We start from the raw sequence: 144,179 nt of genomic DNA, 5'->3' as shown, positions 1-144,179 counted from the left end.
CAACTAGGTATGTCCACCGCATAGAAAGCACGACATGGACACTCCCACCGCATAGAAAGCAAGACATGGGCTCCCACCGCATAGAAAGCAAGTCGTGGGTATCCACTGCATAGAAAGCAAGTCGTGGATTCAAGAGCCCTTAACCAGGAACTCTGCCCCTTGTGATTAGTAGGGGGATCAGGACTAATTCAACATTGGAAATATAATGAACATGTCAAGTTAAATTTGCCTAGCAGACATTTTTTCCTATTGCAAACAGTATATCCATCAATCATTTCTTTCCTACTTTAGACTTAAATGTACAATGAATTCAAATGCCGAGATTTCCATCGGATTTCTCCAACATGTTTGGGGATATGTTCTTTCCTAGCTAAACGTTGACGAAGGAAATTTGGAATGGCGGCCTCTACACCAAAACAAACTCCATTGCGCCACAAGGGAAATGAGATGAGGGCACCACCTAGTCTTGGAAGCGTGGACTAGGACCGCTACAGAGAGAGAGAGAGAGAGAGAGAGAGAGAGAGAGAGAGAGAGAGAGAGAGAGAGAGAGAGAGAGAGAGAGAGATCACTATGAATGAAGCATTAACCTTAATGTGTGTACAAGGAATGGATAACTTCAAACACTCCCAACACAAATAGCATGTAGATTACCAAACAACCACTCAAGGATTAGCCAAGATCACGTCAAGCACTCTCACACACATATAGAAGATTTCTCTTAATTAACATAAATAAGAGGAGGGGAGGTTACTAGCATGAAACAATTTGCACTCTAGAATGTGCAAGAATAGAGTGAATGAATGAGCTTATGGGCTCATGGTGAGTGATACAAAAACTCAATGGGGCTGAGGGAGGCTTAAAATTACAAAGGGGAAGGCCTCTTTATATAGGAAAGAGAGTGATTAGGAGTGAGGTTAAGATCCAAGTGTAATTTGTACAAATGAAGCTTGATCAGGGACATTCAACCAATGAAGAAGCTCCTTCCAAGTGATTTGTTGACCAATTTGCAACTAATTAGCTCCATCATCACTTGTGTTGTCTTCACTCCTTCCTCCATAGCTTGAGTCCAAGAGCTTCTTTATTTTAAAATGTAAAGAATCTACATAAAATCAATACATATCTAGTAATAATAGAAAGGGGTTGAATGAGAACTTATGAATTACAACAAGATTGAGCATGACTTGAGAGGTGATTAGAAGAGGAATTTTGATGGGTTTTTGAGCTTGAGAGAGAGAAGGAAGGAGGGGAGGGTGAGAAGACTAATGGCTGATTTTAGAGAAGGTCTCAATGTGGAAAAGGAAGGGTGCGTGTGTGTAAAGGTAGAGGGGGTGGTCTCCACCACAATTGAAAAAACTGGTGTCCGCCATTTTGGCCATATCTCATAGACCGTAGATGCAAAAATTATAAAAAAAATATGGTCAGAATCTCCAACTCATCAGCTACAACTTGGATGAAGACGACCTTTCTTGGATCGGAGTGGAAGTATTTTTTAAAAATTCAGCAAAATCATGTGTCTGGTTCTTTCCTTTACCAAGTCTTCCACTTGGGTCCCATCTGTTTGAATCATCATATGGCTCCAAAGCCATGATGATATGAGCCACTCATGACCCTTGAATCATGGGTGCATGGCTCCACAACCACATCATATCTTTTCTTTTCACATTTACATATTTTCCCTTCCCTTTACCACTAGGTTCTCCCTCTACCTTTCACCTCCGGTGAACTAGTCAAGAAAAAATTCCTATCAAATCATTTTTTTAATTTTTCCAAGAGGTTGTTCCCACTCTTTATTTTATTGTAAACCTCTAGAAGCAAGGAAAACCAACAAAATATAATAAACAAAAATTTGTGATAGGCTCGGATCAACGTATGCAATGTTAATTTAACAAACTGAATAAAATTTGTGACGTACCTCTTCCATATCTTCGTCAATGGCTCGTGAGATGGCCGGTGCTTTTGTTCGTCCATGGGAGCTTTTCCCTTTCCATTCACATTGCTCGTTCCCGCCTCGCGGTCGTGGGCACCACCGAAGCGAGTTCTCTTAACCGGGGCCATTTTATACTCACTACTTTAACGAAAAACTTGAAGAAAAATAGCTAAGGTCCGAGAGCATCATAACAACCAATTTGGCAGATTAGAATCATTAAAGAATCCTCCTTATGCAAGAGGGATTAGAGTTCTCCTTCGAGACCTAGCAATTTATGGTTAATACTTTGCTTACCCTATGGGAACTGACTCTAAAGTTAATCACTTGGCTTAGATGATTAATAATTTAGAATTTTACTAATTGACTTACAATAGAGATGAAGTAAGCAAGCTCGATCACTTTCATAGTGCAATTTGAAGATGTAGAATTACCGCATGCATATGTGATAGAAAATTCCCCTCTTATTGGCCTAATGACGGATTAATTTTTACCTTAATCACACCTTAATGTGAGAGAATATTTTTGAATCTCATTAATTACATTACTATTGAATGGTAAAAGGGTGAATTTCATCAAATCTACATTATTACCTGCTGCTGACAATTTATTAACTATGCTGCCTAGAGAGAGAATCTCTCCTAATCATGTATTAATCATTGATTAAGAATGATGAATGGCTGCATAAATTAGCTAATTGAATGATGATTATGTAATGGAGTATAGTTATGTAAACTTAGAGAGCAGCTATTGGGAATTATAGCTAAGATTAAGCATAGTAGACGAGGAATTTGGAGGATAATGATGAGAATTAAGAAGAGCAGGAATTAAACCATGATTACCGTGATTAGGGGCTGAGAATCCTCTTGATTTTTTGATCCATTGAATCCTCAAGATGAGAATTTCGGCAGCACCTCCCTCCTTGCTTCTCCTTCAAAAACTGTGTGTGTTCCGGCAGCACCTCCCTAAGGTGTGTGTGTGTGTGTGTGTGTGTACTGGGTGTGTGTGTGTGTGAGCATGTGTGTGTGTGTGTGTGTGTGTGTGTGTGTGTGAGCACACATTTAAATAGACTCCTCTAGGCTGAAAATCGATCTGAGTTGCTATAAGCAACTGGGGGTGAGCACTCAGTGAATGCATTGGCAAGTCTAGTTGCCTACCCATCAAGTGTCCAGTTGGTCAGTTTAACTGGCTGTCACACCCACTCTCTAGCATGGAAACACTCCTACAACTCCCACAAGGCAAGAGGGCGCCCCCTAGCTGCTAAAGCTTGCTCAGAGTGGCCTGGAACCTGCTCCCACACAGCCTCGAGCCCCCGGTGCCTCCTCGAACAGTTTTGGGAAAATTTGGTTTTAGGCTAAAACGGGTCATACGAGTCGGAATTTGATGCCAAAAATTGCTATACCAAGCCCTAACTAAGGCATACTTGTCCGAGTACCTGCCATATTTAGCAGCCCTTGGGGTCCGAAAATGCATTTTTTACAATTCGCAGCGCGGGTGCAGTTTTTCGAGACGGTCAAAACTGGACGGGTCGGGTGACCAAAAACTTACTATTTGTGGAAATTTTTTACAAAAATGATTTTCATTCACATTTTGAAGCTTTAAAACATTCTAAACATCATGGCACTGACAGAATTCGGAAAACTGCTAAAAATAGTAACTTTTTCCATTATGTTTATTCCAAGGTACAATGGTGCTCTTTTTGGTCGGGGTCAGAGACCTTACAGGGACGCTCATGATGACAAGAGTTCTTAGAAAGAATGTATATACCGATTAGACATAATAGCGCCTGTAGAGATTCTTAAGTGAAACTATCCAAGGGTTGTTGTTTTAAAATTGGACGACTTCTTGTTTGACTATTGTTTGTAATACTGTTTGCAGGGCTGTTTTGACGAACGAGTACCATAAGTAAAGTAAAGGAACATGTATGTTTAAACAGTGTGCTAGTAATTTGATAACAAAATAAGGGTGAATGCGGGGTGGAAAGTGAGAGAATGATACCCTTATGGTATCATTCTATGGACGGTTGGACCCAATGAGTCGAGTAACTTTTCAACTCTAGATTTTTTTTTTTTTTAATAGTCATAAATCTTAAAAGAGACGAACCTTGGCAGTTGTGCTTCTGAAACATGGGAAAAAAAGCGCACAGGTTGGTCACTCTAAGGTTTATACCTTTAGGATGACACATGAAGGCACATGGACTCACCTGGAGTCAAATAAGAGGGGACAAAGTGGGACACACGGTCACATGGAAAGGAGAAGTAAGTCTTGACTAATCTTAATGAGGGGGGCCTGTGTGGTCTTATCCTTTGCTGATGAGGACAAATTGGTGAAGCTAATGGGTACCACAAGGGGACCAAAAACACAGGTATGAATTTTATAGAAAACAAAAGTCAAAAGATATACATGGACGACACATGAAGGCACATGGACTCACCTGAACTCACATAGGAGGGGACAAAGTGGGACACACACTCACATGGAAAGGAGAGCCTTTATCTTGACTAATCTTAATGACGGGGGGTTGTGTGGCCTTATCTTTTGATGATGAGGACAAATTGGTCAAGCTGATGGGTTCCACAAGGGGACCAAAAATGCCGGTATGAATTTTAGGAAAAAATAATAATTATTTTTTCTATTAAAAAATTTAAGAATATTTTTTTGAAAAAAAAGTTGGAGCTTTTCTTTTCTGCTATAAATAGAGCATCCATACTCACATTTTAAACATAGAGATTGCCTCTATAACACTCACGACGTGCTGTCACTTCTCTTAGAGAGAAAGCATCCACAAACCACTAGAGAGCAAAAACTATAGTGGATTAGTAAGTACAAAAAAATGGCTACAAAGCATGCTCGAATGCAAGGTACTAATGATCATAAAGCTGGTACAAGTAACGGGACAACTCCTGCGGAACATGTTATGTCTCCACCAATCGGATCTATCGAAGCTATGATACAGGTTAGTATTGCAGTTTCAAGTTATGCATCATTGCATATGCGAGACCATAGATATATTAGTTACCTTATGAAAAGAAAACACGGACTAAAACCAAGGGTCTTAACCCCAAGAAACTTGGCATATGTTTGACAAGTAGGGAGAATGTCTGGTTAAACTGGTTGCTATAGGAAAGAATGTTTGTCCAAAACCTTTGGTATGGTTTCTCTTAAGTCTCTCTACTTATTTGCACTGGCATTATGTGGCAGTTGCCGAGGCGTGAGATGATGCTCAGGATGGCCTCGCTGATGCTGTGGTGTGAGTATACCCAGATTAGCCCAGCTGGATACTGCAGTTTTGTTTTGTTGTGGCATGAGGATGACGCCCAGATTGGCACCATTGTTGCTGTGGCGGGAGTATGTTCATATTAGCACAAAAAGTACTTATCGAGTGGTATGGGACCCTCAGGATGACAAGGGTTTTTATAAATAATGTATATACCGATCGGACATAATAGCGCCAGTAGAGATTCTTAAGTGAACCTAATCCAAGGGTTGTTGGTTTAAAATTGGACGACTTCTTGTTTGAGTATCGTTTGTAATACTGTTTGAAGGGTTGTTTTAACGAACAAGTATCATAAATAAAGTAAAGGAACATGTATGTTTAAACAATGTGTTAGTAATTAGATAACAAAAGAAGGATGAATGCAGGGTCGAAAGTTGGAGAATGATACCATAAGCTATGGACGGGTGGACCCGATGAGTCTGGTAACTTTTCAATGCTAGAAATTGTTTTTTTATAGTCATAAATCTTAAAAGAGATGAACCTTGGAGGCTATGCTTCTGAAACATGGGGAAAAAAGCGCACAGGTTGGTCACTATAAGATTTATACCTTTAGGACGACACATGAAGGCACATGGACTCACTTGGACTCACATAGGAGGGGACAAGGTGGGACACACAGTCACATGAGAGGTTAGTCTTGACTAATCTTAATGAGGGGGGCCTGTGTGGCCTTACCATTTGATGGTGAGGACAAATTGGTCAAACTGATGGGTACCACCAGGGTACCAAAAACATGGGTATGAATTTCAAGAAAAAAAAAGAGTCAAAAGATACACATGGACGACACATGAAGGCACATGGACTCACCTGTAATCACATAGGAGGGGACAAAGTGAGACAAACAGTCGCATGGAAAGGAGAGCTTTAGTCTTGACTAATCTTAATGGGGGGGGGGGGGGGGGTTGTGTGGCCTTATCCTTTGATGATGAGGACCAATTGATCAAGTTGATGGGTTCCACAAGGGGACAAAAAACGCGGGTATGAATTTTAGGAAAAAAATAATAATTATTTTTTCTATAAAAAACTTAAGAATAATTTTTTTTGAAGAAAAAAAGTTGGACATGTTCTTTTCTGCTACAAATAGATTATCCATACTCACACTTTAGACATAGAGATTGCCTCTATAGCGCTCACGACGGGCTGTCACTTCTCTCAGAGAGAAAGCGTCCACAAACCACTAAGACAACAAAAAATATAGTGGATTAGTAAGTACAAAAAAATGGCTCCAAAGCGTGCTTGAATCCAAGGTGCTAATGATCATGAAGTTGGTATAAGAAACGGGAGAACTCCTGTGGAACATGTTATGTCTCCACCAATCGGATCAATCCGAGTTATGATACAGGTTAGTATTGCAGCTTCAAGTTATGCATCATTGCATATACGAGACCATAGAAATATATTATTTATCTTGTGTTGATTTGTTGTTATCTATTGTTTCCTGTGTTTTCGTTTTGTTTTGAGTGAGATGTCATGCACATTGCACTGAGGAGCACCCATTGTAGAGAGCACGACGCACTATCCGCACTACATGTGCTCTCATTTTTGGCACGCCCGGTGGGACCTCAATTGAAGTCTCACTCTCTATTGATGTACAAATCGAGGAGCTAGCTGGGTTTTACCTAGCCTCGCCTACTTCGCCTTGCACAGTGCAGCCTGCCGGTCTGGTCTGGTTTCACCCTAGATAGCTTAGTCTAGCTGACCTAGTCTCTTACCCTATTGGTTTGGTCCTCTCTTGACCTGGTCCGTCCTAGTCTAGTCCTTCTTCATCCCTGGTCCAGCCAGGTGGTCTAGTCGCTCGCCCTGTTCTAGTAGAGTCTAGACCGGTGTTCAACCAATTAAAGGTCTTCTTGCCCAAATCTTGGTTGGGTTTGTGGTTACTACATGACACATACAAGGGTGATCATTAGAGCGTCAAAGCGCACTAGTGAGTCCTCTAAAGTACTACCACAAAAGGCATCAACCCTTGGTACCTAGTAGAAGTCCACCAACCTCATCACCCATACCTCTACATACGGCATCATCCATTCCTCCATCCGGTTCTACATCTTCCCGGTCGCCTTCCCCAGTAAAGCTCTCTCCCATTTTGTTATAGCAAGCTATTGAGCAACAGGCTCCTGAGCAAGAGGCCATGGAGGCATTGACCAGTGTTTTGGCCAAGGTAAACATCAATTTTCCTACTTTCAAGGGACTCTTTGCAGAAGATGTAGACGACCATGCAAGGAGGTTTGTATCTCTCTGTAGAGGTCGTGGTCTCAATAGAGAAGATGCTTATTTGGTACTCTTCCATCTACCTTGGATGGCTTAGCAGACATGGTACAGTCAGTTTGCAGAGCACCACTTTGCAACTTGGGCCACTTTACGACAACAATTTTGTGCAGCATTCATGCTAGGTGACTTCCAAGAAAAGGTTTTGGCTGAGTTGGCCCAACATGGTGCTCTAACTTGAGGAAACTTTTGCAAAACTCATGACTAAAACCAAGTCTCTGGTTGCGAATCTTCCTCAACAACCAAGGGAATTTATGGTTAAGAAGTGGGTGGATCTCTTCCCGAAACTTCCCAGCAAAAACTCCGAGAGAGTCTCCGAACTGACACCACTCTAGAGGAGTTTGTCACGGCTGCTACTAGGATAGAGGGAGCTAGAAAGCTATTCACCAACTCTCCTCATGTAGATACCCCCTCACTATTTTTGGAAAGTCCTTCTGATCCGTTAAATTCTTTATGCAGGGAGCTGGAAGACTTAAAGTTACAACGAGCTCTTCAAGAGGAGAGGTCCTTCTCTCTTAGACAAGAGAAGCTTCCACATCACGAGGCATTGGAACAGATCAAGCGAGCTAGAAGAGCTCAAGTGTCAGCTAGAGACTAAGGCTATGGTTTGGTGTAGCTCATGCCACTCTCTAGGGCACCCTCCACATGAATGCCCCCTTCAGATTTACTGCCACTTCTGTGAAAAGTCTGGACATGAGGACAAGGACTACTACTACCTCAAGGGATTGCCGACAAATACAACAAAGTCTTAGTCCTACTCTTCAACAAGGGCCAACACCCGCATCCAACATGGTTTCTTCCTGTGGCCATCCACACCATATGGCACCTTTATTGATAGCCCCTCCTATGCAAGGTATGCAAAGTAATTTTCTGTCTCAGAGCTTTTATCATACCCATGCTCCCTGATCACCTCAAAGCTTCTATGCCTCCACCTCCAACTCCATGCACCAGGAGCAATGACCACCTCGCCCTTCGACTCGCCCATTGAATCAGTCCATTTTGTGCTACAGATGCAGGGAATATGGTCATTACCAAAGCAAATTCCCTCTACCCGAAGGGTCCCCTCCCTAACGTCGTTGCCTTGAAATGAAGGATCACTATAGTAAGGATTGCCCTAAACTTCGTGCATCCACGGCTTCGAACCCAAGTCAAAGCCAGAATGAGTTTACCTTTCCCAAGCTCAATCTGATAGCAGTTAGCACCATTCCTCAGCCACCCCCTTCTACCCACGTGGTTACCCCTCAAAATAAGCTGCAGCTGATAGAGGAGCCATCAGGTGTGCTCACTCGGACCAAGAGAGCCGCTCTCCATCTTATCATTCCAGCAAGTTCAACTCCCCCACACATTCTCACAACAGTGGATACCCTGCCTTAGCCATCCCCCAGTTCCAAGAAAGAATCCAAATCTTTGCTCTCCGATATTGATGAAGCTTTCTTGGAAGTAGTTTCTGATACAAAAGATCAAGGTACCAAAGAAACCACTGGTAGAACAAGAAAATCTTACAGCAGAGACAGTCTTGAAGGACACCTTCCAACAAGTGTATGACATGCTGTGGCTAGATGCGAGTTTCAAAGTGACACCCTTTTGCAATTATTCAATCCCTTTACCTCGGAGCGGATCCTAGTGGTGGGCACCTCCCAGTGCGACCATCAGAGTCCTATATGATATCCCATTCTACCACTCCCCTCACTGATTATAAAAGCCCTTGTCTCATCGTGTTCGTATTGGGGCGGAAATTATCAGGAGTGATAGTGGATGGTGGATCTGGCATCAACATGATGCACGAGTTCACTATGTTAGCTCTAGGTCTACAGCGTACTTGGTCGGCTCCCTTCACATTACATTGGCCGGCTAGCGGGCAGTCTACCCAGTGGGCATAGTGGACAATGTGCCTCTGTAGGTACACAACTTTACTTTTAACTTGGATTTTTTTTGGTTCATCTTCCCCAGGTTGAGGGCAAATTTCCCTTGCTCATTGATAGACCATGGCTACGACACACTAAAGCACTTCATGATTGGGGAAACAATGCCATGTGGATACATACTCCTGGTTCCCAAATGCAACCCATTTTCTTAAAAGGAGCCTCATGGATCCCGTTGTGTAGCAAGTTTCTTTGTCAATGGAAACCAAACCTGAACGAGAACAGCCTACTCCACCTGACGGTTCATATGAAGATCTCTTGGAGTGGTTGGAAGCTACCAAGTCTATGCCTTGTTATGGAGTCTCTATTCAACCTTTGCCTTTGCCCGAGGATACAAAATCCTCCACATTTTGAGATGAAGATGAGCCCAACGAGCCGCCTAAGCTAGCAGCCAATGTAGAAGATCTACATGAGTTCCTACACACCGCAAACTCAACCCCATCCATGTCTATGTCTGACTCCTCAACCAAACCAAAGTTATCCTCCATGTCTGCTATACTATCCCCCACCAAGCTTCTTCAAGCCGAGTTACAACACAAAGATGTCGCTTTCAAAGTGGATGCCACTTCAGCTCATGATGTCTCTTTTCTACTACTAGACGCTGCAAACTCTTCACCTACAGTGCAATCTTCAGTAGTGCCCACTCAAGACCCCATAAAGGGACCAAAATTTGCAGTTTTTGAAGACCCACCGGCATTGCTAGACCATATGCAGAGTGATCAATCACATTTGCTACGGTCTGTGTCACAACGGATAAGATTAGACTCCTTCGCAGATGGTTTTGAAAGCGTGGGGTGTCAAATTTTGAGAAAGATCAGTGTGTATACGGCTATCTTTTACTCAGTATTTCTTCTGCTTTGTCTGGCATTGGTATATCAATAGAAGTGTTTCTTGCACAAGGTGTATTACATCAGATTTGTTTCTCCACCAATTGCTCTATGCTCTATGTACAACCTTTACAGTACCTCTACCCACCCCCTCACACTCACTCGCTCCTACCCACCATTTCTCCCCCTCGTCCCCCTACCCGCTCACCCTCGTCCCCCTACCCAGCCCTCGCCCCCCCTAACTCACCTTCTCTCCCCTGCCCACTCTCCCCTCACCCCCCTACCCACCCCTCACCCCTATTTTCTCCCCCTCGCCCCCCTACCCACCCCTCGCCCCTAGTTCCTCCCCCTAGCCCTATCTACTGCATAGTGGAAACTACTTTGTGGAATTTGTTCAATTAAGCATGGCCTCACTACATTAGGGTTGCCTGAAGTAGATTGCCTTAACTCTTCAGTCTCTGCATTTTGTTCATCCTCCTATGGCAGGTTGCCATAAGTCTTCACTAGATTCTGCAATCCCAGCATCTCATCACTTCTGCTCCGAATAATTTTTTCTTTACTCGAGTTGAGCTGCAATATTTACCATTAGTTTCAATGTCTCTTTAGTTCAGTATTCTCTCACCGAGATGGTGAGCGTCTTGTGGTGGGCAATATGTAGCAAGCTACAATGTCACTTTCACAGGACACACAGTTAGTACAGTTGGTCTGGTCTGGTTCACATTGGATGGACTCTTTGGGCTGGGCAATGACACGTGGCAGGGATACAAATGGTGGTCTAGTGGACATCGTGGCCAGGTCACCACCCCCACTTAGTTTTGAGATAGACTTAAATGGGTGGCATTTATGAGTTGTTGGTGGCTCTTTATGGTGGGGCATATGAGTAGTAGCTGCTGGGTCATCATGATCATCTTCTTCATATATGGTCCAACATCGTTGTCTAGAGAGTGAGTATATACACATAACACGTCTGCACAATTCCAACACATCTGAGCCTCGACACCCCCATTGTACCCATGAATTCTGGGCTAGAGCTGAGTGTGCTACCATGCCAGAGTCTGCACTGGTTCCTTTGAGATAGTCGAGTCCATATGTTCTGGTCTGCGACTGTGTCTTTGTGTTGATTTGCTGTTATCTGTTGTTTCCTATGTTTTCATTCTGTTTTGAGTGAGATGTCATGCACACTGAGGAGCATCCACTACTGTAGAGAGCACGGCACACTATCCATGATACATTGATATCTCCTTTATTTTGCGATTTATAACTACCTTAGTGTGTTACTTCCTTCTGCAATTAATTTATCTTTACTTAGAGATATTAATCACTTTTTGTTGCTCCTACTCAACTTGTTTACTCTCAAGCTTGGTGGTTACCACCCGTACTTGGGTGCTTGGTGCCTCCCCCCCCCGCTGGTCTCATCCTGTTTCCATAGAGTCGTGCTAAAAATGGAATCCGAGGCCCTACCCATGCAGAAAGACATCATCAAGTTTTCACAAATGCTTGCGACTATAAAAATTTTGATGATGGAGGGAGTCGTTCCAATGGATGAAGGGGAAGGGATGACTTCACGACCTTCAAATAATGTCATAGCAAAGGGGGAGTCTTCGACAAGTGGCTCGGACCAGATGATTAATATGATCTCTTGGAGGACAAGGTGCTCTTTGTTAAAGAAAAAAGAAAAGAGCTAGTCCAAACTACTCAAGGAATCAATTTCAAGGTGAAGACCCTCAATGCAGGTGTGCCCCAGGGGCCAATTTGTACAAAAGTGAACAAGGGTTCAACATCATGTGTTTCTCCTAGACTAGACATCTCATTCACAAGCATTCTACAGGGCCTGCACTCTAAGGACTCCGCTCAAGTCACAACGATGGAGGCATCAAGTGAGGGAGGCCAAGAAAATCTAAAGAATGCTAAATCTCAGCTTAAACAAGAGCTTAAAGAAGTAAATAGACAATTAGAATGCAGCCCAAGTGGGAACAAAAGAACTTGACCCCAAGCAAAATGCAGTGGGATTTTGACAAAGGGTTGGCGGATGGAGCCTATAGTGCTCCAAAGAAGTTTTTTTTGCAGCAAGTGGAGGTTGAAGAGGCTATCATTGTCGCAATTCTACCAGGACTAATTAAAAAGCAGCTATCCACACAATAGATTTGAAATGATCCAATGGATTCAAGGACCACAAATTCTTGTACATGGGGGGGAAATTGAGAACACCACTTACCTAGCCAAGGGTTTCTGCACGGTTAGATTCAAGGAGGCCTTCGACATGTCAAAGAACCTAGATAAAGGCCCTTGATATTTAAGATAACCATAGTGTGTGTAGTGCCACGGGAACTAATATTTGACTCAACGAAATCCCTCTAGGGGAGACATCCTATCTGGGTTGAGTTCGCGGGTGGGGTCTGGATAGTTGGCTCTGGAATTATATTGACAGTCAGATGGGCACTCCCTTGTTTGTTCCTAACAAGAGGGGACTCGGAATATCCTCTAACCAAGTTTGTATAGGGTGGAATATTTATAAGTCACCACCAAAGAGCCTGGTGATCAATGTGGGAGTTGGGCTTATTATTGTTCCACTCAAATTTGGGATGTACTTTGGGGCGTGCTTTGAGTGTAACAAATTCATACACTTTGCCAAGGATTGTCCCATGAAGGGTAATGGGAATACCAATTCTACAATGCAAGATTCTAGTGTAGGGCTTGACAACTATATTTTTGTGAAGGAAGTAGCTGCGGAAGAGAAGGAGAAACAAATGAAGAGTAACATAGGGACAAGAGTAGGGACGGAAAAATAGGCTATGATGTGTGATAATGAAGCCACTAAATCGCAAGAGAAGTATGTGGAAAAGTGGAGCCTGACATTGCGAATCCCTGAGGGCCCTTGCAATGAAAATCTGTTCTTTTTCACGCCTCTATACCTAAACTTCTGACAGTATCAACTTCGTCGATTGTGCAAGTCCCACAACTGAAGAGGATCAAAAGGGTGAAGGCATTGGCAATAGAATCCAAATCATTGCAGGATACTGAAGCCTTGAAAGGGAAATTTGTTAGCAACAAGCTAACCCACATACCATTTTTTGGAGCTCTTATTGTAAAAACAATTATTATTTTGATGAATCAAGAATATTGTAACTCCTATTTTTTGGATAAACTTTGTAATCGATGAGCCGGGGCTACAAGCTTTCAGATTGTATCAACCTGTTTTTAGTTAGAGCTCCTAGATTATTAGTTTTGACCAACAAAAACCTTGGCTAAGGTATAAATACCAATTTTTGTAAGTTATTATTAAGTCTTGCATAATGAAATACATAACGTGAGCTAACGGTGCTCACTTCTCTCCTTCTCGCGCTTCCTACTCCCTCCCTAGCTGTCATATGCAGTCGCGTCTGTTGCGTTGCAATCGCAGGTAAGAGCTCTATGCATTAACGTAAGCATTTCACGATATTTCGTATCTTTTGGTGTCGCCAACCCCCGGCCTAATTTTATCATAAGTAGGAATTTACACTTCAAAATCAAAAACTAAGTATAGGCAGGGTATTGGAGCATCATTGCTAAGCATTTAGATACATTCTCGATCGAAAACGACTAGGTCCAAGATCCACTACTGTTAATAATCGTGATTTTTGCACTTGACCTAAAGTGGGATTTGAGACCATAAGCATGTATGCTTAGGTCTTATAAACATGTCCTAGAAATTTCGTTACATTTGGATGTCATTTGGTGCTGTAACGGATGTGATTTGTTTGTCGATGAGCGATTGGATTTTGCTAATTTCAGTCACTTGAGTGTAGTCTGAGTTAAATGTAAGTTGTTTGTTGTTTTCCAAGAGATTGACAACCTATTGTAGCCACTATGTACTAGTCGAGTCAGCTTCATCCCATGCATTGACAATTTATTCATGGTTCTCGCTACATCTGCAATAAGATAGGAGTGATGTTAGACACCCCTCCCACATTTGGCGCCACTACTGGGGATCAAAGAGACCTAAACTATTGAAAGACACGAGTGTCTTGTGAAGTTATCCTTTAACTTCCTCTAGGATCTCTTAGAGTAAAAACTTTCTTTTTAAAACCGCATAGCTTAAGATTGTCGTCTTTTGCTGTGTAGAGGTAGCTTGGAAGTAATCATACTTGTTGAGTGCCTTTAGGATCATACGATTGTAGAATTAGATTAGGGTTTTGAGAATGATTGATAGACGAGACAAGTCTTAAAATTATGGCTCAAAAAATCATTAAAAAACAAGAAAATTAGTGTTTGTGAACACTTTCCACAACCCCATTGCAGTAGAACCTAGGAGTAGGGTAAGTAGAATCCGAGGTGGGTTTCAGAATATTGCTCTCTCCAAAAAAATCACTTGTGAGTTGTTATGTGAAGTTGCAGAACTTCAGGTCTATGACTAGAAATAGCACCAAAAGACTTCAAACCACTCAATCGGACTGGAGAGTATGCTTTAAAAGTTGTATGAACCAGTGGATAAGCTCAAGGACACAATGAGGTAAAAATTTCAAGAGTTTGCAAGAACTCAGATTATTTACTTTTTCTTGACATTTTAGGCCAAATTAAGTTTTCACTTGACTTAGAGTCTTAAAATAGCTCATGAAAAGACTGTATAGTGAAAAAGTTCAAAAATGTATTCATTTTAGGCCTAAAGTAAATAATCATTTTATTTACTTTCAGCTCAAAATTGACCAAGGTTGATACCAGAGACTCTATGCATATGTACAAACAACTTTTGTAAAGGACCATAGAATTTGGATCACCAAATTGACCAAAAACTAGGTAAAAACTAAAGTTTGTACTGACTTCCGAAAACTTGAGTGTAAATAGGGGAATTTTTTTTTTCAAACTCAATGAAACTTGATTCATAGGCTTATATTGATGTGATATACATGTGTACATGCTCAGTTGATCAAAAAGATGCAAAAATTTACCAGAAGTAAATAATCACAATTATTTACATCCGTCCCAATTTTCAACTTTTTTGACCAAGTGGCACACCACTTGCTTTAGCATGTTATAATAAGCCCACAAACCAAATTTGGTACGATTTGGATCATTGGATTGAAAATTGTGGCTAAATTCGCAAAGTTAGTCTGCAGGTACAAAATTGATGACCATTTGAACAAAAATTGTCCAAACTTGATGAAACTTGGCTAGGGAGCTTAAGTTGAGGTGCTTAACAGATCTGTGTCAAGATTGAGAAAAGACTTGCAAAAACATAGTAGGAGTAAATAGTCGCAATTATTTACACCTGCTATAAAAATTGATAATCTTGCACATTTGAGTATACCACCAGGTCAAGCACATCAAGTAGACCACACAAATCAATTTTGGTGAAATTTGGATCACAAAAGTGAGATTTAAGCCAAATTCTTGAAATTCGAGTCTGCAGACACGAAATAGTTGCTAAACTTAAACAAATTTCAAACTTAGTGAAAATTGTCCAGGGAACTTAATAGGGTGTATACTTGGCAGATCAAGCCAAAAAGTGCAAAAAATTGAGAAAAGTAAATAATCGCGATTATTTACTACTACTACACAGAGACACCATTTTTTACTTTTGAACTTGTATAGTGTTAGACCAACATAATACAAGGCCATCGGGCAATTTTGGGTTCAATCGGATCCAAATTGGTACATGTTCACTCAGTTTTTAGGTTGCAGATTAGTCCTTCATTAGTTGCAAAAGTGGAATCTGAAAGTCTTAACTACTGACTCACTCAGCTCAATTTAAAGATACACATAGACCAGTCACAATAGTTAGCAAAACCTATACAGTCTTTGTGACAGAATAGCTAACTTGATCAAAATTGATACAGGAATCAGGTTGCAGACAAGGAATTGACAGCTTGACAGAAGTTGCAATCAAGTGGAAGAAATTGACAACAAGTCAATTTTACGGTAAGTACTCTATTCAGGGCTTCATAAGTCTTTATGAACCTTAGATCTAGTCGTATACTAGAAAACCAAGGCATATTTGGAGAAACCTCCAATAGAGTATCCACCGAAGAAAGTATAAATCAAGGCAATCCCTTGCACACTATCCTCGAGGAAGTCTCATACACTTTCTCAGATCCAACATCTGAAATGTCTTCCTATTCGTCTCACTCAGAAACCGGAACGACAGTGCACTATAAGCATATACTCTCTTTTTATAAGACTAATTGCCATGGAACTCAGGTTTACTTGGATCTAATGAAGATTATGCTATTCGCATTGATGACCATGGTATTGAGTTTGAAGAGGAGATCAGGGCAAACAAACAAGGAAACATGTACATGGATAGAGACGGAACTCAGTATTTACAAGTTGAAAAACCTGACGTGATAGACAAATTGGGATTATAAGTAAATACCATAATTCTAGATATGGCAGCAAAAGAAGGACCACCTACTTTAGAATTCGAGGGATACGATCAAGTTGATTCGAAGCCTTTGAAACGGCTCAGTACGGATAATCCTAGGATCGGAGTCTATTGTTGGGAGGATAGAAATGTAAAAGATCTCCTATGGACTTCGCATGCCAAATCAGGACAACTAACACCCATGAAGATCATGTATCTCTTCAAGATCAAAGATAAGGGTTCAGCAGATCTACCAACCTACCTGTTTAGGGATTGCTATAACAATAATTTTCTTATGATGACTCCTGAGGAGATAGAACAAACCAAATACCAAGGGTACTCCAGAAGGGATTGGATATTGGGCCAAGGACCAGAAATTATTCCAAGAGATGAACACCGTGATAGATTTTTTGAGAGTAATGTTAGGAAATCAGAAACCACCTCATCACGAAGAAAACTGGGTGACACTAAGGCCACTCGAGGGCTACATGAGTCACTATTTCCAATAGACTGGTTTGAAGGACTTGGAACAGGACCAACTGCCAGGAGACTGGGAGTTGAACCAAATAGACGTGTTAGACCAGCTGATTTGCAGAAATGGGTCATGAAATATAGTGGATTTGGGGATCCATATGACCACTTAGCAAGCTTTAAGCAAGTGCTAAGAGCAGAATGCATATTTGACTTCCATACTCAATGCGAGATGTTTGGAATGGCATTAGAAGGGAAAACATCGACATGGTTCCAAAACATTCCACCAAGGTCAATCATGGACTTGAATACATTAGCTCTAGGATTTGTAGCTACTTGTTCCAAAACGGGGATCAAACACAATACGGTAGCTCAAATCTATAGCTTTGAATAGAAACAAGGTGAGTCTGTTAGGGATTGTGCAACTAGAATGAAGCAATACATTGCAAGATGCCCAGAGCTAGAGATACCTGCAGAAGAATGACTAGTATCATTGTTTTTAGAGGGATTGCTAAAAAAAGAACTTCATGCTATACTATATAGCAAGAAGCAAACAACCCTAGAAGAGTGTGTGTCAGATGTTATTGACTTAGGAGACAATTGTGATATTTTCAATGAAGAAGATGTCCCTAAGAATAAACAAAGCAAGAAAACAACACTCACAAAACCAGCACGTGGGAACGGCTGCTACAACACTACTTTCAACCATAGAAGACATGCTCAAAAGGATGAATGACATGATGAATAACATGCAAAAACCACCTTTGAGGGGACCAGAACAAGAGATACCTCAACAAGGACAACCAATTAGGCCGCAAAAATGGTGTGCAATTGAAGATAAATGGACCAACTATGAGACCAATGAGTGTTATTACTGACCAAAGTATGATGGGAATGTTCAATACGTGCCTATGAGGCTACAAGGACAACACATGTACAAATATCATCCTAATATGGCACCAGCTCAAAGACCACCAATGGGTATGGAAAGACCTCAACCCGTGTTGGGTCAACAACCTTTATATCCAGGACATAATGCAGTGCCTGTAAAGTACATGCATCCAGAGGAGTCATAGATGAACAAGTACTAGTGCCTGTTACACCCTATGCTGAGCCTAGTCCATCTACAGTAATGGTAGAAGGAGATTGGTATAGTTTAGATCCACCACCATTGGAAGAACCTGTGACTTATGTTGCACCAGAGCTTGCACCAATGTATTATGTAGCTAATCAAGGTCTTAGACCTCCTATGGTAAGACCCATGATTAAGCCAAGAACTAGAAACTGTCATAACTGTGGTGCAGATGATCATTGGAAGAATGAATGCCCAGAGCCTGACAAGAAACTCAAGCCAGTTGAAGCTTACTGCATACAATGTTGCATAAAGGGAGGACACTTCCCTGAAGATTGTGCAAAAACTCCTTTAAACAAGGGTAAAACAGTAGTGAACATAGTCCAAGTGATACCTAGTAGCTCATCTGAGAGTGAACCGATTGTTCCAATCATGGTAATCACCAGAGCCCAGGCTAAGAAAAAGAAACATAACTCCTCTGATGATTCAGAAAATACAAAGATTTCCTCTCAAAAGACCAAGAGAAGCAGAAACAAAAGGTATGAGGTGAGGAAGCAAAAACAAAGGGCAAAATTTGAGGAGAAAGCAAAGAAACTATTCCAAGAAAAGGTGAAAGAAATTGGAAGCGAAATCAAAGAAACCACCATGAAATCTAGAGGATCAATTTTGATAGACAAAATTTTTGAGCCTATTAATGCAGCCTTGGAAGCTTACCAAGCAGAAATTAAAGCACACCAAAACATAGAAAACAAATGGAAAAACTATCCTTCTCCAGACATGGAAGCAACTAAGCTTGAAGCTTATCAAAATTTGGTAAGAATCACGCAAAAGATGCTGGAAAAACAAAAACCCAAGCTCGAAAGTATGGCAAAACATGAGGAGCTTGTGGTAGGAACCAATAAGGAAAAATTCAAAGTGGTGGTAGAACCCCACCTTGAAACAAAAGAGCCAGAACTTATAGTGCCGGACATCGAAGATGCCATAGACAAAATTCCATTCGTAGAAGAAGACTAGACAGGACACTTATGAGAAAAAGTTAGAGAGATTAATGATGAGAGCTTAACTCTGAAGCCATCTCCTATAGGGAAACTTGAGTGTAAATTGGGAAAAAATTTATACAAACTTGATGAAATTTGATTCATAGGCTTATATTGATGTGATAAACATGTGTACATGATCACTTGACCAAAAAGATGCAAAAAGTTGCCAGTTGTAAATAATCGTGATTATTTACAATTGTCCGATTTTTCAACTTTTTTGACCAAGTCAGCATACCATTAGTTTAACCATGTTGTAATAAGCCCACAAACGAAATTTGGTAAGATTTAGATCACTGGATTGAAAATTGTGACCAAATTTGCAAAGTTAGTCTGCGGATAGAAAATTGATGACCATTTGACCAAAAATTATCCAAACTTGATGAAACTTGGCTAGTGACCTTAACTTGAGGTGCTTAACAAATTGTGTCAAAGTTGGAACAAAAATTTGCAAAAATACAGCTGGAGTAAATAATCGCGATTATTTACATCTGCTTTAAAAATTGATAATTTTGCAAATTTGAGTATACCACAAGGTCAAGCATACCAAGTAGACCCCACAAATCAATTTTGGTGAAATTTGGATCACAAAAGTGAGACTTAAGGCAGATTCTTGAAATCAGAGTCTGCGGATACAAAACAGTTGATAAACTTGATCAGATTTTGTCCAAACTTGTTGAAACTTGTCCAGGGACTTTAACAGGTTGTATACTTGCTAAACCAATCCAAAAAGTACAAAAAACTTACAAAAGTAAATAATCGTGATTATTTACCACTGCTACCCAAGGATATCAATTTTGACTTTTGAACTTATACAGTGTTAGACCAGCATAATACAAAGCCATCGGGCAATTTTGGGTTCAATTAGATCCAAATTGGTACATGTTCACTCAGTTTCCAGGTTGCAGATTAAACCTTTGATTTTTTCTAAAGTCGAATCTGAAAGTCAGTTTGACTCCCATAGCTCGATTTGAAGTGATACACATAGAACAATCACGTGCATTAGCAAAAACTCTACTGTTTTTATAGAAGAATAGCTAACTTGATCAACTTTGTACAGGATCAGGTTGCAGACGAGGAATCAGTAGCTTGACAGAGAGTTAAAATCAAATCAAGTGAAAATTGACGACAAGTCAATCCAAAGGTAAGTACTCTAACCAGGGCTTCATAAGTCTATATGAACCTTAGATTTGGTCGTGTACTTGGAAATCAAGGCATACTCAAAAAAACCTCCAGTAGAGTATCCACCGAAGAAAGCTTGAATCAAGGCAATTCCCTGTACACAATTCTTGAAGAAGTCTCAAACACCTTATCAGATTCAACATCTGAAATTTCTTCTTACTTGACTCACTCAAAAATCGGAACGACAATGCGCTATAAGCATATACTCTCTTTTTATAAGACTAACCGCGATGGAGCCCAGGTTTACTTGGACCCTAACGAGGAGTATGCTATTCGCATTGATGACCATGGTATTGAGTTCGAAGAAGAGATTAGGGCAAACGAACAAGGAAAAATGTACATGGACAGAAACGAAACTCAATATGTACAAGTTAAAAACCCTGATGTGGTAGACAAATGGGGGTTAGAAGTAAACACCATAATCCCAGATATGTCAGCAAAAGAAGGACCACCAAATTTAGAATTCGAGGGATATGATCAAGTAGATTTGAAGCATTTGAAACGGCTTAGTACGGATAATCCTAGGATCGGAGTCTATTGTTGGGAAGATAGAAACATAAAAGATCTTCTGTGGACTTTGCATCTTGAAGATCATCTATATCTTCAAGATCAAAGATAAGGGATCAGCAGACCTATCAACCTACCTATTTAGGGATTGTTATAACAACAACTTTGTTATGATGACTCCTGAGGAGGTAGAACAAACCAAATACCAAGGGTATTCCATAAGAGATTTGATATTGGGACAAGGACCAGAAACAATTCCAAGAGATGAACATCGTGAGAGATCATCTGAGAGTAATGTTGAGAAACCAGAAACCACCTCATCACGCAGAAAATTGGGTGACACTAAGGCCATTCCAGGGCTACATGAGTCACTATTTCCAACAGACTAGTTTGAAGGACTCGGAACATGACCAACTGTCAGGAGATCGGGAGTTGAACCAAACAGACACGTCAGACAAGCTAATTTTCAGAAATGGATCAGAAAATAGAGTGGATCAAGGGATCAATACAACTTAGCAAGCTTTAAGCAAGTGCTAAGAGCAGAACTTATATTCGATTTCCATACTCAATTCGAGGGGTTTGGAATGACATTAGAAGGAAAAGCATTGACACAGTTCCAAAACATTCCACCAAGGTCAATCATGGACTTGAACACATTAGCTCAAGGATTTGTAGCTGCTTGTTCCAAAACCGGGATCAAACATAATACGATAGCTCAAATCTACAGCTTTAAACAGAAACATAGTGAGTCCGTTAGAGATTGTGCAACTCAAATGAAACAATACATTGCCAGATGCCCAGGGCTAGAGAAACGTGCAGAAGAACGGCTTGTATCCTTGTTTCTAGAGGGATTGCTAAACAAATAACTTCATGCTATACTCTATAGTAAAAAACATACAACCCTAGAAGAGTGTGTGTCAGATGCTATTGACTTAGGAGATAATTGTGATATTTTTAACGAAGAAGATATCCCTAAGGATAACCAAAGTGAGAAAATAACATCCACTAAACCAGCAAAAGTGGGAACAGCTGCTGCAACACCACTTTCAACCATAGAAGGTATGCTCAAAAGAATAAACGACATGATGAACAAAATGCAAAAAGCACCTATGAGGGGACCAGGACAAGGGATACCTCAACAGGGACAAGCAATTAGGCCACAAAAATGGTGTGCAATTGAGGGTAAATGGACCAACCATGAGACCCACGAGTGCTACTTCAGACCAAAGTATGATGGGAATGTTCAGTACGTGCCCATGAGGCCGGAAGGACAACCCATGTACAGATATCAGCCTAATATGGCCCAAGCTCAAAGACCACCAATGGGTATGGAAAGACCTCAACCTGTTTTGGGTCAACAACCTCCGTACCCAAGACATAATGCAGTGTTGTAAAGTACATGCACTCCGAAGGAGTCATAGATGAACAAGTATTAGTGCATGTTACACCCTATGCAGAGCCTAGTCCGTCTACAGTAATGATAGAAGAAGATTGGTATAATTCACATCCACCACCAATGGAAGAAACCGTGACTTATGCTCCACCAGAGCTCGAACCAATGTATTATGTACAGCTAATCAAGGTGTCAGACTTCCCATGGTCAGAGACACATGATTATCTATCATAACTGCGGTGCCAATGATCATTGGAAAAATGAATGTCCAGAGCCTGACAAAAACCTCAAGCCATTTGAAGTCTATTGCATACAATGTTCCAAAAAGGGAGAACACTTTTCTGAAGATTGTCCTAAAAATCCTTTAAACAAGGGTAAAACAGTAGTAAATGTAGTCCAAGTGATACTTAGTAGCTCATTGGAGAGTGAACCGATTGTTCCACTCAAGGTAATCACTAGAGCCCAGGCCAAGAAAAAGAAACACAACTCCTCTGATGATTCGAAAAATACGAGAGTTTCCTCTCAAAGGATCAAAAGAAGCAAAAGCAAAAGATATGAGATGAGAAAACAAAAACAATGAGTTAAAATCAAGGAGAAAGCAAAAAAGCTATTCTAGGAAAAGTTGAAAGAAACTGGAAGTGAAATCAAGGAAACAACCGTGAAATCTAGAGGATCCATTTTGGTTGATAAAATTTTTGAGCCTATTAATGCCGCCTTGTAAGCCTACCAAGCAGGACTTAAAGCATGCCAAAACATGGAAAACAAATGGAAAAACTATCCTTCTCCAGACATAGAAGCAGCTAAGCTGAAAGCTTATCAAAATTTGGTAAGAATTATGCAAGAAATGCTGAAAAAACAAAACCCAAGCTTGAAAGTATCAAAAAACCTGAGGATCTTGTGGTAAGAGACACTAAAGAAAAACCCGATGTGGTGGCAAAACCCCACCTTGAAACAAAAGAACCAGAACTTACAGTGCCGGACAATGAAGATGCCTTAGACGGAATTCCATTCGTAGAGAAGGATTGACCAGGACAGTTATGGGAAAAAGTTAGAGAGATCAATGATGGGAGCCTAACTCTAAAGTCAGCTCCTATAGAGGAAATTTGGTTGGATAACCTACCTCGTGATATGAATATGGATGTACAATCCTTGTATGGGGAATGCGAATTTGAAGCTTCAGGAATGTCAAAACCATTGACCTTGAAAACCTTACCCTCTTACTTGGGAGATAATGAAGATGAATCCATCGTGTGTAAGACCACTCAAGTAAAAAGAGCTGAACAGACCCTCGAAGTAGACAACATTCATTCAATCATGTCTACACCCATCCAATGCACTCTTACCTTGGGAGAATTGTTAAAACTCAGACCATATTTATGGAATGATCTACGGAAAACCCTAGAGAAGGTGGGGATAACGGGGTTAATCTCAAAAAATTTGGAAATTTTGAAAAACGAAATGGACAAAAAAGAGATTTGATCTGTTCCAATGAACAAAGTCGAAGATTATTACAAAGGGGAAGAAGGAAACATCACCCTTCCAGTGAAATATAATGACATTGAAACCATTGAAATACTGGATAGCGGAGCAGGCATAGCCATAGCCATAGCCATGAAAACAGTATGGGAATCCTGGGGACAACCAGCCATTAGACAAACTCGAATGAAATTGCAATTGGCTGACGGACACATTGAGAGACCACTAGGGTTGCTTGAAACGGTGATAGTCAATTCCTGTGGAATTGAATATCAACACACTTTTGCCATAGTAGACTTTGGAAAAAAACTCAATTATGAAATCATATTGGGAAGACCTTTCATGCGACAGGTATAGCTTATCCAAGAATGGAAAAACAATAATCTGTACTTGAAGCAAATGGGATCTATAACAAGAGTAAATCTAAAAGGTCACACTTATAGGATTGTCTTGAAAACACCCATATAAGAGTTTGATTCAGTCTCTTCGACTGAAACTAAGCTTCCATCTTGGTTAAACAAAGACACTCCTATTTGGATGTGTGGAGATTCAGAAAATGGAAGCTTAAAACGAGAAGAATGTATTCTAGAAAGGGACTACACAGACAAAGCCTATGTACCTGAACCCTTTCCAGAGCATTTGTTTGAGCCATTTGAGTGGACTCAAATTTTAGCGACTATGGATGCATGTGTGAATAAGTCTTTGCCTACTCAATTTTGCAATGAGGATGCCTACGACATAATTCCGATCCAAATGATTTCAACCCTCAACATTGAAGACAAAGATGAGGAACCCAAGGACTTGATGAAAGCTCAACAAATCTTTTCAGACCTCTACTACGATGCAACGGATGAGTTAGATGAACACTCAGCTACCTCAAAAGGTTCGGGGTCAGAAAAAGAACATGTGAGAGCTAAGCTACTCTTAAAAGGTGGGGAGGAAAATTTTTTTGACTTTCCCAACCAAAAATCGAGAAGACAAAAAAGGTATAGACAAAAAAGAGACACCAGAAATGTGAAAACATGACCTATGCCATCAGTCTCCAGTAGAACACAATTCCTGATGCAGATAGATGCAAATGATTGTGTCAAGGACAAAATCATTGGCATATGTGGTTGTGAATATAATCTACTCACCATTGTGTGTTTTGCAAAAAAAAGAAGAAGATAAAACTCCGTATATGATAGGTCTCGATATGATATAAAATCTTTATGAAATAACATGCATAATCCTCTAGTTCTACTATAGAGTATGTGTAACACATGTTGCCATTCTATGCATGTTTGAAAACATGCTGGTTGAGAGCATATTGCAAGTTGACTACTAGACGTAGTGTATGGAAATGTCAAAGCCAGTTTGGATTATAGTTTTTAGATCATTCAGATTGTCTTGCTTTCACTTTTGATGTGAATAATGAGTCTTTGAATCTATGCAGTAAAATATTTGTTTTAGTTCACTGGTGGTAGTATATATCTCTGTGTTCAAAAGAAGGAATAGTTCACATCCAATGGATGGCCTCTCCTTGAAATAGAAAGATGGAGAAATGCGTGCCTAGGAATAAATATATGCAAGATAGGATTTTTGACATACCCCACACAAAAATGTGCTCCCACATGTCTACCTTCCATAAAAAAACAAACCATTCGAGGTAAGGAATGAGGTATGGTATAGTATTTCCCATTAGCTTACATTGAATATAATCTATGAGATTTTTCTACCCCTCTAATCTTCTGCTTGTAGAATGTGTTGGCAAGATGTAGAATTTTGCAAATGAGGAGTTGGTAATGCTCTACATATTGAGCTCTGATAAATAAAAGGATTGGGATAGAGTTAAAAATGCTACATTGGGCTGGCCAGTTGTTTGGTTATACCTTTTAGAGTAATACAGCTCAATATCCCTACTCACCTCCTCCAAATAGGTAAGAGGATCTATTTTCAAACATATATTGTTGGTTTCTCCTTGTGTTCATTTATATAGGTAAGCCAACATGGAGCTCTATCACACTACAATAAGAAAGTGCTCTCTTAGAGGTATGCTTCTAGTGGAGTACCTATTTTGACAGGCTTCTCTCTACCAAAAGCTATATTCCAATACCTAAGATATATTAGATTTTTCATTGACAATTCTTGGGTTAGGCTAGTATGTTTCTTGTCTCTACCTGAGGAGATCTCCTTCCTCAATTGAGATTGATGACATGTATGATATAGCTGTGGGTACATTGCAATAGGTAAATATGGAGTACCAATTTCAAGGATGGTGCTTCTCTTTTTTTAGGATGTGAAACAATTGTTTGTCTTGTGGGTATCTTGGTAAAATAAAGGGATTTTTCTTGTATGTATGGCATATGAATTGTAAGTATATTACATGTAGCATACTTCTGTGGTTATGAGCTATCAGAAGCTCTATTATGCTTCTTATTGATGTACCTCTACTCATGAGGTTTCTAGGTGACATATCCGCTCTGATATTTGTGCTCTATCTGAATAAATTTAGATGTATTAATTGCTTAGTTACACTTCATCTTGATTACCTCTGCTCATGTGGTGCCTAGGTAGTATCGCTTTGATCGCCATGCTCTATTTCAAGCTCAGATGTGCAGTCTTTTAATACTAAAAAAGTTATAATATTTTTTTTAACAAAATTAACGAGTAAAGAACATGTTAAATTAAAGATATTTTTCACTATCACTAAAACATGATTTATGGTACCTCAATGGGAGTTATTTGGTAAAAATAATGTAGGCTAGGATGCTTTTTATTTAGATGTGCTTAGAGATCTATTTGAGATTGAAACTTGAGCTTACACTGTGTCATTGGTTGATTATTTATATGGTGGACATCAATGACATGTGGTCAAGTTCTATGACACCTGTAAAATGCATTAGACCTAACATCTCTATTGTTTCTATTCTATGGATACATGTAGTAAGACTTGCCTTTTTAGATGTTTGGTCAATTTTATGATAACAATGTGTATTTGTATTTGGGATTCACTAAAAAATCCTCTTAAACGTTTGAAACCACATGTGAAACAATGTTGATGAATAATGTACAGGGTTTGGCCATTTATTTATCACTTTTGTATGGCCCATGATGTTTTGTCATCTTTGTATGCATAGTTTAAATATTTAAACAAAAACACACACTTATAATACACAAGTATTGGCATTGTTAGGATGCCAATCAAAGAACTATAGATTGGGAACTACCTTAGCTATCTGGCTCACACCTTATCATAGTGCTTTATAGTGAATAGGTTGATTATGATGAGATGGTAGGTTCTAAGGAGAGACTATATGCATAATTATCATGCCTCTGGCTTATCATTCTCAAAGTGACATATCCTCTAATTTTCATTTCTCTTCTATCACTTGTCTTTATTTTATTTTTCACTTTTCTCTTTTTCTATCTCTAGCTCTACTTATTTTTTGCAAATTCTTCCCTTCTTAGGAGGAAACGATGTCCCCATTGGATACTTGGTTTCTAAGGCCTACCAACATGTTTTCTCATGCATTAGGGATAAGGACATCCACGAGGCCATTTTTGGCACTATTGGCAATGATCTAAATGAAGTATCCTTACTAAAATCCTCTCGTTTAGTGAATTGATCAAGGTTCTTTCCTGCTTGGACAAGGATACAAAGGAGGGACTATAGTATGTTCACATACTTACCTCTCAGCTTTGCACTATGACTAGAGCCGTTCAAATAGAGCTTACCCTTTTTGTAGAAAAGGGCTTAGATTTGTCTAGCCATTTGAGGAAATTTTGTTGTCTGGACTTGATGTCTATTGTAGCTCCTACTACACCAGTACTACAAGCGAGAACATTTTTAACAAGGACCCAAAAACTCAGGAAGCTAGATAAAATATCTCAAAATTATATGTGTTCCATAAAAGGTTCTGAAATCTAGGAGCTTGTACAGAAGGTGCCCCAGGTATAGCCTTTCTTGTTCACTAGGCAAATCGAAGTGGAATTAACAAGTGTCTCCCACCAATACTAGAGCTTGTATATAAGGTGCCCAAGGTATACCCTTGCTTGTCCACTAGGTGAATCATAGACTCCTTGTGAGAACATGAGGAGAGACGGCATTCCAATTACCACCTAACCATACTCTTATATAAACCCTGGCCTAAGAGACCCCTTTACCACATCTCTAGAGGTCCTGCCCATGTAGCTGCTGTAGGACCCGTTGGTGCAGCTAAAGTGTGTCAACCACAGAAGATGGCAGTGTTGGGAGCAAGTGTGGGCTTCCACCCTTAGCATTAAATTCAACCATTGACCTTACCTTGATGGAGAAGGGAAAAAAGAGAGATGTAAAGGTTTGATGTTGACACAGAAAGAAGGGATGGAGATGTTGACATATCTACACATAATAGTACACAGAGAATAGAAGGAAGGGGAAAAACTCTTACAGAGGAAGGTGACACAGAGAAACTCCACAGCCCAAGACGTAGGTTAAGAGAGGGGAAAGGGTAAATTGAGAGCATCTACACAAGAATGGCCTAAAGATAGAAGTCCCAAAATCCACGGCACCTCTTGTGGAGTTTGGTATTTAATATTTGATATTACTTGCTGGTTCCAAAAATTGGAGGCCCATCTTTTACACTTAGTTCTACTTTAGTTATGAGTGGAGCATAACACTTATTGCATGACCCACTTAGGGTGAGTTCTCACTATCCTTTTTACAAAGAAGCCATTGTGGCTTATTGATAAAAGATCCAAAATACTATGAAAATGTAAAATGACTGAGAATACTTTATCGCTAACGCCTTCTCCTCAACTCCCAGGATTTCATTCTACAAGTCATTAACTCACCATTAGTAAAAATAGAAATATAGCACAATAATTAACCATGATGCTCCAACTATCCCGATTTTAGTTAAGCGTATACAATAGGAGGGTGTCCAGTCTCGTAACACCTCTCCCTCTAGGGATAGCAACTGTCCTCATTTTCTCAATAGAGAATCAACTGGACCGTGAGTATTGAAATATGTGGAGAAGATCTGGGAAGTTTTGGGAAAAAAATTCAGGCATCCATTTAGCATCTTCTCTAGGGTGGCCTTTAAAAGTAAAAAGATAACAATTATAGCAAGTGCATGTAGTAGTGGTTTCATGATCAACTATTTGGTTAGGGATGCGTTGCTCTTTTTGATCTACAAGCATAGGTGGTTCCTCATATATATGATCTGTAGGTAGAGGTCCTCTAAAGGATCGTAATAAACTTATTCAAAATGCATTGTGAATGTGTCAGTGTGAGGGTAATTAACTTATTCAAAATGCATTGTGAATGTGTCAGTGTGAGGGTAATTAACTATTAAAATACATCACAATGTCAGGTATCGCATTTAATTATGCTTGGGCATTACACCATGACCAAAAAGATAGTGACTATCCAAACATGAGCTAAGGGCACGGAGAACGGACAAAATTTTAACAATCCTTTTGCCCAGCATATCCTACATTGAAACCATAAAAGGGGCACAAAGAGTGTCCACAAATGGGAATATCCGAAAAGAAAATTCTCACCCAAAAATTTAGTCCCTAATAGGGCTAGTAAGCCCAAAGGTACACGATATGGAATACCATATCAACTTGTTAAATTTCACTTTTTAATAAAGTAAGTAAATGATATTATGAATACATTGGTGTTATTTGTTATACAAACATATTTCTATCCTCAAATGATGTTATCACATAAGTAGTAAATAAATTAGTGATGTAAGTTCATCACACGTCAATAATTTGGCATTTGGCTTGTTGATAAGAGTGTAAATCATTGTAAACTGCATACTTATCTGGACCATACTTATCTGGACTTTGAAGTTCACAATTCTTGAGAGAATTTGCACTTACAAGTGACTGTAGTTGTGATCTGTCAACGTTAGAACTAAAAGTGGTCTTTGTGCCTTGATTGGTAGCATTGAAAAACATATAGGACGTAATTGTCAAGAACAAGACAAAATTTCCATGCAAGTAGCTACTGATCAATCTAGATGCAATTTGGCAGCTTATCAATTGGATAGCTTCCAAAGATGTAGAGAGATAAATGGTACGACTTCCAAATGAATGTTGGAGATACCAAGGGACAAAGAAGTTTAAATTTACAAATATGTAACACTAGTCAACTAAATGTAAGAGTTTATAGGTGTAGAATTTTATGAAATCATGAGCTATGATAAAAAATGCTTATATTTTTGACATAAAGTCTAAAAATTGATAACCCTTGTAAATTTCAAAGGATACTTATTACGAAGTCCTTGAACAAATTGAAAAATTAAAATAAACCCTTATCAATTTATTTGGAATGTAGACTTGTGCCGGACTGCTTGGGATGGCATGATTAAACTTGGTGGACATGTTCAAGGATGATCCACATAGTTGTTCCTTAGCTTTAGTTGTCAGCGTACTTGTCAACAATACCTCAAAACAAGACATGTAATTAATATCTTTCCCATCTAATGTTGTATGTTTGAGATAGCCTCCTAAGCTAGTGAAGGGAGAAGAGTAGCAAAAACAAACTCCAATTTGTAGGCTCAAGTAATCTTTCCTGGTGTTGTTCTTGATCAAATTTGATAAATCATGCTTAGACTGGATGCAATGAGTTGCCTATAACTGAATAAGTCATCTAAAAATACTTCATATGTAGTATGAAAGAATGAAAACGAGTCTTATCAATTATATTAATAAATATGGAAATTTGCAGAGTAATCCTATTGAGACATAAACATAAATTTAAAATTACAGTATATGGAACAATTGAGGTTGATGATACTTAGCCGTGGTGTTCGGGAAAGACTATTTTCCACTTAGCCTTGAGCCGGTTGAAATTTTGGATCAGTGGAAATAGCTAATTGACCACAAATGACCCCAATTTCTAAGGGTAAAGTATCCTCATCTGATATCCATGGTGGAAACTTGTGTATCATCATGGATAGAAGCAGCATCCCATCAACAAGGGGAGTCAAGTGCAAATTGGGCTCCAAAATGTGCTCAAAAGTTACACATTTTTACAAAACGTTTCAACAAAACCCAAGAAAATGTAATAAGTTTAAATTAATTTACCTGGTTGTCAAGCCTAGTAGGCTTCCTTGCGAACCCTTTCAATGGTTTCTATCCATTTATAGAGCTTTTATGTCAATAGTGAGGAAGGACGTTATTGTGCATTGACTTGGGAGGCCAGATTCAAAGGTCTTGGTGGGAATAGGGTCGGCTTCTCATAAGGCTGACTTTCAAAGGTCAAAGTTTGAGACCATAAGGTCATTTTTAATAACATAGTGTGAGAACATTTTGAGAGACCAAAGAGAAGGATTTGGATGGCAAAGAATTTCCTCTTAAATGACATGTCTAGGCATGTAATGGGCGGCCAATGACTTATAGGCCCTTGGAATTGGGTGGCATGCAGTGTATGACTAGCTAGTGAAGTAAGGTCACACTTTGAGTTAAAAGGTGTGAAAACTAAAACAATTGCATGACATCAAAGTCTTTTTTTGCATTCTTTGCACGAAGGGGAAAAGGTTATGGGGTGAATAGGTGCTTGAGTTGTTGACCATTGGATAATTCACTAGACGGCCAACCAAGAGGCGAAGCCAATGGGTGAACGACAACTTAAATGGAGGGGATGAACATACAGTGGGCGGCCAAACAAAGTGGTTTTTTTGTGTGGTTAAACTACACTAAGGAAATCTGGAAAAAATGGGGAAAACCAGCTTTGCGAGCTACCAGAATGAAATTACAATTGGCAGATGGGTTCATGGAAAAGCCTCTAGGACTCTTAGAAAAAGTAATTGTCACTTCGTGCGGAATCGAGTATGAGCATACATTTGCAATAGTCGATTTCGACAAAAAGAACAATTACGAAATCATCTTGGCAAGACCATTCATGAGACAATTAAAGATGGTCCAGGATTGGGGTTATGACCACATATACCTCAGACATGGCGAGACTACAACCAAAATTCACTTGAAAGACCATAGTTACAAAGATGTGAACCAGACACCAGTGGAAGAGTTTGATTCAACTACATTAGCAGGGTCTGAACTCCCAGCATGGTTAGGGCAACAAAAAGAGCTATGGATGTGCGGAGCTTCACATTGTGGGAGCTTAAAAAGAGAGGAATGCGTCTTAGAAAGAGCGATTGAGGACAAGGATTATATTTTGGAACCTTTTCCTGAAGATGCCTTAGAACCTCTGGAATGGGAACACATACTAGCAACATTGGATGTCTGTACCATCACAGATAGTCCAACGACAAAATTTTGCGATAAGAATGGCTATGATGTGCTACCCTATTACATGGTAACCATTATACGAGAAGGAGATGAGATTGTGGAACCACTAGAACAAGAAGAGTTTTGTAACTCCTCTGAGCATCTGGAGGTAAATAACGATGCAGATAATGAGTCTTTAGACAGTTCAGGCGAGCGTGGGGAGAAAACAGAGAATATCAAGTTTTATGATTTTGCCAATCAGCACCCTAGACGCTAGGAACACTATAGGAGAAAACGAGTAGAAAACAAAGCGAGAGAGAACCTGATGCCCAGGATAAAAGATAAAACTCACTATCTAATGCTTATCAAAGCAGAGGATTGTGTAAAAGACCAAATATCAGGAAGATTCTCAAAAGATCGAAGGAAAAGAACGCGAGAGGAAATAAGACAAGTATGGAAAGTTAAATCAGAAACAAAATTAAACAAATCTCAAAAATCAAAACAAGACACAACAAAAGACACAGTGGAGCCAATATTGCAGTCAAAGTGGGTAGCAATCAAGTTGAATCGACAGCATTGCTTGATTTTGGAGCTCAAGCAAATTTAATCTCTTACAGATTATACAAACAGATCAAGCCCAAAGGTCAACTACATCCTACTCCACAAGTGCTAGAAAGTAGTACAATCCATTCGCTGAAATCATTCGGCTGGATTATATTGCATGTACAAATACATCAATATATTTACCCACACAAGTTTTATGTGGTTGAGGATGAGAGCACACAACACCCCATGTTGTTGGGACAACCTTGGCAAAAAGAGTATAATGTGTAGATAGATTGGAATGCGAATGCAGTCAAGATTCAACATGCACAAGAACAATAGGTGGTAGCCTTTGCTCAGCAACCCCGGAAGAATCAGCTACCAGCAATGCAATCCCTGGATAAAGATCCAAAAGGAAGGGTGCCACTAAAGAACAACATGGCAAACAAACAAGGAACTGCCAACCATGTTCACTACAAACATCCAACAAAACAGACCGCAGTGTCAAGATCAAGGTTAGCAACACGCGACAAACAAGTATGGGTGCGGAAGGATAGAAATGATGTGGGAGACAAACCACAATACAACAGAAGAAATCAAAAGGAGAAGAAAATTCAACCCATAACCAAGGGAATAAAACAGATATGGATCCCAAAGAAAATGCTCAGCAACAACTTAAATGCGGCTCGCATTTGGATCTCGAAACCAAAACAAAAGGAACTCCCTTCAGTACAAGCAAGATCGGCATGCAGACAAACACAACATAGAAAACCGGCAAACCGATTTATGTGGGTGCTAATCAACAACAAAACACTGACAACCGCGGAAGTAGCAATAAACCTACAAAAACCGGCAAGGCAAAGCTACAAATGGAAAGCAAAAGAGACAAAGTCTATGGCCAATTCCGCCACGAAAATTCTGTCCAAGGAGACGACTACAGCCATATCGACAGTAATGGCAAACCTCGCGACTGTTGAAAGAAAGACGATCAAACAAAGAGCGGTAGAGTTACAACTTTTGCTTGCAAAGAAAATCTGCTGACCAAATCAACAACCAACAGGAAACCTTGACGGAGAATGCCAATAAGCATCTTGCTTATTACCCTTCTCTTGCACAACATTAATTTTTCCATGCATTGACCGAGTATGCATAATATAGGGCCACATTACACGGCCAAGCATTAGCACGAGTTTTCACCCATGCACAGCACATACACCGAGGTGATACCTTGTCTTCCAGGAGGACTCCAACTAGGAGGGGGGGAGGCATTCTCAAATGCGGACCCAATGGAAAAGAGAGCAAAAAAGGGCATGTTTTTCGACTATTTTTAAGGGTTGTTGTTTGATTGCGAAATTTTCTGGACTAACCCAAGTACATATGCCCTTATACAACATGAATCTGCAAGTATATGGGGCCAAACGCCAAATCAAGCCCCTAGGTGTGTGTATATAAGTAAAAATAGCCATTTTTCAGGCAAAATATTGAAAAAACGAAGAAATCCGGCGATAAAAATTGCATGTGAGTGTATATAGTGTTTTGCGGTAATGTTTTTGATTTATTATGATTTTTGGGGATTTTCAAGGTTTGATTTGCTATTTTCCTTTTAATTTTACTAATTTTCGGTACAAAAACTTCAGAAATACAAAAAGCAGGTGAAAAACGGTCGTAATGAAAAACAAAAAAAAAAGGGGATGATCAGTGACTATAGGACAACCTATGGTACAATGGGGGTGCAATTATGAGACTAGAGCGGAAAGCGTGTTTTGGCCAGATTTTGACCGAAACGTCAAATTTCTCGGAAACTGGGCAAATGGAGTCCAAATCAAGAAATTTTTGAGCCTAAACCGCATCTCGCAAGAAGTTGGGAGCACATGTCAAATTTCATGAAAAGTGGTTCGGGGACCCCCATTATAAGAAATTTTCACTTCATTTTAAGCTCATTTCCACTATTGACTTTTGAGAGAGAGCTTCTGCCACCTAGAGCGAATGGGACTTCCAACAGATTCTACGACGCGCACGACCACCCGACGGGCTCCAGACATGAGAGGTAGGCTCACCACTTTGAGCTTTTCGTGCAAAACTAGCGTAGGGTTCACACAGAAAGCAAGCAGTAGAGACCTACAAGTAGAAGTGGCCACCTAACGGCTAACCCAAAAGCAATGAGACTTCATCGGGAGCTTACCCTAGCATAGGAGACCAGTCTTGGATGCCCAAAGGTAGTAGAAAACCATCGAAAAAAACCCTAATTCCTAGAGCCCCGCAAGAGGCCACCAAATGGGAAATCGGGGGAAAGGCGCCCCAAATGCTACCAAAACTCATGGGTAGGAGCATCTCAACATGCTCGACAAGTCTATATAGCCCACATGGCCAAAAGGTGACCCGAAGCGGTACTAAACTTCAGAAACGGCATCAGACACACAAAGCGTCAAATAGCTCTCGCGGCCAAACCGCATGTCCGTTTGCCACCAAACTTCACGAGCAGCTTTCCTAGAACATCAACAACCAAGTCCTATGGTGGTACACCACCACTAGTCATCGAAGACATGTAAACACAACCACGGGCGCTTCTAGAGCGACAAATTGCCAAACGGAGCTCCGGTGACAAAAACCATATGGCAAGGATCCTCAAGGGACCGGGAAGCTATGGAGACCAACATCAAGAAATTTCATCGCCGAAAAGCAGTCCAAAAGTCAGAAAATGGCTCGGAGGCTCTGAAATCCACACAAGGAGTTACTTTCTATCTATTTGAATTTTTTGTTGAAATAGGGCTTAAAAGGGACTCAGTGGGATTAAGGGCAGGCACCAGTAGCAGTCTCCACAAAAATTTCATTAGGAGACATCCTACACATGTAGGATGTCTCAAGGCCATTTCTAGGCACCAACCCCAACATCTGTCATTGCACAAAGTTTCTGAATAGCCTGTACATGCTAGACACCAACTTTCATCACATTTGGACAAAAATTGATCTCATGTGCACCAAAAAACGTAAAGTCAGGGCATAGAGGCAATAATAGGCCATAGACCTACCAAAACTTGTCCAAATCACATGAAACTTGCACAATACATTCATGGGCACATTGCCAAGCTATCTGTGTGGTCACATGCAAAAAATGATGAAATAGACATCCTACGCGTAGGATGTCTAAATGACATTTTTGGCCCACAGATGGTGTTTTTCAATTCCAGATCTCTTCATATCACCTTCAAGAGCTCATATATCAAGTTTCAAGCCATTCCCATCACTTTCGGCCCCCAACACCTCCAAGATACATGTTTTGAGCCCAAAAACACTACACATGCTCATATCAACACTACTTCTTGTCCAAATCAAAATCCAAGAGCAGGGCCATGTTCCACATGCCAAGAGCTACCCACGGAACAAATCTCAAGCAATTTTGATGAAAAAGACATCCTACGCGTAGGATGTCTCCAGCTCATGTCTCCAACTCAATTTTGACCTTCTGTGCAAGAAATGACCTCATGGGAGCCATTACCATGGTGCAAGGAGCTCATATATCAAATTTGAACCCATTTGAATATCATTTGCCACTTGTTGTGGACATCCTACCCAATTTGTGAGCCTAAAGCTTGAATCTGCCCAGAAATGCACTTTTTGATGCCCAAACCCAATTCCAATCACATAGCCATGTTGCACAGGCCAAGGACCACCAACATGTCAAGTTTCACCAAAACTGATGAAAAAGACATCCTACGCGTAGGATGTCTAAATAATAAAATTTGGCCAGAATTATACTGTGAGCACATGGAGGGTTTCCCTAGTTCCTTTTAAGTTTTATTTTCAATTTTCAAGTCATTTGGATAGTTAGAACTCAGTTTCTCAGCTAATATGGAAAAAACGCTACTTTTGGACTATACTGAGTGCAACAGGATCCATGGAAGCTTGCAAAATCACCGGCCAAGAAGAAAAGGATGATAATAAAAGACTATTTAGAAGAAGTGGAGCCGTTTGTCATCCCAGAAGGAACTCTGAAGCCAATCAGCACGTGGATTCAGGAGGATTTTCTAGAGTCAAATGATTTGAAGATCTACCAAGGCGTGTTCAAAGATACTGAAGGAAATGCAATAGAGCTACCCATGCTACCTCGGGAGCTCAATGAGTTTGTCAGAGTAAGATGGCAGAGTACCTAGAGAAGATAGATCTCCATAACTATTTTGAAGCTGTGCCAGATGGAATTGACATAAAAAGAGTATGGGAGTTTGTGACCACTATCAAAGAAGATGGAGTTGCCAGAGTTACTGATCTGCAGGGCAAGCCAGACACTGTGATTGTAATCACAGAGAGAGTAGTGGCAGCCGCACTAGACCTCTCCAACAAAGGGGATAGTGTAACCAAAAGAAGAGATGAAGTCAAGGTATACTCTGAAAAGAAGAGCAACTACACCTTTGAAGATATAGCAAACCCTAAAGTGGCGGTCATGAGCCAGCTTTATAACCATTCATTCCATATGTGTACAAAGCGGCCACAGAAGTACAAAATGCCACCTGGAGCCATTGCCACCACATTCACCTGGGCAATGCAGAAGAGCAAGCCAAAGGTGATCAACTATGCTACCTATATCCATGATAGTCTGGTGAAGATGGGCAACAAGAACCCCACCTACATTGTGCCGGGTGAGCTGATAACGAAAGTGGTTTATGGGGCATTGCGCACCAAGGGAAGATGGCCCGACCCTCCATCACAGAATGACTGGCTAAGGCTCAAGGAAGATAAAGAGGATGAACAACCCAAAGCACCCAGAGTTGCCACAAGATTGAAGCGCCGGTTAGAGACCGTGCAAGAGGAGCAGCCAGAGTTGAAGAAGGGAAAGAAAGAAAATGTACAAGTGCCGATCAAAGAGACAAAATCACAGAAAGCGGCATGGTTAGAAAGATTAATGGAAAGCTTCAGAGCGGAAAGAGCACTCAAGGGAGATTTGAGTGAATTATGGAAGCCGTCCCTGGAAGCCATGTCGGGATCATCCCGAAGGGTGCACAGAGATAGGTTTGAAGATTATATCAGAAATTTTGAGATCCTGGATGCTACGGCAGAAAACATCCCTAACATCCCATTTACAGAAGAAGAAGTGGATGAAGTACGACGGCAACTGCTAGAAGAGCAGGAAGGCCAGGAAAGAGAGCGGAAGACCAAGGCAGACTGGGACTTTAAGAAGAAGCCAGCAACTCCACCATCAAGAAGGGAGTCCAGCCCACCGCCATCACCACCTCCTCGTAGCCCTCCACAAACTCAACAAAAGGAGGAGCCAGACACATCTGATGAACAAGAAGATTCAAAGCAAGAAGAGACCAAAGAGCAAGAGCAAAGAGAAGAATCTAAGCCCAAAGATGAGTAGCCAGAGCCAAAGGAAAGAAGGTTTAACACATTTCTTGATCTACTAGTTGCACGATATTCAAGAGAAGAGGCAGCTACAGTAGCATTTGACTTGGCAAGCACAAGGCCCAAAGAACAGATGTAGAGCCTGCGGTTAGTGGAACTAAAAGAGATGGCCACTGATACAGTGGACCTGCAGCCACCCACCAATGATTGGGATGTGGTGATGAACAAGCTAACCGGGATCAGGGCAAAATCATTGGCCACGAAAAGTGAGGTTGACAATCTCAAAGAAAATGAAGTTCTGATCAAATCTGAAGTAGACACACTGGAAAAACAAAGCCAAGGGCATATAGAGAAAGAAGCAGAGCTGCAAGACACTCTGGCCACAACATTGCAAAGATGCCAGAAGATGGAACAAGAGAATCAGGCGCAACAGATCAAAGAATTCAAAGAGATGAAGAGAAGAATACAGAAAACTCAGCAAGTCATTGACTGATGCAGAGAGGGAAAGGGACAACCTAACCCTACAACTTGCTGAAGAATCCAAGGAAGTGGAAGCCATGAGGAATGCCAAAGAGAAGGCAGAGATAGAGCAACAAGCTAGCCAGGATGAGATCATCGAGCTAAAAGACCAGACTAAAGTCAAAGATCAAACCATCCAACGGCTACGGGCATCTCCTGCTAGAGTCAGAGCTACTAGCTTGACTCACACTACTTCTGAGATGGATTTATATGAAGAGCAAATGAAGGAGCTCCAAAAGGAGTTAACCCTGGAGAAGAGGCAAAGACTGATGTTGGCTGAGGGCTCAGTGGTAATGCAAAACCGCATGGAAGAAGAAAACACATCCATGAAGAAGGAGCTAGAAGCCATCAAAAGAAAGCTCGAGGAGGCGGAAAAGATAAATGCCGATTTGAACGACCTCCTTGTGAATATGGGAGAACAAGCTGAAGCAGAGAAGAAGACATTTCAAAAGAAAATAGAAGAGCTGAGAGGCCAGTAACAAACAGAAGAGCAGTTTAGCACCGGGCCAGCAGCCATGGAGGGAATAGACTTAGAGAATGTGGCAGATCTAGTGGACACCACCATGCAAGAGGAAATCCTTGTAGGACCCTCTCAAGAGCCACAAGATCTGACACAAGAAGAAGAAGAGAAGCTGCAAAAGGCAATAGAAGCAGCAATCAAAGACATAGCCAGAGAAGCTTTGGAATGGGAGCAAAGGTTCTTTAAATCAATGACTATTCAGATGATAGATGCCAGCAACCTTTGGCGTGAATGGCTACAGCCCTCTCTCCCATATCCTCTGTTGAAATATGAAGCTGCCACAATCAACAAGCGGATTAGAGAGGAGTCAACAGTGCCAATGTACAAAGCAGACATCTCCAAGCCTGAAGGGTAAAGTTGATAGTCGACTCTCAACCCAGGTGGAGAAAGGCATGGCTGACAAAATATCCACAATATCTAATCCATCTAGTAGAGGCACCTAAAGTCATTAGAGATAACCTAAGTTTCTGCCCTCTACCAAGGATGCGGACATGGAAGGCACATGAGCTATTGCAAAGAAGCCAACCTACTTGGCTAAATTACCCGAAGCTGCCACGCTTGAAGGCAGGCAAGAGAATAAGTGTTCAATACATTGTGAAAACCCTAATGGGCGCCATCAAATTGTTCAATGGCTCACCTAACCTATCTTGCATTATGATGAGAAAGATTTACAAAACACTTTTGGCAGTCTTCGAGACGTTCAAACCAGGCCAGGCGATAGACAATATCTTCTTCTTTCAAGATACATACAGATGTGCATACGATCTGTCTGGTCAGCCCTCCAAGGAGGTGATACATGCATTGTATCAAAGGATCATGTTTTTGCCATCCTATCACCTCCAGGACTTTGAAGAAGGTTTCTACATCGACTTCTTCACAATTAGCACATATATATTCGGCCCGACGCTACTAGCTCAACATGCAAGATATGAGTCACTGCTCAAGATGAGAGAAAGCCTACGATGAAGAAGCAACTCAACAGCCATGTCGGGGACGACATGAACAAGGAGGGGGGAGTGTTAGAAGCTGGACACACCCTACGGAAAATGACTGCTCGGCGGATTATTATTTTTTGTAATTATTCATTTATTGAGAAAACCCGACATTTCACCTTTGTAAATATTGGGGCTTACAGAAGTTTCAGATTGTATCCCAATTTTGACATTTAGATTGAGTAGATGGTTAAATTGAAACATTAGGGTTTGAGATTGTAAGGTATTTATACCACTTTTTGACCTTAATGAAAAAAACTTTTGTTATTTTAAAAAAAATGAAGTCTGTGAGTGAGCGTACTCTGTACGAGAGAGAGTGAGAGCTTCATTTTGACGCTACACGCGCACCGGTGGTCGCAATCGAGTGCGGAGAAGTGCAGCAAGTTGACCCCGATGAGAGCTACGCGCCAATACCTACATTGCACGCGTACGGTCCGGTTTTGCGAGCTTGACCTACGAGCTTCATCTGGTGATTCGGTGAGCATACGTTATCCGTTTTTGCATTTCAGCATATCCACGCGTTCGCATTGAGTAGAGGTACACATTAGACACTTTAGTTTTCGAAAACGACAACCTCCAAATTTCAGCCAGACATCCTACATGATTTTACACCGGGTGTTTTGGGTTGGGGTTTCTGTTCATAGACCTTAGGGAGAGCAACCTATTGGTGTTAGTAGGGTCTCCTTCAAGTTCTGTGGAGTTTCGAGATTGTTTGATGGGTATTTAGCTCTAGAAAGCGTTGTAGGAAATCTCCTCTTATGCACTTCTAAAGGCTGTAGCTTAGACATTGGGTAGAGACCTGTGTAGAAATTAGTTAGGAGTCGGTCAAGTGTAGGTTGACACCCTATGATTGCTTCCACGCGCCTGCGGGTCGAGCTTCGTCCTTAGCTGACAAATCTTGTTAGGTGAGTTCTCGCTGTGCTGATGTCCGTCGCGGCGTATCCGTCCAACAAAGACCTTAAGGTTCAATCCATTAAGACTTCCAAAATGCTAAGGTTTCAAAATTCAAAGGTTGTGTCCAAAGGTCAAATTTAGGGAAAATTGGATGCTTTGTGTTGTCCCAAAAGTCCTTGTCAAGCCCTACATAGGAGGGGGCGAGCCCAAGAAGTAGGGGATGAGAGAGAAACTCACACACACACACACACACACACACACACACACACACACACACACACACACACACACACACAGAAGCTCCCTTTGTACACAAGGGGAAAGAGGGACACATGTCAGCTCCCTAGCCCAGATGCCCACAAGGTGTACTCAAATCCTATTGGATGGCCTTGGAGGTGGACCAATGAGAATTAGGCTAGAGTAAATCTAGTTTAATTAATTTAAAACACTTAATAAAAGAACCAATAAAAATTAAGCTCTCTAGAAGACTATTGGACAGTCTCCCAAGGGGACCAATGAGCATTCAACAGCCCAATGGCTTGCCGGATTCCTATTGGCCAAGAGGCAAAGGGGTCCAATGAGAGTTTAGTTGAATTATTAAATTACGTGAAGCTCTCACAAAAGGGGAACGGGGGACACATGTCAGATGGCTATCACTTATGTTGCTTAATTGTCATTGGCTAAGCCTGGGGAGGTCCAATAGGATGCTAGCATGAGTAATTAGCAAGGGGGTTCGACCAAGATAGAGAGGGGGCTGATTTTTGCAAGGCATTATTGACACACACACTCACACTAGCTCATGTGTGAAGTAAAGAAGACTCTCTCTCCTTCTCAAGCTTTAATGGAAAGCTTATCACCTACTCCAAGCTTGTGAGAAGGAAGGCCTACACCAACAACTCTTGGTTTTGTGATGCAAATCCAACCAAGAGCCAAGCTTCAATGCATGCTCATCTCCTCTACCATGCTAATTACTAAGCTAAGCTATGCTAATATGAGTGATTATGTGAGGAGATGTACATCTTTCTCGTAAGAATACTCTTTCTTCCTCTCAATCTACTCTCATACCCCGTTAGCTCTCACCATCTTCGAAGGTGTGTGAGGTCTTGGGTAAGAGACCGTGAGAGAATTGATGTTGTGTTTGATAAGTGTATTGCGTAGTGCATGAAGTTTCCATCTTCATTGCACTAGCTAGTATTGAACGAACACAAGAAATTGTATTGTAAAATGTCTCTCTTGATGGGAGAAACCATAATACAAAGCCTTTTGGAGGGGGACCGGCTCCATGCAAATCCGGTCCCCAATTGTTGTCAATTGCTTAATTTCTCTCTCTTTTGAAGTATTGTTCATGCTATCTAACTAGGTGTTATGCTTCTTGTTGCTATCTCCACCCAAGCACTCTTGTTATTATCATTAGGAATATGATTGTAATGAAATGCTCACTATGTTCATTCTATTTTCCGCTACACAGAAGTTACTAGGCCATTAAATGTTACATTGGGAACAGAGCACAAGGTTTCTCTTTTCTTGCTCAAGAAGGGAGGTACTCAAGCTAGCTATAAATGGTTGGTACTATTAATTGCATGTGAGTAAGTAGAATAGGGATTTTTCAGCCTTGCAGTGCGCCTGCCTTTGTGCAATTAATGGGGCATCACTGTCGAGAGCTATGGTCTTAATAGTGGAGTCCTACGGGGCTTGCCTACGGCTTAACCACTATTGAGCTATTAGAAGCTTGACAAGAGCCGGTGTTGTTTTGGTGTTGTCAAGAGTTTTTTGGAGCAAGGGATTGCGCACATGTACATACCCATGCATGGTGCATCGAATAAAGGATTGCCCATTTTCCAAAGCCAGGTGGTTACGTGGGGCCCACATGTGTACAGGTAGGACAACATGTACATAGTGCATCGATTTTCACTATCACCAGTACCAGTGTGTTTTTTCTATAATAATGAGGAGTTGATAGCGTGTAAAACTTCTTGAGGAAGCTATCCGCGGGTCGACGACATGAGGTAAGCAGGTGCGTCAGATGGCATCTAGTGGCGTCAGAAAGTCGAATGGGTCAATACTTGCACGTGGAGAAGTACGGACACAACGTGGATGTTTTCTTGTGATAATTATGCAGAAAGGTCATCATGAGGACCATATTTTGGGGCCACTTCACGTGGTGGCGGGATGCATTATTGAAAAAAGTTGAGTGCCAGGTGTGCGTATGGATGCAGCAGGGTGACAACTATGCACTGCGAGGTTAGTTTTTGGCCTGTTCGGGGTCCCGTTTGAGGTCATCTAAAAGGCCAAGGGTGCCCAAGTGATAAAGCTAAGTGTGGGAACTGAAAAAACAGAGAGAAGGCCAGAAAAAACGTGGAGAGAAGAGGAGGAATAGCCGCAACTTTGTTTTTGGGGTTTTTGGAGTCTGTTTTGGCCGTAAACTGCTCATCCGAGGTCGGATGAGAAGTTTGGCCGTAAACTGCTCGTTCGAGGTTGGATTTGAGCACTTTGACATTGTAGACTGGGGTTTTGGGCCGTTCCGGACGCGATGGCATTGTCCATTTTGCCAAACTCCTCACTATTTTTCTACTGTTTTGGCTGTGTAAGTTTCTCCTATGAGCGAAGCTTCTGCTCCAATTTGTGATTGTATCTGGCATCTTTTACCCATATTGTGTGAGCTATTTGCCTCATTGGTGTTGGCTCAGGCTCAATTGTATCTAATCATAAAAAATTATCCTCTTTTGAGCCGAGTTTTTTGGGTGTGTGTGTGTGTGTCTCTGTGTGTGGAAGTGGGTAGACGGGTAGTCTCTCTCCTCCCACTCCATAGGTGTGTTTCCTGTCTCGGCTAGGTGGGTTGTGTAAGCCGAGTGGTGCCCCATAGTGTGTGTGTATATCATTCCAAGAGTGTGTGTCGGGTCATTATATAGGTGTTGTGTGTGTTTTCATCCCGCTCACATTCTTTTGGCGCCCCCAAGGAGGATCTTCTTCGAGTACCTTCTGCTTCGAGCTTCAAGCTTCGAGATTCAAGATTACAGGTTGCAGACTACATGTTATAGGTTACAGGGATAGGTACAAGTGATTCACACAGGTACAGGTAGCTGGAGTACAATGATATACTAGCAGTGGTGTCACTTGCAGTTGTTGTGGGTATGCATCATTTGGCGCCTGTTTGAGCGCATTGTCTGCTAGATTGTACGTTACTTGTGGAAATTTCCATTTACGCCTTTGTGGAGCCATATTTGGTTTTATTTGGCAGTCCCAGCCATTTCTGAGACTTGGTCTGGAAGATAGTCATTTCTCAGACTTGACTATACGCGATTTGCATAAGCCTTCGTGTGAGGGTCGATAGTGTGAGGTTTTATTGAGCTGGGGGATTCTCAAATGTGGAGATCCTTTCGGTGATACAGGTAGATGGAGCACCCTTTTCGTGACCTCGCCATAGGCTATGTAATAGTGGTTCCTACTTGATGCTCGCGTTCTATTGTTGACAGTTTATGCATACTAGTGGTTCTCACTGCTCTACTTCTGGGCAAACTCTGTCAAAATTTTTCCAAGATATGATGGCTGGTTTTTTGGTCTTTTAAGCCATTTATGCTGTTATGCTGCTGAAATTTTGGCAAAATCAGAGGATTAGTCAAGTGTGCTTTCTTGGAAGCTACATGGATGGCTTTTAATGGATGATCAAAATGGCCCTCAATTCACTCCTTTTCATTTAACTCAGAGAATCCAAATAAATGTTCATGTGTCCAGGAAGAGTTTTTTCGAGCAATGCATAGTCTTTATGTTCGGGCCAAGAAGATTAAGAGAGATCCTGGAATGTCCTTTGCCCGTTGTAATCCCGATGAGTAACTATGAAAACTCATTTGATATGCATGTGTTTGTCCTTATCTAAAGTTGAGCTCCATTGAAGTTTCTGGGAATTGAGTCAGTAAAAAGTTTTGGGTTCTTGCACGTGTGTTCAAAGGGGTTCTCAAAGCATCGTAACTTGAGTAGCCATGGCTTTCTTTTATTCGGAGTTTCATGGAAGAAGTGATGAAGATGTGGAAGACTTTAGATGGAGGTTGCATGTATTAGCAACCAGATTCATGACCCGGCGCAGATGTTACGTCTTCTCCAAATAAGTTTGAAGAGTGATGCACGAGTTTGATCCAAAGCATTTGAAGAGGAGATGTGTGTAGCTGATCCACCTATAAGATTGATTTGGGACAATATAAGGCATGGATTGGAAGTGGAGTTTGTGAAGATAGAAGATCCTGACAAAGTGTGTCAAGAAGTGCAAGGTTTAGTACAAAAGGAAGGTGAGCCAATAGATGCGTACATACGTAAGTTTTCATTGGCATGGGAGTGGATGTGCAAGGCCTTAGCACCACAAGTACCCCCACCTGACATGATGAAGAAGGACAGGTTCTTGGCTGGTCTTTGGGAGAATATACGTTGGAGAAGAGGTAGCAAGGAACAAAGAGTGGAAGCTGAGGAAAATGAGCCTGTTAGGGGTGGATTCTTTACCCATGAGGTCTGAATTTCAGCCTATGGACTCTTTACAAGGTCGCATGCCAGGGGTTCATCACGAACCAGTGGTTCCTGTTACTACTCAGGTTATGCTAGCAATGGTCACTACATCTGTGCAAGATGATGGGCTAAGGCAAAACATGAGGCAAGTGGTAGATTTAATGAAGAATCTCAACCTAAACATGCTAGGTTAAGTGGGAAAAAATTGAGGTCGAGGAAGGTTTTCAAATCAGCCAAGAAGTGAAGAAAGACCTAAAAATGGTGTTGGACAAAGCAATGGTAGGTTTTGGAGGTAGACGCCCACATGTTATAATTGTGGAGAGTTGGGCCAGATCAGCCCGCAATTGGATAAGCCACCAAGGATGGGGGGAGACATGTATCCATTGACAAGACAGGTGCTAACTAGGTCAAATGATTATGGCATCGAAATTAAGGGAGAAGAAGGAACCAGTGGATTAACCCAGGAGGAAAAGGGAAAGACAAAAGTGATAAGTGTAGTCACCTTGGAGAAGGTATCAAAGCTAGAGGATACATGAGTGATGCGTATTGGGAAGAGGACTACAGAAGACAAGGAAGGAAGAAGTGCCCCAGGTCCTAGTAAGAAGAAGGGAAAGACACATGAAGGCGAGGATGTCAAGGCCAAGAGGAAAAGGAGAGCTCGTCGCAAGTTCCATGTTTCAGATTTTCCTCTAGGGGATGGGCAATTAAGCTATGACTTGAAGAAGGATCTGACAAGCAGGAAAGCAGATATTACTTTTGGGCAGCTTATAGAGATGGTGCCTAAGCTAAAGCGACAATGGAAGAGGATGGTCAACCCAATGGAGAAAGAACCAGAGAGAGGTTCAGTAAAGGTGTTGGCAATGGATGAGCTACCAGACATTTGTCCAATAGTAGATGTGTGGCATAAAAGAAAAAATCTAGGACAAGGTTATGTGGATGGTGGAGCCCAAATATGTGTCCTAACACACTCATGTGTTGAGAAGATGGGTCTTACAGTGACTGGGGTGTTAGGCTTCCGAATCAGATTGGCAAACCATCAAAAAGTAAAATTTTTGGGAGTTGTAAGGAGCTTAGAAGTGGAGGCATATGATGCAAAGGCGGTGGTTGATTTTCATGTGATGCCAACAGGGTTGGAAGCATATCCTATCATACTGGGCAGACCATGGTTACGTACAGTGGGAGCTGTTCAAGATTGGCGACGTGGTACGATTAGCCTCTATGGAAAGACAGGTGCCAAGAAGCTTTATAATATGGACACAAGGAAACGATTGGAGGAGATTTATGAAGATGAGGATGAGTCTAGTGACGAAGACTATTCCACAGTGACTGATGAGGACATCGATAGTACTACCAACAGTAATGAGGATGCTGATGTTGCATTTCTTTTGATGGATAAAGGAATCCAGGAGTCTGGTTTAGTTGCATTTGCAAATGAGGTTGAAGATGAAAGCGAAGGGCCTTATGAAGTGATTGAAGGGCTGATGCAAACCAGGGTTGAGTTGTCAAAGAAGAAGGAATTGATGACACAAATGATCAGTGGAGACCTCTCAGCTACGGAGAAGGAGATATATTTGCACATGCTGGCTAGTTTTCCTAATTTGTTCATTACTTCATATGAAGAGATCAGAGGATTCAAGGGCGAAGAGATGCATATAGAGCTAAAAGAAGGTGCTAAGCCAGCGCGGCAAAGGCTAAGAAGGATGGGTCAAGAGCAAATGGAAGCCTTGCGGGAAGAGGTTGACAAGTTATTGAAGGCAGAGTTCATAGTCCTAGTGGACACCACAGAATGGGTGAGTCCAGTAGTAGTCAGTCCAAAGAAGGATGGAAAGTGGAGGATTTGTGTAGATTTTAAACCCTTAAATGCAGCCACTAAGAAGAACCCGTATCCTCTTCCATTCATTGATCAGATCTTGGATTCGGTTGTGGCAGGTTATGAGAGGTACAATGTGTGTGATGGTTTTTTGGGCTATTTTCAATTGAAGATTGCTCTTAAAGACCGAACAAAGACCACTTTCATTATGCCATGGGGCTGCTATTGCTACACGGTATTGCCATTTGGGTTGACAAATGGACCATATTTTTATCAAGAGAGAGCAAATTGGGTATTGGCACCATTCATTGGTAGTTGTGTTAAAGCTTTTATGGACGACTTCTGTGTCTACAGAAGTAGGGCTGAACATCAAGAGAAGCTGCAGATGGTATTGGCTCGATATGATGAATGTGAGGGACAACTAAATCCAAAGAAATGTCATCTAGCACAGCCAAGGGTGAAGTTATTGGGCCACATGGTGTCAGAAAATGGCATTGAGGCTGATCCAGAGAAGGTTAAGTCTATTATTCTTCTTCCATCACCTACGAGTACAAAGCAATTGGCAACCTTTATACACAAAGTGAAGTACATGGCACTGTTTATTCCATTGTCTTCACAACCCCTTTATCCATTACAACAAGTGTCAAAGCATGATCCATTGCAGAGGGATGACAAGTGTGAAGAAGTGTTTCAAGAGGTGTTAGGGGGGTTGTTAGCCATGTAGGCTCCTGATTGGGAGCAAGTGTTTTATGTAAATCCATCAGTAGGGGATGATGCCATTGGAGCCATGCTATTGCAAATGGGGAAGGGCAGCCATTATATGAGTCCAGTGTATTGTGCAAGCCGAGTGAAGTTGGTAGCAGAGAGAAAATTCTCGGAAGTAGAGCTAGTAATGGCCAGTGTAATATTTGCTTGTCGACGATTTCGTCATTACTTGCTACCACGACCTTTTGTTTTCTTGACGAGTTACGCCTTTTTGCCACAGTTAATTAATGGAACTAACATGTCAAATGTGGTGAAGAAATGGGTAATTGAGCTGCAAGAGTTTGAGTTCTCTTTCCAAGTGGAAGACAGTACAAGAACTACCCTAGCTGATTTGTTGACTTACAAGGAGAATCCCCTTCTTGTTAAGGAAGAGGTGGTGAGAAAGGTAGTTGAGGAAGTGCCACAGATCAGCAATGCACATGTTTTGTTCTTTGATGGCTCATACAGAAAGAGCCACGATGCGGCTTCAGGGGGTATAGCACTCTACGATCCAGAGGGGAAGCTAGTATGCAAGAGAGGGTTCAAATTGGATGCACATAGTAACAATGAGGTTGAATATGATACATTGGAGGCCGGATTACACAGTTGTTTGAAGCATGGGATTAGAAGGTTGAGCATAAAAGGTGATGCCTTGTTAGTTGTGAAGCAAGTGCTGGGTGTGTGGAAGAGTAAGAACACCTCCTTGAAGGAAATGTGCTTCAGAATTAAAGGCCTATTAAAAAAGTTTGAAGCATGGAGCATTAGACACATTGAACGTGCTCTAAATGGAGAGGCACATGAAGCAGCTCAAAGCATGATTGGGGAGCTATTTGTGTTGAGGACCAACTTACCTCTTTACCATGGTCGGGAAAGTTTGGCTCAAGAGGAGTTTTTGCTAATAGGAATCATTCCGAAAGACATTCAGAAGTCTAAGAAGTATGGCTTTGTGTGTAGAGCATACATGTACAAATTGATTGGTGATGTCTTGAACATGAAAGGGGCTGATCTTGTGTTGAGATGTGTACCCTGGCGGGAGGAGCTGTATAGACTGTTGGAAGAGAATCATGAAGGCGCATGTGGCGGACATTTTTCTCTAAAGATCACCTTGCATAAGATCTTGCAATAGGGGTATGTATGGCCTAGTCTGCACAAGGATGTTCACCATTGGTGTAGGTCTTGCAATAGGTGTCAAGCATTTGGGAACAGAGTGTTGAAGCCAGAGCTACGAAAAACCATTATGGCGTTTGATGTGTTTGAAAAGTGGGGGATTGATGCAATAGGCCCGTTACCTATCACAAGCAGGGGCAAAAGCTATATTTTGACTGTAGTGGATTATCTCTCTAGATGGGCAGAGACTATAGCAGTAAAACAAATCACTGCGAAGGATGTGGCAAAATTTGTGTACGATGAAATATGTTGCAAGTTTGGGGTGCCATTAGAGCTACTTTCAGATAAGGTGCCAGGATTTAGAGCTAAACTATTGATCTTTTTATGCGCAAAGATGAAGTTTAGGCACCAGCATACCACTCCTTATTACCCGCAGTGTAATGGCTGAAATGAAAGATTCAATGGTGAGTTGGTACAGATTCTTTCGAAAGTGACAGAGCACCAAGGTAAGAATTGGGATTTGGAATTGCCTAGTGCATTATGAGCTACCGTACGTCGGTGAAGACAGGTACAGGGTTTACTCCATTTCATTTGGTGTATTGAAAGGAAGCACTATTGCCTATGGAGGTAGAGTTGCCTGCAGTAAAGATGCTAGAGAAGTTGCTTTGGCCGCCTAGTGATTCATTCAAAGAGAGGCTCTTACAGTTACAAGAGGTTCAGTTGGATAGGATGAGTGCATTGGAACATTATGGGCAGATGCAGGATAGGGCTTTAGCAAAGATAAATGAAAAGGTCAAAAGTAAGGGTATCAAGAAGCATGACTTGGTTTTGCGCTACAACAGTCAAGTAGAAAACACCTTGTAAAAGAAGTTTCAAATTAAGTGGGAAGGCCCTTTCAAGGTAGTGGAGTGTTTTCCGAATGGTACTTATCAGTTGGCTAACCTATATGGGATTCTACATAAGTCAAGGATAAATGGATTGCATCTTAAATTGTATCATGCCAGGTTAATGATGGTGGAGCAAGATGAGCTGTCTGTGCAACAAGTAATGTTGGTGAGGGATGAGGAGACCTGTGACGCTGCGAGTCTCATATCTCTTTTTGTCGCTGCTGCTGCTAGATCATGAATGATCTAGCATGCTAGGGGATGGGAAAATTATGTCAGGAGTTTTTTGGATCAAGGGATTGCACATATGTACATACCCATGCATGGTGCATCGAATAAAGGATTGCCCATCTTCTAAAGCCAGGTGGTTATGTGGGGCCCACATGTGTACAAGTAGGACAGCATGGACATAGTGCATCGATTTTCACTATCACCATTACCAGTGTGTTTTTTCTATAATAATGAGGAGTTGGTAGCATGTAAAACTTCTCGAGGAAGCTATCCACGGGTCGACGACATGAGGTAAGCAGGTGCGTCTGCATCTAGTGGCGTCACGAGGTCGAATGGGTCAATACTTGCACGTGGAGAAGTACGGACACAACGTGGATGTCTTCTTGTGATAATTATGCAGAAAGGTCATCATGAGGACCATATTTTAGGGCCACTTCACGTGGTGGTGGGACGCATTATTGAAAAAAGTCGAGTGCCAGGTGTGTGTATGGATGCAGCAGGGTGACAACTATGCACTGCGAGGTCAATTTTTGGCCTGTTCGGGGTCCGTTTGAGGTCATCTAAAAGGCCAAGGGTGCCCAAGTGATAAAGCTAAAAAAAAGAGAGAAGACCAGAAAAAACGTGGAGAGAAAAGGAGGAACAGTCGCAACTGTGTTTTTAGGGTTTTTGGAGCCTGTTTTGGCCGTAAACTGCTCATCCGAGGTCGGATTTGAGCACTTTGACATTGTAGACTGGGGTTATGGGCCGTTACGGACGCAATGGCGCTGTCCATTTTGCCAAACTCCTCACTGGTTTTATGCTGTTTTGGCTGTGTAAGTTTCTCCTATGAGCGAAGCTTCTGCTCCAATTTGTGATTGTATCTGGCATCTTTTACCCATATTGTGTGAGCTATTTGCCTCATTGGTGTTGGACCAAGCTCAATTGTATCTAATCATCATAAATTCTCCTCTTTTGAGCTGAGTTTTTTGGGTGTGTGTGTCTCTCTATGTGGAAGTGGGTAGATAGGTAGTCTCTCTCCTCCCACTCCATAGGTGTGTTTCCTGTCTCGGCCAGGTGGGTTGTGTAAGCCGAGTGGTGCCCCATAGTGTGTGTGTATATCATTCCAAGAGTGTGTGTCGGGTTATTATAGAGGTGTTCTGTGTGTTTTCATCCCGCTCACAGTGTGAACAACCCTCTCTTCTATTCCTTGCAATTAATGTCATTTGAGCCACGGGTACAATAGCTTGAGTGTTATTTCTAAAGGGATAAAGAGGAGTAGCAACTAGGGCTTGAAGTGCCAAAGTACACCTAAAAAGTTTACACCTAAAAGTTGTTAGAATGGCTAACAATAGTAAAGAGAGTGAAATTAATGTTGATAACTTTGATTTTGCTAATGAGCAAGATACTAATAACGATGCCCCAATGCTTGTTAACTATCTTGTTTCTAGGCTTCAACAAGCCATGGGCAATCCATCCCTCCAAAGTGAAGTGAAACGGCAGCTTTGTGCTCATGGGATTCTTCAAGCTCCCCACCATGACGAGAGAACACCTAGGAAGCCTCCTTGTGAGACTTCCAAAAGAGGTCTCTCTCCGATTCGGGAAGAAGAAGAGGATCCCTATGAAGGGCTCAAAAATTTGCTCCTTGATGATGCATCTCCTTCTCAAAGGAGAATTCAAGAGCCTCCACCGAAGGAACGAGAAAGAAGTGAGTCTTCCACCACCTTGACGGAGATGGCTCCACGAAGACGGCGGGCTAAATGCTCTCCATCACCTCCAAAACGGAGAAGACCATCACATACTTCTCCACACCATACTTCAAAGAGGGATGACAAAAAGAAAGAGAAGAAAAAGGCGAGAAAGAGGACACCCTCTTCTCCATGTTCTTCATCCTGTTCCTCTTATGAAAGTGATGGCCAAGATAACGAAGATCAAGGCAAGAAAAAGGCGAGAAAGAAGTCACCGTCTTCTCCATCTTCCTCAAATTCTTCATCTTCTGAAGAAAGAGATGGTGCAACCTTTGAACCATCAAAAAGAAGAGGCCATAGGAAATCCTATGCCGCGTGGAAGAGGTCGTCCAAGCTCAAGAAATTTAAAGAGGGAGGGAAGAGCATCTCTTTCCTTACCTATGATGGCACTTTTGGGGCTATAGACAAAGTCTTGGCCTTTATCCAACAATTTCAAGATGTCTTTATTGACGACATCCCTTGTGAGCTACCTCCTAAACGGGGTAATGATGACCATGCAATTGAACTTCTTCCAAGAAGTTCACCTCCTAACAAACCTCCTTATAGAGTTTCTCAAGCTCAACAAGAGGAAATTATGTGGCAAGTGCATGAGTTAGTTGAGAAGGTCATGGTTAGGCCTAGCTCATCTCCATTTTGTTCTCCTGTGCTACTAGTGCAAAAGAAATACGGCACATATCATATGTGTGTCGGATAAGAGCACTAAATAGGATCACGATCAAAAATAGGTTTCCTGTTCCACGGGTAGATGACCTATTTGACAAGCTACAAGGCTCCACCTACTTCAGTAGGATTGACCTAAAAAGTGGCTATCATCAAATAAGCATAGTTGATCCAGACATCGTAAGGACCACATTTTGCACTACGTTTGGTCTTTACAAATACATTGTGATGCCTTTTAGCTTGACCAATGCACCAACCACATTCAACCGCGTGATGGAGAAGCTATTTAGGCCTCACTGAACCTTTACTGCATGTTCTTTGATGATATCATCATCTACTCTAATTCATTAGACAAACACAAGCGACACCTCCAGGTAATATTTTAAGTTCTAAGAGAGAATAAACTTTATGTTAATCGAAAGAAAAGTGAATTTTTCTTATAAGAGATTCAGTATTTAGGTCACATTATCTCTCAAGATGGCATCCAAATGGATCCATCAAAGTTAAGAGGTAATAAAATGATGGCCTAAACCGAAGAATCTTCATGAGTTAATAAGCTTTATAGGTATGTGTGCATACTATAGACGCTTCATAGAAAAGTTCTCACTAATATAGCAAGACCATTACATGACCTAACAAAGAAAAACGTTAGGTACACATGGCTTGCCAAGGAGAAAATTCTTTCAAAAATCTTAAAGAAAAGCTTATCTCTCAACCCGTGATTACACTACCAGATCTCTCAAAGCCATTTAAGGTCCAATGTGATGCTTGTGGTGATTTCCTTGGAGCTGTTTTGCTTCAGAAGGGCACACCATAGGCTATGAAAGTCGAAGGCTCGACCCTGTTGATCAAGCTCTAGGCATATATGAAAACGAACTCCTTGCAGTTCTACATGCCTTAGACTCATGGAAGCACTATTTATTGGGGACTCCTTTCATTCTGCGAACGGATCACCAAAGTTTTAAGTACTCCAAGCTCTCCGACAAACAAGTGAGGTGGGCAAATTTCCTTTCGCAATTTCATTTTCATATTGCTCACATTGCTAGCAAGCATAATCAAGTAGCCAATGCACTCTCAAGACGGCCGAGAGTAGATGCGGTTTCCATAGCAACTCACAATAATCTGTCTTCTATGATAGATGAGTATGCTATTGATCCCGATAGAGGAACCATTTACTTTACAAGATGGTTATCTTCTCTACGGCAATAGACTATGCGTTACTAGCTCACTACGTGATAAAGTAGTGTATGAATCTCATGGTCCTCCTTATGCGGGGCATAGAGGGATTCAGTCTACCCTAAAAGGGATTGAAACATATTTCTATTGGCCTACCATGAAAACAAACATACAAGAGTATGTCTCTAAATGTGTGGTATGCCAAAAGACGAAGTTTGATAGAGGGAAGCAACTTGGATTTCTTCAACCTTTGCCAATCCCTAATTCACCATGGGAGAGTATATCCATGGATTTTATCTTTAAATTGCCTAAGTCTATCCATGGGAATACGGAAATATGGACGATAGTAGACAGGTTGAGTAAACAAGCTCATTTTATACCTGTCAAAAAGACTATCAAAGCCCATCAAATGGCAACCCTCTTCATTTCACAAATCTTCAAGTACCATGGCTTGCCAATGTCCATAGTGTTGGATAGAGATCCTAGAATGACCAGTAATTTTTGGAAGGGTCTCTTTAAGAATTTAGGAACAAGGATAAACTTCTCTTTGGCCTATCACCCGCAAACGGATGGACAAAGTGAAATAGCTAACCTAACAATTCTCGATCTACTAAAAGCCTATGTAACGGAAGTAGATCAAAGATCCCAATGGGAGAAGTACTTACCCTTTGTGGAGTATGCATACAATAACATTGTACATACTTCCACGGGAAAAGCACCTTTTGAGGTAATAGAGGGAAGATCAAAAAGTCCCTTGCTACTTAAGGTACACGAGAAGATCTTTGCTACAGATGAGTATAGCCGAGACCTACAAGAATCTTTCCAAAAGATTAAGGATGCTGTCTCTATCTCACAGCAAAGGCAAAAGGCTGTTGCTGCTGACAAGCACAGAAGAGCCCAAGCCTTTAAAGAAAATGATTGGGTCTTACTCAAATTTCCCAAGGCTTGATTAAGGCACACGATGGGCAAGAATCCTACAAGACACCAAAAGTACTATGCTAAATTAGCAAAAAGGTACTATGGTCCCTTCCAGATTCTTAGGCCAATCAATGAGATGGCCTATCAACTCAAGTTGCCAAACCATTGGCTCATACACAATGCTTTCCATGTGAGCCTACTAAAGCCTTACAAAGGAGGGCCACCTCAAGAACCAACCATTGAAGACCCACCGGAGATCGAGGACCAAGAAGAGGTGCTGCAGCCCAAGTCCATTCTCCAACATGAAGACAAGGTACTAAGAGGTGGTAAGACCATCCAACGGTATCTTATTAAGTTTAAGAATTATCCTTTTGAAGATGCTAGATGGATGCAAGGCATACAATTAAAGGATAACCTAAACCTTGTCAATGCTTACAATGCTTCCCTAGAGTAAGCAAATGTACAAATTTTAAAAATGAACAAAGTTTTTGTCTTATAAGACTCTCTTTTTCTTTATTATGCACAAAAATGAAGTAGTATGCATGCTTAGATCAAGTTTGCGGAGACGTCGTCTCCCGAACACCAAGTAGAGCTTGTCACTCTACTATGGAAGATGATAGGACTAATGTGCAGACATGCTTGCGGCAGCCTCAGGCTCTCAAGCACCAAATGGACTTCATACATTGTGGAATGATGTCGTAGGGTAACATAGGGATCCTCTAACCGCTAAGAAAAAGGACTCATGAATATGCTTTATCTTCTCTACACCATAGTCGAGGATGACTATGATTTCAATAGAGAGGTAATGTCATAATAATCAATATCTAATTCTCCTAAATGATTTTCTCATGTTAAACTGATCATTTAATATGGGGAAGTGCCAGTGGAGAAAAACATAGAATATTGGTTAAGTTAGCAGACCGGCCACAGTAGCGATCCAAAGGACGGAAAATAGGGATCCAAATGGGGGGGCCATCTGCAAAAGAGCTATGTGCAACAATGGGCTTAAAAGACCTTAAGGTTCATCCCATTCAGACTTCCCAAATGCTAAGGTTACAAAATTCAAAGGCTGTATCCAAAGGTCAACTTTAGGGAAAATTGGATGCTTTGTGTGTGTCCCAAAAGTCTTTGTCAAGCCCTACATAGGAGGGGGCAAGCCCAAGAAGTAGGGGATGAGAGAGAAACTCATACACACACACAAGCTCCCTTTGTACACAAGGGGAAAGAGGGACACATGTCAGCTCCCTAGCCCAGATGCCCACAAGGTGTACTCAAATCCTATTGGCATGGCCTTGGAAGTGGACCAATGAGAGTTAGGCTAGAGTAAATCTAGTTTAATTAATTTAGAAACACTTAATAAAAGAACCAATAAGAATTAAGCTCTCTAGAAGACTATTCGACAGTCTTCCAAGGGGACGAATGAGCATTCAGCAGCCCAATGGCTTGCCTGATTCAAATTGGCCCGGAGGCAAAGGGGTCCAATGAGAGTTTAGTTGAATTATTAAATTACTTAAAACTCTCACAAAAGGGGAAAGGGGGATACATGTCAGAAGGCTATCACTTATGCTGCTTACTTGTCATTGGCTAAGCCTGGGGAGGTCCAATAGGATGCTAGCATGAGTAATTAGCAAGGGGGGTCGACCAAGATAGAGAGGGGGCTGATTTTTGCAAGGCATTAGTGACACACACACACTCACACTAGCTCATGTGTGAAGTAAAGAAGACTCTCTCTCCTTCTCAAGCTTTAATGGAAAGCTTATCACCTACTCCAAGCTTGTTAGAAGGAAGGCCTACACCAACAACTCTTGGCTTTGTGATGCAAATACAACCAAGAGCCAAGATTCAATGCATGCTCATCTCCTCTACCATGCTAAATACTAAGCTAAGCTATGCTAATATGAGTGATTATGTGAGGAGATGTACATTTTTCTCGTAAGAATACTCCTTCCTCTCAATCTACTCTCATACCCCGCTAGCTCTCACCATCTTCGAAGGTGTGTGAGGTCTTGGGTCTGAGACCGTGAGGGAATTGATGTTGTGTTAAATAAGTGTTTTGCATAGTGCATGAAGTTTCCATCTTCATTGCACCAGTTAGTATTGAAGGAACACAAGAATTGTATTGTAAAATGTCTCTCTTGATGGGAGAAACCATCATACAAAGCCTTTTGGAGGGGGGACTGGCTCCATGCAGATCCGGTCCTCAATTGTTGTCAATTGCTTAATTTCTCTCTCTTTTGAAGTGTTGTTCATGCTATCTAACTAGGTGTTATGCTTTTTATTGCTTTCTCCACCCAAGCACTCTTGCTATTATCATTAGGAATCTATTCTAATGAAATGCTCACTATGTTCATGCTATTTTCCGCTACACACAAGTTAATAGGCCATTCAATGTTACAGAGCATCTACACAAGAATTGCCTAAAGGTTGTAGCCCCAAACTCCATGGCACCTCTTGTGGAGTTTTGTACTTAATATTTGATATTACTTGTTGGTGCCAAAAATTGGAGGCCCCTATTTTACACTAGTTCCACTTTAGTTATGATAAGTGGAGCATATCACTTATTGCATGACCCACTGAGGGTGAGTTCTCACTATCCTTTTTACAAAGCAACCATAGTGGCTTATTAATGAAAGATCTAAAATTATGTACAATGGTTGAGAATAATTTATTGCTGATGCCTTCTCCTCAACTCCCAGATTTTCAATCTACACGTCATTAACTTACCATTAGTAAAAATAGAAAGACAACATAGTAATAAACCATTATGCTATAGCTATCTCAATTGTAGTTAACCACATACAATAGGAGGGTGCCAAGTCTTGTAAAAGGCAGAAAAAAGTATGGATGGGCTAGTAGGTGCAGGTATGGGCAATAAATCAGGTATGAAGTGCAAGCTTAGAAAGGGAGAATTTGAGGTGTATGTCTGAAGTTCTTGAAGAGAGGAGTGCATTGATCTTTTCAGATCCATAGTCAGAGTCTTGGTTGCCAAGATATGGAGCTTTGAAAGTTTGCAAAGGGGAAATTCTGAGCCATTTTGATTGCATCAAGAAATGGGTGATCTAAAGTTTTTTGAAGCTCAACAAGGTTTGCAAGTGTAGTGGACATCGAATGGAGTTGTGGTTGGAAATAACTGCTCATCAATCAAATGCGTGGTGGGAAGCTAGATACGACTTGTCGAAGTTTTTGCCAGTTGGTGGCTGAGTACGGTTCCATATGCTTTTTTCTAGTTTTGGTCACATTGATTGGAGTGCCTGACAAAATTAAAAAGTGGTAGGGTTTTGGAGTCTCGGAGGTAGCAATAGGATCTTCTAGCACGGCTTTGTAGCTTGATGATTAGGTTTGTGGGCACCAAGTGATAGGGAGTTGAAATGTGATTGAAAATGTTTCTCCTTGTTAAATTTTATGGGGATATTTTGAAGCTCATGAGCTTGGAGGTAGGTGGGAGTGCCACGTGGCATAGGGGGGGTAAAACCCTCAAGACAAGGAACGAGGGGTATTTAGGGTGCAATAGGCACCTTCTTTAGGTAGCATGAGGCATGGAGAGAGCTTGGAGAAGATTTTCCATGGAGGAGCCTCTATGGGCAATGCTTGTGGGGTAGACAATGGCAATTTTGATGAAGGTGGCAGTGCGCTATCAACCGAGACAACCTTTCAACATCATTAGACAATGATGATGTGGCACCTATGGAGGGTGGGTTCCCGCAACCCAAAAGGGTTCCAATATTTTGTTGAGGACAAGGGAGGGCTCCACCCTTGTCACACAGCTAAGAGGTGGTCCACATGCAATGAAAAAGAGAGAGAAAGAGAAATTAGCCAAGTTGGTAGCACATACAATGTAATGCTAAAATGGGTGTCCCAAATGGGTGTAGTATATGGAAAATTCTATCATGGGCTCATGGGGAGCTAGAAAATCTATATGAACAAATATTCTCCTTTTCTTTGGCTGGAGCCTCTCCTATAAGAGGTAGTTTTTTGAATTTGTGATGGCTTTTTTCCGCAGTGAGGTGGGGAGGCCATTGTTTTTTTTGGTTGGGCCGTTGAGCCATGGTGCTTGTACGGAGTCAAGAGGACTGCCAGTTCATGATTTGAGATCATTGATGTGTGTGCCAGCTTGGAGCAATTATTGTATATGGTCATTTTTTGAAGTGAAGCCATCATTTCCATGTACTTGTGTCCATTCCCCCTTCCCCCTTCTCTTCTTTGCTTATGTGCATGTGTTTCCGAGCGTGTGCTCCCCCGAGGTCAAATTGTGTAAAGAGGGATAGAGAGAGGTTTTGTGTGAGTGAAAGGCAATGAATTGAATAGTGAGGAATGATTGGGCTTGTTTGCGGTGTTGCGGAAATTGTCTGTGTAGTGTTGTGTGCAAACATCAATTTTTCTGCAAAATGGTGGTGTTTGGTGTATGCTTTGTAATGGATTGGGGTGTTGTGGAAGCCCTTGGATATAGAGTGGTAGTAGTTTGTGTACCGGGTGTGTTACCCTTTCCCCCTTTCCACCATGTCTTGATGTTAATCCCTCCCCTGAAGAAATAGTTTTTTTCCACAAAAACACTATGACACTAATGTTCTCCCACACGGCACCTTCCTCAGGTCGATCTTTCCACATGACAAGTACTTGATGGAAAACATGATGTCGTGTTCATGACTCATGGAAATCCAAGATGTGTTCAAGCTCATGTAATATACTGGGAGGTTGAATGTAGTCAACAAGGACTCCTTGATCAACTACATTGTCATCCTGCAATCGGTGTTCTCATAAATGGCTCACATGAAAAACTAGATGAATGCAAGTATCGGCTGGAAGCTCTAACTTATATGCCATGGAGTCGATTCTCTTGAGGATCTTACAAGGTCCACAAAACCAAGGAGACAAATTTGGTGTAGGCCCAATATTGATTCTTTTTGAGTTTTTTGGTACTCGAAAAAAGATAAATTCACCTTCCTTGAGTCACTATTTGTTGTCGTTTCTCATTGGCATACTTCTTATACTGATCTTGTGCTTGTTAGATGTTTTGACGATAAAATTTTAACATATCCATATGATCTATTAAGAAGTCCTTAACTTGCTATAATTTTTCAGTTTTGGAAACCCCATTACAACTAGTGAACGGGGTTAAAAACCATACATAAGCATTGAAGGACTGAATTTATTTTTGCTGACATCTGCTTGTAGCATATCTTCTAGTACTTGATGGACTCTTTCAGTCTAACCAACTGTCTATGGATGTTCTGAAGTACTTAGGTTGAGTTGGGTTCCCAACCTCATCGCTTATTATGTTACTAGGAAGTCCATACAACCTATAAACATATTCTAGAAAAAGCCGTGCTAACTTGGGAGTTTAAATAGTTGACTTGGTAGGTATAAACTTACACACTTTAGTCAACCTATTTACAATCACCCACACCAAGTCATGACCTTGTGTAGTAGAAGGGAAACCAAAAATAAAGTCTATGGAGATTATTCCCACTTCCCATTGGGAATATCTAAAGGGTGCAAGTGTCCTTTTGTTTTTAGTCACTTTGTTTGTTTACTTGACATTTTTGGCATTGAATCAAATAGTCTTGAACACTACGATGTAAACCTAGCGAGTAAAAGTGTTGGCATACTAGTGCATCAGTATTTCTTATGCCTAGGTGCCCTACACTTGGACTATCATGACATTCATATAAAATGTATCCCTGAATGTCTAATGTCCATCGCTACACATACTCACCCTTTGTGGAGTAAGTACCTAGCTCTGATATAAAAAAATTTCCATCAAGTAATTAAGGATCACTTGAGAGAGGAGAACTATGTGTGGAGGAACATGATGCACAATCAACATTGACATGAGAAGAATCCCTCATTAAATCTTGACTCCACACCTTAGAGTATGCCTCATCATGCTCGCACTTGCCTCTAAGAGATTCAAGGAACTCACTTTAAATTTGTGTAAACAAAAGAGAGTTAATCTCAAGCATTTGACTTAAAGTGTCTGCTACAATATTATATCAACCCTTGCGATATTGTAACTAAACGTCATACTCTTGAAGAATCTCAGCAGCCCACCTGGCCTTTTAACCCTTCAATCTGTTTGTGAAGTAAACCACTTAAAACTTTCATGGTCAAAGAAAATTTGGAATTCAACTCCACCTAAATAATTTTACCATTGTTTAAGGGCATACATTAGCATATAGGTCTCCTTCATAGCAAAATAGTTATGTTATGTTTTATCAATCTTCTTGATTTAAAAAAAAATAGGCCTTCCATCTTGATCAAAACAGCTCTAATGGCCCTATGACTGGCATCTATTTCAACTACAAAAGATTTGGTAGGGTTGACAATAGCCAAAATAGGAGCAATAGCAAGGGCCCTTTTACGTTTGTCAAAGCTACATTGCTACTCATCACCCTAGTGGGAAAGACTTACCTTGGCCTTTCAATTGATTTGTCTTGGGAACAATAATCTTTGCATAGTCTTTTGACAAACTTGTGCTAAAAACCAGCTAAACCTAGAAAAAAATGGAGTTCTTTCAAATTAGTGGGAGGTGGCCACTTAAGAGTAGAGTCTACCTTAGACGTATCCATTTTGTATACCCTAAGAGGATATTGAAGAGTATAAACACAAGCTCACACTCACTCTTACCTAAACCATGCGGGAACAATCTCTATCCCTAGAACATTCTAGGCCTTCCATCATAAGCCTATATAAGAGAAGGCTCTCAAGCATGTAACTCAATCTCTCATTTGCATAATAGAAGGTTGCATTCTCTTTCTCTATTGTGTACATTCTCATTTACACTCACACACACTCACTATGAATGCTTCACATGAGCATCCACCCTAGCCGAGGCACAACAACTGGTATCAGAGCTTTGAATGATCCTTGGCCTACTCATGTGAACTTCCCTTCTCTCTAGGAGTCTCTCTCTCTAAGCCCACGATTTTTTCAGCTCTCCCTTTCCTTTAGGAAAAGTTGGGCACTAGCCCACATGCCCACTTGCCACCTCTTCTACCTACTTTTGACTTTTTGCCACTTTCTCTCTCTTCTCTCTCCTCAAGGGTGCCCAAATCTAGGCGTGGGATTTTGGGGCTGATTCTTCTTCTTCCTCAGCTCCTCAAGCTTTAATGGAAAGCTTTCTCAACTTCATACTCAGCCCATAGCTCATATCCACCCTTTCCTACATCATTTCAATGCATCTCCTACCTCACTAGCTCTCATTTTCTCTCTCTAAGCTCTTTCTCATAACCAAAGTTTGAGATTTGCTGCTGTAATTTGAGCATTCTCAGCCTCATAATATCACTAAAATCTCATCATTAATCCATCATTAGTCTACCATAAGTTCTCTACACATTGCGGGCAATGCGGTGAAGACTAGTACCACAAAACTAGTCAAGAAGTACATGTTTTAATTTTCTGTTTCATAACAGAAAATTTCCAGCCCACATTAGCTCAAAAATTGGTGGTTTACGGCCTCGAGAACCTTTATCAAAGATCGGGCAACCTCGGTGCTTCATTTGGTGTCATTCTACATCAATTTTGCGGTCATTTTAGCTCATTTTGGAGGCATTTTGAAGGCACTTTTGGCTACAACTATTGGTGGAGTTCAAAATAGCAAATAGAATTTCAGATTTGACTCCAAATTCAACATCAAATCTCAAGGCAAAGCTGAGCTATATCATCCCCATCTACTCCGGCACATTTGGAGTATATTTGGTAATCATAATTGTCATTTTTGTGCTTATTCATAATCCCTTTTTTCATTACCGCATCTCCCATTTCTCACATGCTTTTGTAAAAGGGTAGACACCATTTCAAGAGTCTTGAAATAGGACCCCCTTGCTTGCAATTTCACATATCACTAAGCATTATGGGTAACAAGGAGATAGCTATGTTCAATGGCATCGGATTTCACACATGGCAAGTGAAACTCAAGGGTCATCTAATGAGAAAAGGGCTATGGAGTATCATAACCACTGATGCACAAAACCTCACGGCACAACAAATCCGAGAGCGTCAAGCCAAGGATGAGAAAGCCCTAGGCATTCTCATCACTAGTGTGGCGGATGATATCATTCACCACTTAGATGAAGCCACATCGGCCAAGCAAGCATGGGAGACTTTAGAACGCACATTTGGGGCAAAATCTAAGCACTCTAAAATATCTCTCAAGATGCAATTATATGGTCTAGCAATGTATGAAAATGAAACACTATCTAGTCTTGTTAATAGGCTAAAAAGCTTATGCACTCAACTTTCATACATTGAGTGTCATATAGATGATGATGATAAAGTTGCGGTTCTTCTAAAAGCACTTCCTTCTACATATGACAATATTGTAACCGTACTTAAGGAAAAAGAGCCTATCCCTACACTAGAAAGTGTAATCAACTCTCTCCAAGAGGACCATAACAACAAGCACCCACACAATGAAACTAATGCATCAAAAGCACTCTATGTTTCAAGTTCAAAGCACACCAAGGCTTGCAAGCATTGCGGGAAGTACAACCACTTATCTTCCGAATGCTACAAAATCAAAAAATGTGTGAAGTGCGGGAAATTGGGGCATCCACCTCAATTTTGTACCAAAGGCAATGGCGGCAATGGCGACAACGGCGGCAAGAAGGTTACCTTCAAAGGTAAACGTGTCAACTATGTGCAAAGTGAAAGTGATGATAGTGATGATGAAGATCAAAGAGCTCACTCCGACAATGATGAAGTGAATATGGTAACTTCCGCTTTCTCTTCACCCTCTACTTCTATTTCTTCTTCAAATAAACATGCTAAAGGCCAACTCAAATATAGCTACAGTGAAGGAAATGATATTTATTAGAAAGAAGGATGCTACCCTAAACACACTATGTTGAATCTCAATTGTGAAGTTGCATTTCTCATGTGAGAACCTCTTATGTTGTATCTTTGTAGACATGAGTGATGAATCCAATTGAGAACCACTCATGATCACACTAGAACCTTAAGTGTTGAATCCATCTCTCTATGTTGTAAAGAGCATGAATGATGAATCCAATTGAGAACCATCATGACTCTTACCTTCTTCCTGTTGAGAACCTTAGCTTGTGTGTAAGCATGTGTTTAAGGGGGAGATTGAAGAGTATAAACACAAGCTCACACTCACTCTTACCTAAACCATGCGGGAACAATCTCTATCCCTAGAACATTCTAGGCCTTCCATCATAAGCCTATATAAGAGAAGGCTCTCAAGCATGTAACTCAATCTCTCATTTGCATAATAGAAGGTTGCATTCTCTTTCTCTATTGTGTACATTCTCATTTACACTCACACACACTCACTATGAATGCTTCACATGAGCATCCACCCTAGCCGAGGCACAACAGATATAATATGTCCAAGATATTGAATCTATATCTTAAGAAAATCACACATTCATCTTAGCATAGAGATTTTCTTCTCGGAGAAAATAAAAAATGAATCGATGGTATTGCAAATGTTCTTCCTCAGTAGCACTCTAAATGAGGATGTCATCGAGAAACACAATGACAAAATTTTCCAAATATGGAAGATACTATCCATTAAAATCATAAAAGTAGCTATAGCATTGGTTAATACAACTGCCATAACCAAAACCTCATAATGCATAGACTGTGTTTGAAAAGCAGTCTTGGGAATATGAGCAAGCCTAATACAAATTTGATGAAACCGGAAACATAATCCATCTTTGTAAAATAACATTCTCCCTTGAGTTGATCAAATAATTTATCAACATGTGGAAACGGCTACTTATTCTTAATAGTAAGAGAAAAGTATTTATTGTGTCCTTATTACTGTCTTTCTCTTCACCTAAAAAATTTGGCGGCTTCATGACCTTAAGAAATTCCACATTTGAGTCAAGAGTATTGTTGACAGGTGTTACTCTAACTGTCTCAGCGGATGATCGGCCCTTGGCACAACCTCGTGGTGGATAGGCAGAATCCTTATTGCATGCATGTTCATGAAATTCACAAGCAGATCTCTGAGTTTAGTCATATTTTCATTCACTGCATTGTACTTGCTATCTAATACATCAAAGCATGCCTTTAAGATATTAAAATTGTGTGCGCCTAAAAAACCATGATCAATATGCCAACCCCTCATTTCCTTTGACATCTTCCATGCAAACATCAATAGGAGGTTGTATAGGGGTAGGATTAACGGATGGGTGGTGGGAAGGAGAACCTTCTTTAAAATCTAAGCGATGATGAGTAGGATTTTTTGATGCCATGATAACAGTGTATGCACTCAATAAAAAGAGTACTTGAGAACTCATAGAGCAAGTTGGAAACTAGTCTAAGATTTGGTTTACACTGTAAGGAGTTTTAACCCATTCGATGGATTTGAGTTCATTTTCATGAGAGAAAATTGTGCGTGAGAAGCAAAAAGAATTGTGATGATTTTGTAAAATCACATTGATGGCATAAAATCACTTTGATGTTCTAAGGATCACATTGATGGCGTAAAATCACTTTGATGTTGTAAGGATCACTTTGATGGCATAACGTCACCTTGATTTCATAAGAAAAATCACCGTCTCGCCTAAAATTTTTGAATGAGATCTCAAAATACGCTATAAAATATTTGTGAGTAGATAAACCCCGAGCAAGTTGCCTTGAGAAGTTTGATCTCCGCAAAATATGCTACAAAAATATTGTAACCCACTATTTAGGAGGACCTTGCTACCTTGCTGAGGTCATCAACCATCATATATGCACTACTCTGGTGGAGAAACTCTGATTTATATTCCTTGGAAGCATCGAATTGCACCTCGTGAACAATCACTTGGAGATCTATTTTGATATTTGCCCTTAACTAAGGCCTTTTGAATGTAAAATTCAACCTCAAGGAATCAATGGCAATGAGTAGCACATAGAGGAAAGCGTGGACTGCTTTTGCAACAGCCACTATAAGATGATTCTTAGCAAGAATCAGTGATGAGAAATCACCACAGTAAGAGAGGAGGCACTTCTGTCGAGCCCATCGTTGTAGGGTTTTTTATGTGTTACCCATCTTTTCCATGCCACAAAAAGCCGAGAGGATCTCTCCCTTGCATGCACAACACTCCTCCCCTTGTTCACCTCATCTCATGATAATTAAAGATAAATAAGTATTGCATGAAAACATGCACAAGCCTCGCTCTTTTCCACTACAAAGAGAGATATCATGCCAAATCTTTATACCGTTGTGATAACATAGACAGAGCAAGCATGCTCATTAACATGCAACCATACTCTTATATAGACCATGGCCTAAGAGACCCCTTTACCCCATACTTGCCATGTGACGGAGCCTTTCTCTAGAGGTCATGCCCAGGTAGCCACTGTAGTACCTGTGTCTTGATACTCCTAGAGCTTATACATAAGGTGCCCAAGGTATACCCATGCTTGCCCAGTAGGCAAATCAAAGTGGAATGAGCAGTTGTCTCCCACCATAGACTTTGGATCTTAGCTAACATAGGTTTCCTAGTCCCTATCCAAGCTGAGACTTAGGTATTGCTATCTAATCTTCCCATTGTAGTTTTAGGAGAATGCCATTAAAGGTGTTCAATACCTCAACAAAGGTGAGCTTCTCAAACCACCTTTTATTATGAGATTTTTGGACTTGTCTAAATGTTCTTCACTAATGGACATATACGAACGCACTAAAGGATCTATGAAATTACAAGACGGGGAGTAGACTACTGCTCAAAATAAAAAAATTATAGGCCTTACATAAAATGCACTTGCAAATTTCTTGATCCTAAGGCTCCTTGGGAGTCCAACATCATTCGATTCAACCATGCTATATGGTTTGTACTAAACTTAGAGAAGCTCTTTCCCAACAAGGATAACACCTTTTACCTTTCCTTGCTTTGTTCTTGGCTTCGTGCAAGGAGCCTTTTTATGGCTCAAATTTCATTCATATATTTCAAAGGATTTACGCTTGATTTTTTGATAAACGTGGAAGGGCATGGACCTAGCACTATTATCTACACCCTCTCATAACGTTTCCATGATTTTAGATGGAACTCCAAGGGCCTTTACTTCATTTTGTCACCTCATTGTAGTCAAAACTCTAACTGTGCAAAATCTAAGTCTTTTACCTAGAGAGGGATAGGGAAAGATTTTTCTACCAGAGTCCTCACTAATATTTAAAAAAAAAAAAGTTCATTAAAGGGCCCACTAGAAGGATGATGATTTCATATACAAAGGAAGATCATGGTACAGTTGTTGCTATACATTGTCTTTTTGCTAATAAACTCTTTGATTTTATCACACCTATGCAAGTATTTTCTATATCTTTTGATGAAGTGATGGGCAATCATGCTTTGATTAGCAATGTAAGGATAGGGGGGAAATGTAACCCCACCCTTAAGAAACTTTTCTCTTGTACATATTTCTTGGAATTAGGGTTGCAAGAAAACATCACAGCTTGGAGAAGACAAAGGAAACTCAAGGCACACATTAGAGAGTGTTTTCCTTAGTGTGTAATGGAAAGATAGATAGCCCTAGAATGATGGGCATATATACAGTGCATGGAGGAAAAAACCTTCTAGTGAGGGAAAAAAGGCCTTGGAGGTCCTATGTGTGTTCATACACATCACTACCACATATATATGTTAACAAATCCCCCGTGGGAGTGATGTGGTGAACGAGAGCTGGCACATAGAGTAAAGGGAAGTGCCATGCCTCGAGGACATGATCAGTCCACGAAGGGGATTAATCCCAAAGATTTGTGAAAAGATTCAAGCTTCTCATGAGACAATTCCTTTGTGAAAAGATCTGCAAGGTTGTCCTGTGTTGGCACATAAGCCAAGCCAATCTCTATTTCTAAGAGCCTCTCGCTAACATAGTGGTAATGCACCTCAATTTGCTTTGTGTGAGCATGGAAAATCAAGTTCCTGGAAACTAACAATGTGCTCTAATTGTCAGTGTAGATAGTCTTGGCAGTGTTGTGTCCAACACCTAAATCAGCCATAAGGAGTCTGAGCCATACACACTCAACCGTAGTTGTTGTGACAACTACCCTATACTCAGCGTCACAACTAGAGGTGGCCACAGTAGGTTGCTTATTGCTCAACCATGATACATGACCTTCCAAGCATGGACACTTGCGTGTCAAAACAACCAGCCCAATTTGAGTCCAAAAAAGCATGTAAGTCTGACAACACTGATCTCCCCTTGGGATAAAACAAGCCAGTATGTAAAGTGCCACTCAAGTAGCGGAAAATACTCTTCACAGCCTACCAATGCTTAGACCTTGGGATGTGCATAAATCTACTGAACAGTGAGACTGTAAACTAAATATTTGGCCTCATGCTGCATACATAAATGAGGCATCCAATAGCAGTTTGGTAAAGAGTGAAATCTGCAAGATCACCAGCATCATGAAGACTCCATTTCAAACATGTTGCCATGGCACTAGAAATAGGCTTGCATCCTCAAGTCTATACTTACACAATAATGTCTCTATGTAACTTTTTTGACACAAGGCAATACCACCATCACACTGCTTAAATTGTATACCCAAGTAATGATGCAACAACCCCAAATCTTTCATCTTGATGAAAGTAGCATTCAAATCAGCCTTAAATTAAGCAATATGTCTCTCATTTGGTTTAGTGATTAGCAAATCATCTAAATAGAGAACCACAATGAGAGTACATCACCCTCATGCTTTACATACATTGTGCTTCTATTGGAATGTTATGGAAGCCTTGTTTGACCAAATGAGTGTTAGCCATCTCATACCAAGCACGAGGAGATTGCTTCAACCCATACAAAGCTTTCTTACATCTACACACTTTATCCTCTTGTCCTTTCTTGACAAACCGTGAGCTTGTGTTACATAAAATTCCTCAAATATACTACCATTCAAGAAAGCAATAACAATATTGATGTACATCTCAACCAAAATGAGCTGCCAATGCACAGTAGTCATACAACAAGTGGGAGCAAAAGTCTCTTCTTAATCTATGCCTTTTTGATGTGCATAACCCTTTGCAACAAGTCGAGCCTTATAGCGATCAATCTCACTATCTGGCTTTCATTTCAACTTGTAAACCCACTTTGTACCTATGGCCTTTTTGCTAGGAGGCAAATCACATAGAGTCCATGTGTCATTTTCTAGAAGTGCATCATATTCTGATCGCATGTCAACCATACAATTTTTTGAATTTTGTGCTTTATCAAAAGATAGAGGTTCCTCAACATCATGTAAGCTAGACACAGCCAAATCATAACAATCCAATGCATAAGATGCATGGTGAGAACCTGAACGAGTACGACTAGACAAAGGTGCATCCAATTTACTCTCACGCAAAGTATGCACCATCCATTTAGGCCTACCTCTAGCCTTCTCATTCTCAGCCCTTTCATCATCAAGTACACCATATACATCTACATTAGTAATGGTAGGCTGATCTATAACATTTTCAGAAACCCTCATAGGCTGTACATTTGTCTCATTGGAATATACATTTGAACTTCCACCACTAAAAAGAGGCAGCAAAAAGTGTCATAAATGTCATGTGTGATGACAACACTGTCTCTGGTACATGACAACAAGGGCTGAACAGAATCTCCCATAAAAACAACATCCTGTGAGACTAAGATATGCTTTGTTTACAGATGATACGACCTATAACCTTTTCTTTCAGAACTATAACCAACAAAAATACAATTGATAGCCTTATCATCCAATTTTTAGCATTGTGTTTGTGGCACCAAAGCATATGCCAAACATCCAAAAACATGCATGTGCTCTATAAAAGGCTTTCTATCATGCCATGCTTCATATGGAGTAGTAGACTACAAAGCTTTTGTAGGACACCTGTTTAGTACATAGGTGGCATACATGATGGCCCCAAGCCAAAATGAATGCGGAAAAGCTTGACTTTTGACCATGTGGGATGGGTGTCTAGCTTCACTCCTATCTTATTGTTGTAGATGTAGCAAAAACTGTTAGCAAGTCGTCTGCACCATAGCTTTCCGACACTAACATAATGTCAATACTCAGGGAAAGTAACTCAAATGGGGCATAGAGACTCTATGAGATCATCAATCTCACAAAGTGATCAACCTTAACAAGCAAACAAACTAGCTCAATAAGCAAACCAACACTCAAAGATCAGGGAAATCTGCCTATATCCTTTCTCACAGCTCTAGGTCATCACGCCATTTTGGCACTCGAACGGACTCAAAATGACGTAACGGAACTTTAGGAGGAGGTCAAGGATGTAAAGAATGAGGATGCAAGAGAGCTACACAAGACAAGCACAAAGCACACAGGGATGGAAAGCTTCTTCTTCTTCTTCTCAGAAAAGAGAGTACAAAATGACTAAGTGCTAAAGCTGAAAAGTAGCACATATGTACATGCGGTCACTAAGTGTGAACTCGCTAGAAGCGTACTAGGCTGGCACTATAAGTGTAGTCCAGCTGTAGAATCACTGGCAGAGATCCTCCGTGTGGGTCACCTAATGCGCCAGTGAGTAAATGCCGTAAGCGGCCAAGACCCGTAGTGGATGCCAACTCAAGGTGTAGAGCTCGACATCTCAACAAAGGACACCTAGGGGCACTATCCTACTAAGTCTGGTTGCAATCCAACAAGGTAACAAAATCACGATCCATCATGAAAAAGGTCCTGAAAACTACAACAGAACTATCCAAAAAGGTTGCCCTATGGTCTAGGAACATCCTCCTATGGTCAAAACGACTATAAACAATGATTTAAGCACTAAATCTGCATTTACAGCTCACAACACGTAGTTGAACCTCAACAAAACTGACAATTCTTACACTTGATTTAAAGAGCAAAGAGAGAGGAACACAATGCAAGTTTTGGAATTGAAAACTGATTACCCATTCATTAGTAGTGTCGATTACAAGGTGGAACATCTCGTATGTTGAGTGTACGTACAACAAATCTCTTTTCTTCTTTGAAGATAAGCCGCCTCTGACATTAAAGTTATTGACCTTTGTACCTAGGGCATCATAAATGGCCAGTGGCCGGCTCTCACGGACCTTTACAAATATGATTACATCATTACAACTGAGGAGATTCATCCACAACTCGGGGGATTGATCCACTACTCTGTAATCAGGATTTACATAGAGTATCACTACACTAGCTCGGACAATCAATAGAGTACAAATGTGGTGTTTGGCTACCTATTCGGCCAGGACGCCCGTTTGATTTGTCCTCAAACATTATCCCCTTCCTAATTCGTGTCGTCCCTTGACATGACCTTGTGCAGTCTTGTCATAGGGTTGTCTTCAACTTTGTCTTGAAGGTTGGTCTTCAGCCTGGGAAGTGGTTTGTCGTTGATGATGCTCCCGCCTTCCTTGAGTGATTCATACCTGTCATGTTATTGATACGTGATTTGATCTTTGATTTTTGAGGCAAATTTTTTTCTTGTTTTGCATTCACCTCTTTGTTGCCAATCTTAGTCACCATAAAGATGGATGTTGATGTGTCTGATCTTGTAGAGCTGATCTTGTTTGGGGGGTGGACTTTATGATGGATTTGCTTACCATGTCCACTACAATTTGAGTTGTTCTTCAATAGGTCACCAAAGTTGAAGCACTATGTGAGCTACTTTTGATTGTTTTGGATAGCTCACTTGCTGAATGTTTCATTCTTGTTGTTGTAGGCCATTCTTTGACTTGCCATTGTTGGATGGAGCTTTGTTGTTCCCCTTGAAGATAAAATATGCTCTTGATAAGCATATGGAGACCTGCTGTTTTTTCTCCAAGTCTTTGTCGATTGATTTGGGTAGACATTTCCTTATTGCTGATGTAGAGAGAATATATATAAGAAGATGATGTGAGGGTTTCTAGATTAGGGTCTTAAAACCTGGATGACCAAAGGGAAAAAAACCCAGTGGGAAAAAAGTGCTTTCGGTATATGCTCTTATTGGAGTTGAGCAAATCCACTTGAGGTACCTGTCATGCAAGGTGAGTGCTTGGGAGAAACAAAGGAAGAGTGTCTAATGCAAGTGCCAATTATGGGACACTCTATATGCACATGAGAGATTTGTCAAACAAAAGCATGTAGTATGAGAAATCAGTTGATGGGTGTTTAAAGGAACAAATGTAGCACATGTGACATCAAAGGACGTCTCAATAGCTTCCACGTTTCCAAGAAGGGTTTTTGATGTAGAAGCTTCTCCACTCATTCCTCACTGTGTTGAGTGCGTGAGTGTCTTTTGGACTTCCTCCTTCACTTACCACTATACTACAATGACTTCGACTCATATGCTCACCTATACCAACATGATTGACACAACATAAATAAGCTCAACTCTTCCATCTTGAGCAGTACCTAGAATTGCTAGGACGCTTAGACCACAAAGAATATTACATGAAGGTTTGGGACTAATGCATCGCTCATTTAGTGGCTTAGTTGCCCGACTCTAACTTTTATGCCATGTATTTTTAATGGAAACTTGGACTTACCTGTTCAAGGCCAGAAACCCACTTCCGTAAGTTCTGGAAATTTAGGCCTCTTCCATTGTGTTGGTCTTTGGATGCCACCATTTTGTCGAGAAGGTTGGCATATTTTGGCTCCTCTTGACTTGCTTGTTGTATGTTCACAGTGCTTTGTGAGACAACTTCTTTAGCTTTTGTAGAGACTGATGGAGCCTTTGCTTTATCTCCCATGAGAAGCGGTTGAATCTGTGTGTGGGTTCTTTGTGATTGAGTTTCCACGAGCGATTTTGGAACCCATTTTGTTTTTGGTCCTTGTATGACCGTCTTTTGTATTCGCTCCTTTTGCTCAATGACTTGATGGACACTAGGCTTCGACATCCATACCTGATTGTTTCCGTTGTAGAAACTATAATTCTCTAGTTGATGATGAGGTGTCCATCTAGAGATTGTAGCAGTCTATGTTGCAATTGGATATTGTTGGCTCTTGGTTGTCATTGCTTGCCTTTGGATAGAAACTTGTGCTGCATGATTTGTCTTGGATGTTCCAGATTGAGCCAACTTTTAGTAATCATATTTGAGTATTACCTTCGTAAAATCCTTGTGCTTCGAGTAGCTTGACTGGAATCATTCACTGCTTCACCTGTTATTGGGTAGCTTGATTTAAGTCTGACTTTAGTACCCAACTTGTCGAATTCCTTGCTGCTTTGATTTTTGCTTTTGCCTTTTGTGGTAGTTCTTTCTCCTGATTGAGTTGTTTGTCTTGTGTTTATAGCTCGTCTTGCTCTTTCTATAACTCTTTGGTTGAGGCGAGTAGATCTAGGATTTTACTTTAGGCTTTTTGGCCCAAAAATTAGCGTTCCCTTGGAAGTAGCCCTGAGCAATGATTGACTCATTTGATGCTACCCACCCTGTCACCTTTTGTTGTTGTGGTTGAACCTTTGCTTCATGTATCCAAACTGGGTGTTTGACTTTGATGTGATCTTTGGATACCAACACTTGGTTGATATTCTTTGGCTTCTTTTGTATGCGTTTTTGTGATGAAAACTTTGGTTGATAGACTTTTTGTCTCAGTTTCCATTGCATTGTTGATGGTTTGGCTCTTGATGTAGAGGCTTCATGGGAAGTTTGATGGAAGATCGTTGAGGGTAAAGTCACCTTGCGAGGTTGATTTACTTCAAATTTTACCTTAGCTTTACCTTTATTTTCTATGCTTGGTTGCTCCTTTTTTGCATTGACTTGAGGTGCTTTTGGGGCCTTTGCTGGTGTTATTGTTGAAGATTTTCCTTGTGTTTGAAAGAAGATGTTCCTCCAGCTTTCTGTCAAGACTAGACTCTCTTTGATGTGATGGGAGTCAATTATGTGGAAAGTATCCTTATACTCTCCGGTACTCAACTTGAGTACAACTGTACTCAACTTGAGTACAACTGTACTCAACTTGAGTACAATTGCTGCCACTCCGAAGCTAGGAATTGGTGTTTTAGGACTTGTGTAGACTATCTCCTCTAGCTCTTTGATTGGTGGCTTTCCCATCATTATCCACGTTCCATAAGTCATTAGATTCTTTGTTGCTTCAGGATCTATCACAGCTGAACATGTGATTTTAAGTCGTGTTTCTCCGCATATGCTGAATTTGATCATCGTAGGAGACAATTGGTCTTCTCTCGTATCCCTGTTCTTCTTTTGATCTTGTGTTTGTTGAAGATTTGCCGTTGAACTTGGAAACTTTGCTCCTTTGCTTTTGCTTGTACTTTTTTTTGTAGTCGGCTTCTTTGAAATAGATTTTGTCGATTCTTCAAGTATGTCAATGATGACATATTCTTGTTGTTGCTCTGCTTCCTTCATGTGCACTTTGGCATCATGCCCCATGACGTAGCTATCTGTTTCACCTTTTTTTTTTCACACTCACAAACTTCATTTGCTTCCTTCAACACCTTTATCATAAGTAAGGGAGTTATATCATACCCATCTTCATCGCAAAATTTAGTCAGGGTCACCTCATTCACACACACATCAAGAGTGGCCAGTATTTGATCCCATCCAAAGGGTTCAAATAACTCCTTTGAGAATGGCTCTGGTACATATGTCTCATCTTATACTAAAGGCTCTAGCATGCAATCTTCCTTTCTGAGACTTCCACTCTCAGGAGCTCCGTACATCCAAATATGCACTTTGCTTTCAAAATCAGTTGTGGAGTTTAATTCTTCCCCCGGGGTTCGCACTACATCTCTATAACTATGATCTTTGACACTGATTTTCGTTGTGACCTCTTTGTGTCTCAAGTAGATATAGTCATAGCCCCATTCTTGTACCATTTTGAGCTGATGCATGAATGGTCTGCCCAATAAGATATCAAAGTTGCTGCTCTTGTCAAAATTCATTATGGCAAAGGTGTGCTCATACTCGATGCCACACGAGGATAAAATGATTTGTTCTAATATTCCAATCGGTTTCTCCATGTATCCATACGCTAATTGTAGTTTCATTCGAGTTTTTCTAAGAGCAGACTTTTCCTATTTTTTTCATATTTCTTTGGTTACAATGGCAATTCCTACCCCACTATCTAATATAGCAACCGTGTTTATGCCTTTGTACTCAAGTGGTAAGGTGGTGTTTCCTTCTTCTCGTTCACAGTAGTCACCCACCTTATTTACTGGTACTAGCTTTGTTTGTCGCTTCTTCAGCGAGGTGTGATCCATGTTTTTGTCCGCAAGTTGGTCGTGAGAAGGGATTTTCAACCCCATGTTTTCTAGGTGTTTTTCCATTTGGCCCCATAGATGCGGTCTAATTTTTAGTAGTTGTTAGCGACTGGACACACCCAACGGAGGATGATTGCCAGACGGGATACTAATTTCCTTTGTAATCATTCCTTAATTGAGAAGAAACCATCAATTCACCTTTGTAAATAGTGGGGCTTGTAGAAGCTTCCAAATTGTATCCCATTTTTGACATTTAGACTTAGTAAATGGTTAAATTGGAACATTAGGGTTTGAGATTGTAAGGTATTTATACCACTTTTGACCTTAATGCAAAAAATCTTTTGTCATTTTTATAAGTTTTGTTTGTGTGAGTTGAGCGTACTCTGTGTACGAGAGAGAGTGAGTTTATCTTGACGCTATGCGCGCATTGGTGGTCGGAATCAAGTGCAGAGAAGTGCAACGTGTTGCCCCCAAAGAGAGCTACACGCCAACACCTTCATTGCAGGTGTACGGCCCGGCTTTGCGAAATCGACCCACGAGCTATATTTGGTGATTCACTGAGCATACGTTGTCCGTTTTTTCATTTTAGAATATCCACGCGTTCGCAATGAGTAGAGCTACACATTAGGCACTTTAGTTTTCAGAAACGACAACTTGCAAAAACCTGTCAGACATCCTACGTGATTTTGCACCGGGTGTTTAGGGTTGGGATTTTGGGTCACGGACCTTAGGGAGAGTGACCTACTGGTGTTAATAGGGTTTCCTTCAAGTTCCGTAGCGTTTCCAGAACGTTTGATGGGTATTTGGCTCTTGAAAGCGCTGTAGGAAATCTCCTCTTGTGTACTCTTGAAGGGTGTAACTTAGACATTGGGTAGAGACCTTTGTAGGAAGTAGTCAATAGTTGGTCGAGTATAGGTTGACACCCTATGCTTGCTTCCACGCGCCTGCGGGTCGAGCTTCGTCCTTAGCTGACAAATCTTGTTAGGTGAGTTCTCGCTGTGCTGACGTCCGTCGCGGTGTATCCGCCAACATTGGCGCCGCTGTCGGGGACGAAAACCCTAGGTAGGTGACCGAGACTAGTCCTTGAGGATAGGGATTCTTTGGCTTGCCAGAGTCTTATTTTACATTTAGATAGGATCAAAGGGTGGGGGACTCTCTAGGTCTTAGGAGGAGTCTAGGGAGCGAGTGTCTGGCTTAGATCCTTCCACTTAGGTAGTATTAGGTAGGAGAGTAGGAGTTGGAGTGGTAGAGGTGGTGAAAGGATAGCTTGAGATTTCGGGGAGGCCAGGAAGCAAGCGAGACACCAAAATCACCATCTCACATGATGAGTAGGAGTAGGGTAAGTAGGACATCATGATTTATGATCTAGAGCACTTCATGCATGTTATATTTGCTGTTAGGCTCATCAAAGAGCTGTAAAAGATGGAAAAGAGTGTTTACAAGCTGAATTCAAGTTCAAAAGTTTCTGTGAGTATTTCTGAGAGAGTTGCAGAGCATAGGGAGTACTTCTGTCAGAAAAAAGTTAAATTTTAAGACAGTAGACATCCTACACGTAGCATGTCTCGAGGGGGTTTCTGGCAGGGAATTTGGGAAAACTGAGGTCACCTGTGTGTTCAGAGGGTGGGTTTCACCCTAGTAACATATAGACTTGAGTGTTTTTCCCTTACTAGATTGCCCAAAAGCTAAAAGGCGGACTCAAAAAACGTAAAAGTTCAGAAAAGGTTTAAATTGAGAGAAATTTGCATATTTTTGCACTTGTAATGCATATTGGCACTTGCTAAGAGCATAGGGAAGGCAAAGTAGCACTTTAGTCAGAGAAAAGGAGTAGTAGACATCCTACGCATAGGATGTCTACAAGTTGTTGAGAATTTTGAAAATCTGAGTCGACCAGTGTGTTTAGAAGGTAGCAATTACCCTATATTCACTTGGAAGGGGGAACTTGACCATATCTTGATAGGATAAGGCCAAAAGACGGAAATTGCTATACATCTTGGCCCAAGGCATTATTTTAAGACCAAAATCATAGGATGTCTTCATGAGCATGATCTACATGATCTATTGAGTGCATGAGAAAGGTTTCATCTCAATTGGGTAAGAAAATTGGGTTTCAAACAGACTTTAGCATTTTTGACCGAAAAAGGCTAGAGTAGCTAAATTTGGGGTCTTTTGAAATCCAAACTCAAATCTAAGCATAGCATTGGGTTGCTGACATCAAGGGGAAGATGTGGCTCAAGTTTGGAGTGAAATAGAGCACTTAGACATCCTACACGTAGGATGTGTTCACAGTGATTTAGCACTCCAAATCCAACTTTGAATATACCAGAGTGATCAACACCTTAAGAGGAGTGTCTGGTTTGAACTTGGAGCAATTTTTAACAGTTAGACATGCTACGTGTAGTATGTCTAAGGCATGATATTGAAGTCAAAATCTGACTGTGGACATAGCAAGGTGTTGTATAGCCTTAGGCAAGCCTCCTACTCAATTTTGGTCCAAATTGGAATTGATTTGACTGATCAGATCAACATCAGGCTGCTGGAACAGATTTTTGATCAGTTGGCCAGCTTATAAGTGTCCAAATCAAAAAGTGAGAACAACTGTGAACTCAACACATCAAGGGGAATCTATAGTGCAAATTTCATCCAAAACAGAGCAGGTAGATATGCTACGCGTAGGATGTCTACAAGGTCTTATTGAAGTCAAAATCTGACTGTGGACATAGAGTGATGTTCCAATTGACTTAAGAGTTTTAGAACTTATTTCAGAAGTGAAATTGGACCTTGTTTGACCTTTTTACAGAGCAAAGACGGAATTAAGACTTTACCTCTAGACTGACAAACACTCGGGTAAAGTACAGTTCCAGATTAGCAGACCTAATCAAGAACATCCGAAGCTATATAGTAGTGGTTGAGTTTAACCCTCCAGTTATACCAATCATTACTAAGAACACCTCTAGTGGTTAAATGCTTTGATTCGATTGCCAATATCAAACGCTTGTGTACAAGTATATTCAGCGGCAAGGCAAGAAGTTGTGCGGAAACTGATCCCTTGCTAGGTGAGTGGTTGGATTTGTGATAAATTGCATTGCTAAGTTTGATGAATTTAAGATCAGGAAAATACATTCTTAGAGACTAAGAAGTGGCAGGTGATCAGGGTAGCTTAGTGTCTACAGAGGAAAGTGTAACTCAAGCAAGGCTAGATCCATTAGCACCAATCATTGAGGAGGGTAGTGATACTGACACTTCATCAGATAAGTCCTTCTTCATGATGGGTAGTCAACAGCAAGGAGGTTTCTCCGGTGAAGGACCAATGTTAGGAGGAAGTACCTCCCAAAACCCTTTAAACGATGCCAAGTTCACTATAATCTTCTTAGAAGGAACAAACTCTAGGGGAGTCGTAGTTTATTCTGACTATCGAGGACGCAAGTGTATTTGTATAGAAGAAAGACCTTCTCAAAGATTGGAGATAATTCGAGTCTATGATGATGGAGATAAATTTCGAGATGAAAAGGGGAATCACTATCTGATAGTTAGTAACCCTAAGGATTACAACAGATATGGAGATAATGTGGCAAAAGGAAAAATGGTCTTAGAGGCTCAAGAGCCACCTCCAAAAATTGATCGACCTGGAGCTCTTTTTATGTATGATAGAAAAACAACCAAGGTCTCTACCTATAATGAGAATGTGGGAATTTACAAGCATGAGAGCGTGGGAGTAGTATCTTATTTTTGATGCAAAGAACCCTACCCAAATGAATTAAGCAAAGACAAGGTTCTTTACTTATTCTCTTATGAAATTGCTATGGGGAAGGATATCATTTTTGTTGACAGGTATGGGCAAGAATACAAACGAATTCTCCCAGAGGAGGTAGAAAAGGCAACAGTTCCAGAAACATCAACATATGCCCACGAAGAAGTACCAAGGTCCACCTATACCCCTAGCAAGTCAACAAATCCATTTTCAGAAGAGTACGAGACAATATCACATTCTAACCGACAACAAACGTTCAACTACGAGAACCAATAAGCAACCCAACCATCATTGCATGCATGGCTTCAACAAAGTGCGACATTAGAACAAGACCGAAATAGAGATGGTTATCCAGCCGCACGAGGGCTAAGAGATTTACAAGAACCACCACTCTATTCACAGTATCAAGGTGAGAGTAAGTCAAAAACTCAAGAGTCGACAGATCCTAGAAGACAACCCATAGAACGAGTTCAAAGAGATGAACCACCTCTTACAAGAACCATCAGAAATTATGGCTTAGAGGCACCTCTGGGAGAGGAACCCTCCCACTACCAAAGGCCAGAGGAGGTATATCAAGTAGGACGAGGAGAGCCAATGATGAGATTTGTAGACCATTGTAGAATTAGACCTTCCCAGGTGCAAAAATGGGTAAACAAGAAATACACGGGAAACAGAGATCCTAGGGATCATGTAGCAGCCTTTGTGCGTGTAATTAGAGCTGAAGATGTTTTGGACTTTCCTACTCAATTTGCAGGGTTTGGACTTACCGTAGAAGAGGATGCCGCTACTTGGTTTGACTCTGTGGAGCGTAGAGATTTCGAGTCTATGGAGGAGGTTTTTGACGAGTTTATTGAGGGATTCTCACAAAGGGGGATAGCTCATAATACAGTCTCACAAATCCATAAATTCAAACAGAAAGAAGGAGAATCTGTGCGAAAGGCAGCCCTATGACTAAAGGCAGCCATAAGGACTTACATATGAAGAGGAGCACAACGTTAAATGAGTAAACTAAGGAGGTTCTTTACCTTGTAGACAATTGTGCAGTCTACAAGGAGGGTGAATTCAAGGATCTTGATGACGATTCGTCCTCACAAAGTGGAAGCAAGTCCGCTAAGACAACACCGAAAGGAGAAGTAGCTGTAAGCCAGGAGCAGCTTGTGGAGGAAGTGCTAAAAAAAATTAATATGTATGCCAAGCAGCATCCCCTCAACTTACACCGATTCCTAGGTATCAAGCAGGCAACCTACCAGGACCTGTAGGTGTTGAAAGACCACAACCAGTATTGGGGCAACAACCACCCCTACTAGGATTACGATCGATCGGCATAAGATACACACCAACGGTAAACAAACCAGAAGAGAAGGCTTTGGCACCTATGCATGCATATTATGAAGATTCCAATGGATATGCAGCAAATCCTGTCTATTATCCATCGGAAGAACCCCCAACGCCAGAACCTTGGAGCATGCTTGGAAGTACAGGACCACCAACAGCTGCACAGGCAACAGGAGAAGGAAGCTATAGCTTGGATGAATGAACACTGTTGTTCATAGACAACGGAGACATGGGCGGGTAGAAGCATGCGTACGGACAGAGAGGAGCTCAAGGAGCACCTCAACAGCCTAAGGGACCCTGCTACAAGTGTGGCGGAGATCATTGGCTAAGGGATTGTCCTCACGATGAAATCATTAGAGTCAACGTGTATTACACCGAGTGTGGAATTACTCACTTGATTCCTGATTGCCCTAAGAATCCGAGCAAAGGAGCAAAAACTACTTTGAACATGCTCGAAGCAGTGCCTTCCAGTGGAGGGTCAGAAAACGAGACAATAATACCTATTCAGGAAGTGACACGAGCCCAAGCTCAACGAATGACAAACGAACCCATAATTGAAGAGTCAAAGACCGATGCCCCAAGTGCAGAAATGAAAAATCAGAGAAGCACTTGGAAAGCTAGAAAGGTGTGTATGAAAGCCAGGAGAGAACGAGAGCAAACGGCTCTATCCGAGGAGTTAAAACACACAAAGAATAGATTGGAGCGGTTAGAGGATCTAACTAGTTTAAGTTCACAAGCTGCTACAATCAAAGGAGCCAAGGAAGTAAAGAAATCCAAAAATGGAGGATCAGTACTGGTAGAAAAAGTAAATGAGCAGCTGGACGCACTTTTAAAAGCATACGAAGCCAGACTCAAAAACAACCAAACCCAAGAGCAAAGATGGATGATTTATCCATATGCAGAAATAGAAAAACAAAGGTTGGAAATGTGTCGAAAGATGATTGAAACAGCCCAATCCTTGATAGAAAATCCGCTTGGTAAACCTGCAAGTTGGCACGAGGTACCAGCTCCAACCCCTATCAAACCAACTCTAGAGAAACAAGTAGACACGAAGGAGAGACTCACGACTGCCTCTAATTCTAGGAGAGAACCTATCATAGTGCCAAATACAACAGATGAGACAATTGATGGTTTCCAGCCTAAGACATTGGTAGAAATGGGTAAGGATTGTAACACTCTAGATGACCTGTGGAAGGAAATTTGGGAAGCAAATGAAGCTAACACGATGAACCACCAAATAAATAGCACGAGAAAGGAGAAAAATGAGATCTTACCCCCATTGAAGAGTTTGAGGCAAGATCACAAATGAACTTTGATATGCATTCACAAGGGGGAGACCAGGGTTCAGTTAGTTTGGGGCAACCAAACTCGCTAAAAACTCTACCCTCTTACCTAGGGGAGTATGAAGCTAAGTTTGAGGTGAGAGCAATCCCATCTCAAAGACTTTCTTCCAACAGAGTGATGGATTCACAAGGGTTGATTGAGTTATTGTCCCACCCTGTGGCATGCACAATCACGTTAGCCAAACTCCTGAGGTTACGACCAAACATGTGGACCACCGTAGGCAAATGCTTAGAAAAATTTGGAGTAAAAGACCCTACCTCAAAGCTTCAAGAAGGGATCAAATAATTGGACAAGCTTCAACTAAACACTAGGCCAGTACCTTTAAACAAGGTTGGAGAATATTGCGATGGAGAAGATGGAAATACCACACTACTAGTAGAATTTCAAAGAGTACTATCCAAAGCTATTCTTGATATTGGAGCGGGAGTCGCTATCGCCACCAAAGAAATGTGGAAAAAATGGGGAAAACCGGCTTTGAGAGCTACCATAATGAAATTGCAACTGGTAGATGGGTTCATGGAAAAGCCTCTAGGACTTTTAGAAAAAGTAATTGTCACCTCTTGCGGAATGGAGTATGAGCATACATTTGCAATAGTTGATTTCGACAAAAAGAACAATTACGAGATCATCTTGGGAAGACCATTCATGAAACAATTAAAGATGGTCCAGGATTGGGGTTACGACCACATATACCTCAGACGTGGGGAGACTACAACCAAAATATACCTAAAAGACCATAGTTACAAGGATGTGAACCAGACACCAGCGAAAGAGTTTGATTCAGCTACATTGGCAAGGTCCGAACTCCCAGCATGGTTAGGGCAGAAAAAAGAGCTATGGATGTGCAGAGCTTCACATTGTGGGATCTTAAAAAGAGAGGAATGCATCCTAGAAAGAGCTATTGAGGACAAGGACTCACATTCCCGAACCTTTTCCCGAAGATGCCTTAGAACCTCTGAAATGGGAACACATACTAGCAACATTGGATGTCTGTACCATTACAGATAGCCCAACAACATACTAGCAACATTGGATGTCTGTACCATTATAGATAGCCCAACAACAAAATTTTGTGATAAGGATGGCTATGATGTGCTACCCTATTACGTGGTAAGCCTTATACCAGTAGGAGATGAGAATGTAGACTCACCAGAACAAGAAGAGTTTTATAACTCCTCTAAGCATCTGGAGTTAAATAACGATGCAAATAACGAGTGTTCAGACAGCTCGAGCGAGCGTGGGGAGACAACCGCGAATATCAAGTTTTAGATTTTTCAAATCAACACCCTAAACGCGAGGAACACTATCGAAAAAAAAAAGCAAAAAACAAAATTAGAAAGAACCTGATGCCTATGATAAAAGATAAAACTCACTATCTAATGCTTGTCAAGGCAGAGGATTGTGTAAAAGACCAAATATCAGGAGGATTCTCAAGTGTTCAAAGGGAAAGGAAAAATGAGAAAATAAAACAAGCACGGAAGACTAAAACAAAAACAAAATCAAGAAAATATCAACAATCAAAACACGAAAAGACATAAGATCTAGAGTGGACCAAAATGGAGCGTAAAAAGAAATACCAAGAACTAAAATGGTCGTTACGAGAGGTATGGACTACTGAGGGAGAAAGTGACGATAAGGAGGATTCAAAAAAAGGAAACATGAATGTACCATCCACTATCGAAAATTCACCATCCAAGACAAAAAAATCATAATGACACCACCAGTAAGGGAAATAATAAACCAAGAATCTTACGATGGGTTGGAAAATGCAAAACGGATAGACCTCGCTGCGCCAAGCAAAGAGCCTCAGCCTGTCTATATAGCAACTGATTTAGAGCCTGAAGAAGAAGAAAGGCTAACACAGCTTTTCAAGAAGCATAAAGATGTGTTTGCATGGTCCTACAAAGACCTCAAAGGAGTTGATCCCTCGATATGCCAACATAAAATTCCTTTGAAATCAGATGCCAAACGTAGCAAACAACGTCCTTACACATATAATGACACATTCGCTAAACGAATCAAAGAGGAGATTGACAAGCTGATGGATGCTGAATTCATCTATGAAATCGAGCATAAATATTGGGTGTCACCCATTGTAGTTGTCCCCAAAAAGAACGGAAAGCTGCGTGTGTGTGTGAACCTCAAAAAAGTGAACGCGGCCACAATAAGGGATAATTATCCCTTGCCGATCACAGAACATGTGCTTGAGAGGGTGGCTAGAAAACGGGCTTATTCCTTTTCAGATGGATTTTTGGGGTATAAACAATTGGCAATTGCAATAGAGAATCAACACAAAACAGAATTTGCCACAGAGTGGAGAATATATGCATATAGATTTATGTCTTTTGGCCTAACCAATGCACCAACTACCTTCCAAAGGTTAATGACTCATGCGTTCAAAGAATACCTGAAAATATTCTTAGAAATATATATGGATGATCTCTGTGTCCACTCTCTTATACGAGAAGAACATATTGACAATTTACAAAAGGTATTTTGAGAAGTGCAGAACATATTGAATCTATCTCAACCCGGAAAAGTGCATTTTTATGGTAAGGCAAGGCCGCATCTTAGGACATATTGTCTCGAGAAATGGCATAACCACTGACCTAGACAAAATTAGAGTCATAGTAGACTTGCCCAGGCCTACTAATGCCAAGCAAGTACAATCTTTCATGGGACACTGTGGATACTATCGAAGATTCATATATATTTATGCGGTCATTGCACAACCTCTATATTGCTTATTAGTCAGTTTCGACTGGACTGAGGAGTGTGAAACTTCATTCCAAAAGCTTAAGGAAAACCTTATATCAGTATAGCTGTACTTAAAGCACCAGATTGGGAAAAGATATTCCATGTTCACATTGATGCATCTGCATACGCAATTGGGAGTATTCTGGCTCAACCTGGAGACGGAACAATGGATTTTCCACTTTGTTATGCGAGACGACAGCTAAATAGTGCAGAAAAGAACTACACCACCACTAAAAGAGAGCACTTAGGAATGATTTATGCTGTAAAGAAATTTCGGCATTACTTCTTTGCAAACAAATTTGTGTTTTTCACAGATCATCAAGTTCTTTTGTATCTAGTAAATAAACCATGCAATACTAGAAGAATTGTACAGTGGTTTATTATATTGCTAGAGTTTGACTTCACAGTGGTAGTAAAAAAGTGTAAAACTCATCTACGGGCGGATCATCTTTCAAGGCTACAAAACAGGGAAGCTCTTGAAGGAGTAGATGATGACATACCTGTGCTTATCTTTTCAATATTGAAATGATACCCAAATGGTCTCAGAAAATTGTTAGCATTCTTTTCTTTGGAGGTAGATTTGATAACAAGGAAGACAGATCCAAACAACAAACATTTTGACAAACAAAAATTTTTCATTGATTGCAGGACGACTGTACCATCTAGGCTCAGACCAAATTCTACGATTATGTATAAATCTAGTGGAATTTGAGTGTTATCTTGAAGAAGCACACATCCAAGATTGTGCATTTCATTGTTCAACAATGAAAACACACCAAAGATTGAAACACTTAGGAGTATATTGGCCAACTATGTATGCTGACACACATGCTTATGTTAACGATTGTACTATATGTAGTGCCAAACAATCGGTGGATCATGCGACATTGTTTCAAGTAACCATTGCACCTGCATGGAGTCAATATATCATTGATTTCTTAACAACAAGGAAATTTCCTGAAAACATAACAAAAGCGCAAAAAAGGGCTATAGAGTTGGAGGCTCGAGACTTTAATTTAATTGGAAATCAACTCTACAAGAGAGGATAGGACAATCAACTTAGAATCTGTGCAAGTGAAAGTGAATACCTGCTAATTCTAGAACACACACATGGAGGAATAAGTGGAGGCCATTTTTCAGGCGATAAGAAGGCAAGAATTGTCTTAACCGTAGGAATATGGTTGCCTACATTGCACATGGATGCTGAGGAGTTTGTAAAGTGTTGTGACACATGTCAGCGCACTAAGGTGTCGATAAAGAGAGATGAGATGCCCGTTCGGCCAAAGATGGGAGGATGGACATTTGCAAAATGGGGAATTGATTTTGTGGGGCCTATTTCAACCCCTACATATCGCACCCATACCCAATATATCATTGTGGCTACGGACTATCTCACAAAATGGGTGGAAGCCAAAGCAAAACAAAAAGCAGACGCAAGAACCACTGCACAATTTTTGTATGAGAATGTCTTTGTACGATATGGATTACCAATAGAAATTGTCAGTGATCGAGGAACACATTTTCTTAATGAAGTCATTGAATATCTGCTAGAGGAATTCATGGTCATACATAGAAAATCTGCTCCATATCATCCACAGGCAAATGGATAAGCTGAGGCCACAAATAAAACCCTATGCACTGTTTTGACTAAAATTGTATCAGAGTCAAGGATAGACTGGGATCAACAATTACACTCAACACCTTGGGCATACAGGGTAGCTTACAAAACATGAATCGGAACCACACCATACAACATGGTGTTTGGTCTAAATGCTATATTACCCATAGAGGTTTTAGTTCCAACTCTACGAGTAGTGAAACGCTTAGAACGGACAGGCCATGAGCTCTCTTCAAGAATAGATGATCTTGAAAAGCTAGATGAACTTCGACTGAGAGCTGTAGCTTCGATCTATGCTAAAAAGAGAAGACAAAAAAAGTTTTTTGACAAGCATGTGCATATGAAAGAGTTCAAAACAAGTGATTATGTACTTGTTTATACTTTGAAGCAACATGCCAAGAAACTTCAAAAGCGAGGGATGGGACCCTTTGTGATTAGTGATTTATCACAAAGTGGAGCTGTCAAACTTGCTACATTGGGAGGAGAAGAAATGCCAAATTGGATTAGTGGGTGTCGGTCAAAAAAGTATCATTTACCACTAACACAGGATATGCTTCAACAAATCCATCAAGAAAAACAAAGGATGAAGGAGAAACAGAGGGTACGAGAAGAAGCACAAGCAGAAGCAAAAGAACGCATTGCAAAAAGAAGGCTTCTACAACAACAACAACAAAGTGGATCACCATTGCGAATAAATGCTATTCGATTAATGAATTTTGGTGAAGACACAGGGGAACCAATAATTGCAGTCAAAGTGGGTAGCAATCAAGTTGAATCGACGACATTGCTTGATTCCGGAGCTAAGCAAATCTGATCTTTGCAAATTATATAATCAGATCCAGCTCGAAGATCAACTACATCCTACTCAACAAGTGTTGGAAAGCAGTACCTCAAATTCATTAAGCACATTGGGCTAGACGATATTGCATATACAAGTACATCAGAATGTTTATCCCCACAAGTTTTATGTGGTTGAGGATGCGAGCACACTACGTCAAATGTTATTGGGACAACCATGGTAGAAAGAATAAAATGTGCAGATAGATTGGAGTTCGAATATAAAATTCAGCATGCACAAGAACAACAGGTGGTAGCCTTTGCTCAGCCAACTCGAAAGAACCAGATGATAGCATCACCGTCACTGGATAAAGAACAAAAAGGATGGGTGCCAATAAAGCACAACACGATACCCATGGAGAAAAACCAGGGAACTGCCAACCATGTTCACTACAAAAATAAGACAACACAGACCATAGTGAATAAATCAAGGTTAGAAACAAGCGAAAAACAAGTATGGGTACGAAAGGATAGAGGCGACCTGGCATACAAACCACAATATAACAATAGAAGACAACAGAAGAGCACAATTAAACCAACCACCAAGGGAATAAAAAAGATATGGATCCCGAAGAGAATACTCAGTACCACTTAAATGCGACACGCATTTGGATCCCCAAACCAAAGCAACAAGAACTCCCTTCAGTACAAGCAACACCAGCAGCCAGACACTCACTACATATGAAACCGGCAAACCGATCTATGTGGGTGCCGATCTGCAGACTAGCAATGACGACCAAAAACGAGGCAATAAACCTACAAAAGCCTCCACAACAAAACTCCAAAGTGCAATTAACAGAGAACAAGATTCTAGCTATAACGGACATGACACTTCCATCCACGGAAACAACCACGGCCATATCGACAGTAGCGGCAAACCAAGCAACTTTTGCAAAAAAGACGATCAAACAAAGAGCTGTAGAGTTACAAATTTTACTTGCAAAGAAAATCCGCCAACCAAATCAACAACAAACAGGAAACCTCGACGTCGAATGCCGATAAGCATCTTGCTTATTCCCTCCTCTCGCACAACATTAATTTTTCCATTCATTGACTGAGTATGCATCTAATAGGGCCACATTACAAGGCCGCACATTAGCACAATTTTTAACCCATGCATTGCACATACCCCGAGGCGATACCTTGTCGTCTGGGAGGACTCCGATTAGGAGGGGGGGAGGAATTCTCAATGCGGACCCAATGAAGGTGAATAGAGCAAAAAAGGGCATGTTTTTCGACTATTTTGAAGGGTTTTCGTTTGATTGCGGAACTTTCTGGACTAACCTAAGTACATATGCCCTTATACAGCACGAATCTACAAGTATATGGGGCCAAACGCTAAATTAGGCCTCTAGGTGTGTGTATATATGTAAAAATAGCAATTTTTCGGGCAAAATATTGGTAAAACGGAGAAATCTGGCCATAAAAATTGCATGTGAGTGTACATAGTATTTTGCGGTTATGTTTTTGAGTTATTGTGATTTTTGAGGATTTTTTGGGTTTATTTTGCTATTTTCTTTTTAAATTTACTAATTATCGGCAAAAAAACTTCAAAACAACAAAAAGCAGGTGAAATACGATCGTAATGAAAAACAAAAAATATGGAGATAATCAGTGACTATAGGACAAACTATGGTACAATGGGGGTGCAATTATGTGAATGGAGCGGAAGGCGTGTTTTGGCCAGATTTTGACCGAAACGTCAAATTTCTCGGAAACTGGGCAAACGGAGTCCAAATCAAGAACTTTTTGAGCGTAAACCGCATCTCGCAAGAAGTTGGGAGCACATGTCAAATTTCATAGAAAGTGGTCCGCGGACCCCCATTATAAGATTTTTTCACTTCACTTAGAGCTCATTTCTACTATTTCCTTCTTGAGAGAGAGCTCTTGCCACCTAGAACGAACCGGACTTCCAGCTGCTTCTACGACGCGCACGACCACCTCACAGGCTCCAGATATGACAGGTAGGCTCATCACCTTGAGCTTTTCGCTTATGTTTGATGTTTTATCGTGAAAACTAGTGTAGGGTTCACACGGGGAACGAACAGTAGAGACTTACAGGTATAGGTAGCCACCTAACGGCTAACCCAATAGCAATAAGGATTCATAGGGGGGTTTACCCTAGCATAGGAGACCACTCTTGAATGCACAAAGGTGGCCAAAAACCATTGGGAAAAACCCTAACTTCTAGAGCCCTGCAAGAGGCCACCAAGTGCTAAATCAGTGGAAAGTCGCCCAAATGCTACCAAAACTCATGGATAGGAGCATCAACATGCTCTACAAGGCTATATATTCCACATGGCCATAAAGCGGCCCGAAGCGGGACTAAGCTTCAGAAATGGCATTAGACACACAAAGCGTCAAATGGCTCTCACAGCCAAACCGGATGTCCGTTTGCCACCAAACTTCACGAGCGGCTTGCCTAGACCATCAACAACCAAGTCCTATAGTGGTAGACCACCACAAGTCATCGACGGCATGCAAACACAACCACGACTACTTCCAGAGCGACAAATCGCCAATCGGAGCTCCGGCAAAGCCAAAGCCAACAAAAACCATATGGCAAGGTTCCCCAAGGAACCATGAAGCTATGGAGACTAACATCAAGAAATTTCATCGCTGAAAAGCACTCCAAGAGTCAGAAAATGACTCAGATGCTCTGAAAGCCAAACAAGGAGTTTCTATCTATCTTTTTGACTTTTTTTATTGAAATAAGGCTTAAACAGGACTCAGGGGGGCTAAGGGCATATACTAGTAGCACTTCTGCAAAAGATTTCATTAGGAGACATCCTACGTGTAGGATGTCTCAAGGCCATGTTTGGTGGGCACCCAACTCAATATCTCACTTCATACACAGCTTCTACATAGCTTATACATTCTAGCCATCAAGTTTCATCACATTTGGACAAGAGTTGACCTCATATGTATAAAAAAAACGGAAAGTTAGAGCATAGAGGCAATAAAGGGTCATAGACCTACCAAAACTAGTCCAAATCACACTACAACAAAAAAGGTGTCATCGACGTATATATCGACGCTTAACGTCGCTATCTGCGTCCCTGTAAATCTGTCGGAATCTACGTTGATATATGCGTGGAAAGGCTTTGTTTGCGACGTAGATATAGACGCAGATAGCGATGCATATTCCGACGAAAATATAGACGCGATGACCATAACAGAAAAAAAATTTCTTGGGCAGAGGACAGGTAGCCTGGCCTATGCCCAGTGAAAAGATGGACACAGCCACCACAGCCAGACTTCCTGCCCTCTGCCCAAGAAAGCGAGCAGCACCAAAATCAACCGTGCTCACGTAGAAATTTCGACAGAGTTCCCTTCGTTTTTACATAAACTTTTCAAAAAAAACCATATCGTGTATACGCCTCCTACATGCTATCCATGTAGGATCTCACATGAGATTTAAGGCCAATGAAAGAAATGAAATGAACTTTGTGCAAAACCATAACCGTACCAACTTAAAAGCATAACAATAACGAACTTAATTTGTGCAAAACCATAACCAAATTAAAACCATAACCGGCCATAACCACTTTGATCAAAACCATACTGTAGATAACCATAACCATAAACAAAATTAACAATAACCATAATCATAACCAGAAAGTTAAACATAACCATAAACAAAACCTGAACCATAACTATGTCTATACAAGCATAGGAGAAATAACCATGTCTCTACAATGACAATGACAATAACCATAACCATAAGGAAAACAATAACTGTCTGAATAATAACCATAACCATATATGTCTATACAAAAAAAGAGACACAGAAGCGTGTCTGTGTCTCACAAAGCATATAGATGAAATCCAGTCTACTGATGACTAGGCGTCACAACCTGCACATATGACAACTCACAAAATTAGTATTGATATTACTTCACATATACTTACTTAATTAAATCAACTCACACATATTAACGTCTCACCTCAAGCGATCAACGAGACTGTAAGGCCTCCTAGTCTACAGGCTCTCCTGAAGCATCAAGATCATTCAATACTTCATAGGTACCTCTACAATATCCATCTGACTCCTCCTAGCGTGTCGGGGCTCGATGCATCGCAAGATTCTGCGTTTATAGAAAAATCAAAGTAATAAGAATACATGATTCATCGCGTTTTAAAAAATGCCATAGCTAGGATTAGATTAGAAACTCACAAACTCATAGCGAAAGGTGTCCAAGCCTCCGCTGCTGCCAAGATGAGATGTCCCCCTGGTCATCTGTCGTATTTGCGCGGCCTCATGCTGCTGTTTGAACCGCGTATCCGCTGTCCGCTCATCCTCCCTGATCTGTAGCCACGTCTCGTGTGGGATGCCCGAAGGCTTCGGCGAGCCGGTCCTGAAAGCCTTCCGAGCTGCATCTCGTCGATGGTTCACGGTGTTGCGTGCAACACCCTTGATCCACCTCCTTGGAACAACGTTTGAACCCGGAGCAGGCTGGTACTCTCTCAGGATGGTCTCCACTATGTAACTGACTTTGTCCTCATCCTGCTCAAGACAAGACATCAGAATGCTGGTCAAAAACTGTAGCTCCGCGAGCTGGCGAATCCGCTGTCTCATCTGAGTCCTGACTCTATCCATGTGAACAGAACCATCTGCCTGTACAGTATAGAGCTTGGAGGCACTAGGATCGTGTGCCCCCCAAGGTGTCCGAGATGTGTCGAGAGATGTGCCTGGGTAGGACAGGGGTCGTGAGCGAGGAGGGGTCGAAGCATCTGTGGACCCTCCTCCACAACAACCACCACCTCCACCTGACAATCACCGAGATCGGCGAGTGTGCCTGTGCTGCGGAGATGAGGACGTACCCGCATCTACCCCACCCCTAGGTGTCGAAGCAGCCGTGGTGGGAGAAGCAGACGTCGTACCCGTAGGCGTGCCCCCCCCCATAGGTGTCCCCCCCCTAGGCGTCGGACCCTCGGGTGTGAAGCCCGGAGGCATAGTACCCGTGCCTCTGGCTACCCAGTACTAAGAAGCCTCTTCCATCTGAGCAGGCGTCATCCGTGTGACGAAGCCCATGAATGCATCTGCACTCATAGAAGTGGGATCTAGAAACTGGTCTACCATACTAAAGTCCTGCACAAAGAAAGTAAAATAAAGCGTCAGAACACATTTATTTAAATTAACTTTAAGCTTAATTTTAAATCAACGTCTTCACACAAACACTTACAGACCTAGGCCTTGACGAGTGAGGCATCATCGATAAGATCTTATACCGTATCATTGTCTATCTCTAATTGCAAACATAACTCTGCCCCAACTCGTTTTGGCAGATTGTCTTCATCCATTGCATCTTCATCTACAAGTGTCAATTCTGCCTCGTCTGCGTCATCCCTCGTATATTTGTTAGCTTCCTCTGCCATACCTTCGTCCATCTCATCTAATGTCACAGTAGTATGGGGGTCGTCTGACTGACTTTCCTCCAGAAGCTCTTGCCCTTCAAATACTTGTTTTTTTCTTGGAGCAACCTGAACCACAAACCACCATTGTCGCTCTCGAGGGTCCGGTACAAAGACCACTTGCTCGCAATGTTCGGGGAGAGCAAATGTGCCGCTCGCATCTGTCCAACCTTTGTAGAATCTATTTTCACAAGTTTGTTTCCATCTCTACGTACCGTTGCATTGCGACCAGAAGTAATCACCTTGAACCACTTCACATCCAGCAAAAACATCTCAAACCGCCTAAAGCTTACTTTCAGGATATCTGACACCAGACCACAGTAATCCAGGTTGCTAGTGCTCTCATTCGTGTCTCTAGCAGTGGCCCTGCTCTTTTGCATGAAACTAACCATTACCCCACTATCAAACGTGTTTCTTCTGCTGTCAATTTGTTGTGTTCTAAAATGCTTTCCATGCGACCACAGTGCCATGTATGTATGATACTTCAAGTCACATCCAATAGCCAGCTCTTTCTCTTCTAGAGATACGATCTGTCGAGCTGCTCTCACTGTCTTGTCCAACCATGCCATTTTAGGGAATTCAGGTAGAGGAGTGAGATAGTCTGGCAAGGGTAAGCCTCTAGTCGTTCGTCTTCGCCTGAAATCCTGTCTCTCCCTATTGCGTCTCTCTTTCTCTTCTTTGTACCTTTCAAGCCATTTTTGCATCGGCGCTGAATTTAGTATACAGAACTTCATGATCTTTTCTCGCATGGCGTCGTTCATTTCTTCGGCACCCCTTGCCCTTGCGGCTCCTCTCCCACCAGTCTTGCATCCTCCTCATCGCTCCACAGTCGAGGCATTTCTGGGTTAGAAACGGATAGAAATTTGGTTGTCAATACAAGAGACTCTTGCACCAGCCATCCTTCTGCCATGCTCCCCTCTGGACGCGCTTTTTGGCGAACAAAACCCTTAAGTGTTTTCATGAACAGCTCTAGAAATAACATCCAACGGCTGTGGACTATACCTGCCACTGCAACCTCATCTACTACATGGACGAGCAAGTGCATTTGGATAGTTAGGCAGCTCGTGGGTAGATACTTCTCAATCATGCAAACTGCCTCAATGGAGTTAGCCCTTGCGACTGCAATAGATTCCTCCCGTATCTCCTTGGAAGAGATCCACCGCACTAGCTTTGAATTCTTGTATATGCAGGTCCGCACTTCCTCCGTTAAACACCCCTTGATCGCAATTGGAAGAATGAATTGCAAGAACTTATGCCAGTCGTGCGATTTCAGTCCTGACAGTTGATCGTCATGGGTGAATGCTGTGTTGAGACATCGCATATATCCTATTGGCGTCCTGAACTCTGAAATCACCCTTTTAACTTGTCGCTCTTCGTTTTTTAGCAATACCCATGGCGCTCTTGGAAGTTTTGTTTGGCCAGCTTCATTGGTGAAAGGCCACAGCTCTGACATCTTTCCAACTGACTACAAATCATCTTGTGAAGCTCGATTGTCTTTCATTCCCATGATTGTCTTCTAGAGGAGCTCTCCCACATTCTTGAATATATGCATTGGATCCAGCAAATGGTTAATTAGTAGATCACCCCAGTACGGCAACATATGGAGAATGGAAAAACGTTTCATTCCTGGAACAGGTTGCCCCTCATGTTGCTCCCATCGGCGACGCCACTCTTGTACATGCATAGGATGACATTTGACACGACCAAGCTGACCTTCACGCAAGTGATGGCCATCTGGAAGATAATGGTGGTGGCCTTGATAAATTGTCTTTCAAAGAGAGGCAGAATAACGCACATCCAAAGACTGCCCGCAAATTGGACATGCATTGTATCCCGAAGTTGTTAGCCCTGCATATATTAAAGCATGAATTAGGCCAAGGCAAAGTTCTTGCGAATAGCGAGAATTTTTCAAATCAAGAACCATTACCAGAAGCTTCTCCGTATCCTGGCCAATCATGCATAGTCCACATAAGAAGTCCATGGATCCTTGCATGTTGTTCTCCTACTGGTTCAACCGCATCTGCTATGTCGATACCATGCCATAACTCCTACAGCTCGTCAAGTAGTGGAGCTAGATAAACATCCATGTTTTTTGCCTTGAACTTACCAGGTATAATCAAGCTTAATATCAAATGACCCTTCTTGATGGCAAGCCACGGCGGGAGGTTGTAATTGATAAGGCACACATGCCAAGTGCTCCATGACGAGCTTCTCAAGCCAAATGGATTGACTCCATCCATTGCCATGCCCAAACGCAAATTGCGTGGTTCACTCTTAAAATGTGGCCAGGTATCTTCAATGTTCCTCCAGGCCTTTGAATCAGTGGGCACTCTAAATGTTGTGTCAGTGGATCTATTTGTAGAATGCCACCGCATCAACTTTGCAATGGAACCACAACGAAACATGCTTTTTATCCTAGGAATAATTGGGAAATTCCGCAACACTTTAGCTGGCACTGTCTCGCCAACTGCATCTGGTTTGCAGCGCATTGCTCTGCACTTAGGACACGACAGACAATCTGCGAATTCACTGCGAAAAAGAATGGAATCATTTTGACATGCATGAATCTTGTTGTAGTCCAAGCCAACTGAGGTCAACAGTTGCTTTGCGTCTGGCCTGGAGGGGGGCATTTCATTGCCAGCCAGGAGAAGTTTCTCTTGTAACAACCTGTTTAAGACACATTAAATTAAAAAGCTCTCCTATATGGGTAGACACATACGTGCACTCCCAGGTGTACATGGCAATGCATGTAGCGGGCAAAACCCCTTAGCCTCTTTTAGTTCCATAGTTTCTTCTAGAGAGAGAGAGAGATAGAGAGAGTTTCTATCCTTTTCACACATGCAATTGGTCATCCAACCTAACTCTTTCTCTCTCTCTCTCTCTCTCTCTCTCTCTCTCTCTCTCTCTCTCTCTCTCTCTTTCTCTATCTACTATCTCTCTCTCTCTCTCTCTCTCTCTCTCTCTCTCTCTCTCTCTCTCTCTCTCTCTCTCTATCTCTGTAGCTATCTCTAGTTAATTCTCTCTCTCTCTCTCTCTCTCTCTCTCTCTCTCTCTCTCTATATATATATATATATATATATATCACTCTCTATCTCTTTATTTCTCTCTCTCTCTCTCTCTCTCTCTCTCTCTCTCTCTCTCTCTCTCTCTCTCTCTGTCTGTGTCTACGTACCCTATCTCTCATTCTTTCTCTCTCGATCTCGCTCTCGCTATCTCCCTCTCTCTCTCTCTCTCTCTCTCTCTCTCTCTCTCTCTCTCTCTCTCGCTATCTTTCTTTCTCTCTCTATTTTCCTATTTCCCTATCTCTCTCTCCGTCTCGCTCTCCACTTCTCTATCTCTCTCTCTCTCTCTCTCTCTCTCTCTCTCTCTCTATATATATATATATATATATATATACATATATATATATATATATATATATATCACTCTCTTTCTCTCTCTCTCTCTCTCTCTCTCTCTCTCTCTATATATATATATATATATATATATATCACTCTCTTTCTCTCTCTCTCTCTCTCTCTCTCTCTCTCTCTCTATATATATATATATATATATATATATAGATAGATATCACTCTCTTTCTCTCTCTCTCTCTCTCTATTATATATATATATATATTTCTCTTTCTCTCTCTCTGTCTCTCTCTATTCCCTATCTCTCTCTCTCTCTCTCTATATATATCACTCTCTTTCTCTCTCTCTCTCTATATATATATATCACTCTCTTTCTCTCTCTCTCTCTCTCTCTCTCTCTCTCTCTCTCTCTATATATATATATATATATATATATATATATATATATATATATCACTCTCTTTCTCTCTCTCTATTTCCTATCTCTTAATTTCTCTCTCTATTTTCCTCTCTCTCTCTCTCTCTCTCTCTCTCTCTCTCTCTCTCTCTCTCTCGCTGTCTACTTCCCTATCTCTCTACGTACTGATCGAACGAGCAACTGAGCTAGGGAGATCCAGACGCCCATGACTGTGGAGGCCAGACTACACAACATTGACAAAGGCTGCATCAGACGATCCAGGTCACTTTGGCTCGACATGCACAACGCCTAGTGAGACTACTGACCATGGAGGAGATTAATGAGGCCCGCCAGCGCGACAGATGCTGGATCTCCTATGATCTACCTATCCCAGCTAGCTGTTTTAGCTGCTTAGTCCACACCCATCAGTTTAGGATTCCATAATATTTTATTTTGTCATTTTGTCATCTTGTTAATCTGACTTTGTATCAGATCTACCACATTGTAACTTTCTAGTCTCATAGGTCACTTTGGCCTTTTGAAGATTTAATATAACATTTCATTCATTTCTTTCTTTAATTTTAATTTTTTACGTAAACCATAACTCTCTCTCTCTCTCTCTCTCTCTCTCTCTCTCTTTCCTACACACACACACACACACTGCTCTCTCTCTCTCTCTCTCTCTCTCTCTCTCTCTCTCTCTCTCTTTCCTACACACACACACACACACACTGCTCTCTCTCTCTCTCTCTCTCTCTCTCTCTCTCTCTCTCTCTCTCTCTCTCTCTTTCCTACACAAACACACACACACACACACCGTTCTCTCTCTCTCTCTCTCTCTCTCTCTTTCCTACACACACACACACACACACACACACACACACACACACACACACACACACACACACACACACACACACACACACACACACACACACACACACACACACACACACACACGATGTGGAGAGAGAGAGAGAGAGAGAGAGAGAGAGAGAGAGAGAGAGAGAGAGAGAGAGAGAGAGAGAGAGAGAGGGGTTGGGGGGGGGAAGAGTGCCATAATACCTGCTGCGCAGGTTTTGGCCAAGATTTGAGCATGCGTGTTGAGGGCAAAAATGGCCCCTGCGCGCGGGTTTGGCTTTTTTCCCCAAATTTTTTAGCGTCAATATGTGCACCGATAAGCGCGTCGATATACGCATGGAAAATTTTACCTTTCTACGCGTATTTCCACGTCCATATCGACGCAGTTATCGATGCGCATATCGACGGAGTGTAAGAACGTCGATATGGACGTGGAAAGGTACGAGCGTCGATATATAGGGCGTCGATAACTTTGGGTTATGTTGTAGTGTCACATGAAACTTACTCAATATCCTCATGATCACATTGCTAAGCTAATTGTGGAGTCAGATATGAAAAATAATGAAATAGACATCCTACACGTGGATGTCTAAATGTCCTATTTGATCTCCAGCTGGTGTTTTTGAGTTCCACATATCTTTATAACATCTTCACAAGCTCATATATCAAATTTCAAGCTCGACCCATCACATTTGGCCCCCAAAACCTCAAAGATGCACTTTTCTGAGCCTAAAAACACTACACATGCTCCTAGAAACACCAATACTTATCCAAATCAAAATCTAAGAACAGGGCCACGTTCTACATGCTAAGGGCTACCCACAGAACCAAAATCAAGTCATTCTGAGAAAAGAGACATCCTACGCGTAGGATGTCTCCAGGGTCATATTGACCTTCTGTGCAAGAATTGACATCATGGGAGTCTTTTACATGGTATAAGAAGCCTATATATCAAATTTCAATCCAATTGGATATCATTTGCCCATCCATATAAGACATCCTACCCATTTTGTGAGCCAAAAGCCTAAATCTGCTCAAAATTGTACTTTTTGATGTCCAAACCAAATTCCAAGTACATAGCCAGATTGCACAGGTCAAGGGCCACAAGCATGTCAAGTTTCATCAAAATCAAAGGAAGTTGACATCCTACGCGTAGGATGTCTACATGCTTAGTTTTCAGCCAAAACCCTAATGTGGGCACATGCATGGCTTCCCTAGTCCCTTTTGAGTTCTTATTTCAAATTTCAAGTCATTTGGGTAGTCAGAACTCAGTTTATCAGCTAATCTGTAAAAAACGCTAACTTTGGACTACTGAGTGCAACAGGATCCATGGCAGCCACAAAGTCGCCTGCAAAGAAGAAGAGGATGACTATCAAGGACTACTTAGAAGAAGTGGAGCCTTTTGTTATCCCAGAGGGAACCCTCAAGCCCACAAGCACTTGGATTCAAGATGACCTACTAGAAACCAATGATTTGAGAATCTACCAAGGAGTGTTTAAAGATCCGGAGGGAAATTCAGTGGAGCTATCCATGATCCCTCAAGAGCTCAATGAATTTGTCAGGAGCAAGATGGGGGACTACTTGGAGAAACTAGATCTCCACAATTACTTTGAAGCCTTGCCAGCAGGGATTGATGTTAAAAGAGTGTGGGAATTTGTCACAACAATCAAAGAGGACGGCATAGCTAGAGTTACAGATCTGCAAGGTAAGCCTACTACGATGATTGTCATCACAGAGAAGGTGGTGGCAGCAGCACTTGACCTCTCTAACAAAGGAGACAGTGTGACTAAGAGGCGGGATGACTTTAAGGTCTACTCAGAGAAGAAAAATAACTATACATTTGAAGATATTGCAAACCCGAAGGTGGCCATCATGAGCCAATTATACAATCATTACTTCAACAAGCGGCCACATAAATACAGGATGCCACCTGGAGCTATTGCCACCACTTTCACTTGGGCGATGCAGAAGAGCCGCCCGAGGGAGATAAACTATGCCGCTTACATTCATGACAACCTTGTGAAAATGGGGGCCAAAAATCCCACTTATATTGTACCTGGTGAGTTGATAACCAAAGTCATCTATGGAGCATTGCATGCCAAGGGAAATTGGCCTCTACCTCCCTCCCAAAATGATTGGCTCAAGCTGAAGGAAGACAAAGAAGAAGAGCCTCCTAAGGCTCGATCCAAGGGTAGCCACAAGGTTGAAGCGCTGTTTAGAGACAGTTCCAGAAGAGCCGCCAGAGCCCAAGAAGGGGAAGAAAGAAACTCTACAGGTGCCAGTAAAGGAAACAAAGTCACAGAAAGCAGCAAGGCTAGAAAGACTAATGGAGAGTTTCAGAGCTGAGAGGATGCTAAAAGCGGATCTGAGCAAATTATGGAAGCCCTCACTTGAGGCTATGTCTAGATCTTCTCGAAGAACTCAAAGGGATCGCTTTGAAGATTATATAAAGAATTTTGAGATCTTAGATGCTACAGCTAAGAATATCCCAAACATACCTTTTACCAAAGAAGAAGTTGATGATGTGAGGCGGCAGCTGCTAGAAGAGCAGGAAGGGGAAGAAAGAGAGAGGAAAACAAAGGCTGATCGGGATTTCAAGAGAAGCAACCAACCCCACCATGAAGCCAAGAATTCAGCCCTCCACCATCACCACCTCCTCCTAGTCCTCCTCAACCCCGACAAACTGAGGAGTTGAACAAATCTGATGGGCAACAAGACTCCAAGGAAGAGGAGAAAAAAGAGAAAGAGCAAAAGGCAGAAATTGAACCAAAAGATGAGAAGCCAGATCCAGAAGAAAAAAACTATAGAATATTCCTTGATCTACTAGCTGTTGGATACTCTCGAGAAGAGACAGCTAATGCATCTTTTCAGTTGTCTAGCACTAAGCCCAAAGAATATATGCTGAGCCCTCGATTGGTGGAGTTGAAGGAAATGGCCACAGATACAATGGATTTAAATCCACAAGCCAATGATTGGGATGAAGTGATGCAAAGACTCACTGGGCTCAGAGCAAGGTCTATGGACACTGCGATTGAGTGTGATAATCTCAAAGAAAATGAAGTTCAAATCAAAGCCAAGGTGGGCTCACTGCAAAATCAGGACCAAGAGAACACACAGAAGCAAGCCAAGCTGCAAGCTGATTTGGACGCGGCACTAAAAAGATGCCAAGAGTTGGAAAGTCAGAGTCAGGAAGCATACCAAAAGCTTCAAAGAGAAGATGAGGAGTATAAGAAAATCAGCAAATCATTGACGGATGCGGAGAAAGAAAGAGACAACTTGACACTCCAGCTTGCTGATGAGTCCAAAGAAGTGGAGACTTTGAGGAATGATAAGGAAAAAGCTGAGCTAGAACATGAGGCCAGCCAGGACAAATTTATAGAGCTGAAAGATCAAATAAAAGTGAAAGATTAGAAAATCCAGAGGCTAAGGGCATGTCCGGGCAGAGTTAGGGCCGCTACCTCAACTAGCACTGCTTCAGAGAAGGATATGTATGAAGAACAGATGAAGGAACTCCAAAAGGAGTTGACACTAGAGAAAAGACAAAGATTGATGCTGGCCGAGGGCTCCCTAGTGATGCAAATCCATTTGGAGGATGAGAACAAGGCCATGAAAGATGAGCTAGAAGCCTTGAAAAAGAAGATGGACGAGGATCTCAAGAAGATGCAAACTGAAAATGAAGACACCAAGAAGAATCTAGAAGAGGCTGAGAAAAGAAAGCATATCAAAAGCAGATTGATGAGCTAAAAGACCAATAGCAGACTGAAGATCCACACTTGAGCACATGGCCATCAGCTATGGAAGGAATTGATATAGACAATGTGTTAGATCCAGTGGTGGACACAACAATGTAAGAGGATATCCTTGTGGGACAATCCCAAGAGCCCCGGGATCTGACACAAGAAGAAGAAGACAATCTACAAAAGGCAATAGAAGCAGCCATAAAAGACACCGCCAAAGAAGCAATGGAGTGGAAGCAGAGGGTATTGAAGTCTATGACCATTCAAAAATTAGATGCAAAATCAGAGGATTAGTCAAGTGTGCTTTCTTGGAAGCTACATGGATGGCTTTTAATGGATGATCAAAATGGACCTCAATTCACTCCTTTTCATTTAACTCAGAGAATCCAAATAAATGTTCATGTGTCCAGGAAGATTTTTTTCCACCAGCGCATAGTCTTTATGTTCGGACCAAGAAGGTTAAGAGAGATCCTGGAATATCCTTTACCTGTTGTAATTCCGATGATTAACTATGAAAGCTCATTTGATGTGCATGTGTTTGTCCTTATCTAAAGTTGAGCTCCATTGAAGTTTCTGGGAATTGAGTCAGTAAAAAGTTTTGGGTTCTTGCACGTGTGTTCAAAGGGGTTCTCAAAGCATCGTAACTTGAGTAGCCATGGATTTCTCTTATCTGGAGTTTCATGGAAGAAGTGATGAAGATGTGGAAGACTTTTTGGAAAAGGTGGAGGTTGCATGTATTAGCAACCAGATTCATGACCCGGCGCAGATGTTACGTCTTCTCCAAATTTGTTTGAAGAGTGATGCACGAGTTTGGTCCAAAGCATTTGAAGAGGAGTTGCGTGTAGCTGATCCACCTATAAGATTGAGTTGGGACAATCTAAGGCATGGATTGGAAGTGGAGTTTGTGAAGATAGAAGATCCTGACAAAGTGTGGCAAGAAGTGCAAGGTTTAGTACAAAAGGAAGGTGAGCCAGTAGATGTGTACATACGTAAGTTTTCATTGGCATGTGAGCGGATGTGCAAGGCCTTAGCACCACAAGTACCCCCACCTGACATGATGAAGAAGGACAGGTTCTTGGCTGGTCTTTGGGAGAGCATACATTGGAGAGTGGAGCTAAAGAAGCCTAGGACATATGAAGATGCACTAGAGGTAGCAAGGAACAAAGAGTGGAAGCTGAGGAAAATGAGCCAGTTAGGGGTGGAGTATTTACCCATGAGGTCTGAATTTCAGCCTGTGGACTCTTTACAAGATCGCATGCCAGGGTTTCATCACGAACCAGTGGTTCCTGTTACTACTCATGTTATGCCAACAGTGGTCACTACATCTGTGCACGATGATGGGCTAAGGCAAGACATGAGGCAAGTGGTAGATTTAATGAAGAATCTCAGCCTAAACATGCTAGGTCAAGTGGGAAATAATTGAGGTCGAGGAAGGTTTGCAAATCAGCCAGGAAGTGAAGAAAGACCTAGGAATGGTGCTGGACAAAGCAATGGTAGGTTTTGGAGGCAGACGCCCACATGTTATAATTGTGAAGAGTTGGGCCACATCAGCCCGCAATGTGATAAGCCACCAAGGATGGGGGGAGACATGTATCCATTTCCAAGACAGGTGCTAACTAGGTCAAATGATTATGGCATTGAAATTAAGGGAGAAGAAGGAACCAGTGGATTAACCCAGGAGGAAAAGGGAAAGACAAAAGTGATAAGTGTAGTCACCTTGGAGAAGGCATCAAAGCTAGAGGATACATTAGTGATGCCTATTGGGAAGAGGACTATAGAAGAAAAGGAAGGAAGAAGTGCCCCAGGTCCTAGTAAGAAGAAGGGAAAGAGTCATGAAGGCGAGGATATCAAGGCCAAGAGGAAAAGGAGAGCTGGTCGCAAGTTTCATGTTTCAGATTTTCCACTAGGGGATGGGCAATTAAGCTATGACTTGAAGGAGGATCTGACAAGCAGGTACGCAGATATTACTTTTGGGCAGCTTATAGAGATGGTGCCTAAGATAAAGCGACAGTGGAAGAGGATGGTCAACCCAATGGAAAAAAAACTAGAGAGAGGTTCAGTAAAGGTGTTGGCAATGGATGAGCTCCCAGACATTTGTCCAATAGTAGATGTGTGGCATAAAAGAAAAAATATGGGAAAAGGTTATGTGGATGGTGGAGCCCAAATATGTGTCCTAACACACTCATGTGTTGAGAAGATGGGTCTTACAGTGGCTGGGGTGTCATGCTTCCGGATCAGATTGGCAAACCATCAAAAAGTAAAATCTTTGGGAGTTATAAAGAGCTTAGCAGTGGAGGCATATGATGAAAAGGCGGTGGTTGATTTTCATGAGATGCCAGCAGGGTTGGGAGCATATCCTATCATACTGGGCAGACCATGGTTACGTGTAGTGGGAGATGTTCAAGATTGGCGACGTGGTACGATTAGCCTCTATGGAAAGACAGGTGCCAAGAAGCTTTATAATATTAACACAAGGAAATGATTGGAGGAGCTTTATGAAGATGAGGATGAGTCTAGTTATTCCACAGTGACTGATGAGGACAGTGATAGTACTACCAGCAGTGATGAGGATGCTGATGTTGCATTTCTTTTGATGGATAAAGGAATCTAGGAGTCTGGTTTAGTTGCATTTGCAAATGAGGTTGAAGATGAAAGCGAAGGGCCTTATGAAGTGATTGAAGGGCTGATGCAAACCAGGGTTGAGTTGTCAAAGAAGCAGAAATTGATGACACAAATGATCAGTGGAGACCTCTCAGCTATGGAGAAGGAGATATATTTGCACATGCTGGCTAGTTTTCCTAATTTGTTCATTACTTCATATGAAGAGATCAGAGGATTCAAGGGCGAAGAGATGCATATAGAGCTGAAAGAAGGTGCTAAGCCAGTGCGGCAAAGGCTAAGAAGGATGGGTCAAGAGCAAATGGAAGACTTGCGCGAAGAGGTGGACAAGTTATTGAAGGCAGAGTTCATAGTCCCAGTGGACACCACAGAATGGGTGAGTCCAGTAGTAGCCAGTCCAAAGAAGGATGGAAAGTGGAGGATTTGTGTAGATTTTAAACCCTTAAATGCAGCCACTAAGAAGAACCCGTATCCTCTTCCATTCATTGATCAGATCTTGGATTCGGTGGCAGGTTATGAGAGGTATAGTGTGTGTGATGGTTTTTCGGGCTATTTTCAATTGAAGATTGCTCTTAAAGACCGAACAAAGACCACTTTCATTATGCCATGGGGCTGCTATTGCTACACGGTATTGCCATTTGGGTTGACAAATAGACCATGTTTTTATCAAGAGAGAGCAAATTGGGTATTGTCACCATTCATTGGTAGTTGTGTTAAAGCTTTTATGGAAGACTTCTGTGTCTACACCAGGAGGGTTGAACACCATGAGAAGCTGCAGATGGTATTGGCTCGATATGATGAATGTGAAGGACAACAAAATCCAAAGAAATGTCATCTAGCACAGCCAAGGGTGAAGTTATTGGGCCACATGGTGTCAGAAAATGGCATTGAGGCTGATCTAGACAAGGTTAAGTCTATTATTATTCTTCCATCACCTACGAGTACAAAGCAATTGGCAACCTTTATACACAAAGTGAAGTACATGGCACAGCTCCTTTATCCATTACAACAAGTGTCAAAGCATGATCCATTGCAGTGGGATGACAAGTGTGAAGAAGTGTTTCAAGAGCTGAAAGAGGTGTTAGGGGGGTTGTCAGCCATGCAGGCTCCTGATTGGGAGCAAGTGTTTTATGTAAATCCATTAGTAGGGGATGATCCCATTGGAGTCATGCTATTGCAAAAGGGGAAGGGCAGCCATTATATGAGGTCAGTGTATTGTGCAAGCCGAGTGAAGTTTGTAGCAGAGAGAAAATTCTCGGAAGTAGAGCTAGTAATGGCCAGTGTAATATTTGCTTGTCGACGATTTCGTCATTACTTGCTAGTACGACCTTTTGTTTTTTTGATGAGTTATGCCTTTTTGCCACAATTAATTAACGGCACTAACATGTCAAATGCGGTGAAGAAATGGGTAATTGAGATGCAAGAGTTTGAGTTCTCTTTCCTAGTGGAAGACTGTACAAGAGCTACCCTAGCTGATTTGTTGACTTACAAGGAGAATCCCCTTCTTGTTAAGGAAGAGGTGGTGAGAAAGGTAGTTGAGGAAGTGCCACAGATCAGCAATGCACATGTTTTGTTCTTTGATGGCTCATACAGAAAGAGCCACGATGCGGCTTCAGGGGGTATAGCACTCTATGATCCAGAGGGGAAGCTAGTATGCAAGAGAGGGTTCAAATTGGATGCACATAGTAACAAATGAGGTTGAATATGCTACGTTGGAGGCCGGATTACACAGTTGTTTGAAGCATGGGATTAGAAGGTTGAGCATAAAAGGTGATGCCTTGTTAGTTGTGAAGCAAGTGCTGGGTGTGTGGAAGAGTAAGAACACCTCCTTGAAGGAAATGTGCTTCAGAATTAAAGGCCTGTTAAAAATGTTTGAAGCATGGAGCATCAGTCACATTGAACGTGCTCTAAATGGAGAGGCACATGAAGCAGCTCAAAGCATGATTGGGGAGCTATTTGTGTTGAGGACCAACTTACCTCTTTACCATGGTCGGGAAAGTTTGGCTCAAGAAGAGGAGTTTTTGCTAACAGGAATCATTCCGAAAGACATTCAAAAGTCTAAGAAGTATGGCTTTGTGCGTAGAGCATACATGTACAAATTGATTGGTGATGTCTTGTACATGAAAGGAGCTGATCTTGTGTTGAGACGTGTACCTTGGCGGGAGGAGCTGTATAGAGTGTTGGAAGAGAATCATGAAAGCGCATGTGGCGGAAATTTTGCTCTAAAGATCACCTTGCATAAGATCTTGCAAGAGGGGTATGTATGGCCTGGTCTGCACAAGGATGTTCACCATTGGTGTAGGTCTTGCAATAGGTGTCAAGCATTTGGGAAGAGAGTGTTGAAGCCAGAGCTACAAAAAACCATTATGGCATTTGATGTGTTTGAAAAGTGGGGGATTGATGCAATAGTCCCGTTACCTATCACAAGCAGGGGCAAAAGCTATATTTTGACTGCAGTGGATTATCTGTCTAGATGGGCAGAGGCTATAGCAGTAAAACAAATCACTGCAAAGGATGTGGAAAAATTTGTGTACGATGAAATATGTTGCAAGTTTGGGGTGCCATTAGAGCTACTTTCAGATGAGGGGCCAGGATTTAGAGCTAAACTATTGGACTTTTTATGCGCAAAGATGAAGATTAGGCACTAGCATACCACTCCTTATTACCCGCAGTGTAATGGCTTATTACCGTACGTCGATGAAGACAGGTACAGGGTTTACTCCATTTCATTTGGTGTATGGAAAGGAACCACTATTGCCTATGGAGGTAGAGTTGCCTGCAATAAAGATACTAGAGAAGGTTCTTGGGTTAGCCTAGTGATTCATTCAAAGAGAGACTCTTACAGTCAGTAACAAGAGGTTCAGTTGGATAGGATGAGTGCATTGGAACATTATGGGCAGATGCAGGATAGGGCTTTAGCAAAGATAAATGAAAAGGTCAAAAGTAAGGGTATCAAGAAGCATGACTTGGTTTTGCGCTACAATAGTAAGCTGGACAACACCTTCCAAAAGAATTTTCAAATTAAGTGGGAAGGCCCTTTCAAGGTAGTGGAGTGTTTTTCGAATGGTACTTATCAGTTGGCTAACCTGGATGGGATTCTACATAAGCAAGGGTAAATGGATTGTGTCTTAAATTGTATCATGCCAGGTTAATGATGGTGGAGCAAGATGAGTTGTCTGTGGAGCAAGTAATGCTGGTGAGGGATGAGGAGACCTGTGACGCTGCGAGTCTCATATCTCTTTTTGTTGCTGCTGATCATGAATGATCTAGCAGGCTAGGGGATGGGCAAATTATGTCAGGAGTTTTTTGGAGCAAGGGATTGCACATATGTACATACCCATGCATGGTGCATCGAATAAAGGATTGCCCATTTTCCAAAGCCAGGTGGTTACGTGGGGCCCACATGTGTACAGGTAGGACAACATGTACATAGTGCATCGATTTTCACTATCACCAGTACCAGTGTGTTTTTTCTATAATAATGAGGAGTTGGTTATCCGTGGGTCGACGACATGAGGTAAGCAGGTGCGTCAGATGGCATCTAGTGGCGTGAGGAGGTCGAATGGGTCAATACTTGTATGTGGAGAAGTACAGACACAACGTGGATGTTTTCTTGTGATAATTATGCAGAAAGGTCATCATGAGGACCATATTTTGGGGCCACTTTGCATGGTGGTGGAATTGGAGCTGATCTGTTGAGACAGCTAATTCCAGTGTTGAAGGATTTCAGCTACTTAGAGTAGGAAGAGTTCAGACAACAGACTAGACAGAAATCAGTGACTAGATTGAAATATGAATACTGAAATGAGAATCAGACTTAAAGGCTGGAATAAAGTTCAGATTCAGATTCAAAAGACTGTTGAGAAGTCAGTATCACTGGAATATATATATATCATGATTGAGATTACAGTGAATATGATTGCAAAGAGAAAAAGTGTAGCCGATAATAGTGCCATTGATGCTCAAGTGCAATTATAGCTCAAAGCGCTAATACAAGTGATAACAATTGCCCCCCCGATATCAAAGTAATGGGCCCTATTTATATGCTTCGGGTTTACCGTAGTAATTACTCTAGTAATTACTAAGTGATTCACTGTCCATCTTCTAAGAACACGTTCCCACATGGTGACGCGCCAGCCATCTACATCCTTCCCTTCTTTCTTGAATTTTGGCAAGATTCCAAAATTTCTGAAAAATCCATTGTCTGGTTCTGATGTGGAACTGAAAAATCCATCGTCTGGTTCTAATGTTGACAATCCATCTTCTGGTGGATTGTCAGAGTCTGACATTGAGAAGATGGTGAAGGATGTAGAGCTCTAGAAAAGAGCACTATCTTTTCGAGAGGCAGCTGAAAAGGCCAAGGTGGAGCTGTCATCTCTCCTGCCTCCTGAGAAGAAAAGTCGCCCCTAAATTCTGAGATAGAACTACTCAGTATCCTTCCATTGGACCGTCTTCCTTTTACCCTTGCTCTTTGACCGTGTTGGTGCCTGAGAAGTCCCAGCATCAGCATTCTCCTTCTGAATAAGTCGGTAAATGGCCTCCTGCTCAAGCTGATCCCACCGGTCTGTGGTCATCTCTACCTCATAAGGTGTGAGAGAATGATAGGTTTTGGTGTCAGGATCATAGAGTGTACGCCTGCCCTTGCTCAATCTGGTTCTGGCCAGTTTATGACAATGCGAAGCAGTATGGATCCATCCTTCGGGAAGAGGCTGATTGGTTTGGACGCGAGCTTCGAAAAGAATCTCAGCCATCTCCCTGTACTGCGATGCCAAACCCGGCTTTGCTGCAATGTCTTTCTCAGGCATTTTGGAAGATTCGACCGTGAGCTGTAGTAGCTGATTTGTAATGTTAGTCAATCCTATGACCTGAATCTTCCACTGGCCCATACACAGCTGAATCCTGTGTAGCTCTTCCTTCATTGCCTGGATGTCATTGATTTGAAGAGCATCATTGAGCAATGTTTGCCAAGTCTTCCATTCCATAGTTGATCGCTCATACCAATCCCTAAGCTCATCAGTTATTTTTGAAATATGTGAGTCGATCAACTGGTTCTTGATGTTGAGGATACAGCGCTGGAAAAAATCTTGGCAACTCAGTTTCTCTTGCTGGAACATCATACAAGAGAACTGGAGAATCATGCACAAATTCCAAGAAATTCAGAACTGCCTGGTTCTCTTGTTGCATCATCTTCTTAGTAATTCTTACTAGCTGAAATAGGGTTCGGAGAGCAGTTTCCTGTGATCCTACTGACATTCGCGTTTGGGGTCCTCTGCTAGTGGCTGTCTGGTCCTCCAAGATAGCTTTCACTCTCTGGTCCAAAACACCTCTGGCAGTTTGCAGTTGTACCAGAACATCCTTAAGTTGGACCCTAACATCCTTCATGTAGCGGTAAGTTGGTTTGTTACCCAGCAGAAGTTCCAGTTCTAGAGCTAAAGAGTGACAATCTACAGTAGACTGTCTTTGCCAGTGCGGGTTTACCACTTTCTCATCAGCATTGAGTATCCATTCTGGAACTCGTTCCAACAGCTGAACTGTACTGGGATGCGTAGGTAGTCTGCAGGCTTCTTTATCATGGAAAGCAGCAGATTTCCAATGTTCCACCATTTCCCTGGCTCCCACATATAATCTTTGGAACCTTTCTAAATCAGTCCATAGAGCATCATCCTCCAGATACTGTCTGGTGATGGAGGCTTGTTGATGTCTCAGTTGCTTATTCAAGGTAATGAACTACAGTGAATGCTGATGATCATTCACTGGTCCTTCATCCTTAACCTTCATTTTCCCTTTAGCCTCTTTGCTGTGATGGGACTGATTAGTTGGCTCATCTCCAGTGTTACTGGGCTGCTGTTCTTCAGTCTGCTGATGACCCAACTGTTGTTCTGTTTCCTGTCTTTCCTGCTGTTCCTCAGTCTAGTCTGGTTGGTGTGGCTGTGACTGGCCTCCTTCATCTAGCCCTGTCCCACCAGTACCACGTCCTGATGGTGGTGGGGCATCATCATCATCCTGTGTATGCCCGGCTTCTTGATCATCCTCCTCCTTATCAGCTTCATCTTCTTCTTCGTCTTCATCCTCCTCTGGGGATGCCTGCTGCTCAATATAATCCATGATGGCTTGGTTCATCAGAGCATTGTTGAACTCACTCACCTTGTCCTGCAAATCACTTTGTAGACTTTCCATCAAGGACTTTAAATTTTCTAAATAAAAAACAGCATTGCTTGCGGGGTTCAAAATTTTAGACAAGCTATTGTAGATGTATCTGTCCATCAGCGAATGCTTCAGAGCTGTATGGTGTAATAGAAGCTTTCTAAATTCTGCCCGCTTCGTTCTGAGCCCCATTTCAGCTCGCTCAGCAGCTCTCAATGCTTCATTCCTTTGACTCTTTATGATCATAATTTCAGACTCAGCTTTAGCTAACTTTTTGTTCAACAACTCCTGAGCTCTTTCTAATTAAGCTTCCAATACCCTGTGTTGTATGTTCTGCACTTCCTGGGCTTTTTGGAGTGTGGCAATCTGATGCTGTGCTTCTGCCAAGTCAGCTTTAAGATTTTTAACTTCATCTTCTGATCCAGCAGCCTCCACCAATTGTCCCATACAGCTGACAATGGTATTCCAAGAAGACTGTATCAGTACTGAACATTTGTCTTTGACTGTTGTTGGATCAGAATCAACTGGTTCATATATTTCCACAGGAGCCACATAAGGTAGAGATGCATAATCAGTTTTGGTGAGTAAGAGATGCCCTCTTAATTTCTGAGTTTGCATTTGCTATAACTTATCCTTTTTAACCAGTTGCAGAGGGTTTTGAGAAATGACAGAAACTTTTTCAGACATAGTTGAGGACGCTGGACCTTTCCCCTTATCCAGTTGATTCTTGCCTTTGTCCCTTGACTGGTCTGGTACCTTTGCCTCAGTGATTGGCTTGACCTGATCTTTTCGAGTAGCACCAACTAACTGATCAGGCACAGTTTGCTAAACAATATGCTGCTCCGTTTTACTTCTCTTAGCTTTCTCAGTGCTCACTGCCTTAACCTGGCTTTCTATTTGCTTCAGAAACTCACTGCTTTTTGTCGGTGTAATTCTTGGCTTCTTTGAACTGCTAGCTTCCTCTGCAGTGGCTTTCCTTTTCAGGTCATTGGAAATCGTTTGACTGTCCGTTTCCTCGTCGTCTGAGGACAGTTCAATTTTCTTAGGTTCAAAAATAGGCTGCTCACTCCAAGCCAGCTTTACCTGCTCATTAACATTTGCAGCAGTAGCCCAATACAGAAATTGCCAGACATACCATGCCTTGAAAACAATTTGAGATTTCAACTTGGCAGTCTGTTGAAGTACATTATGCGAGAGTATTTGACACAAGTTGATATGGACTTGTGGATCCAGTATCTTGGCCAACAACATAGAAAATAATTTTTCTGACACATAAGTTGGGTTATTCTTAAGACTGACTGCTTTGGCTACAAACCTGTAAGCAACGGAGGCTTCCAGTCGTGCTACTGGAACTCCTTGAGCACTTGCCTTGCGCTTCTTTTGAGCTGCTTCATCCTCCTTTAGAGCAATACTTATTTGTTGCGCAGTTACCACCGATGGTTTAGGCTCATTGGGCATCTGAAATGCAAATGCAATGGCTTCTGGTGTCACTGACACCCTCCTATTATTTATCATAGCACTGCTGTTTTTTGCATCAAAGGAATCAAGAACTTGCTTGATGATCCCTGCATCAAAATCAATCCTTGTCGCTTGTAATACAACTCACAGATCCCAGATTTGTAGCAGAGTCATTGCACGATCAGTAAAGACATATCTTTGGATTTTACTGTATGGAAGAACATGAAGGCTTGCCTTTGCCTCTGCAATGATAGCCTGGGTTTCTTCAAGAGTTTCCTGCATCTTCTCTGAACGTTTCCTTCTACCCATACACTGTGAGGTTGACGATGATGAAAGAGGCGAAGGTGAAGAGGACTTACTTGTGTTAAAGCCGTTGCCTGGTGTCGCTGGTAAGGTTGTATGACAGTCAACTATCTCGTCAGAGGTTGAAGTTTGCGACTGTAGTGAAGAAACCTCGGAGCTTGGCAATGGCGAATGGTTGATAGGAGGAAAACATCGCGCAAGAGATTTATGAGGAAAAATGCTAACTCTCCTCACTGTTATACGTGTTCGCGCCATAAAAGCTCCACCACTCGCCGCACCTAGACTTGTGTGCGCCGTTGCTGATGTGGCAAACATGCATTGGACAAGACTGCAACCCATCCTTGTAATAATTATCACTGGCATACCATTTGACCATTGGCCACTTAAAATTTGGAAAATGTGTTCATAATGGTTCTGAACTGATTCCCACTCTGGCTGGACCATACTGATACTGGTTTTTAAATCAGCCTGATCTGATTCTTCAGGTACTGGTTCTGAAGCTGGAACTGGTTGCACATGGAAAAGACCAAAAATATCTGATTCTGGTATCTCTTGATCAACAACCTCCAGTTCTTTAGTGACTTATTCTAACCCAGTTTCTCTGGTCTCTGAGTAATAAAGTTTGATCTTTGCTCCATTATATACTCCCGGCAACATTAGTCCCGATAAGTCTTTTAATCTGACTGTGCCATTGGAGAAGACCCAATCAACCTCAAAAGGTCCTGCCCAGGCAATCTTCAAATTCGGCTTCTTTGGACATAGTCTTGACTAATATAGAAGAACTAAGTCTCCTTTCTGGAATTCTCGGACTTTTATTCGGCGATCATGCCAGTGCTTCCTTCTTTGTTGAACAATTTCCTGTTCCAATATATCTCTTTGCCTGAGTTCATCTAACTGCATCAGTTCATCCAGTCTTTTCTTAAGATTATGGTTGAAGTCTAGTCCATACTTTACAGCCATTCTCAGACTGGGGATTATAAACTCCATAGGAACCACAACTTCAGTTCCATACACCATTCTGAATGGTGTCATTCCAGTAGTTACCTTATAAGCTGGCCTATAAGCCCATAGAGCAGTCTGAAGCTTCAAATCCCACTGGTCTGGTTTCTTTTGTACCACCTTAGTGAGAATAGTCTTAATTGTCTTATTGCTACTTTCAACCTGTCCATTGCATCTGGGATAGTAAGGAGTAGATTTCCGATGCTTGACTGAAAGCATATCCAATAGGATTTCCATAGTATCATTGATGAAATGTGTCCCTTGATCGGTCACAATTTCCACTGGACATCCATATCGGCAGACAATATTCTCAAACAAAAATCTTGCAGTTGACTTGGCTGTGTTGTCAGGAAGAGCCTTATCTTCAACCCACTTGGTAACATAACAAGTAGCCATCACGATGTACTTGTTCTTCCTGGGAGTCACCTTCTTAAAAGGTCCCATAAAATCCAATCCCCATTTCATGAATACTCCCAATGGTTGTATTGGCATTAAGGGAGTCATGTCTGCAGCTGTTGGTCGGCCTATTCTGTGGCATATATCACAAGTTTTACAAAATCTTATGATATCAGCAATCATTGTTTGCCACCACAGACCTGCTTGCAGAATATTCTTGTAGGTTACTTCGTTGGAAAAGTGTCCACCAGACTCTCCATTATGTGCCTCTGAGATAACTTGCATTCTTCCCTCCATTGGAACACATCTCCGAAGTATACCATCCACACCCAATCGATAAAGTACTCCCCCAATGATGGTAAATTTCAAGCTTTTTATGATCAGAGCCTTCTTCTGATTCTGTTTCCAATCTTTTGGAAAGGCACCTTGGGAAAGGAATTGATAAATATCATACCATTCAGCATCCACTGGTTCATCTCTCAGAGGTGATTCTGAATATCCTTTTGTACTTCTGGAAAGGAAGTCAGCTCCACAGTGGTTTCAGCCAGGCTTATGGAAAATTCTGAACTCAAATTCCATAAGGAACATCATCCATCTTATCAGCCTGCCTTGAATAATGACTTTGTTAATCAGAAACAGAAGAGCTTGATGATCCACATAAAAATGGAATAACTTCCCCAATAGGTAATGCCTGAACTTTGTAGCGCTAAAAACCATTCCGAGGGCTTCTCTTTCAGTAGTCGTATAGCCTTGTTCAGCTTGACTGAATCTCCGACTAGCAAAATAGACCGGATAGTCTGTCCTGCCATCTGGCTGAGCTAATATTTCCCCCATTGCCAATCCTAAAGCATCTACGTGTACATAAAAAATAATATCCGAATTCGGCTGCCTGAGGACTGGTTTACTGGTAATGGCTTTTTTCAAATTCTGGAAACTCTCCTCACATTCAACAGTCCAATTGAACTTACTGGTCTTCTTTGTAAGCTCATATAGTGGTACTGCTTGAGAAGCAAATTTGTGTACAAATCTTCTATAAAAATTCACATACCCCAAGAAAGAACTCAACTCAGAAGCAGTTCTAGGAGCTTTAGCTTGCTGGACACATTGTATTTTGTCATTGGCATCAACAGATACATGAATGCTCCCCACTCAGTGATGAAAGTGGTCTTGGCCCTATCTTCCGGAGCAATCTGTAACTGGTTATAGCCGCTATAACTGTCCATGAAGCTATACATCTCATATCCTGCGATCTCATCAAGCAACATATCAGTAAAAGGTAAGGGAAACGGATCCTTAATGGTCTGGGCATTTAGTTTCCTATAGTCGACACAAACCCTTAATTTCCCATTCTTCTTAGGAACGACGACTATTGGAAATAACCAATCACTACTTGCTACCTCCGTAATGAACCCAGCCTTGAGAAGATTATCAATCTCCTCCTTGACCTTCTTTGCATAGTTGGGGTTCATCAAGTATCTTTGCAATCTGACTGGCCTAACTTCTGGTTTCAGTGGTATTCGGTGCTAATAGACTTCAAGATCTACTCCCTTCAAATCTGTATGTTCCCAGGCAAATACATCTTTATAGTTCTGGAACATTTTCCTTGCCTTTTCCTTCATTGCCGGTTTCAGGTGCTTGTTGACTTTGATCATTCTGGGATTTTCCTCTGATCCCAGGTTCCACTCCTCCACTTCTTGATCATCTGGAAGCAACCAATTTGGTCCTCCTCCTTTTCGTTTGGTCGAATCTTCAGCGTAGTCCCAAGAAGGTCCATTCATCTTTGAATCATTATTCTGATTTAGTGGATCCTCTTCAGAACATACTGATTCTTCTATTTTGCCAGTATCCGCTGGTTCCTCCATTCTTCCAGTTAGCTGAATGGTTCTTTCCCCTGTATTGACTTTAGTAAACTGATTAGGGAATTGTCTCTTCTGCTTGTCAGCTTGTTCTTTGTTTATTAGGACTGCATTCAAATCAATTTCTGCCAAAGGAAAGATGTTCATTGCTGCTAGCATTCGCTCAATTTTCTTAGCTCGGTATTTCTGACACAACTCCTTCGGCCTTAGTTCCTTTTTCCAGCTCCTGGTGTTGTTGGTCTGGATTTTGATTCTGCCACTGGCCCCTTCTATGATTAAGGTCTGGTTGGCGTAGTCATGAACAGCATGTGCTGTTCTTAACCATGGGCGGCCTAATAGCATTCCATATGCTCCTTGGACATCCAAAACTAGGAAACTAGTTTTGAATTTTTCCGTCCCCACTCTTATCTGCATGTTTTCAATCATGCCCGTCGCTTGTACGACTCAGTGATCTGCCATTCTTACTTTGAATGGTGCTGTTTTCATGTTAGTGATACCCATTCTTTGCTGAAGATGGGCTCCCATTATATTGACTCCTGCTCCTCCATCCAGTATGACACTTGAGAGAGGTTCCCACTGCTTCCTGACCTTGTAATCTACCTGAATTAGTGGAACTTCATCATCCCGAACAGCCTTCAGGTCCACCGTTCTGGCCTCTGCCTCAGTCTTCCTACGTTGTCTGATAAAGTTGGCCACCTTCGGTAAGGTCTTTCTTATATCCTCTAGTTCTATAGTTAGCTTCTGGATTCTCTCACAAATTTTCACCTGGATTTCCTCTCGCTTCTGGTCAGACTGATTGTCAGAACTTGAAGAGCTAGTGTCTTCACACTCTTCCACTCCCATTTCATCAGCTAGTCCATGTACTATAGCCAGCATGGTCTCTGTCATGGCCGGTACTGACTGATCTTTATCAGTGGATTGGGCTGGTATCTTCTGAATGACCCTAGCCTCGGAACTTTCCGGCTGCTCTGGCAGCTTCTTAGCTAAATCCTCTGTGATTTTAGCTGCTAGTTTCCGCTGCTCTTGCCACTCATCTACCACCTTTTCTTTACCTTTGGCCTTCCAAACTTCCCTTTGCTAGGCCCACTTGCTGCTGTTAGGACTAGCTGGTACTTCTGAAATGTCTGGAATTTCTTCAATGATCACTCCCTTGCTCCTAGTAACTACTCTGACTGGGACTGGCTCTGGTGCCTTAGCCTCAGTAGCAGTCGTTACTGGTGCATCTGGACATTGGGCTGCAAAATGACCATACTTCCCACAGGTGTAGCAATTCATGCTTCTGGTCTGGAAGTTGCCTCTTCCTCTTCCTCTGCCCATTCCTGGTTGGTATCTGCCTTGTCCTTGACCAGTACCACTGGTACCTGGTCCTTCTTCTTGGGCTACTTTGATTGGCTCTGCCTTCACTGGTTCAGTGTAGGCAACCATTGATAGATCCTTTCCTTTCTTAAAATGATGAATTCGGATGCCACAATTATTCCATAGGTGACCGAAGGCCTTGCAATAGGTACATTGTGGGCATTCCGTGGAGATGTGGTCCTTGGATTTACATCTTGAACACCAAGTCTCCATCTTCCGGATCGGCTGTCTTGTGTGGCTAATCTCTGCAATTTGACTAGCCATTTCTTCAATTCTCTTAGTCCATGATCCTTTCTTTTATTTTTCCTTTGTCCGATTATCGGAGCTGCTAGATGTTTCACTGGAATTGGTTGCTTCAGTAGCCGAACTACTGCTACTGGTCCTTCGCTTCTTGTGGCTCTTTTCTTTCTTAGCCTGCTGTTCCAGTTTTAATGCTCGCTGGACCAGGTCATTGAATTTCTTTGTAGGGGCTGGTACTTCTTGTTCTCTCAGCTTCTTGCTTCTGAACCCATTCAGAAACCATGCCCTTAATCTCTTCTCAGACAGTGGTTCTTGCAACTGTCTGGTCAGTTCTTTGATCTTTTGGACATAGCTGCGGGCTGACAAATTCCTCTGTTTGATCTGATCCAATTCACAGAGAATATCCTCATCCCCTCGATTGTCGGCATATTCCAACCTGAAGGCCTTAAGTAATTTATTATATGATCTCAGTTGGCATGCAGGGTAATGGTAATACCATTTCCTTTTTTCTTACTTCAAGGTTTGTGGAAAGTATTCCCCCCAATCATCTTCATCAATGTTTTTTAGTTCAGCATACTGCTTAAAAGCTTGTATGTGAACATCAGGATCATTCTTTTTCCCTCCTTTGAACATGGGAAAGGAAATCTTTAGGGAAGCGGTGTAATCATTTGGATTACTGTTGATCCCGCCAGTTCTCTTCTTGGCTTCAGACTGACGCTTGGGAACCTTCTTGCAATTGTCAGTGTCAGCATCCCAGTCAATCTCTGTCTCTGTCTCAGTATCAGTATCCTCTTTGTTTTGTCTGCTAGAAGTTCGGTGACTTCCCTTTCTGCCTTTGATATGCTCATCTTTCTGGCGAGACTGAGAACTCTTGGAACTCTTTGCCTTTCGTGCTTCCCGTTCTGCCCGTCTGCGTCGAGAATGACTGGAGTGCTGTGAGTCCTGCGCCTCATTAGCCTGACTATGCTCCTCCTGAGCCTCAGTGTCAGTCATTTTCTCTTGCTTGGGGTCAGACTCTCTTCTTGACTCCTCAGGAATGGGGTCCACACGATTGGTAGACTTCCAGCCACGATTGGATTTTGGTGCCATTTGCTGAAAACTTCAACTGGGAGAAGAGTCTTTCAGTCAACGAGCTTCAGCTCTAGCCACCGTGATCGCCAAAATGGAATCGGAGCTGATCTCTTGAGACAGTAATTCCAGTGTTGAAGGATTTCAGCTACTTAGAGTAGGAAGAGTTCAGACAGCAGACTAGACAGAAATTGGTGACTAGACTGAAATATGAATACTGAAATGAGAATCAGACTTAAAGGCTGGAATAAAGTTCAGATTCAGATTCAGAAGACTGTTGAGAAGTCAGTATCACTTAAATATATATATATCATGATTGAGATTACAGTGAATATGATTACAAAGAGAGAAAGTGTAGCCGATAATACTGCCACTGATGCTTAAGTGCAATTATAGCTCAAAGCTCTAATACAAGTGATAACAATTGCCCCACCGATATCAAAGTAATGGGCCCTATTTATATGCTTCGGGTTTACTCTAGTAATTACTAAGTGATTCACTGCCCATCTTCTAAGAACACGTTCCCACATGTTGAGGCGCCAGCCGTCTACAGGTGGCGGGATGCATTATTGAAAAAAGTCGAGTGCCAGGTGTGCATATGGATGCAGCAGGGTGACAACTATGCACTCCGAGGTCAGTTTTTGGCCTGTTCAGGGTCTGTTTGAGGTCATCTAAAAGGCCAAGGGTGCCCAAGTGATAAACCTAAGTGTGGGAATTGAAAAAAAAGAGAGAAGACCAGAAAAAACGTGGAGAGAAGAGGAGGAACAGCCGCAACTGTGTTTTTGGAGCCTGTTTTGGCCGTAAACTGCTCATCCGAGGTCGGCGGATTTGAGCACTTTGACATTGTAGACTGTGGTTTTGGGCCGTTCCGGATGCGATGGCACTGTCCATTTTGCCAAACTCCTCACTGCTTTTTTGCTGTTTTGGCTGTGTAAGTTTCTCCTATGAGCGAAGCTTCTGCTCCAATTTGTGATTGTATCTGGCATCTTTTACCCATATTGTGTGAGCTATTTTCCTCATTGGTGTTGGCCCAAGCTCAATTGTATCTAATCATAAAAAATTCTCCTCTTTTGAGCTGAGTTTTTTGGGTGTGTGTGTGTGTGTGTGTCTCTGTGTGTGGAAGTGGGTAGATGCGTAGTCTCTCTCCTCTCACTCCATAGGTTTGTTCCCTGTCTCGGCCAGGTGTGGTGTGTAAGCCGAGTGGTGCCCCATAGTGTGTGTGTATATCCTTCCAAGAGTGTGTGTTGAGTCATTATAGAGGCGTTGTGCGTGTTTCCATCCCGCTCACACCGGCCATGACTGGATTTAGGTGCCATTGCTGAAAACTTCCAACTAGGAGAAGAGTCTTTCAGTCAACGAGATTCAGCTCGAGTCACTGTGATTGCCAAAATAGAATTGGAGATGATCTCTTCAGGTAGCGAATTCCAGTGTTAGAAGATTTCAGCTACTAGTGTGAGAAGATTTCAGACAGTATGCTGGATAGAAATCAGAAACTAGACTGGTATTTGGATACTGGAATAAGAATCAGACTTATGTACTGGAAATAAGGTTCAGATTCAGATTCAGAAGACTGGACAAGATGTAAGTGTAACTGGAATATATGCCATGATTGGGATTACAAATCAGGATTACAACGAATATGATTTACGAAGAGAGTACAATCGACAATACTGCCAATGATTCTCAAGTACAAGTGTAGCCAAAGTGCTAACCCAAATGATAACAATTGCCAACCCGATTACAATGTAATGGGCCCTATTTATACACTTCGGGTTTACTGTAGTAATTACCATAGTAACTACTAAGTAATTCGATGCCCATCTCCTAAGAGGATGTTCCCACATAGTGAACTATCCAGCCGTCTACTACAGCCATCCAATAGGAATTGAGTACACCTTGTGGGCATCTAGGCTAGGGAGCTGACATGTGTCCCTCATTCCCTTTGTGTAAAGGGAGATTGTGTGTGTGTGTGAGTTTCTCTCTCATCTCCTATTTCTACGGCTCGCCCCCTCCTATGTAGGGATGGTTGAAGACTTTTGGGACACACACAAAGCATCCAATTTCACTAAGATTTTGACCTTTGGACACAACCTTTGAATTTTGGAGCCTTAGCATTTTGGAAGTCTTAATGGGATGAACCCTAATGTCTTTGGAGCCCATTGCTGCACATAGCTCTTTTGCAGATGGCCCCCCCTTTGGATCCCTATTTTCCCTCCTTTGGATCCCTACTGTGGCCGGTCTACTAACTTAACCAATATTCTAGTTTTTTCTCCCCAGGCACTTCCCCATATTAAATGATCAGTTTAACATGAGAAAATCATTTAGGAGAATTAGATATTGATTATTATGACATTACCTCTCTCTTGAAATCATAGTCGTCCCCGACTATGGGATAGAGAAGATAAAGCATATTCATTAGTCCTTTTCTTAGCGCGTAGAGGATCCCTATTTTACCCTACGACATCGTTCCAGAATGGATGACTAGTCCATTTGGTTCTTGAGAGCCTAAGCTGCTGCAAGCATGTCTGCACATTAGTCCTATCAATCTTCCATAGTAGAGTGACAAGCTCTACTTGCTGTTTGGGAGAGGTCGTCTCCGCAAACTTGATCTAAGCATGCATACTACTTCATTTTTGTGCACAATAAAGAAAAAGAGAGTCTTATAAGACAAAAACTTTGTTCATTTTTAACATTTGTACATTTTCTTACTCTAGGGAAGCATTGTAAGCATTGACAAGGTTTAGGTTATCCTTTAATTCTATGCCTTGCATCCATCTAGCATCTTCAAAAGAATAATTTTTAAACTTAATAAGATATCATTGGATAGTCTTACCACCTCTTAGTACCTTGTCTTCATGTTGGAGAATGGACTCTGGCTGCAACACCTCTTCTTGGTCCTCGATCTCCGGTGGGTCTTCAATAGTAGGTTCTTGAGGTGGCTCTCCTTTGTAAGGATTTTATAGGCTCACATGAAAAGCATTGTGTATGAGCAAATGGCTAGGCAAATTTAGTTGATAGGCCATCTCATTGATGGGCCTAAGAATATGGAAAGGACCATAGTACCTTTTTGCTAAGTTAGGATAGTACTTTTGGTGTCCTATAGGATTCTTGCCCGTCATGTGCCTTAATCGAGCCTTGGGAAATTTGAGTAAGACCCAATAATTTTCTTTAAATGATTGGGCTCTTTTGTGCTTGTCGGTAATAGCAGCCTTTTTTGCCTTTGCAGTGAGACAGAGATAGCATCCTTAATCTTTTGGAAAGATTCTTGTAGGTCTCCGCTATACTCATCTATAGCAAAGATCTTCCCGTGTACCTTAAGTAGCAAGGGACTTTTTGATCTTCCCTCAACTACCTCAAAAGGTGCTTTTTCGGTGGAAGTATGTCATTAGGAAGAGAATGGGGTCTATGAGGGCCTCTTTATTTGGCAGTTTAAGGAAGTCAAACCTTTAGTGTTAAGAAAGTAATCAAAGGACATCTTTTGAATTCAAATAGGCAAAATGGCTAGTTTATTTGAAATCTAGCAGGTAAAACTATATCATGTAGCATATCTATGGCAAGAGCTTGACGTGTAGATTGTAGATCTATGATCTCCACTCAAATTGGAGATCATATGTGGGAGTTATGGAAGGCCGAAAATCATAAAATATTCCACCTCCTTTTTGGGGGGGAAAGTGAATCCTTTGACTACTCTTACACACCCACCATTCTTGCACACATGGCGTACACTTATTCATCAAAATGTTAATCACCTCCATAAGCTCATGGCAAATAAAGAGGCCCTTCTACACCCCATCCTATTCCTAATGACAGTGTTATTGTAGGCATACTCCACTAAGGGTAAGTACTTCTCCCATTGGGATCTTTGATCTACTTCCATTACATAGGCTTTTAGTAGATCAAGAATTGTTAGGTTAGCTATTTCACTTTGGCCATCCGTTTGCGGGTGATAGGCCAAATAGAAGTTTAGCCTTGTCCCCAAATTATCAAAGATACCCTTCCAAAAATTACTCTTTATTCTAGGATCTCTATCCAACACTATGGACATTGGCAAGCCATGGTACTTGAAGATTTGTGAAATGAAGAGGGTTGCCATTTGATGGGCTTTGATAGTCTTTTTGACAAGTATAAAATGAGCTTGTTTATTGAACTAGTCTACTATCGTCCATAGTCTTGTATTCCCATGGATAGACTTAGGCAATCCAAAGATAAAATCCATGGATATGCTCTCCCATGGTGAATTAGGAATTGGCAAAGGTTGAAGCAATCCAAATTGCTTCCCTCGATCAAACTTCATATTTTGGCATACCACACATTTAGAAACATACTTTTGTATGTTTGCTTTCATGGTAGGAAAATAGAATATGTTTCAATCCCCTTTAGGGTAGACTGAATCCCTCTATGCCCTATATGAGGAGTAGCATGAGATTCATACATTACTTTCTCACGTAGTGAGCTAGTAACGCATAGTCTATTGCCATACAGAAGATAACCATATTGTAAAGTAAATGGTTTCTCTTTCTTCCCTAGTGCAAGGGCTGAAATCACATCTCTAAAATTGGGATCAATAGCATACTCCTCTATCATAGAAGATAGATCATTGTGAGTTGCTATGGAAACCGCATTCACTCTCGGCCGTCTTGAGAGTACATCGGCTACTTGATTATGCTTGCCAGTAATGTGAGCAATATGAAAATAAAATTGCAAAAGAAATTTTTCCCACCTCATTTGTTTGTTGGAGAGCTTGGTCTGCATCATGAAGTACTTAAGACTTTGGTGATCCGTTCGCAAAATCAAAGGTGTCCCCAATAAATAGTTCTTCCATGAGTCTAAGGCATGTAGAACTGCGAGGAGTTCCTTTTCATATATGCCTAGAGCTTGCTCAACAGGGTCGAGCCATCGACTTTCATAGCCTATGGCATGCCCTTCTTGAAGCAAAACAGCTCCAAGGCAATCACCACAAGCATCACATTGGACCTCGAATGGCTTTGAGAGACCGGTAGTGTAAGCACAGGTTGAGAGATAAGCTTTTGTTTAGGCTTTTCGAAAGCATTGTTCTCCTTGGCAGACCATCTGTACCTAATGTTTTTCTTCTTTCTATGAAGCGTGTATACTATGCACACATACCTATAAATCTTCTTAACTCATGAAGATTCCTTGGTTTAGGCCATCCTTTTATTACCTCTAACTTTGATGGATCCATTTGGATGACATCTTGAGAGATAATGTGACCTAAATACTGAATCTCTTGTAAGAAAAATTCACTTTTGTTTCGTTTAACATAAAGTTTATTCTCTCTTAGAACTTGAAATATTACCTGGAGGTGTTGCTTGTGTTTGTATATTGAATTAGAGTAGATGATGATATCATCAAAGAACACTCCAGTAAAGGTTCGGTGAGGCCTGAATAGATTCTTCATCAAGCGATTGAATGTGGCTGTGCATTGGTCAAGCCAAAAGGCACGACAATGTATTCGTAAAGACCAATTGTAGTGCAAAATGCGATCTTTACAATGTCTTGATCAACTATTGTTATTTGATGATAGCCACTTTTTAGGTCAATCTTACTGAAGTAGGTGGACCCTTGTAGCTTAACAAATAGGTATTTTACCCGTGGAACGGGAAAACTATTTTTGATAGTGATCCTATTTAGTGCTCTATAGTTGACACACATGCAATATGTGCCGTCTTTCTTTTGCACTAATAGCACAAGAGAACAAAATGGAGATGAGCTAGGCCTAACCATGCCCTTCTCAACTAAATCATGCACTTGCCACATAATCTCCTCTTGTTGAGCTTGAGAAACTCTATAAGGAGGTTTGTTAGGTGGTGAACTTCCTAGAAGAAGTTCAATTGCATGGTCATCATTGCCTCGTTTAGGAAGCAGCCATGTGATCAAACCATGGTGCCCCTAGGATTACATCCTCATGCTTGAAAGGAGAGATAAAGAAGTCCTCTTTGTCCACATAGCTTTGGACATGGAGCCTGAATTTCCCAATTAAGGGAGTGACTGAAGCTTCTTGCCCCTTGAAAGCACCGTCTATGGGTAGGATATCTCCCATCTCGTAGTCTTGTATGCCTAGCTTGGTGGCTAACTCTATAGATATAAAATTGTGAGTAGAACCAGGGTCAAAGAGAATAAAAGCATCATGTTCTCTTAACTTTCCCAAGTGAATTTCCTCCTCTTGGATTTTGATCAAGGTAGCTCTAGGAGGTTCATGGCCGGTGTTCTTTTGGGGACAAGCGCGGTACACATGCCCTTGCTCGTTGCACTTGAAACAACAGTTATGCTTGCGATAACACTCAAGCTCTTCAGGAGAGAGTTTATTTTTGCCTTTATAAACTCCCTTCTCTTTAGCTTTGTTGGAGTTGCCCTTAGGAGACTTTTGGACATTGTCCTTCCCCTTAGGCTCATTGGAACCCTTGTTTTCCATGGGCTTAGAATTTCTTTTAGCCCCCGTTTGGAAATTGATTCAAGAGGCCACCATAGTATGGTGTATAACCACCGATATGGTGCGTGGCCTTTGGGAGTTAACATACTCCGCCATTTCTTCGGTTAAGCCTGCACAAAATTGTTGCTTTTGCTCTCCAAAATCCAACTTCTTGAAGACAATGGCTTTGAGTTGTAAATCCCATAACTTGTCTACATAATTGTGAATGGATTCATATAGGGAGAGAGCTTCAAGCTTCGCCATTTGGTGAGTACTTTGTCTTTGGCATCGGTGGCCAAAAACTGCTTCATAATAGAAGCTCTTAAAGCTTTCCATGTTTGTGGAGCTTCACTGTTAGCCCGTAGGCTAGACCACCATTGCCTGGCGGACTTTTGAAAGTGCATAGCTACATGGCGTAGCTTAGAGGACTCCATAAAGCCCTCATCTCCAAATGCCGCATTGAATTGTTGGATAAAGGCCAAGATTTTGTCCGTAGCTCCAAAAGTGCCATCATAGGTAAGGAAAGAGATGCTCTTCCCTCGCTCTTTGAATTTCTTGAGCTTAGACAACCTCTTCCATGCGGCATAGGATTTCCTATGGCCTCTTCTTTTTGATGGTTCAAAGGTTGCATCATCACTTTCTTCAAAAGATGAAGAATTTGAGGAAGATGGAGAAGAAGGTGACCTCTTTCTCGCCTTTTTCTTTCCTTGATCTTCTTGATCTTCACCATCACTTTCATAACAAGAAGAGGATGAAGAAGATGGAGAAGAGGGTGTCCTCTTTCTCGCCTTTTCCTTCTCTTGCTTTTTGTCATCCCTCTTTGAAGTATGGTGTGGAGAAGTATGCGATGGTCTTCTCCATTTTGGAGGTGATGGAGAGCATTTAGCCCACCGTCTTCATGGAGCCATCTCCGACGGGGTGGCAGGAGACTCACTTCTTTCTCATTCCTTTGGTGGAGGCTCTTGAATTCTCCTTTGAGAAGGAGATGCGTCATCAAGGATAAAATTTCTGAGCCCTTCATATGGATCCTCTTCTTCTTCCTGAATCAGACAGAGGTCTCTTTTGGAAGTCTTGCAAGGAGGCTTCCTAGGTGCTCTCTCGTCATGGTGGGGAGCTTGGAGAATCCCATGAGCATGAAGCTATCGTTAACACATATTTAGGAAAATAGGAAAAAATTCACACATTTGGGAAGATTCTTTCTGTCTCATGGACTTGAGGTAAGGTTGTATTGTATTAGGTTGTTGCACATATGAAAACTGAGGTACAATGTTTAGTGGATGCTTATGAGTCTGCAAGATCCAATATGGTCCATTTTCAACAACCATACTATACACTAGAGTGTTTTTGCACATGATAGTTTACAAACACACACACACACTCGTGCGTACGTGCGTGCACACACACACACACACACACACACACACACACACACACACACACACACACACACACACACACACACACATGCTCATGCACCCAAAACAACATTTTCTTCCCAAACATGCTTCATTTGATAAAACAATTAGATTGTAAGTTGCAGGAAAAACTTGAGTGACTAAAGTGAAAAAAAACACCATTCATATTGAATAAGATTTCTTGAAGATTACAAAGGTGGGATGCCATTATCAATGTTGGTAATGACCCAAGCTATGGGTGGACTAATTGGAACAATTGCTAGAAGATTACAAAGGTGAAATGGCAATGCTAAGCGATCATTCCTCCTCATTTGCATTGACATTTGATGGTGCCTCATGTTCATCAAGTTTCAACTGACTCTCTTTGACCTTGAGGATTATTGCCTTTGGAATCTTGATTTTTTAAGGAATTCGTCCACCCTTGGGCTTCCATGCCCAAATGATGCAGCTAGTGTCTTCCTAGCATTTAGATCATTGATGTTCTCTCTCCAATACTTGTTCCAACAATCCTTGTAAACCTCCACATCACTTGCATTCTTCTTCTTTGAAATTGGTGCCCAGTATTGTATCTTCACTTGAAGATAGGTTGCCGAGTCAGATCAATATCTATTGTTGCCACTCCTAACCAAATTGGGTAATTTTCATCATCACAAGGTTGCACAAGTACAAAGTCTCCCTTTGCCACATCAAGAGTTGGGTTGAACTCCTCAGCAAGTTTGTTGCACATTGGACCATAATAGTGGCCCTCGATTATGTCAGGTACTTCATCTAGACCATCTTCCAATGGAACTTCAAGAGGATGATCTTGTTCATATATACTCCTTGGCCAAAAGTCATAAAATAAAGTGTTTTCACTTTGTCCAGGGTTTTGCATAGCTTGCATGAGATTCTCCCAGTACATAAGAACTGGGTTAATCCACCTAGCATACTCACTTTCATCTCCTTTCTCTTGCAAGTGATCTTTCCACCAACTAACATACTTCTTTAATCCTTCCATAAATTTCTCACTATCTTTAACATACTCAAAGGGTGGTGATACTTTTGGAACACCTTCAGGAAGCTTGGCTCCTCCTTGGTCATTTCTCTTCCATAACTCTATACCATTTTTGAGTAGCCAATCCACATTTTTAGGGTGTACTTTGTACTCCATCAAAGGTATTCCATCACTCATATATAACCTAAATTGCAATGGCTTTGAATGACCCACTAATCTATCTGCTCCATCATGTAAGAACCCCTTTACAAATCCTTTAAAGTCTGCCACCTTTTGTAGGAGAAAAGGTGTTGGATGCATGCTAACACACTCACTGAAGATCTTCATCAAATGTGGAAATGTAAAAATGGCTTGTTTTCTAAGCTTCTCAGAAAAGCGACTGAACAATGCATCAATGTCTTCATGAGTGTGACAAACCATAAGAAATCCAAGATGCACAGTGTCAAATACTCCTCGTGCAACCAACAATGATAGGTATGCAAACACATATCAATTCTTATTTTCTGAGCCACAATTGTCAAGTTGCAACAACAATGTTCTTGGCAACCTCTTGAACCGTAATACATTTCCATCCTCCTGTACATGTGCATTAGTAGCAAAAATTGATTACATCCTTGGACAATCATTTCCCTGTCTAGAAGCAAAATTCTCAGTGCCACATTCACATTTGTGATTAGATCAGTCTCTACCTCTTCATTCTGAGCACTCTGTTCCTTGTAGTACTTATTTTTCTCCTTAAGCACTTCCATATGGTGATAGAGAGAAGTGTTAGACAAAACACAATCAAAAAGATTTGTTCGTGGTTCTACACTTGATTTTTCTAAGCTCAAGTCACCAAACATATGTTTATCTCTTCTTTCTAAGTCTCTTAGACATTTTGAGAGAGATGCAATTGTGAAGTTGGGATCACTCGGCCATAATCCCAATGCAGAGTGACCATAAGCTGTTTGTCCATGTCCATGAGTGAGCATTCCTGTCAAGGATACTGGAAGCCTCTCAATTCCATTGAGAGATTTTGGAACTAGTTTAATTTGTGGTATAGCAGTCTTACTCTGGTCCATCTTGTCATGTATAGTGCACAAGAACTTGGTTGGATTCATTTCTGAAGAGCTCCTCCAAGCATAGTACAGATTTCTACAGCTCATTTGTTGCAACATGTGTGCTCTCCTTTGTGCCATGTATCTAGCACGCTCCACCTAATTTTTGGTAGACTCCAGGTTGACCTTTATTGATGTGCAAATGTCCCATTTAGAGAATGTGATTGATTTTGATAAAGTGATTGTCTTGAAGATTGTGTTCCAAAACCTTGAGAATGTTGGCTGTGACAACGTTTTGTATTCCATTGTGACAAGTGTGTCGTTTACTTCACGCAAAATGTCCACTTGTTTCTACATCGTTGGTAGAACACGTTGAGTTTCCCTACCATGCATGGTTGTCCTTGACTTATGTGGAATTTGGTCTGCATTATTATCTATGAATCCCTGTATGAGTGCTTTTGACATCTCAACGTGTGTCAAGCTCTTCCTTATTGTTCCAGTGTTTCCATGATTGCCATTGCATGCTCCATCCAAGAATTTTTTACGCAGCCTGTAAAATGTTGACTTTCCTATTCCATGCATTACATACCATGCTTTACTACATACCTTCTTTCCATCAAAAGTAAACTCAAAGCATTCCTCTTCTTGATCTTTTCCATGAGCCATGCTCATACAATCCAATACAAATGTGCATTGGCTAGTGTAGCTTTGTCCCCAAAAGTCTATCCTCACTTGCATGATTTTGAATCTATTTCCTATCTCACAGCATCGCATCTCACAACAATCAATTGTTGCAACTTTGTGAATGTTTGCAGCATCACATTGTTTGTTGAAAGCATGAGCATTAACTTTTTTTTTTCTAGGCCTAACTCTATGTACATAACTCCTTTTCTTACCTGTCCCATCTCTTATATCATAGTCATCGGCAATGGCATCCTGCTCTCTATCATTTTGAGTATGAAGAAGAAGATCTAGTTCTGTACTGGTGATACCTTCTTCAAAACTAGTTTCAGTGTTGTTATCTATGCCATTATCGTCATACTCATCAATGGAAGCATATAAGCTGTCAAGGAAATCTCTCGTTTATTCCATGAGGGGATCTTGAATACCCTCAATGGAAGAAGAAGATCCAGTGTCTTTGATCAAGGGCTCACCATTCTCAAATGTGAGATGCCTAAAAGGCTTGCTTACCAAATTCAAACTTGAAATATCACTTTGATGTGGATGCATCGACCCTTCCACAATGACACCCAAGCTACTCTCACCTAGTTCAGTTTAGTTTATAGCCTCATATGGGTGGAACAACAATACCACTCCATTACCAAGTTTTGTAGATCTATTGTCAGCCCAAAGGATGACTCTTTTCTCTTCCAACTCGCTTGATTATCAAGCCATCTTCTTGACCAACAAGAAAATCCTCATCTATTGTGTGAGATTTTCCTCTATCCATAACAATATTATGCAATGGCCATTTGATGATGCTTCCAACTGCTTGAGACATGGTTCTTGCGTCCATTGTGATGAATGGAATCAAGAAGGTGTCATCAAAAATTTCTAGTACATGTATCGCCACACATGTTGTGCCAATCATTTCAAAACCACAACATTGAGATGCATCAGTGGAATGAATAACCCCACGAGCTTTCCTTGTGGAACCATCAATAAGAAACACTGAATCACCTTGTTTTGGACCCTGTAATTTTTGAGAAAATCAAGAGATATCAGTAAAAATGTATGTCTGAACATAGAACTCAAAAGTTAATGCATTCCGAAGATACACTCACAATTTTGGCAAAAGCTTGCATCCCATTCAATTAAGAAAATCTACACTGAGTCAATCCATGGAGGATGGTAGGAGGCTTGAGCTCAAGTTTGAGCCTGCGTGTACATCCAAGTGCTAGAAATCTAAAGAAGCTGATAAGAGTTGTAAGATAGGGACTATGCTACATTGCAGAGGCACCCATGGAATTTGATAGGAGGATGGAGCCTTTATGCACATCCGGGTGCTAGAAATATATAGCTCACAAGAGTTACAAGATGGATCTCGAGTTATATTGAATCAACCCATTGGGGATGGTAGGAGGCTTGAGCTCAAGTTTGAGCCTAAATGTACATCTAAGTGCTAGAAATCTAAAGTTGAAAATAGGTCCAAGATGGTGCCTAAGTTACAATGCCGGAGCATAGATGGAGACTAAATTTAGGTCTAAGTGCTAGAAATCTATAGCTTAAAATAGTTGCAAGATGGATCTCAAGCTATATTGAGTCTACCCACGGAGGACGGTAGGAGGCTCAAGCTCAAGGTTGATCCTAGATGTACATCTAAGTGCTATAAATACCTAGCTAAAAAGAGTTTCAAAAAGCCAAAGTTTCATAGAGGCAAGCATGGAATTTTGTAGGTGGCTCGATCTCAAGTTCGAGCCTAAATGTACATCCAAGTGTTAGAAATCTATACTTGTCACACGGGTTGCAAGATGGAGCCCAAGTTACATGGAGGCACCCATGGAATTTGGTAGAAGGCTCAAACTCAAGTTTGAGCATAGATGCACATTCAAGTGTTAGAAATCTACGAGCAACAAGAGGTGTGAGAAAAAACCCAAGCTATGTTGAAGTAGCCTTGAATTTGGAAGGAGACTCAAATTGAAGTTTGAGCTACATTATACATTTAAAGAGTTGTAAGGTGGAGCCAAGGTAATGATGAGATTTACATAAAACCTAAGTTTCCTTGAATGACCTATCAAAAGAGTCGGAGCTTACAAGAAGGTGAGGCTTCAAAATAGTTGCATGAGTGGCTCAAAATTAAGTTCGAGCCTAGTTAGTGATATAGTTTTCTTTTAGGATAGGACATTAGTTTGAGTATAGGTGGCCTTGGAGATTATGCTATGACAATTGAGCCTCGATGGACATTCAAAATGCAATGAGGTTTTTTTCTCAGTTGTTTATGTTTAAATCGAGTCTTGGTGATTATAGTCCTGGTGTTTTACGTGTTGTAGCAAGACAATTTTACATGCAAAAAGGTGCCACGAAATTCGTTAAGCAAGAGGGTTGGTGGAGGCGGGTCCCTCACTCATTGATCCTAAGAGGTTTTAGCCAAGGGAAGTCAAAACTATGTCCAAATTGTGAGTATTATTTTCCCGAAACTCTCAAAAAACTAGTTCTAGACACCCCTAACTTCGTTGAATTTTTTGACCCCTTAAATGTCATTTTTTTGAAAATTGTTCATAAAACCTGTTGTGTGTGTAACAACACGATTTTTTGAATACGGTTTGTTCACAAAAGCATAGAGCCACTCTCAAGCTACAGGCTAATAAAAAAAGTTTTGCAATCGGATTCCGTATGTGAAAGTTATGCTGATTTTCGTGAAAAGTTCTTTTTCCACTTCTTTTAACCATCATGAAAACCATTAGTTTTGGTCCACACATGTGAGTTTGCTAATCTAACCTTGGTAGGGTTGGTGGGAAAATATATTAAAGACTTTTTAATGCTTTTGAAACCTTCTATATTATAATAGGTTTGGATTTTTCTACAGACGGTGACGAATTCGACGATGGCGCGATAGGTGAGATTCTTTACTCTGCATCTCCTTGCCCTCTGGGCATCTGCTCGCGGCCCCACAAGGCTCTTTTTCACACCTCTACATTAATTCTCTCTCTCTCTCTCTCTGTCCCTCTCTCTCTCTCTCTCTTCTACATTGAAATAGGGTTTGGATTTTTTTGCAGATTGTGAAAAAATCGACGACGACGAGACAAGTACGGCTCTCCCTCTCCTCTATGTATCTATTTCCAGTCCCAAAACACTCTACATTAACTCTCTCTCTCTCTCTCTCTCGCTGTGTGTGTGTGTGTGTGTGTATGTCTTTCTCTTTTTGATTGCAGGTGAAGATCTGATATAGTAGTGGAGTCCAGATTTGAAATTTGAATTTCAAATTCGAAAGACTTATCGAGGTGCACCTCTTTGTCTCTCTCTCATGTGTGTGTGTGTGTGTGTGTGTGTGATATCTTCTTCTAATATTTTTGTGTAATTACCCTTAGCTCCTCTTAATCACTCCCTAATCTCTTCTAATCTCTCTGTGTAATCTCCCTTGCTTCCTCTTAATCACTCCCTAATCTCTTCTAATCTCTCTCTGTAATCTCCCTTGCCTCCTCTTAATCACTCCCTCCCTTCCTCTTAATCTCTTCTAAACCTGCATCAATCAAAATTTCATTCTACTAACTATTCTAACTTGTCTTTTGAGATTACATTCACAGGTCCTAAACTTCTACTCTCCTCTCAGATATTAATCTTTTCCTCTCCTCTAATCTATTGTCCTTTTTCAATTCTGAATGCATCTCAAAATTCAGTCTTCAATCTCATTCTATTAGTTTCTAATCTCTATTTAATCTACTTCTAATGACTACATATACTCATTATTGTTTGCTACCGCCTCCTTGATACACCTTTTAAACTCTATCATTAAGTTAATCAAACTACTACTACATATAAAATCACGCTCTATAAATTGAAAGTAAGTGGCTATTCTCTAATTAGAGTACTTAATCAATAAGTACTCTAATTAACTTTTTTTAAAACTTTAATTAAGTATTAATCTACTTAAAGAAAAAGATAGATAACAACACTTACTTGGTTGGGTACTGAGTGTGACATTTCCACTTGACGTAGATTCTTTGCTTTTGATATTTAGCTCGTTTTTGGTGCCTTGTTTCCTTGTTGAGAAACTAGAACAATGAACTGATGTAGCTTAAACCTCAACTTCTAATGCTCTCAAAGCACTAGCATATTCCACTCTAGTGTGGCCTCATGAGCTTACTGTGGATATTTTAGCATGACAGCGTTGCCTCATGCAAGTGCTTGAGACTTAACTAGGGCCAGAGCATAATAGCTCTAGGGAAAGCGGCTCAAATTTAAGTTCGAACCTCGCCTACATATGCTATTGTAGCAAGTCTGACTTAATGACACCCTTGTGGCTACCTAGGAAAAGAGGCTTAAGATTAAGTTTGAACCTTGCCTACATATGCTAATATAGCAAGTCTTCCTTGAACTTAAGTTTGAGACTCAACTGTATGTGTTACTTTAGCACTAGGGAGTAACGTTAGCCTCATGACATCTGTGTGGCTACCAATGCCAGTAGGCTCAAACCTAAGTTTGATCCTCACTTGCATATACTAGAGTAGCACCATCATGTAGGGCTTGTTGCTACCAAGGGCATAGAAGAACACCTTTAGGCTCAATCTTAAGTTTGAGCCTCAAGTGCATATTATTTAGAACTAGGATGAAAGGCTTGCCTCCTAACATCCTTGTAGCTACCAATGGAAAGAGGCTTGCTTGCAGTGTAGCCCTACTATGCAAGGGCACAGTCTCATGACATCCTTGTGGCTATCAAGGACATGGCAAAATATCTTTACGCTCAAGCTAAAGTTTGAGTATTTCATACTATAGCACTAGGGTGAAAGGTTAGCCTCGTGAAATCCTTATAGCTACTAAGGTCATAGAATAGAATCCTTGTGGAAACCAATGGGAAAAATCTTACACTTAAGTATAGATCTTGCCTACAAATGTCAGTATAGCACTACAATGCATGTATAGCTTCATGACATCCATGTGGATACCAAAGGAAAAGAAAAATACTTTGAGGCTTGAGCTTAAGTTGGAGCCTCAACTGTATAAGCTATTGTAGCACTAGGGATTAAGTCTAGACTCATCCTTTAGAGATACTAATTCCAAGAGGCTCAAACTTAAGTTTGATCCTCACTTGCATAGTCTAGTGTAGCACTAGAATGCAAGCCTAATGCCATCCTTGTGGCTACCATGGGTATATAATAGCACCTTAAGTTCAAGCCTCATTTTCATATGCTAGTGTAACACTAGGATGCAAGGCTTTCCTCATGACATCCTTGTGTCTATTAAGGGCAAGAGGCTCAAAATTAAGTTTGAGCCTTGCCTACATATGCTAGTATAGCACTAGCATGAAAGTCTAGCTTCATGACATCCTTGTGGATACCAAGGGAACATAACAACACCTTTAGGTTCAAACTTAAGCTTAAGCCTCAATTTGCATATGATATTGTAGCACCAGTGTGTAAGGCTAGCTGAGGGATATCCTTGTGGCTACTTAGGGAAAGAGGCTCAAACTTAAGTTCGAACCTTGCCTACATATGCTAGTATAACAAGTCTAACTTAATGACATCCTTGTGGATACTTAGGGAAAGCGGATCAAATTTAAGTTTGAACCTTGCCTACATATGCTATTGTAGGCTATCTTAATGACATCCTTGTGTCTACTTAGGGAAAGAGGCTAAAACTTAAGTTTTAACCTTGCCTACTTATGCTAGTATAGAAATTCTAACTTAATGACATCCTTGTGTCTACTTAGGGAAAGCAGATCAAATTTAAGTTCTAACTTTGCCTACATATGCTATTGTCAATTCTGGCTTAATGAAATCCATGTGGCTACTTAGGGAAAGAGGCTCGAGATTAAGTTTGAACCTTGCCTACATATGTTAATATAGCATGTCTACCTTGAATTTAAGTATGAGCCTCAACTGTATATGTTACTTTAGCACTAGGGTGTAAGGTTAGCCTCATGACATCTATGTGGCTACCAATGCCAATAGGCTCAAACTTAAGTTCGATCCTCGCTTGCATATACTAGAGTAGCACCAGCATGTAGGGCTTGTTGCTACCAAGGGCATAGAAGAACACCTTTAGGATCGATCTTAAGTTCAAGCCTCAAGTGCATATTCTTTAGCACTAGGATGCAAGGATTGCCTCATGACATCCTTGTGGCTAGACTTATTTGCATATGCTATTGTAGCACTAGGGTGTAAGGCTAGCCGAGGGACATCCTTGTGGCTACCAGAGGCAAGAGGCTCGAGCTTAGGTTTGAGCCTCACCTAGATATGTTAGTATAGCACTAACATGAAAATCTAGATTCACTAAGTCCTTTTAGGATTCATGAAAGAATAGAAAAACACTTAGGATTGAACTTAAGTCTAGCCTCATGGAATCCTTCTGGTTACCAATGACAAGAGGCTCAAACTTAAGTTTGATCCCCACTTGCATATTTGAGTGTAGCACTAGCATGGAAGGCTAGCTTGATGACATATTTGAGGCTCGATCTTAAGTTCGATCCTCAAGCGCATCAGGGAGTAAAAATTCACTTTTAGGCTCACACTTAAGTTGAGCTTCCTCTCCATATGCTAATGTAGCACTAGGGTGCATGCCTAGCCGCATGACATCCTTCTGGCTAGAAAAATTCACTTCTAGGCTCAAACTTAAATTTGAGCTTCCTCTCCATATGCTAATGTAGCACTAGGGTGCATGCCTAGCCTCATGACATCCTTTTGGCTAGAAAAATCATAGAGCTTCACTTTTAGGCTCAAATTTAATGTATCACTAACTTGCAAGACTACTCTCATGACATCCTTGTGGCTAGTAAGGGTACAAAACAACATCTTTTGGTTCAAACTTAAGTTCGAGCCTCGCCTACACATGCTAGTGTTTTTTTTTAAATGTACTATTTAACTTAAACATATGCTCCTTGTTTAGGTTCTAATATTGTTCTTTTGTATGTTTTAGGAATGGAGGCTTCCAATGTACCAAGTATATCAGAGCAGGGTGTACAAGTCTTCACACTTGATGTTCTTGGAATGTCCACTCCCGCCAAAACTACTGCTCCAAGAATAAAGTTTGACAAGACCTTTGAATTAACAAAAGAAGAAGGAGTGAAGTGGTTTGTGGATACCTACGATACGGATGCAAACTACAAAGGTGACATCCATCTATATTTGTCACAAGGTGATATGAAATATGGAGACATGGGGATTGTTGTGGGTGTCAAAGATGATGTGGATGCAACACCAATGCCATGCTTTGCATGTAATGTGCTAACTATTGGAGATACCACAAAGGCAAATATGTTTTGCTTATCATTGGGCACTTTTCATGTAGCAGACATGAATGGTAGCAAACTAGGAAAATAAAATTCTATTGTAAAATTAGGATTGAAGATCTCCAGCTTCACTAATCAAGAAGACTCAGGTGTGGACTGTGTGGAAGACCTAGTGAAGGCAGTGAAACATGCAAAGTGAGTCTTGAGCTTACCAAAGAAGATTGTACTTGCAAAGAAACCAATAGGGGCACTATCTAAGAAAGTTGTGGAGAAGACAAGGAAAGCCATAGTTAAGAGTGCACTTTTAGCATCAAGAGGTGCCTGTGCAAGCGCTTCAACACATGTAGAGAAGATCACTGCCACCATTAATCTAGAGGATCAAGAAGGTTCACAAGAGCAAGATGCACAAGGACTCATAATAAAAAGAAAGGCAAAGGATGATTATAATCTTGAGGAAGATCGACAAAAACTAGCAAAGAGGAAGATGAAAAAGAGTGCAGAAGAAAAATAGGTTTTTGAAGAGGAGTTGATGGACATGGAAACTCCATCCGAAGATAAGAAGGCACTGACCTCTTTAGAAATGAAGAAGGGATTCTATCCTTTTGGTATTAATGAAGTCTTTAGCATTGATGTGACAAGGTGTTTTCCTGGTCCATCAAACTATGTGTACAGAAGATTAAATCTAAATTGGGTCAGGATTTTGACTTTAGACTTCATTCAAGAACCAAAGCAAGAGGAGATACTAGCAATTTTGATGACTTGTGAACCTTCCAAAAAAACCCTCTTGACAAACTTGCCAAAGAGGATGTTCGCAACGTTGATTACTAGATCATCTCTGGACAACACTCCATTAGTGCTGCAAAATGTTTGCAGGGTGCCAACATTGCAAAGGTTACCCCTCAATTGCGTCAACAATTCAAATATAGACGATCAAAGATTATTCTCAATTGCCCACCAAAGTTCTCTTGTGAAATCTCCAAAGATGCAAATCTGTCTGTTGCAATGTCAATGCAAAAGCAGCCATTTCTTGACCAACTTGTGCAAGCACAAGCACAATGACATGCAAATGGTTGTCCTTCTAAGCCACCACCTGGTGTCAACCAAACCAAGAAGGACTTTGAGACTTGGAAGGTACTTGTTTGATTCTTTGAAAACATGGATGTGAGTCTTTTGAATCAATATCTATTTGTAAACTAGAGTCTATCATAGGCTCAAGAAAGACCTCCATGTGCTCATTTAGAACTTAAAGTGAGGTTTTAACTTAAGATTTAGTCACTTGCATATGAGGCTATAGCACAAACAAGCGAGGCTCGAACTTAAGTTTGAGCCCCACTTACATATACCCATGTATTTGGACTTTGCATAGATGTATGTGAGCATATAAAGAAACAATTCAATCTAGCTAGGCTTGAACTTATTAAGTATGCGTCTCAATCCCACAAGTTAGAGCCTTGTCAATATTGATGTTGGAATATTGACTTTGCATAGATGTATGTGAGCATATAAAGAAACAATTCAATCTAGCTAGGCTTGAACTTATTAAGTATGCGTCTCAATCCCACAAGTTAGAGCCTTGTCAATATTGATGTTGGAATTTTCAATTTTGCAGACCTTTGTTGAGACAACAGAGCACACACTTCAAAAGGGATTTGTCAAGACCGACTTGCATTTGCTTCTATGTGATGAGAAGATATGGAAGAATTGGGTCAAGATCATGAGACAATATGCTCGAGGCTTGCTATCAAATACAAAGGGAGAAACAATTGACGAAGGTTCCGATGAAAATCCTAAATTTCTAACTATGAAGGGTGGTCAGATTCGACAAGCACCTATCACAGCAACACTGGCACCTACATTGTTCAGGTGCATTTTAGGCCTCAAGAATAAAGAAGTTCTTGAACTACAGAATGCAATCCTTGACAAAACCATCTTGCTAAAGAAGGGCAAGCATACCCCTCATAGAATAGACATGGATGAGATGGCTTGGAAGCTAAAAACAGAACGAGTGTTGAAAGAAGCAATAATATCATTCTTCTTTGATTTGACAAGGGAAAATTTATCTTGGGAGAAAGTTTGTGAGAAGTACAAGCTAGGAGAGCATGAGTACAATCAAATGATGAGCTATAGCCAGTACTATGTCAAGGACTCCCTCAAGAGAGAAAAGAAGACTCCACCCTCACTTCCAAAAAGTGTAGTACCTCTCCTCAATCATCTTTAAAGAGCTAATATGGGCATAATATCTCAAGATGAGTCTATTCCATGGAGAATCAAGGGGGTGGGCTTTGATATGGGGAAGATCAAAGACCTTTGCAATACAGAGCACGTACCATTTCAATTGGTCGTCTTGGATCTTCATGGTACTAAAGAAAATCTCTCTATAGATTTTTTAACAAATTTGGCACTCAATCTAAACACATAGAATTCACAATACGAATATGTGCTAGTGTGTTTCATTGATTTCATCAATATCGGAATGCTTGTTGAAGGGGTTTTTAGCCAGTCAACTAAGGTCCATATTGAACATGGGAATATCCAAGCAACAAGAGATGACTCATGGATAGATGGAACTGTGGACTCTGCAATGGTTGCTCTTTTTGTTAGCAAGGTTGATAGATTTGAGGCTATTGGCAAGGCTCATACAAAAAGAGTCTTTTTCTCAGGATCTTGTGGCAAGGATCATGAACTTATTGAAACTTCATTGATGGCCTTATCAACAGGGTTTTGTCCTGAGCAAAGCTATATTTTGGAAATTTTCTGTGGAGGAGTTGTGCTGGAGCAAAGCTTGTCGAAGAAGAGAAGGGAAACTGCTCTATGTAAATATGATTTTGAAGCAATGGAGTTAGAATCTCAATGCTCTAGTCTTTTGGAGAGAGATCCGTCCTTGCAGGAGTGGTGTGGTGCAAGTCAAGCATCACTTGCGAGACAAACAATGGAGCTGGATGATAAAGAAAAAGAAGACCTTAACAATCTTGACATCGATGAGAAACAAAGAAGTGGATAGGATGTTGATGGAAATGAAGACAATGATAATGTAGACAACACGGATAATAGTGAAGTTCAAGAAGCTATGAATTTTGATCATCAAGGGGGGGGGGGGGGGGGGGGGGGACAATGTTGGAGAAATGAGTCCAATTGTGGATGTTGAGTGTGCAAAAGAAAATGATGAAGATAATGAGGATGATGATGAAGGCAATGAGGATGCACAAGAGGATGATAGAGCCCCTCAAGGCATTGTAGTAGAGCTGATAAAAAAGGTGCGAATGATTCTAAGAGTATTTGTGATACTAGTTATAATGATGCATGCCATTATCATGTACCAACAAACTCCTAAAGTGTAAAAAGGCAGGATAGTGTATTGAATTGATCAATTGTGATACTTTAGGTCCTTTAAAAACTATTTTATTAATACTATCTTGTGTCTTTATATAAAAGTATGTCATTTTAATTAGATTTAATTGTTGTTGTTTTAAAAAATGATGGGGGGGGGGGGGGGGGGGGGGGGATCAAACTTGAGTTTGAGCCATCACAAAGCACATGTGTTTATTTAAAGTGCTAATTCACAAATCATAGCTAACATACAAATGTGTATTGAGAGTAAAAATTTTGGTTTTGGTGAGACAATAATGAAGCATTACCAAACACTAATGAGGCTCAAACTTAAGTTCAAGCCTAACAAGGAGAGATAGTGAAGCACTTGTGTATGAACATCACAAAAGTCCTGGCTGAGTTGTTCTAAGTGAGACTTGAAATTCCATATCCTAGTGTAGCACTTGCATATGTTACGTGAAACTCATAATGTCTTTGTACCTAACAAGGCATTGAAATTTAGTTGTAGGCTCGAACTTAAGTTTGAACCTTGCCTCCACATGTAGTGTAGCACTACCATGTGAGGCCGAGCTCATGAGCACTACTATGTTAGGCCAATCTCAAGATAATTGTAGTAATATAATCTTCCAAATAGCAATACTTACGGATCATGAAGTAAAAAGGATCATACCTTGAAAAATTCATAGTTAAGAGGTTTTTTGAATAGGCTCTAGATGTACACAATATAACAATTTTATACATAGTGAATGCGTTGAGACTAGACATGGCTTGAGATTTAAGCCTTACACTTGAAACATAAGCTTAAGGTTAAGACTTAAGCCTTAGGCATGAACTTAAGTTCGAGTCTCACCTCCAAATGTGAAATAGGTAGCATGTTAGGTGAGCATCACGTGATCATGTGTACGAGTTTCAACGACAAAAGTCCTTGTCATAGAATCCTACCTCAGTACTTCCAAGTGAAGCTCACAATTTCATATCCTATTGTAGCGATTACATACGTTAAGAAAGAGTCATAATCTATAACAAGAAACCGAAATTTATTTTGTAGGATCGAAACTTAAGTTCGAGCCTTGCCTTTGTATGTTAGTGTAGTGCCACCATATGAGTCCAGTCTCATGAGCATTGTAGCAAAAAAATGTTACAAATAAAAAAATACTTATAGATTATGAAGAAAATTGGATGATACCTTGAAAAATTCATAGATAAGGGGTTTTATAAATAGATCTTGACTGCACATAATATAAAAGTTTTTCACATAGTGAATGGTGAAAACTAAAAGGGGCTTAGGGCTTACATTTTAAACTTCAAACATAAGCGACCATCAAAATTTATGTTTATGTTTGAAGTTTAAAATGTTAGCCTAGGACTTCAAGATCTGAGTCTAAGATTTAGTCTTGATCTAAAAGCACACTAAAAGATGAAAAATAAAGAAAAACTGTATACATGTAGTTTGTTTACATTGAGTAGATAGGACTTCAAGGTTTGAGTCTAACATTCAAGCATGTTTTGGCTTGAGAATGCCCAACTGTTGAATCTTATGCTAGAATGCTTGTTTTTTTGACATAGCGACTTACTTTATGCAAAGAGCTTTTACCATGGAGAAAAACTTGAAGAAATTGAGCTCTTTGCTTGATTGATTTTGTGATAGAAAGTTTCCTAGCGCAAGGAGCCATGTGGGTGCTACAATTTTCAACTTTAGCATTCATGAAGTTGGAGATGTTTTCATCATTTTCATGAGTATGGAGCGGTTTATAAGGTATTTATAATTGATTTCACAATGGAGCGGCTTAGAAGATTTTGGTCTCCATGCAAGCTTTGTCTTCATAGAATAGTAGGGTACCCACCTTTGCACCGATTTCTTAGAAGGCTCATGGTGGGGCTTAGGAGAAATTGTGGCTATCATGCGGTGCAATGTAGGTGTGTTTTTCTTTCTTAGTAGAGTTTCTTGAACTTCTTTGTAGTTTATGCTTGTGTGATCTTGCTTGACTAGGTTGTGAGGTAATATATAGCTTATGATTTGTGGAAATGGTACCCACAAATTTTTGTTGTTTTGGACCTGATTGAGAGAGAAGAAGCTTGCATCTTTTTTCTAATTTTTCTCTAGTTTGGGGCTGATTTGGTTGTGTGGAGAAGAGAACCTTGTAAATGAACTCTCTGTTCTTTACCCTTGATTGCCCCAATCTCTCTTCACCAAAGGGAACCCTATGGAGGCTTGAGGACGTGGAGCATTCCTAGATTGTTTTGGTTTTCCAAGATGGAGCTAGGTTACCTTGTCTTCTTGCAAGGGGAGCAATCATGCAACTTTTTGAATCCATAGGGGAGCCATTTCTTTTAGAGCCTTCTTCTTCATAGACAAGTGTTTTGAGGGCAGTAGGATCTTTGTCTACACTCCTGGAGTAGCTTCCTATGGATGTATTTTCTTTGAGGAAACAGATTTGATGTGCCTTTTGCAATTGCATGTTTTTCTTCTTCAAGTTTTTGATAGAGTTATCTATTAGAGGAATTTATGGAGGCTAATATGGTGTTCCAAACTTTTCTTTGGCTTGAGGGTTGCACTATGTAATCATGTTAATGTATTGATAGCCATTTTTTGGCTATATGGAATTGCCATAGTGAGCTACCTCACCCTATCAAAATCACTCGAACACTGTGGCTATCCTCACACTTTCACTATACATAGGCTTGTGCGAGTTAGAGGATTTTCCACATATCTCCTTAAAACCCTAAGCTAGCTTTCATTGGGCTAGTTGAGCCAAAAAAATGAAAAAACATATTGTGGACCATTTGTGTGTAAATATATCATTGTATATAGGGATTTTTATTATAATTATTTTGGTATTTATTTATATATTTTTACCTAGGTGTGCGTTATTTACCTAATTATGCTACGTACATTGACTCACTATTACCACAATTTTTTTTACCATTTTGAATACTCTTTGTTATCTAAAGAAAATTTTCATGCAAGCCTCTGTAAATCTTGGTGTGAACCGCTCCAAGAAAAAAAACATTCAACCTAGTCATTCCCTTTTACTAAATTATCATTTCCTACATGCATTCTTCCTTACTTCTTATAAATAGTCCTAAATCAATAAAAACAAATGAGGGCCCCCTCATTTGATTCCATATATTTTCGTTTTTTATTTATTTTCTATTTATATACTGCTAACACTATTCCAAATTCCATGAATTGTTTATATACTGACCTGTTTTTTCCATCATATTCATATATGAAATTTGTGAATAATCCTAATCCATGCATATTTTCAAATCCTCAAGAATCTATTAGATCATGCTCACATACAAGGAGGCGCCCACTCCTAGAGGATTATGCAAATTCAACAAAGAGGGAGGAAAAAAAGGAATTTTGGTGGGATTTTTTGTGTCCACCACCACTTGGAATTTGAATAAGTGACCAAAATGAAACATTTATCTTACAAGCTGAGTAATAACCTCAAAATGTTTCATAATTTTTGGAGATTCCATCGGTGATATATGATTTTTTTGGTGGACCTCAGTCTGTCCACTTTTTCTCACAAGTCACCCTAGTCTTCTCTCACTTCCCTTCACACTTCCACACACACACACACACTCACTCAATTCTCTCTATCCCTCCCTCAAACTTGCAACTTCCATGGTGTCTCTCACCTTCTTCACCATATATCTCCCCTTGCACCTCCATAGCTTTCATATGAACTCTACATGTACATACACCATCTCTATGCCTCTCTCTATTACCTCTTAATTACAATTTTTTCTTACCTCTTCTCTATATACATAGAACTCAACATATAAAACCATGCTTAATCTCTGCTAATTGGGGATTTTCATCAACAATCATCGGCGTATTCATCGTGGTGATTCAAGTTTGGTGACAACAACGTAAGAAGAGAAAAGGAAGAAGAGGATCGGCAATCATTTTTGAGAACCTACACAAGTAAGTTCAAACTTCTGCAAAGCTTCACCATCACAAGGATTCCCTCCCTTAATTCATCGATGTTTGTTCAACCATCCACCTTATTCTACCCATTGTAAATATATCATTAACTATTAGTGAATACTAACACTAATAACTAACCTACCAACACAATATCCATTGACCTAACCATAAAAGGCACCTCACTTCAAGACACGTACATAGTAAAAACTCTCTCTCTCTCTCTCTCTCTCTCTCTCTCTCTCTCTCTCTCCCCTTTTTCTTAACCCTCTACTTTCACCCTATCTATGTAAGATCCCCAATTTTTGGGTCTATTTTAAAAATAAGAAAAATAGATTTTAATCCATTTTGTCAAATTTTGTTTTAAAATGCTTATGGTATTGGGAGGCTCTAAAGTAAAAAGCAAGGCCGTTTTTATGTTACAGTAGGTTAGATGGACGTTTGGTTCAGTTTTGAAAAAAATCGTTATTTTTAGCTTTTTCATGCTTTTATGCTTTATGGTGTTTTTTTTTGCAAAAATCAAGGCCGGATAATTAATCTACGTGTTCCAAGGAAGCTATGGTGCAATTTTGTGAAAATATGCTTTTTGAGTGCTTTTCATGCTATTTATAGTTTTTCATGGTTTTTAGTGAAAAGCGAGTCAGATTTCTTATTCAAATGGACGAGGGGAACCCGTGGTTCAATTTGAGATTTTTTTTTTGGTTTTTTCCGTTATTTTTAGCTTTTTGTGCTTTTTGGTGTTTTTGAAAACCAATGTGCTTTTTATGATGACCTAAATATAGAAATATTAATTTTAGTCTCCGTCGAATTTAAAAATGAGTACCTGGAGCAAAAATGAGACCATACAAGAATTTTACAGGAATTATTTTTATAAAAAGCGATATCGTAAATATGTCGGGGCAGTACGAAAAAGTCATAATTATTTCGGGATATCACGGTGAGGCATAGTCTAGCTACGGTTTCCATTAGTTGGCCGGATACTGTTTAGTTGGCCAATTTTGCTATAAAAATTGAATGGTAAGTGGAAGAGTTGACCACCAAAAGCTATGCCATGGTTTTAGAAAAGACTGGGGTCTTTTTCTAAAAGAAGGAGGCTAATCTAGAATGAGAACTAGCGCCACCTGTAGCTTGGGACACATTCCAGGCAGTTGGAGAACCTATAAATTGGCATAGAGTGCTCAATTTTTCCAGTGCCGTCTGTTGCGTCTACTACTGCAAGGTTATACGTATCTATTATATGGAGTGCTTCAAACTCTTCATCACCATCTCCATAAGCTCTTCTCTCTCTCTCAGGACATTCTCTCTCTACTTGCTTACTATTTTCGCTCTTGTTTCACGGTGTACGCGCTCTTCGAAAGCTTTCGTGGTGAATACCTCTACGTAGCTCTCATCACCGCTCTCTTGCGGCAAAGCAAGAAGCCTTTCGACAGCCCCTAATCGATTCTAAAGCACCGTAAGAAGCTTTAAACTCCATAGCCATCATCTCTCTCTCTCTCTCTCTACATCGTTTTTCTAAGTAGTCACCCTCTCGGTGATTGTTTTTCGTATACGAGTGCATGTATGGATGAACCGAGTACGTATGAAGTTGACCCATGATTATTTCATCATGTTTAACACCCTTATTTATGCACACAAAGCGTTTATGATCACGTGCGTGCATAAAAAGCGCTTTTCGTTTCACGTCATAGAGGTGGTAGGGATACTGTTTTGGCTATAACTCACAAACCGTTATAAATCAGCCCAAATCATTTATACCAGAGATATAAGACATCATTTAGAACATTTTCTCTGTTTGATGTCATGTAAAATCATGTACGAGCTAAGAGATATGGTCAAAAAACAGCTTGTTGCTGCACAACCAAATTTTTTGACTCCAGGCTCTTGGAGAACCACTATATAAAATCACCGGATGGACAAACCCACTTAACCAATTGAAAAGCATGATAAAACTTGATGATAAATGTATTTAGGTCTCCGTTATCACCTCCGGAATGCGAGTTATTAATTGTTCCATAACTAGTTTTACCTACACGTGTAGGGATGCTACCAAGGGGCGGTACCATATGACGTCGTGAGTTAACGGAGCTGCTTATATATGATTTATGGTTTGTTTTGGTGAGTTTATTTAAATCATTAGATGCCCATAAATTTATGTGGAGGTATATGGTTAGACAACCCGAATCGCATAGGTAGATATGATTAAAGCGGCTTTCTTTTGGGGTTACTGTTTGTTGTATAAGTACCATATGGGTAAAGTGATGTGATAGAGAGATAGACTATATTATGGAGCTAAACTTGATGCATTGTTTTGAGGTCAAATAAATTCATTTGCATGTTATGCATGCTCTCGAAAATGTCCAACAAAAATTGTTTTTTTTCATATGTGTGAAGTTATAGGTTATGGTTAACCTAAAGGTCGGAGCTATTTTGCATCATGTTTATGGTGTTGGAATGTTATTATATGATATGTGGGAGCTCATGGATTGATATGGATGACTCATGTGCATGGTTATGATTGCTTTCCACCTTTCTAGGTCAAAACTAGCCTTAGAGGGGTGAAGTGCAGATGTGATGCATCAACTTTGCATGGTAGGATCTTGTCAAAATTGGATTTTTATATCATGATTAGTTTTTGGTCGGACTCTTTTTATGCATGAAAGAATCATGTCTTAAGAGTCATATGTGTATGGACTCCGATTGACTACTGTAGGGGATATGTCAAACTCCAAATGTCGGAGTTGGTTTGGTGTGATTATGATTTGTGGTTAAGGG

The sequence above is a fragment of the Adiantum capillus-veneris genome, chromosome 19 (assembly GCF_014529385.1).
Source record: "Adiantum capillus-veneris isolate H3 chromosome 19, ASM1452938v2, whole genome shotgun sequence".
NCBI lineage: Eukaryota > Viridiplantae > Streptophyta > Polypodiopsida > Polypodiales > Pteridaceae > Adiantum > Adiantum capillus-veneris.
The sequence above is the reverse complement of the archived record's forward strand: the minus strand, read 5'-3'. Positions refer to the sequence as shown.